Source organism: Electrona antarctica (genome assembly GCF_951216825.1).
Source record: "Electrona antarctica genome assembly, chromosome: 17".
In the NCBI taxonomy this organism is placed as follows: Eukaryota; Metazoa; Chordata; class Actinopteri; order Myctophiformes; family Myctophidae; genus Electrona; species Electrona antarctica.
Window position 1 is genome coordinate 25,814,597 of NC_136798.1, and position 121,896 is coordinate 25,936,492.

Genomic DNA, 121,896 nt, shown 5'->3' on the forward strand with positions numbered 1-121,896 from the left:
ATGCAGTGGTTCCCAAAGAGGGGTCCAGCTAAATGGGCTATATGCAGCCAACACTAACACGTTCAGTTTGGGCCACCGAAACGCTTCCGGTCGGCTGACCGGAAGCGTTACGGTGATAGCCTGGCTCCAGCCATGAATCGCTAGCCACGCCCATTAAGAAAATATGTTCTGCCGATATAATGAAGTGAAACGAAATGAAAATTCAGACTGGGTGTCAGGCTACAGCTAAATGATAATTTGGAACCAAATGGACCCTTATGGGTCTGTAACTCAGAGAGTGTACAAATGATCTGGAACCCACCATTTGTACACTCATTGATTGATAATTTTATTAGACAATAAGTTACAGTACAGGGTACAGTAACGCACATTTGGCCAAAAGGACATCACAGAAGAAAGACCTTGCGGTCTTGTTTCCATCCGGGTCCCATGCATGCATTCACAACAACATCAACAATAACAACAAAAATTTAAATATCTCAGCAAGACATTCAATCTATGTACGGGTTGGAATTGAAATGAATTGGAGAGGGGGGAATAGAGTTATGGCTTCTGTTGATCGGATGACAGTGACAGGTGCATTTTCAGTCCTTTCTTAAAGGAAACTAGTGATTTGTTAGTTTTAAGGGAAGGGGGCAAGGCATTCCACACCTGAGTGGCAGTGTTGTGGAAGGTGAATTTACCCATATTTGTTCTAAAGATTGGTGGTACCAGATCATTATTCACACTCCCTCTAGTGTTGTGGCTGTGGGAGTTGCTTACCTTTTTTAGGTAATCAGTTAAGTAAATGGGCACTGATGGCATGGAGGGCAGATCTGCATTTACAATTTTGAAAGTCAGTCCCATTTTCAATTGCTTGACTCTGTCTTCTACCCGGAGCCAACCTATGTTATCAAAATGTGTTACAAACAGGTGGGTCATGGGCCCTACTCCTAAAATAAGTCGGATTAGTTTGTTTTGGGAGGTCTGGAGCTTAGTTTTTTGTGCCATTGAGATGCTAGAGAACCAGGAGGTGCAAGCATAGTCAAACAAGGGCTGAATAAGAGCTCCAGCTAATGTCCTGAGAGCTCTCTTGTTAACAAAGGAGGAGATTCTCCCCAATAATCTTGTCCTTTGATTTACTCTTATGGTTACCTGGAATCATGAGTTAAATTAACATTGGTTTTACAATATAAATTGGGGGTCCCAGAGATAGAAATGCCATTAAATAGGGGTCCGTAGACTAATGCATGTCAAACTGGGGGTCCTTGAAATTAAACGGAACCAAATTAATTAAACCACTTGGTTCCATTTGTACACTCTCAGGCCTCATTCACACGTACCAAACACCAATCAAGCAAATGTTTGGTCGTTTTTTAGTTTTTTTGTCACATGGTTTGACCAAACATTTTTGTTTGATGAGGGGGCAGGGGCAGAACACCACCAGCAATCGGCAATCAAACACAAATGTTTGATCAAACCATGTGACTTCTATTGGAAAAGCATTTTGTGGTGGCCCAAAAAAACAAAAAAACGACCAAACATTTGCTTGATTGGTATTTGGTACGTGTGAATGAGGCCTCAGGCTTCGTACACACATAAAGAACTGTGCTGTGCTCTGCCTGTGTTTCATGGCCGCCCCAATGCTTTTCCAATGGAAGTCACATGGTTTGACCAAACACTTGTGTTTGATTGCATCACACACAACTGTTTGGTCAAACCACGTGACTTCCATTGGAAAAGCATTGAGGCGGCCATAAAACACGGACAGCACAGAGCATGTTCGTCTGATATGGGCGTACGAAGCCTCAGAGTTAAATTAACATTGATTGATTGATTACATTATAAACGGGGGTCCCCAGAGGGCCGGCCGCGGATAGTTGGCACAGACGGACAGCCAATGAAACAAAGCCTTGTCTTTTTTGCCAGGCAGTTTTGCCATCCTTTTCACCCAATCAAAACTTTTTTTTGTAGGGGATTTGGAGACAGGAGTTCGATTCCCCCTCATGTAAGATATATTAATAGTTAAAGTTAGTTATTGATCAGTTAACTGCCTGGTAATGGCATACCTGGATGTAAAATATTAAAACATTATTTTGAGTTATAATTGTATACCACTGTGTTTGTGACTTACTATTTTCTATACTGCTTATATTTACATTGTTAGTACTATTATGATTGAATTTGGATGAATTATTTCCATCTAGATGACCAAGTGGGGTCGGGGTCCCCCAGGGGTCCTTGAGGGAGTTCCAGGGGGTCCCCAGCTAAATGATAGTAACCAAATGGACCCTTATGGGTCTGTAACTCAGAGAGTGTACAAATGGAACCAAATGGACCCGTTGTTTCCATTTGTACACTCTCAGAGTTAAATTATTGAATTGAAAATATAAATTGGGGGACCCAGAGATAGAAATGCCATTAAATGGGGGTCCATAGACTAACGCATGTCAAACTGGGGGTCCTTGAGATTAAACGGCGGCGCAGGCTAATTAGTGTCACTGTCAATTTGGGGGTCCTTGACAGTAGTAGCATGCCAAAGTTTCTAAAACTATGAAACATTTCAAAGATTCCTTTTCAGGCAAACATGTCCACCGTAAGATGAACCTAAATAGGTTTGAATGGGGATTCTAGGTGTAAGTATGTAGGACTAGTAGCATGCCAAAGTTATAATTATTTTCGGACGGCATACTATAAAGATCATGAAAAAACGACATACTATAGTTCATGGCTTCGGACGGCATACTATAGCATGTCGTTTTTCATGATTTTGGAGGATTTGAAAAAAAGATGAAAATCATCCATGGTTTGGGACGGCATAATATATTATGTCATATTTTCTGGACACTATGTCAGAGCCAGGACTTGAACTTGCAGCCTCCTGATTACCAGGCAGGCTCTGTACCCAGTGAGCCACTGTGCATGCTGTTCTTAAAAGGCCGAATAGATAATGACAGAAGAGCCAGAGACTTGTTTCCATTGTGGTTCATAAACATTCGAGCGTCTAGAGATAAATAACAGCAAAAGAAACAATAGACAAATCTCCTGTTGTACTCAAAGGGAACAGCAGACTGCAGGTAGCAAGTACATCAGTGACTTAGCACACTGGCGGCATGATCTGGAGATAGTGGGTCAAAACCCCACTCAAATCTTTACTTGCCAAAATCTGCCATTGACCCCCATTCTGAATTTAAAAGCACTATATTTCTAAAACTATGAAACATTTCAAAGAATCCTTTTCAGGCAAACATGTCCACCGTAAGATGAACCTAAGTAGGCTTGAATGGGGATTCTAGGTGTAAGTATGTAGGACTAGTAGCATGCCAAAGTTTGTGCTATTGCCATTGAGAATGCATTGGGCGTTAAAGTTAAATAACTCAGAAACTACAAAACATTTCAAAGTAAAAAGTTCTAGCATGTGTCTCCACAGTAAGCTGAATTATAAAAAGTGTGAATGGAGTTTCTAGGTGAATGTGCTTTTTTGACGTGCCAATATCTGCCATTGAGCCCCATTGTAAAATTCTCAAATTTGAAAGCACTATATTTCTAAAACTATGAAACATTTCAAAGATTCCTTTTCAGGCAAACATGTCCACCGTAAGATGAACCTAAGTAGGCTTGAATGGGGTTTCTAGGTGTAAGTATGTAGGACTAGTAGCATGCCAAAGTTTGTGCTATTGCCATTGAGAATGCATTGGGCGTTAAAGTTAAATAACTCAGAAACTACAAAACATTTCAAAGTAAAAAGTTCCAGCATGTGTCTCCACAGTGAACTGAATTATATAAAAAGTGAATGGAGTTTCTAGGTGAAAGTGCTTTTTTGACGTGCCAATATCTGCCATTGAGCCCCATTGTAAAATTCTCAAATTTGAAAGCACTATATTTCTAAAACTATGAAACATTCCAAAGATTCCTTTTCAGGCAAACATGTCCACCGTAAGATGAACCTAAGTAGGCTTGAATGGGGTTTCTAGGTGTAAGTATGTAGGACTAGTAGCATGCCAAAGTTTGTGCTATTGCCATTGAGAATGCATTGGGCGTTAAAGTTAAATAACTCAGAAACTACAAAACATTTCAAAGTAAAAAGTTCCAGCATGTGTCTCCACTGTAAGCTGAATTATAAAAAGTGTGAATGGAGTTTCTAGGTGAAAGTGCTTTTTTGACGTGCCAATATCTGCCATTGAGCCCCATTGTAAAATTCTCAAATTTGAAAGCACTATATTTCTAAAACTATGAAACATTTCAAAGATTCCTTTTCAGGCAAACATGTCCACCGTAAGATGAACCTAAGTAGGCTTGAATGGGGTTTCTAGGTGTAAGTATGTAGGACTAGTAGCATGCCAAAGTTTGTGCTATTGCCATTGAGAATGCATTGGGCGTTAAAGTTAAATAACTCAGAAACTACAAAACATTTCAAAGTAAAAAGTTCCAGCATGTGTCTCCACAGTAAGCTGAATTATAAAAAGTGTGAATGGAGTTTCTATGTGAAAGTGCTTTTTTGACGTGCCAATATCTGCCATTGAGCCCCATTGTAAAATTCTCAAATTTGAAAGCACTATATTTCTAAAACTATGAAACATTTCAAAGATTCCTTTTCAGGCAAACATGTCCACCGTAAGATGAACCTAAGTAGGCTTGAATGGGGTTTCTAGGTGTAAGTATGTAGGACTAGTAGCATGCCAAAGTTTGTGCTATTGCCATTGAGAATGCATTGGGCGTTAAAGTTAAATAACTCAGAAACTACTAAACATTTCAAAGTAAAAAGTTCCAGCATGTGTCTCCACAGTAAGCTGAATTATAAAAAGTGTGAATGGAGTTTCTAGGTGAAAGTGCTTTTTTGACGTGCCAATATCTGCCATTGAGCCCCATTGTAAAATTCTCAAATTTGAAAGCACTATATTTCTAAAACTATGAAACATTTCAAAGATTCCTTTTCAGGCAAACATGTCCACCGTAAGATGAACCTAAGTAGGCTTGAATGGGGTTTCTAGGTGTAAGTATGTAGGACTAGTAGCATGCCAAAGTTTGTGCTATTGCCATTGAGAATGCATTGGGCGTTAAAGTTAAATAACTCAGAAACTACAAAACATTTCAAAGTAAAACGTTCCAGCATGTGTCTCCAAAGTAAGCTGAATTATAAAAAGTGTGAATGGAGTTTCTAGGTGAAAGTGCTTTTTTGACGTGCCAATATCTGCCATTGAGCCCCATTGTAAAATTCTCAAATTTGAAAGCACTATATTTCTAAAACTATGAAACATTTCAAAGATTCCTTTTCAGGCAAACATGTCCACCGTAAGATGAACCTAAGTAGGCTTGAATGGGGTTTCTAGGTGTAAGTATGTAGGACTAGTAGCATGCCAAAGTTTGTGCTATTGCCATTGAGAATGCATTGGGCGTTAAAGTTAAATAACTCAGAAACTACAAAACATTTCAAAGTAAAAAGTTCCAGCATGTGTCTCCACAGTAAGCTGAATTATAAAAAGTGTGAATGGAGTTTCTAGGTGAAAGTGCTTTTTTGACGTGCCAATATCTGCCATTGAGCCCCATTGTAAAATTCTCAAATTTGAAAGCACTATATTTCTAAAACTATGAAACATTTCAAAGATTGCTTTTCAGGCAAACATGTCCACCGTAAGATGAACCTAAGTAGGCTTGAATGGGGTTTCTAGGTGTAAGTATGTAGGACTAGTAGCATGCCAAAGTTTGTGCTATTGCCATTGAGAATGCATTGGGCGTTAAAGTTAAATAACTCAGAAACTACAAAACATTTCAAAGTAAAAAGTTCCAGCATGTGTCTCCACAGTAAGCTGAATTATAAAAAGTGTGAATGGAGTTTCTAGGTGAAAGTGCTTTTTTGACGTGCCAATATCTGCCATTGAGCCCCATTGTAAAATTCTCAAATTTGAAAGCGCTATATTTCTAAAACTATGAAACATTTCAAAGATTCCTTTTCAGGCAAACATGTCCACCGTAAGATGAACCTAAGTAGGCTTGAATGGGGTTTCTAGGTGTAAGTATGTAGGAATAGTAGCATGCCAAAGTTTGTGCTATTGCCATTGAGAATGCATTGGGCGTTAAAGTTAAATAACTCAGAAACTACAAAACATTTCAAAGTAAAAAGTTCCAGCATGTGTCTCCACAGTAAGCTGAATTATAAAACGTGTGAATGGAGTTTCTAGGTGAAAGTGATTTTGACGTGCCACTATCTGCCATTATAAATTTCTCACATTTAAAGCACTATATTTCTAAAACTATGAAACATTTCAAAGAATCTTTTTCAGGCAAACATGTCCACCGTAAGATGAACCTAAGTAGGCTTGAATGGGGTTTCTAGGTGTAAGTATGTAGGACTAGTAGCATGCCAAAGTTTGTGCTATTGCCATTGAGAATGCATTGGGCGTTAAAGTTAAATAACTCAGAAACTACAAAACATTTCAAAGTAAAAAGTTCCAGCATGTGTCTCCACAGTAAACTGAATTATAAAAAGTGTGAATGGAGTTTCTAGGTGAAAGTGCTTTTTTGACGTGCCAATATCTGCCATTGAGCCCCATTGTAAAATTCTCAAATTTAAAAGCACTATATTTCTAAAACTATGAAACATTTCAAAGATTCCTTTTCAGGCAAACATGTCCACCGTAGAATGAACCTAAGTAGGCTTGAATGGGGTTTCTAGGTGTAAGTATGTAGGACTAGTAGCATGCCAAAGTTTGTGCTATTGCCATTGAGAATGCATTGGGCGTTAAAGTTAAATAACTCAGAAACTACAAAACATTTCAAAGTAAAAAGTTCCAGCATGTGTCTCCACAGTAAGCTGAATTATAAAAAGTGTGAATGGAGTTTCTAGGTGAAAGTGCTTTTTTGACGTGCCAATATCTGCCATTGAGCCCCATTGTAAAATTCTCAAATTTGAAAGCACTATATTTCTAAAACTATGAAACATTTCAAAGATTCCTTTTCAGGCAAACATGTCCACCGTAAGATGAACCTAAGTAGGCTTGAATGGGGTTTCTAGGTGTAAGTATGTAGGACTAGTAGCATGCCAAAGTTTGTGCTATTGCCATCGAGAATGCATTGGGCGTTAAAGTTAAATAACTCAGAAACTACAAAACATTTCAAAGTAAAAAGTTCCAGCATGTGTCTCCACAGTAAGCTGAATTATAAAAAGTGTGAATGGAGTTTCTAGGTGAATGTGCTTTTTTGACGTGTCAATATCTGCCATTGAGCCCCATTGTAAAATTCTCAAATTTGAAAGCACTATATTTCTAAAACTATGAAACATTTCAAAGATTCCTTTTCAGGCAAACATGTCCACCGTAAGATGAACCTAAGTAGGCTTGAATGGGGTTTCTAGGTGTAAGTATGTAGGACTAGTAGCATGCCAAAGTTTGTGCTATTGCCATTGAGAATGCATTGGGCGTTAAAGTTAAATAACTCAGAAACTACAAAACATTTCAAAGTAAAAAGTTCCAGCATGTGTCTCCACAGTAAGCTGAATTATAAAAAGTGTGAATGGAGTTTCTAGGTGAATGTGCTTTTTTGACGTGCCAATATCTGCCATTGAGCCCCATTATAAAATTCTCAAATTTGAAAGCACTATATTTCTAAAACTATGAAACATTTCAAAGATTGCTTTTCAGGCAAACATGTCCACCGTAAGATGAACCTAAGTAGGCTTGAATGGGGTTTCTAGGTGTAAGTATGTAGGACTAGTAGCATGCCAAAGTTTGTGCTATTGCCATTGAGAATGCATTGGGCGTTAAAGTTAAATAACTCAGAAACTACAAAACATTTCAAAGTAAAAAGTTCCAGCATGTGTCTCCACAGTAAGCTGAATTATAAAAAGTGTGAATGGAGTTTATAGGTGAATGTGCTTTTTTGACGTGCCAATATCTGCCATTGAGCCCCATTGTAAAATTCTCAAATTTGAAAGCACTATATTTCTAAAACTATGAAACATTTCAAAGATTCCTTTTCAGGCAAACATGTCCACCGTAAGATGAACCTTAGTAGGCTTGAATGGGGTTTCTAGGTGTAAGTATGTAGGACTAGTAGCATGCCAAAGTTTGTGCTATTGCCATTGAGAATGCATTGGGCGTTAAAGTTAAATAACTCAGAAACTACAAAACATTTAAAAGTAAAAAGTTCCAGCATGTGTCTCCACAGTAAGCTGAATTGTAAAAAGTGTGAATGGAGTTTCTAGGTGAAAGTGCTTTTTTGACGTGCCAATATCTGCCATTGACCCCCATTCTGAATTTCTCAAATTTAAAAGCACTATATTTCTAAAACTATGAAACATTTCAAAGAATCTTTTTCAGGCAAACATGTCCACCGTAAGATGAACCTAAGTAGGCTTGAATGGGGTTTCTAGGTGTAAGTATGTAGGACTAGTAGCATGCCAAAGTTTGTGCTATTGCCATTGAGAATGCATTGGGCGTTAAAGTTAAATAACTCAGAAACTACAAAACATTTCAAAGTAAAAAGTTCCAGCATGTGTCTCCACAGTAAGCTGTATTATAAAACGTGTGAATGGAGTTTCTAGGTGAAAGTGATTTTGACGTGCCACTATCTGCCATTATAAATTTCTCACATTTAAAGCACTATATTTCTAAAACTATGAAACATTTCAAAGATTCCTTTTCAGGCAAACATGTCCACCGTAAGATGAACCTAAATAGGTTTGAATGGGGATTCTAGGTGTAAGTATGTAGGACTAGTAGCATGCCAAAGTTATAATTTTTTTCGGACAGCATACTATATAGCATGTCGTTTTTCGTGATTTTGGACTATTTGAAAAAAAGATGAAAATCATGAAAAAACGACATACTATAGTTCATGGCTTCGGACGGCATACTATAGCATGTCGTTTTTCATGATTTTGGAGGATTTGAAAAAAAGATGAAAATCATGAAAAAACAACATACTATAGTCCATGGTTTGGGACGGCATAAGATATTATGTCATATTTTCATGATTTTGGGACACTATGTCAGAGCCAGGACTTGAACCTGCAGCCTCCTGATTACCAGGCAGGCTCTGTACCCAGTGAGCCACTGTGCATGCTGTTCATAAAAGGCCGAATAGATAATGACAGAAGAGCCAGAGACTTGTTTCCATTGTGGTTCATAAACATTTGAGCGTCTAGAGATGAACAACAGCAAAAGAAACAATAGACAAATCTCCTGTTATTTTATTTTTTGTATTTTATTTTTGTATCAATGTTGTACTCAAAGGGAACAGCAGACTGCAGGTAGCACGTAGATCAGTGACTTAGCACACTGGCTGCATGATCTGGAGATAGTGGGTTCAAACCCCACTCAAATCTTTACTTGCCAAAATCTGCCATTGACCCCCATTCTGAATTTCTCAAATTTAAAAGCACTATATTTCTAAAACTATGAAACATTTCAAAGAATCCTTTTCAGGCAAACATGTCCACCGTAAGATGAACCTAAGTAGGCTTGAATGGGGTTTCTAGGTGTAAGTATGTAGGACTAGTAGCATGCCAAAGTTTGTGCTATTGCCATTGAGAATGCATTGGGCGTTAAAGTTAAATAACTCAGAAACTACAAAACATTTCAAAGTAAAAAGTTCCAGCATGTGTCTCCACAGTAAACTGAATTATAAAAAGTGTGAATGGAGTTTCTAGGTGAAAGTGCTTTTTTGACGTGCCAATATCTGCCATTGAGCCCCATTGTAAAATTCTCAATTTTAAAAGCACTATATTTCTAAAACTATGAAACATTTAAAAGATTCCTTTTCAGGCAAACATGTCCACCGTAGAATGAACCTAAGTAGGCTTGAATGGGGTTTCTAGGTGTAAGTATGTAGGACTAGTAGCATGCCAAAGTTTGTGCTATTGCCATTGAGAATGCATTGGGCGTTAAAGTTAAATAACTCAGAAACTACAAAACATTTCAAAGTAAAAAGTTCCAGCATGTGTCTCCACAGTAAGCTGAATTATAAAAAGTGTGAATGGAGTTTCTAGGTGAAAGTGCTTTTTTGACGTGCCAATATCTGCCATTGAGCCCCATTGTAAAATTCTCAAATTTAAAAGCACTATATTTCTAAAACTATGAAACATTTCAAAGATTCCTTTTCAGGCAAACATGTCCACCGTAAGATGAACCCAAGTAGGCTTGAATGGGGTTTCTAGGTGTAAGTATGTAGGACTAGTAGCATGCCAAAGTTTGTGCTATTGCCATTGAGAATGCATTGGGCGTTAAAGTTAAATAACTCAGAAACTACAAAACATTTCAAAGTAAAAAGTTCCAGCATGTGTCTCCACAGTAAGCTGAATTATAAAAAGTGTGAATGGAGTTTCTAGGTGAAAGTGCTTTTTTGACGTGCCAATTATCTGCCATTGAGCCCCATTGTAAAATTCTCAAATTTGAAAGCACTATATTTCTAAAACTATGAAACATTTCAAAGATTCCTTTTCAGGCAAACATGTCCACCGTAAGATGAACCCAAGTAGGCTTGAATGGGGTTTCTAGGTGTAAGTATGTAGGACTAGTAGCATGCCAAAGTTTGTGCTATTGCCATTGAGAATGCATTGGGCGTTAAAGTTAAATAACTCAGAAACTACAAAACATTTCAAAGTAAAAAGTTCCAGCATGTGTCTCCACAGTAAGCTGAATTATAAAAAGTGTGAATGGAGTTTCTAGGTGAAAGTGCTTTTTTGACGTGCCAATTATCTGCCATTGAGCCCCATTGTAAAATTCTCAAATTTGAAAGCACTATATTTCTAAAACTATGAAACATTTCAAAGATTCCTTTTCAGGCAAACATGTCCACCGTAAGATGAACCCAAGTAGGCTTGAATGGGGTTTCTAGGTGTAAGTATGTAGGACTAGTAGCATGCCAAAGTTTGTGCTATTGCCATTGAGAATGCATTGGGCGTTAAAGTTAAATAACTCAGAAACTACAAAACATTTCAAAGTAAAAAGTTCCAGCATGTGTCTCCACAGTAAGCTGAATTATAAAAAGTGTGAATGGAGTTTCTAGGTGAAAGTGCTTTTTTGACGTGCCAATATCTGCCATTGATCCCCATTATAAAATTCTCAAATTTGAAAGCACTATATTTCTAAAACTATGAAACATTTCAAAGATTCCTTTTCAGGCAAACATGTCCACCGTAAGATGAACCTAAGTAGGCTTGAATGGGGTTTCTAGGTGTAAGTATGTAGGACTAGTAGCATGCCAAAGTTTGTGCTATTGCCATTGAGAATGCATTGGGCGTTAAAGTTAAATAACTCAGAAACTACAAAACATTTCAAAGTAAAAAGTTCCAGCATGTGTCTCCACAGTAAAATGAATTATAAAAAGTGTGAATGGAGTTTCTAGGTGAAAGTGCTTTTTTGACGTGCCAATATCTGCCATTGATCCCCATTATAAAATTCTCAAATTTGAAAGCACTATATTTCTAAAACTATGAAACATTTCAAAGATTCCTTTTCAGGCAAACATGTCCACCGTAAGATGAACCTAAGTAGGCTTGAATGGGGTTTCTAGGTGTAAGTATGTAGGACTAGTAGCATGCCAAAGTTTGTCCTATTGCCATTGAGAATGCATTGGGCGTTAAAGTTAAATAACTCAGAAACTACAAAACATTTCAAAGTAAAAGTTCCAGCATGTGTCTCCACAGTAAGCTGAATCATAAAAAGTGTGAATGGAGTTTCTAGGTGAATGTGCTTTTTTGACGTGCCAATATCTGCCATTGAGCCCCATTGTAAAATTCTCAAATTTGAAAGCACTATATTTCTAAAACTATGAAACATTTCAAAGATTCCTTTTCAGGCAAACATGTCCACCGTAAGATGAACCCAAGTAGGCTTGAATGGGGTTTCTAGGTGTAAGTATGTAGGACTAGTAGCATGCCAAAGTTTGTGCTATTGCCATTGAGAATGCATTGGGCGTTAAAGTTAAATAACTCAGAAACTACAAAACATTTCAAAGTAAAAGTTCCAGCATGTGTCTCCACAGTAAGCTGAATTATAAAAAGTGTGAATGGAGTTTCTAGGTGAAAGTGATTTTGACGTGCCAATATCTGCCATTGATCCCCATTATAAAATTCTCAAATTTGAAAGCACTATATTTCTAAAACTATGAAACATTTCAAAGATTCCTTTTCAGGCAAACATGTCCACCGTAAGATGAACCTAAGTAGGCTTGAATGGGGTTTCTAGGTGTAAGTATGTAGGACTAGTAGCATGCCAAAGTTTGTGCTATTGCCATTGAGAATGCATTGGGCGTTAAAGTTAAATAACTCAGAAACTACAAAACATTTAAAAGTAATAAGTTCCAGAATGTGTCTCCACAGTAAGCTGAATTATAAAACGTGTGAATGGAGTTTCTAGGTGAAAGTGATTTTGACGTGCCACTATCTGCCATTATAAATTTCTCACATTTAAAGCACTGTATTTCTAAAACTATGAAACATTTCAAAGATTCCTTTTCAGGCAAACATGTCCACCGTAAGATGAACCTAAATAGGTTTGAATGGGGATTCTAGGTGTAAGTATGTAGGACTAGTAGCATGCCAAAGTTATAATTTTTTTCGGACGGCATACTATAGCATGTCGTTTTTCGTGATTTTGGACTATTTGAAAAAAAGATGAAAATCATGAAAAAACGACATACTATAGTTCATGGCTTCGGACGGCATACTATAGCATGTCGTCTTTCATGATTTTGGAGGATTTGAAAAAAATATGAAAATCATGAAAAAACGACATACTATAGTCCATGGTTTGGGACGGCATAAGATATTATGTCATATTTTCATGATTTTGGGACACTATGTCAGAGCCAGGACTTGAACCTGCAGCCTCCGGATTACCAGGCAGGCTCTGTACCCAGTGAGCCACTGTGCATGCTGTTCATAAAAGGCCGAATAGATAATGACAGAAGAGCCAGAGACTTGTTTCCATTGTGGTTCATAAACATTTGAGCGTCTAGAGATGAACAACAGCAAAAGAAACAATAGACAAATCTCCTGTTATTTTATTTTTTGTATTTCATTTTTGTATCAATGTTGTACTCAAAGGGAACAGCAGACTGCAGGTAGAAAGTAGATCAGTTACTTAGCACACTGGCTGCATGATCTGGAGATAGTGGGTTCAAACCCCACTCAAATCTTTACTTGCCAAAATCTGCCATTGACCCCCATTCTGAATTTCTCAAATTTAAAAGCACTATATTTCTAAAACTATGAAACATTTCAAAGAATCTTTTTCAGGCAAACATGTCCACCGTAAGATGAACCTAAGTAGGCTTGAATGGGGTTTCTAGGTGTAAGTATGTAGGACTAGTAGCATGCCAAAGTTTGTGCTATTGCCATTGAGAATGCATTGGGCGTTAAAGTTAAATAACTCAGAAACTACAAAACATTTCAAAGTAAAAAGTTCCAGCATGTGTCTCCACAGTAAACTGAATTATAAAAAGTGTGAATGGAGTTTCTAGGTGAAAGTGCTTTTTTGACGTGCCAATATCTGCCATTGAGCCCCATTGTAAAATTCTCAAATTTAAAAGCACTATATTTCTAAAACTATGAAACATTTCAAAGATTCCTTTTCAGGCAAACATGTCCACCGTAGAATGAACCTAAGTAGGCTTGAATGGGGTTTCTAGGTGTAAGTATGTAGGACTAGTAGCATGCCAAAGTTTGTGCTATTGCCATTGAGAATGCATTGGGCGTTAAAGTTAAATAACTCAGAAACTACAAAACATTTCAAAGTAAAACGTTCCAGCATGTGTCTCCAAAGTAAGCTGAATTATAAAAAGTGTGAATGGAGTTTCTAGGTGAAAGTGCTTTTTTGACGTGCCAATATCTGCCATTGAGCCCCATTGTAAAATTCTCAAATTTGAAAGCACTATATTTCTAAAACTATGAAACATTTCAAAGATTCCTTTTCAGGCAAACATGTCCACCGTAAGATGAACCTAAGTAGGCTTGAATGGGGTTTCTAGGTGTAAGTATGTAGGACTAGTAGCATGCCAAAGTTTGTGCTATTGCCATTGAGAATGCATTGGGCGTTAAAGTTAAATAACTCAGAAACTACAAAACATTTCAAAGTAAAAAGTTCCAGCATGTGTCTCCACAGTAAGCTGAATTATAAAAAGTGTGAATGGAGTTTCTAGGTGAAAGTGCTTTTTTGACGTGCCAATATCTGCCATTGAGCCCCATTGTAAAATTCTCAAATTTGAAAGCACTATATTTCTAAAACTATGAAACATTTCAAAGATTGCTTTTCAGGCAAACATGTCCACCGTAAGATGAACCTAAGTAGGCTTGAATGGGGTTTCTAGGTGTAAGTATGTAGGACTAGTAGCATGCCAAAGTTTGTGCTATTGCCATTGAGAATGCATTGGGCGTTAAAGTTAAATAACTCAGAAACTACAAAACATTTCAAAGTAAAAAGTTCCAGCATGTGTCTCCACAGTAAGCTGAATTATAAAAAGTGTGAATGGAGTTTCTAGGTGAAAGTGCTTTTTTGACGTGCCAATATCTGCCATTGAGCCCCATTGTAAAATTCTCAAATTTGAAAGCGCTATATTTCTAAAACTATGAAACATTTCAAAGATTCCTTTTCAGGCAAACATGTCCACCGTAAGATGAACCTAAGTAGGCTTGAATGGGGTTTCTAGGTGTAAGTATGTAGGAATAGTAGCATGCCAAAGTTTGTGCTATTGCCATTGAGAATGCATTGGGCGTTAAAGTTAAATAACTCAGAAACTACAAAACATTTCAAAGTAAAAAGTTCCAGCATGTGTCTCCACAGTAAGCTGAATTATAAAACGTGTGAATGGAGTTTCTAGGTGAAAGTGATTTTGACGTGCCACTATCTGCCATTATAAATTTCTCACATTTAAAGCACTATATTTCTAAAACTATGAAACATTTCAAAGAATCTTTTTCAGGCAAACATGTCCACCGTAAGATGAACCTAAGTAGGCTTGAATGGGGTTTCTAGGTGTAAGTATGTAGGACTAGTAGCATGCCAAAGTTTGTGCTATTGCCATTGAGAATGCATTGGGCGTTAAAGTTAAATAACTCAGAAACTACAAAACATTTCAAAGTAAAAAGTTCCAGCATGTGTCTCCACAGTAAACTGAATTATAAAAAGTGTGAATGGAGTTTCTAGGTGAAAGTGCTTTTTTGACGTGCCAATATCTGCCATTGAGCCCCATTGTAAAATTCTCAAATTTAAAAGCACTATATTTCTAAAACTATGAAACATTTCAAAGATTCCTTTTCAGGCAAACATGTCCACCGTAGAATGAACCTAAGTAGGCTTGAATGGGGTTTCTAGGTGTAAGTATGTAGGACTAGTAGCATGCCAAAGTTTGTGCTATTGCCATTGAGAATGCATTGGGCGTTAAAGTTAAATAACTCAGAAACTACAAAACATTTCAAAGTAAAAAGTTCCAGCATGTGTCTCCACAGTAAGCTGAATTATAAAAAGTGTGAATGGAGTTTCTAGGTGAAAGTGCTTTTTTGACGTGCCAATATCTGCCATTGAGCCCCATTGTAAAATTCTCAAATTTGAAAGCACTATATTTCTAAAACTATGAAACATTTCAAAGATTCCTTTTCAGGCAAACATGTCCACCGTAAGATGAACCTAAGTAGGCTTGAATGGGGTTTCTAGGTGTAAGTATGTAGGACTAGTAGCATGCCAAAGTTTGTGCTATTGCCATCGAGAATGCATTGGGCGTTAAAGTTAAATAACTCAGAAACTACAAAACATTTCAAAGTAAAAAGTTCCAGCATGTGTCTCCACAGTAAGCTGAATTATAAAAAGTGTGAATGGAGTTTCTAGGTGAATGTGCTTTTTTGACGTGTCAATATCTGCCATTGAGCCCCATTGTAAAATTCTCAAATTTGAAAGCACTATATTTCTAAAACTATGAAACATTTCAAAGATTCCTTTTCAGGCAAACATGTCCACCGTAAGATGAACCTAAGTAGGCTTGAATGGGGTTTCTAGGTGTAAGTATGTAGGACTAGTAGCATGCCAAAGTTTGTGCTATTGCCATTGAGAATGCATTGGGCGTTAAAGTTAAATAACTCAGAAACTACAAAACATTTCAAAGTAAAAAGTTCCAGCATGTGTCTCCACAGTAAGCTGAATTATAAAAAGTGTGAATGGAGTTTCTAGGTGAATGTGCTTTTTTGACGTGCCAATATCTGCCATTGAGCCCCATTATAAAATTCTCAAATTTGAAAGCACTATATTTCTAAAACTATGAAACATTTCAAAGATTGCTTTTCAGGCAAACATGTCCACCGTAAGATGAACCTAAGTAGGCTTGAATGGGGTTTCTAGGTGTAAGTATGTAGGACTAGTAGCATGCCAAAGTTTGTGCTATTGCCATTGAGAATGCATTGGGCGTTAAAGTTAAATAACTCAGAAACTACAAAACATTTCAAAGTAAAAAGTTCCAGCATGTGTCTCCACAGTAAGCTGAATTATAAAAAGTGTGAATGGAGTTTATAGGTGAATGTGCTTTTTTGACGTGCCAATATCTGCCATTGAGCCCCATTGTAAAATTCTCAAATTTGAAAGCACTATATTTCTAAAACTATGAAACATTTCAAAGATTCCTTTTCAGGCAAACATGTCCACCGTAAGATGAACCTTAGTAGGCTTGAATGGGGTTTCTAGGTGTAAGTATGTAGGACTAGTAGCATGCCAAAGTTTGTGCTATTGCCATTGAGAATGCATTGGGCGTTAAAGTTAAATAACTCAGAAACTACAAAACATTTAAAAGTAAAAAGTTCCAGCATGTGTCTCCACAGTAAGCTGAATTGTAAAAAGTGTGAATGGAGTTTCTAGGTGAAAGTGCTTTTTTGACGTGCCAATATCTGCCATTGACCCCCATTCTGAATTTCTCAAATTTAAAAGCACTATATTTCTAAAACTATGAAACATTTCAAAGAATCTTTTTCAGGCAAACATGTCCACCGTAAGATGAACCTAAGTAGGCTTGAATGGGGTTTCTAGGTGTAAGTATGTAGGACTAGTAGCATGCCAAAGTTTGTGCTATTGCCATTGAGAATGCATTGGGCGTTAAAGTTAAATAACTCAGAAACTACAAAACATTTCAAAGTAAAAAGTTCCAGCATGTGTCTCCACAGTAAGCTGTATTATAAAACGTGTGAATGGAGTTTCTAGGTGAAAGTGATTTTGACGTGCCACTATCTGCCATTATAAATTTCTCACATTTAAAGCACTATATTTCTAAAACTATGAAACATTTCAAAGATTCCTTTTCAGGCAAACATGTCCACCGTAAGATGAACCTAAATAGGTTTGAATGGGGATTCTAGGTGTAAGTATGTAGGACTAGTAGCATGCCAAAGTTATAATTTTTTTCGGACAGCATACTATATAGCATGTCGTTTTTCGTGATTTTGGACTATTTGAAAAAAAGATGAAAATCATGAAAAAACGACATACTATAGTTCATGGCTTCGGACGGCATACTATAGCATGTCGTTTTTCATGATTTTGGAGGATTTGAAAAAAAGATGAAAATCATGAAAAAACAACATACTATAGTCCATGGTTTGGGACGGCATAAGATATTATGTCATATTTTCATGATTTTGGGACACTATGTCAGAGCCAGGACTTGAACCTGCAGCCTCCTGATTACCAGGCAGGCTCTGTACCCAGTGAGCCACTGTGCATGCTGTTCATAAAAGGCCGAATAGATAATGACAGAAGAGCCAGAGACTTGTTTCCATTGTGGTTCATAAACATTTGAGCGTCTAGAGATGAACAACAGCAAAAGAAACAATAGACAAATCTCCTGTTATTTTATTTTTTGTATTTTATTTTTGTATCAATGTTGTACTCAAAGGGAACAGCAGACTGCAGGTAGCACGTAGATCAGTGACTTAGCACACTGGCTGCATGATCTGGAGATAGTGGGTTCAAACCCCACTCAAATCTTTACTTGCCAAAATCTGCCATTGACCCCCATTCTGAATTTCTCAAATTTAAAAGCACTATATTTCTAAAACTATGAAACATTTCAAAGAATCCTTTTCAGGCAAACATGTCCACCGTAAGATGAACCTAAGTAGGCTTGAATGGGGTTTCTAGGTGTAAGTATGTAGGACTAGTAGCATGCCAAAGTTTGTGCTATTGCCATTGAGAATGCATTGGGCGTTAAAGTTAAATAACTCAGAAACTACAAAACATTTCAAAGTAAAAAGTTCCAGCATGTGTCTCCACAGTAAACTGAATTATAAAAAGTGTGAATGGAGTTTCTAGGTGAAAGTGCTTTTTTGACGTGCCAATATCTGCCATTGAGCCCCATTGTAAAATTCTCAATTTTAAAAGCACTATATTTCTAAAACTATGAAACATTTAAAAGATTCCTTTTCAGGCAAACATGTCCACCGTAGAATGAACCTAAGTAGGCTTGAATGGGGTTTCTAGGTGTAAGTATGTAGGACTAGTAGCATGCCAAAGTTTGTGCTATTGCCATTGAGAATGCATTGGGCGTTAAAGTTAAATAACTCAGAAACTACAAAACATTTCAAAGTAAAAAGTTCCAGCATGTGTCTCCACAGTAAGCTGAATTATAAAAAGTGTGAATGGAGTTTCTAGGTGAAAGTGCTTTTTTGACGTGCCAATTATCTGCCATTGAGCCCCATTGTAAAATTCTCAAATTTAAAAGCACTATATTTCTAAAACTATGAAACATTTCAAAGATTCCTTTTCAGGCAAACATGTCCACCGTAAGATGAACCCAAGTAGGCTTGAATGGGGTTTCTAGGTGTAAGTATGTAGGACTAGTAGCATGCCAAAGTTTGTGCTATTGCCATTGAGAATGCATTGGGCGTTAAAGTTAAATAACTCAGAAACTACAAAACATTTCAAAGTAAAAAGTTCCAGCATGTGTCTCCACAGTAAGCTGAATTATAAAAAGTGTGAATGGAGTTTCTAGGTGAAAGTGCTTTTTTGACGTGCCAATTATCTGCCATTGAGCCCCATTGTAAAATTCTCAAATTTGAAAGCACTATATTTCTAAAACTATGAAACATTTCAAAGATTCCTTTTCAGGCAAACATGTCCACCGTAAGATGAACCCAAGTAGGCTTGAATGGGGTTTCTAGGTGTAAGTATGTAGGACTAGTAGCATGCCAAAGTTTGTGCTATTGCCATTGAGAATGCATTGGGCGTTAAAGTTAAATAACTCAGAAACTACAAAACATTTCAAAGTAAAAAGTTCCAGCATGTGTCTCCACAGTAAGCTGAATTATAAAAAGTGTGAATGGAGTTTCTAGGTGAAAGTGCTTTTTTGACGTGCCAATTATCTGCCATTGAGCCCCATTGTAAAATTCTCAAATTTGAAAGCACTATATTTCTAAAACTATGAAACATTTCAAAGATTCCTTTTCAGGCAAACATGTCCACCGTAAGATGAACCCAAGTAGGCTTGAATGGGGTTTCTAGGTGTAAGTATGTAGGACTAGTAGCATGCCAAAGTTTGTGCTATTGCCATTGAGAATGCATTGGGCGTTAAAGTTAAATAACTCAGAAACTACAAAACATTTCAAAGTAAAAAGTTCCAGCATGTGTCTCCACAGTAAGCTGAATTATAAAAAGTGTGAATGGAGTTTCTAGGTGAAAGTGCTTTTTTGACGTGCCAATATCTGCCATTGATCCCCATTATAAAATTCTCAAATTTGAAAGCACTATATTTCTAAAACTATGAAACATTTCAAAGATTCCTTTTCAGGCAAACATGTCCACCGTAAGATGAACCTAAGTAGGCTTGAATGGGGTTTCTAGGTGTAAGTATGTAGGACTAGTAGCATGCCAAAGTTTGTGCTATTGCCATTGAGAATGCATTGGGCGTTAAAGTTAAATAACTCAGAAACTACAAAACATTTCAAAGTAAAAAGTTCCAGCATGTGTCTCCACAGTAAAATGAATTATAAAAAGTGTGAATGGAGTTTCTAGGTGAAAGTGCTTTTTTGACGTGCCAATATCTGCCATTGATCCCCATTATAAAATTCTCAAATTTGAAAGCACTATATTTCTAAAACTATGAAACATTTCAAAGATTCCTTTTCAGGCAAACATGTCCACCGTAAGATGAACCTAAGTAGGCTTGAATGGGGTTTCTAGGTGTAAGTATGTAGGACTAGTAGCATGCCAAAGTTTGTCCTATTGCCATTGAGAATGCATTGGGCGTTAAAGTTAAATAACTCAGAAACTACAAAACATTTCAAAGTAAAAGTTCCAGCATGTGTCTCCACAGTAAGCTGAATCATAAAAAGTGTGAATGGAGTTTCTAGGTGAATGTGCTTTTTTGACGTGCCAATATCTGCCATTGAGCCCCATTGTAAAATTCTCAAATTTGAAAGCACTATATTTCTAAAACTATGAAACATTTCAAAGATTCCTTTTCAGGCAAACATGTCCACCGTAAGATGAACCCAAGTAGGCTTGAATGGGGTTTCTAGGTGTAAGTATGTAGGACTAGTAGCATGCCAAAGTTTGTGCTATTGCCATTGAGAATGCATTGGGCGTTAAAGTTAAATAACTCAGAAACTACAAAACATTTCAAAGTAAAAGTTCCAGCATGTGTCTCCACAGTAAGCTGAATTATAAAAAGTGTGAATGGAGTTTCTAGGTGAAAGTGATTTTGACGTGCCAATATCTGCCATTGATCCCCATTATAAAATTCTCAAATTTGAAAGCACTATATTTCTAAAACTATGAAACATTTCAAAGATTCCTTTTCAGGCAAACATGTCCACCGTAAGATGAACCTAAGTAGGCTTGAATGGGGTTTCTAGGTGTAAGTATGTAGGACTAGTAGCATGCCAAAGTTTGTGCTATTGCCATTGAGAATGCATTGGGCGTTAAAGTTAAATAACTCAGAAACTACAAAACATTTAAAAGTAATAAGTTCCAGAATGTGTCTCCACAGTAAGCTGAATTATAAAACGTGTGAATGGAGTTTCTAGGTGAAAGTGATTTTGACGTGCCACTATCTGCCATTATAAATTTCTCACATTTAAAGCACTGTATTTCTAAAACTATGAAACATTTCAAAGATTCCTTTTCAGGCAAACATGTCCACCGTAAGATGAACCTAAATAGGTTTGAATGGGGATTCTAGGTGTAAGTATGTAGGACTAGTAGCATGCCAAAGTTATAATTTTTTTCGGACGGCATACTATAGCATGTCGTTTTTCGTGATTTTGGACTATTTGAAAAAAAGATGAAAATCATGAAAAAACGACATACTATAGTTCATGGCTTCGGACGGCATACTATAGCATGTCGTCTTTCATGATTTTGGAGGATTTGAAAAAAATATGAAAATCATGAAAAAACGACATACTATAGTCCATGGTTTGGGACGGCATAAGATATTATGTCATATTTTCATGATTTTGGGACACTATGTCAGAGCCAGGACTTGAACCTGCAGCCTCCGGATTACCAGGCAGGCTCTGTACCCAGTGAGCCACTGTGCATGCTGTTCATAAAAGGCCGAATAGATAATGACAGAAGAGCCAGAGACTTGTTTCCATTGTGGTTCATAAACATTTGAGCGTCTAGAGATGAACAACAGCAAAAGAAACAATAGACAAATCTCCTGTTATTTTATTTTTTGTATTTCATTTTTGTATCAATGTTGTACTCAAAGGGAACAGCAGACTGCAGGTAGAAAGTAGATCAGTTACTTAGCACACTGGCTGCATGATCTGGAGATAGTGGGTTCAAACCCCACTCAAATCTTTACTTGCCAAAATCTGCCATTGACCCCCATTCTGAATTTCTCAAATTTAAAAGCACTATATTTCTAAAACTATGAAACATTTCAAAGAATCTTTTTCAGGCAAACATGTCCACCGTAAGATGAACCTAAGTAGGCTTGAATGGGGTTTCTAGGTGTAAGTATGTAGGACTAGTAGCATGCCAAAGTTTGTGCTATTGCCATTGAGAATGCATTGGGCGTTAAAGTTAAATAACTCAGAAACTACAAAACATTTCAAAGTAAAAAGTTCCAGCATGTGTCTCCACAGTAAACTGAATTATAAAAAGTGTGAATGGAGTTTCTAGGTGAAAGTGCTTTTTTGACGTGCCAATATCTGCCATTGAGCCCCATTGTAAAATTCTCAAATTTAAAAGCACTATATTTCTAAAACTATGAAACATTTCAAAGATTCCTTTTCAGGCAAACATGTCCACCGTAGAATGAACCTAAGTAGGCTTGAATGGGGTTTCTAGGTGTAAGTATGTAGGACTAGTAGCATGCCAAAGTTTGTGCTATTGCCATTGAGAATGCATTGGGCGTTAAAGTTAAATAACTCAGAAACTACAAAACATTTCAAATTAAAAAGTTCCAGCATGTGTCTCCACAGTAAGCTGAATTATAAAAAGTGTGAATGGAGTTTCTAGGTGAAAGTGCTTTTTTGACGTGCCAATATCTGCCATTGAGCCCCATTGTAAAATTCTCAAATTTGAAAGCACTATATTTCTAAAACTATGAAACATTTCAAAGATTCCTTTTCAGGCAAACATGTCCACCGTAAGATGAACCTAAGTAGGCTTGAATGGGGTTTCTAGGTGTAAGTATGTAGGACTAGTAGCATGCCAAAGTTTGTGCTATTGCCATTGAGAATGCATTGGGCGTTAAAGTTAAATAACTCAGAAACTACAAAACATTTCAAAGTAAAAAGTTCCAGCATGTGTCTCCACAGTAAGCTGAATTATAAAAAGTGTGAATGGAGTTTCTAGGTGAAAGTGCTTTTTTGACGTGCCAATATCTGCCATTGAGCCCCATTGTAAAATTCTCAAATTTAAAAGCACTATATTTCTAAAACTATGAAACATTTCAAAGATTCCTTTTCAGGCAAACATGTCCACCGTAAGATGAACCTAAGTAGGCTTGAATGGGGTTTCTAGGTGTAAGTATGTAGGACTAGTAGCATGCCAAAGTTTGTGCTATTGCCATTGAGAATGCATTGGGCGTTAAAGTTAAATAACTCAGAAACTACAAAACATTTCAAAGTAAAAAGTTCCAGCATGTGTCTCCACAGTAAGCTGAATTATAAAAAGTGTGAATGGAGTTTCTAGGTGAAAGTGCTTTTTTGAAGTGCCAATATCTGCCATTGAGCCCCATTGTAAAATTCTCAAATTTGAAAGCACTATATTTCTAAAACTATGAAACATTTCAAAGATTGCTTTTCAGGCAAACATGTCCACCGTAAGATGAACCTAAGTAGGCTTGAATGGGGTTTCTAGGTGTAAGTATGTAGGACTAGTAGCATGCCAAAGTTTGTGCTATTGCCATTGAGAATGCATTGGGCGTTAAAGTTAAATAACTCAGAAACTACAAAACATTTCAAAGTAAAAAGTTCCAGCATGTGTCTCCACAGTAAGCTGAATTATAAAAAGTGTGAATGGAGTTTCTAGGTGAATGTGCTTTTTTGACGTGCCAATATCTGCCATTGAGCCCCATTGTAAAATTCTCAAATTTGAAAGCACTATATTTCTAAAACTATGAAACATTTCAAAGATTCCTTTTCAGGCAAACATGTCCACCGTAAGATGAACCTTAGTAGGCTTGAATGGGGTTTCTAGGTGTAAGTATGTAGGACTAGTAGCATGCCAAAGTTTGTGCTATTGCCATTGAGAATGCATTGGGCGTTAAAGTTAAATAACTCAGAAACTACAAAACATTTAAAAGTAAAAAGTTCCAGCATGTGTCTTCACAGTAAGCTGAATTATAAAACGTGTGAATGGAGTTTCTAGGTGAAAGTGATTTTGACGTGCCACTATCTGCCATTATACATTTCTCACATTTAAAGCACTGTATTTCTAAAACTATGAAACATTTCAAAGATTCCTTTTCAGGCAAACATGTCCACCGTAAGATGAACCTAAATAGGTTTGAATGGGGATTCTAGGTGTAAGTATGTAGGACTAGTAGCATGCCAAAGTTATAATTTTTTTCGGACGGCATACTATAGCATGTCGTTTTTCGTGATTTTGGACTATTTGAAAAAAAGATGAAAATCATGAAAAAACGACATACTATAGTTCATGGCTTCGGACAGCATACTATAGCATGTCGTCTTTCATGATTTTGGAGGATTTGAAAAAAATATGAAAATCATGAAAAAACAACATACTATAGTCCATGGTTTGGGACGGCATAAGATATTATGTCATATTTTCATGATTTTGGGACACTATGTCAGAGCCAGGACTTGAACCTGCAGCCTCCGGATTACCAGGCAGGCTCTGTACCCAGTGAGCCACTGTGCATGCTGTTCATAAAAGGCCGAATAGATAATGACAGAAGAGCCAGAGACTTGTTTCCATTGTGGTTCATAAACATTTGAGCGTCTAGAGATGAACAACAGCAAAAGAAACAATAGACAAATCTCCTGTTATTTTATTTTTTGTATTTCATTTTTGTATCAATGTTGTACTCAAAGGGAACAGCAGACTGCAGGTAGAAAGTAGATCAGTTACTTAGCACACTGGCTGCATGATCTGGAGATAGTGGGTTCAAACCCCACTCAAATCTTTACTTGCCAAAATCTGCCATTGACCCCCATTCTGAATTTCTCAAATTTAAAAGCACTATATTTCTAAAACTATGAAACATTTCAAAGAATCTTTTTCAGGCAAACATGTCCACCGTAAGATGAACCTAAGTAGGCTTGAATGGGGTTTCTAGGTGTAAGTATGTAGGACTAGTAGCATGCCAAAGTTTGTGCTATTGCCATTGAGAATGCATTGGGCGTTAAAGTTAAATAACTCAGAAACTACAAAACATTTCAAAGTAAAAAGTTCCAGCATGTGTCTCCACAGTAAACTGAATTATAAAAAGTGTGAATGGAGTTTCTAGGTGAAAGTGCTTTTTTGACGTGCCAATATCTGCCATTGAGCCCCATTGTAAAATTCTCAAATTTAAAAGCACTATATTTCTAAAACTATGAAACATTTCAAAGATTCCTTTTCAGGCAAACATGTCCACCGTAGAATGAACCTAAGTAGGCTTGAATGGGGTTTCTAGGTGTAAGTATGTAGGACTAGTAGCATGCCAAAGTTTGTGCTATTGCCATTGAGAATGCATTGGGCGTTAAAGTTAAATAACTCAGAAACTACAAAACATTTCAAATTAAAAAGTTCCAGCATGTGTCTCCACAGTAAGCTGAATTATAAAAAGTGTGAATGGAGTTTCTAGGTGAAAGTGCTTTTTTGACGTGCCAATATCTGCCATTGAGCCCCATTGTAAAATTCTCAAATTTGAAAGCACTATATTTCTAAAACTATGAAACATTTCAAAGATTCCTTTTCAGGCAAACATGTCCACCGTAAGATGAACCTAAGTAGGCTTGAATGGGGTTTCTAGGTGTAAGTATGTAGGACTAGTAGCATGCCAAAGTTTGTGCTATTGCCATTGAGAATGCATTGGGCGTTAAAGTTAAATAACTCAGAAACTACAAAACATTTCAAAGTAAAAAGTTCCAGCATGTGTCTCCACAGTAAGCTGAATTATAAAAAGTGTGAATGGAGTTTCTAGGTGAAAGTGCTTTTTTGACGTGCCAATATCTGCCATTGAGCCCCATTGTAAAGTTCTCAAATTTAAAAGCACTATATTTCTAAAAATATGAAACATTTCAAAGAATCTTTTTCAGGCAAACATGTCCACCGTAAGATGAACCTAAGTAGGCTTGAATGGGGTTTCTAGGTGTAAGTATGTAGGACTAGTAGCATGCCAAAGTTTGTGCTATTGCCATTGAGAATGCATTGGGCGTTAAAGTTAAATAACTCAGAAACTACAAAACATTTCAAAGTAAAAAGTTCCAGCATGTGTCTCCACAGTAAACTGAATTATAAAAAGTGTGAATGGAGTTTCTAGGTGAAAGTGCTTTTTTGACGTGCCAATATCTGCCATTGAGCCCCATTGTAAAATTCTCAAATTTAAAAGCACTATATTTCTAAAACTATGAAACATTTCAAAGATTCCTTTTCAGGCAAACATGTCCACCGTAGAATGAACCTAAGTAGGCTTGAATGGGGTTTCTAGGTGTAAGTATGTAGGACTAGTAGCATGCCAAAGTTTGTGCTATTGCCATTGAGAATGCATTGGGCGTTAAAGTTAAATAACTCAGAAACTACAAAACATTTCAAATTAAAAAGTTCCAGCATGTGTCTCCACAGTAAGCTGAATTATAAAAAGTGTGAATGGAGTTTCTAGGTGAAAGTGCTTTTTTGACGTGCCAATATCTGCCATTGAGCCCCATTGTAAAATTCTCAAATTTGAAAGCACTATATTTCTAAAACTATGAAACATTTCAAAGATTCCTTTTCAGGCAAACATGTCCACCGTAAGATGAACCTAAGTAGGCTTGAATGGGGTTTCTAGGTGTAAGTATGTAGGACTAGTAGCATGCCAAAGTTTGTGCTATTGCCATTGAGAATGCATTGGGCGTTAAAGTTAAATAACTCAGAAACTACAAAACATTTCAAAGTAAAAAGTTCCAGCATGTGTCTCCACAGTAAGCTGAATTATAAAAAGTGTGAATGGAGTTTCTAGGTGAAAGTGCTTTTTTGACGTGCCAATATCTGCCATTGAGCCCCATTGTAAAATTCTCAAATTTAAAAGCACTATATTTCTAAAACTATGAAACATTTCAAAGATTCCTTTTCAGGCAAACATGTCCACCGTAAGATGAACCTAAGTAGGCTTGAATGGGGTTTCTAGGTGTAAGTATGTAGGACTAGTAGCATGCCAAAGTTTGTGCTATTGCCATTGAGAATGCATTGGGCGTTAAAGTTAAATAACTCAGAAACTACAAAACATTTCAAAGTAAAAAGTTCCAGCATGTGTCTCCACAGTAAGCTGAATTATAAAAAGTGTGAATGGAGTTTCTAGGTGAAAGTGCTTTTTTGAAGTGCCAATATCTGCCATTGAGCCCCATTGTAAAATTCTCAAATTTGAAAGCACTATATTTCTAAAACTATGAAACATTTCAAAGATTGCTTTTCAGGCAAACATGTCCACCGTAAGATGAACCTAAGTAGGCTTGAATGGGGTTTCTAGGTGTAAGTATGTAGGACTAGTAGCATGCCAAAGTTTGTGCTATTGCCATTGAGAATGCATTGGGCGTTAAAGTTAAATAACTCAGAAACTACAAAACATTTCAAAGTAAAACGTTCCAGCATGTGTCTCCACAGTAAGCTGAATTATAAAACGTGTGAATGGAGTTTCTAGGTGAAAGTGATTTTGACGTGCCACTATCTGCCATTATAAATTTCTCACATTTAAAGCACTATATTTCTAAAACTATGAAACATTTCAAAGATTCCTTTTCAGGCAAACATGTCCACCGTAAGATGAACCTAAATAGGTTTGAATGGGGATTCTAGGTGTAAGTATGTAGGACTAGTAGCATGCCAAAGTTATAATTTTTTTCGGACGGCATACTATAGCATGTCGTTTTTCGTGATTTTGGACTATTTGAAAAAAAGATGAAAATCATGAAAAAACAACATACTATAGTTCATGGCTTCAGACGGCATACTATAGCATGTCGTTTTTCATGATTTTGGAGGATTTGAAAAAAAGATGAAAATCATGAAAAAACGACATACTATAGTCCATGGTTTGGGACGGCATAAGATATTATGTCATATTTTCATGATTTTGGGACACTATGTCAGAGCCAGGACTTGAACCTGCAGCCTCCTGATTACCAGGCAGGCTCTGTACCCAGTGAGCCACTGCTGTTCATAAAAGGCTGAATAGATAATGACAGAAGAGCCAGAGACTTGTTTCCATTGTGGTTCATAAACATTTGAGCGTCTAGAGATAAACAACAGCAAAAGAAACAATAGACAAATCTCCTGTTATTTTATTTTTTGTATTTTATTTTTGTATCAATGTTGTACTCAAAGTGAACAGCAGACTGCAGGTAGCACGTAGATCAGTGACTTAGCACACTGGCTGCATGATCTGGAGATAGTGGGTTCAAACCCCACTCAAATCTTTACTTGCCAAAATCTGCCATTGACCCCCATTCTGAATTTCTCAAATTTAAAAGCACTATATTTCTAAAACTATGAAACATTTCAAAGAATCCTTTTCAGGCAAACATGTCCACCGTAAGATGAACCTAAATAGGTTTGAATGGGGTTTCTAGGTGTAAGTATGTAGGACTAGTAGCATGCCAAAGTTTGTGCTATTGCCATTGAGAATGCATTGGGCGTTTAAGTTAAATAACTTAGAAACTACAAAACATTTCAAAGTAAAAAGTTCCAGCATGTGTCTCCACAGTAAGCTGAATTTTAAAAAGTGTGAATGGAGTTTCTAGGTGAAAGTGCTTTTTTGACGTGCCAATATTTGCCATTGAGCCCCATTGTAGACTTCTCAAATTTGAAAGCACTATATTTCTAAAACTATGACACATTTCAAAGATTCTTTTTCAGGCAAACATGTCCACCGTAAGATGAACCTAAGTAGGTTTGAATGGGGTTTCTAGGTGTAAGTATGTAGGACTAGTAGCGTGACGACGAGTATAATAAACTGGAAGAAAAGTAACGAGTGTGTGTTCTGGTCCTGTTGATTGAGCAGAGCAGGACCTATAAACCTTGAAGGTTTATAGTTTTTCTCAGCTCAATCAACAGGACCAGAACACACCTGGGCTGGCTGCCAGGATCACATCCACCAATGGGGAGGCTGTCTGTGTCCTGTCATGGTTTCTCCTCTGTATTATCTGATTAGCATCCACAATAACACTTAAAAGCACTAAAGACACCTTTGATGCACAGGACCATTCAAATGCTCTGTACATGATCCCAAGGCCCCATTTGAAAAGTGACACCAAGAAGAACAAAGTACAACCTAAAAATCACTGAGAGCTCAGTGGCACCCTTGTTAAGATGATGTCCATGTGAGCCAGAGGTTGTGAGTTCAAATCCAGCTGAGTTCCTCCTACTTTCACTCTGCAGCATGTTTTGGAGAATAACATCCAGAAGAACACTAGAAAGAGATGGATAGCTGAGGAGATTCTCAGAGAGCATGGTGGCATGGTGTGATAAGCTGCTGTCTATGTGAGCCACAGGTCGTGGGTTCAATTTCAGCCCATGGCCTCAGACGGCATACTATGGCATGCTGTTTTTCATCATTTTTGAGGATTTAAAAAAAAGACGAAAATCACTCTCGGAGTCATTTTCGTATTTCCGTATTTCCATAATTTTTGAGGATTTGAAAAAAATACGAAAATGACTCCGAGACCATGGGCTATAGCCCATGGTCTCGGAGTCATTTTCGTCTTTTTTTCAAATCCTCAAAAATTATGGAAAACGGCATGCTATAGTATGCCATCCGAGACCATGAGCTATAGCCCATGGTCTCGGAGTCATTTTCGTATTTTTTTCAAATCCTAAAAAATTATGGAAAACGGCATGCTATAGTATGCCGTCCGAGATGATTTTCGGCTTTTTTTCAAATCCTCAAAAATGATGAAAAACGGCATGCTATAGTATTCCGTCCGAGGCCATGAGCTATAGCCCATGGTCTCGGAGTGATTTTCGGCTTTTCTTTAAATCCTCAAAAATGATGAAAAACGGCATGCTATAGTATGCCGTCCGAGGCCATGAGCTATAGCCCATGGTCTCGGAGTCATTTTCGTATTTTTTTCAAATCCTCAAAAATGATGGAAAACGGCATGCTATAGTATGCCATTCGAGACCATGGGCTATAGGCTATAGCCCTGGTCTCGAATGGCTATAGCCATGTCACTTTTCAAATGGGGCCTTGTACAGAGCATTGGCAGCCAGCCCAGGTGTGTTCTGGTCCTGTTGATTGAGCTAAGCAGGACCTTGAAACCTGGCTCCTGCTCAGCTCAATCAACAGGACCAGAACACACACTCGTTACTTTTCTTCCAGTTTATTTGATATTTCTAAGACTATGAAACATTTCAAAGATTCCTTTTCAGGCAAACATGTTCAAGTATGTAGGACTAGTAGCATGCCAAAGTTTGTGCTATTGCCATTGGGAATGCATTGGGCGTTTAAGTTAAATAAAGTTCTGTCATGGTTTCTCCTCTGTATTATCTGATTAACATCCACGATAACACTTAAAAGCACTAAAGACACCTTTGATGCACAGCACCATTCAAATGCTCTGTACATGATCCCAAGGACCCATTTGAAAAGTGACACCAAGAAGAACAACTTGCAACTTAAAATCACAGAGAGCTAGTGGCACCCTTGTTAAGATGTGAGCCAGAGATTGTGAGTTCAAATCCAGCTGAGTTCCTCCTACTTTCACTCTGCAGCATGTTTTGGAGAATAACATCCAGAAGAACACTAGAAAGAGATGGATAGCTGAGGAGATTCTCAGAGATCATGGTGGCATGGTGTGATAAGCTGCTGTCTATATGTGAGCCACAGGTCGTGGGTTCAATTTCAGCCCATGGCCTCAGACGGCATACTATGGCATGCTGTTTTTCATAATTTTTGAGGATTTGAAAAAAAGACGAAAATCACTCCGGGACCATGGGTTTCTAGGTGTAAGTATGTAGGACTAGTAGCATGCCAAAGTTTGTGCTATTGCCATTGACAATGCATTGGGCGTTTAAGTTAAATAACTCAGAAACGACAAAACATTTCAAAGTAAAAAGTTCCAGCATGTGTCTCCACAGTAAGCTGAATTTTAAAAAGTGTGAATGGAGTTTCTAGGTGAAAGTGCTTTTTTGACGTGCCAATATCTGCCATTGAGCCCCATTGTAGATTTCTCAAATTTGAAAGCACTATATTTCTAAAACTATGAAACATTTCAAAGATTCCTTTTCAGGCAAACATGTCCACCGTAAGATGAACCTAAGTAGGCTTGAATGGGGTTTCTAGGTGTAAGTATGTAGGACTAGTAGCGTGACGACGAGTATAATAAACTGGAAGAAAAGTAACGAGTGTGTGTTCTGGTCCTGTTGGGTGCACGTCAAAAAAGCACTTTCACCTAGAAACACCATTCACACTTTTTAAAATTCAGCTTACTGTGGAGACACATGCTGGAACTTTTTACTTTGAATTTTTTTGTAGTTTCTGAGTTATTTAACTTAAACGCCCAATGCATTCTCAATGGCAACAGCACAAACTTTGGCATGCTACTAGTCCTACATACTTACACCTAGAAACCCCATTCAAACCTATTTAGGTTCATCTTACGGTGGACATGTTTTCATCATTTTTGACCATGGGATATAGCCCATGGGCATGCCGTTTTTCATTATTTTTGAGGATTTGAAAAAAAGACGAAAATCACTCCGAGACGATGGGCTATAGCCCATGGTCTCGAACGGCATACTATAGCATGCCGTTTTCCATCATTTTTGAGGATTTGAAAAAAAATACGAAAATGACTGAGACCATGGGCTATAGCCCATGGTCTCGGAGTGATTTTGGTCTTTTTTTCAAATTTCTTATGGGGCCTCATAATAGAGTACAGTATGTGTAGGCCTACTTTTTCTTAACATGACTTTCACTCCATTAGATTCCAAAGACAAATTGTGCTTTTGACTCCACTACATTTATAGGAAGGGGGAAATTTGTTTTTTCTGGCATTTTACCTTCTGATTTATATGAATCAGATTTGAATGACAAGTGAAAGTGGTTTGAAATGAGATCATTTCTCAATACTGATTCAGAGCTCTGCAGCTGAATCTGTCGGCAACTCCTGCTACATGTAGTTTGTCGTTAGTAGGAATGGAAACAAAGACCACCACCGGAAAAGGAAGGCTGAAGGAGTGACATCCGGTCTCTACACATGCCCCAGAGGTAATTCTCTTTTCCGATGGAAATTAGATTCTAATCAGATTTCTGTACGCACTGAAGCTTGATTCATACAACGGTGTCACTTAAAAATACCAGATCTACAAGCATCAGTAATTATGCGTATATAATTTACTTTCCACCACTGTGCCTTACTTGGTTTCCTCTGCCATTGGTGTGAGTACCTTTGAGTACTGCAAACTTCTTATTGAAAGTTATCTTTTGAAAATGTAATCGAGAAAATGTTAATACAGTGACTTTTTATTATATCAATCTCAAACCTCCACCCACAGCACCGTCCATTAAAAACAAACAAAAAATCCACTTCCATTTTTTTTCTTCTTTTTTACATTTATACAAATACACAGAACCTGCGTACCATCATAAGTGAAATACAGAACAGAACGTTTGTGTTGATGTTGGATACTGTTTGCCATGGAGAACGCATTAGAAATGTACCTTTATTATGATGAACCCCTTCAGATGAATAATCTTGTTTTCAAGGGGTTTCTTAAATGTATACAAAACCAAATGCACAGGGGGAATAATAGACTCTTGTGACATAAATTATCAACATACAGTATTGCAACAGTCCCAGATGTAAAAAAAAAAGACAACTGAAATGAATCTTCCAACTCCCATCATTCACTTCAGAACAGAGTTCTCAGGTGTTATTTCTGTCAAACTGGACATCAATACAATCAACATTTAAAACCGACAAAACTCAACTGAAAATTAATGCATGATATATAGGACTGATTTGACCACATTCATGGCTGGAACTTTACCTTTATTTTATTTTTTTCTTCTTTTTTTAAACTGACTAATGCACAGTGATTCCAGACAGGCTCTGTACACAAACTATTTACATGGGATTGCAGTTGTTTTATAAAAAGGAAGAAAAAAAGAAAAAGTTAATCAGTGGTTCATTGTAGTCCGTCTTGACTTGACAGTTGTACAAGGAGGGATATTTAAAAATTGTGTCCAGATTATTTTTTTGACAAATTCATGTTCAGTCTTGGTATTTACAGTACAAACTCCTACAGCGCATACAAAAAGGAGACAAGAGTCCTTGTTGATAGCACTGCACTTAATGCTCTGATGCAGTGTGGGGAAGGCCAGAGTCCTTGTTGATAGCACTGCACTTAATGCTCTGATGCAGTGTGGGGAAGGCCAGTGTCCAAATACAATGTCCATAGACATCCGCTAAACTCAAAACATAAGCCCTCGAGAGGGAGTAGGCGGGAAAAAAATAATACCTTCGGCTCCACATGGGAGGCCAAAAACCAAACAGTCTGCTGCACACCGCCGAAAAATACTTGTATAACAAATAACATTTACAACACTAAAATGAAAAACCCAACAGGGTTTAATCAAAGCACCGTTGTAATGAACGAACAAACCCAAAGGATCACGCAAACACTGAGGTGGACGAGACAGCATTTAGCACCAAAAAAAAAAGTAGCATTCGGGCTCCTGGTTGGCTTGGGCCGAGGCCCTGGAGTTAGGATGTGTGTTAAGGGGTATTCAGAACTGCTCCAGGAGTTGACGGAGGTAGGGGGCCTTGGACAGCTGCCGGTTGACCCGGGACAGCTTGTAGAGCACGGGGCAGTCCAGTGAGACGCAGAGCACCTGGCGCTCTGCACTGCCACTACAGTTCCTACAGATCTGGAAATACAAACATGTTTCATGTGAATTTCATTGCACAATCATCCAAGGTCGGGCAATGTGATTCAATGCAATGCGACAAAACCCCAAATCCTAGCATGACAAACATTTAAGCCCTATATTATACTTTGTTGTATGGTGGTGCCCCAGGCTGAAAATAGCTTTTACAAGCTTTTGTATCTGCCATTTTAGATATTTCTGACAAATTGTGAAAGGTTTTGAAAACCTTTGCCTGACACCAGGTTGAAAGTGGTTAAACAGCAGCTCCAGAGGGCAAAACGTCTTGCCTCGAAACGAGAAGGCAAGTAGTAATTGAACAAAACAGTCAAGTCCATTGTATTTTTGAGGGATGCTAGCCCCTCCTATGCCCAGCGTTGTGTGTACCCCACAGCGATGATTTGATTGGCTGAGCAATGTGTGTACCAGAGTAATCTAGTAAGAGAGTGGTGACACGCTTTGATCTCGCCGCAAAGCGGGTACCTATGGGCGATAGTTCCAAACATTGCTCCTATGGCTGGAACTATTCCATTGAGATAGAATGAGCACTTCAGCATTCCATTGTTACAATGAGAGTCAACGGGAGTGTCATTACTCTCTTACTAGATTACTCTGGTGTGTACCCCACAGCGATGATTTGATTGGCTGAGCAATGTGTGTACCCCATAGCGATGATTTGATTGGCTAAGCACGGAATGTGATGTATGATGATATATGATGACAAGCGCGCCCCTCACTTCACACAAGTGTGATTTTTACTCTACTGGGACAAGTAGGAAAGTTGAGATTGAGCAGAGTGAGACAGGGACACACACAGTCAGGTATACCTGACGAAGACCCATAAGGGGTCGAAACGTTGTCATCCTTCTATTCTAATAAAATTCCTGGGGGAGCTACAAACAGTGTGCGCACTACTTCTCCTTGGGTTGTTTTCTTACCTTATTATGGGCAAACTAGTCTATTCCATGAGTTATTTCGCTACGTTGTGTGTGTTTATTAGCAATTTAAGAAATAAAAACATTCAGTCGCTTATTGACTTCCATTGTAACGGCTCTCAAAATCATTATTTTAGCACATAAACCAACGCAACAAAAGCTGATTCTGACAGTTTATGACATGAGGAAAACTCATGCGGTTTTAATATTTTTTTTTAATGTCAATTTTGTCTTGTTTTGACAAATTTGTCTAGAAAGAAGATCCGGTAGGTATGCCTACGCCGACCGCATCCCTCAAATCATGAACGCATGCACTAGGCTGAAGAATATATCCCACCCTTTTCACATTGGCCTGCGTTGGTTTATGTGCTGAAAGAGTGACTTTGAGAGCTGTTCCCCCGTTACAATGGAAGTCAATGAGCGACTGTTTTTATTTCTTAAATTGCTAATAAATAACACAACAGAGCTAAATAACTGGTTAGGGGTTAGTTTGCCCATAATAAGGTAAGAAAACAACTCAAACCTCTAAAAAAGTGGTCTTACCCTTTAAGTCGTATATAGGCTCTAATGCGAGTCTCGGGTTCGATTCCTTAGCCTGGCAGCCTTTGCTACGTGTCTCTCCCCGTTTCCCGTGACTGCTAATTATACTATCCGATAAATATACATTCCGTACACATTCCGTCTACAGTGTAGAAACGAGAATAACTGCCAAGTCTAGCAAGTTCCCACTCACGTTCCACTTCTCACTTGCGTTCTCATACAAACCCGTACAACAGCAGCCAATACGGCTTCACGTTGCAGCGTTCAAAGTATGGGGTTTATGCCATTCAGACTATGGGTTTTATGGGTCTTGGCTTAGAGGCAGCCTAGAGGCAGCCAATCATGAAAAAGTGTCCATTACGGTCGTCTGTACGGTCATTAGTAAATGTATTCCAGGAGCTTTTCAAGCACCTGGCAAAAAAATAGGAAGCAATTTGGTACTGTGTAAATTGAACATTTCTCCTCTGTCCAACGGCAACGACCTCCTCTCTCCTCTAACCTTTAGCAGCTGGTCTTGCTGGCTCTCCCACTGGCGCATGTCCTGGTGCAGGGTGACGGCGACGCGCTGCGGCTCTGCGCGGCACTGCGCGCACACACCAAGCTGGGTGAGCTGGTCGCACACGGGGCAGTGCAGCGTGGTGAAGTACTGGGAAATGGTTCCCTTCCTTCCGCCTTCGTCGCCTCCCGCGCTCGAACAGGAAGCCTTCTGGGTCTGGTGAGAAAACAGGAAGCAATTTGGGACCATTAGATGGTCTTTTGTCCCCCCCAGTGGTTAATGTTGTGCTCATGGATGATGAAATGCATGATGAGAAACTGCAGAGGTCAATCTTAACAGTGGTTAATGTTGTGCTCATGGATGATGAAATGCATTATGAGAAACGGCAGAGGTCAATCTTAACAGTGGTTAATGTTGTGCTCATGGATGATGAAATGCATGATGAGAAACTGCAGAGGTCAATCTTAACAGCCCGGTGAGTAAATTGACCGACTTTACATGATTCACATTTCGTCGGGCGTGCGACGTTGTCACACACCAGAAAATAGCAGATCTACACGCTTACAGCATTTAATTTTAAGCAGATAGCTAGTAATAATCTTGAAGGCCTTTTTTGTTCCATTTGCGGTTGGCAATTTATGGAGTGTTAGTGTAAGCTCCATGATGCAACGATTAAATTCCTACAGTAGTCCCTTAAAGGAGAATTCCATACTAGAAGGCTTTCTTACCTTTATTTGTAGTCGTTACGTCCCCACCAAAGAGCTCCAGGTGTTTTGTGCAAAAGTGCATTATTGGCTATTTCCCCTTCCATAAGCCCTCAATGGGGGTTGGGTTTTTGTGCTAATTCGCTTATTTCCATCGAAATAAGTGTGCCGCTTGGGATACTATTTACATTATGAAGAGAGGATATATACAAAAAAAATTAGCACAACACCCCATAGCCCCATTCAATTCAATGCAATTCATTGAGGGCTTATGGTAGGGGAAATAGCCAATAATGCGCTTTTGCACAAAATAACACCTGGTGGGGACATAACGACTACAAATAAAGGTAAGAAAGCCTTCTAGTATCGAATTCTCCTTTAATGTATGTCTTGCAGTTTCTCACGCTTCCCACCAGATGGCGTGTGTGCACTACTGAAAGGGTGTGCATTCAGCCTTTACACAAAAGACCACCCACATCACCACTTCAGTTTCAGGAGTGTCCTCTGATTCCCAGCATGAAACTGGGAGGATTTTCTTTCTCTTTTGTTCTCTCGTTACTAAACAGCCTGGGCAAAGAAAATATGCCATTTTCTTATTTTAGACTGTTGGCCAACATCAACATAGTTTATCTCGCTCCCTTTGACAGCAAGCAGTAAATATTCGAGTGATTTTTTTAATTTATTGTTCTTTAAAATCAAAAAATGAATCTTAACCACTGGGTCCCCCAGGGATGCATGGCCCTATCCTTTCCCCTCTCTCTACACAAAGGTTGTAGATGGGCCATTTTGTTATTTTCACAGAATGTTATTTTATAATCACCAATTAAATAATTAAATACATAATTAAATAGATTTGAATTGTCCACAAAATATATTGGATATATATATATATGGATATCCAAAACCAAAAACCTGTATTCCAATGGATCCATTGTTGTAAATATTGGCTCTTCTTAATGCTTTTCATTAGTTCAATATTTATAAAAGATTACTAACTAAGAATAACATTAAACTATACCAGTGGTTCTCAACAGGTTCTGGATCAAGACCCACTTGAAAATTACGTCATGACGCTGTTATATTCGCTGTTTGTTTTCGTGTAGCTCCGAAGAGTGTAACCAAATGGATGAGTCCTCCGACCTCCGGCTCCTCGGAATTTAATTAACTAACTATAAGCATTAAGCAGAGGCACTAGCACTGGTTAAAGATTAGCCCCATATGTGCCCTCTCCCTACGCTCATTCTGTAGCTCCGAGATGAGGTCACAGAAAGAAACCCCTCCCACCCCGTTCAGAAACGGCGCATGTTTCCACAATTCCCCATTGCTTACCCTTTTCTAAACAATTAACCAAAACCTTGAAGTGACGTTCCGGGTTTACACTAATTTACCGTCAACAACGGAAAAGAAAATCCAACTTTAAACGGTTACACGAGCGTTACAGCGGTTGTTTAGCATGTTTTTCAAGGAAGTTGAAAAGCTTTAGCGCCTCCCCGGCGCCTCCCCTGGTCGAAAATGTCCAACTGACTTCAGTTCACTCGACATGCCCGCGCACACGCACCAATCCCTTGATAAACATGGAAGCGGCTGACAAAATTCGCTTCGTAAAGGCTCGGTTCAAATCGCTAGTTGGATTTTCTTTTCCGTTGTTGACGGTAAATTAGTGTAAACCCGGAACGTCACTTCAAGGTTTTGGTTAATTGTTTAGAAAAGGGTAAGCAATGGGGAATTGTGGAAACATGCGCCGTTTCTGAACGGGGTGGGAGGGGTTTCTTTGTGACCTCATCTCGGAGCTACAGAATGAGCGTAGGGAGAGGGCACATATGGGGCTAGTTAAAGATTAGAGTGTAGGCCTGGGCCGTGGCTCAGTGGTCCAGGCCTACTCGTGAACGTCAGAACTACATGAAACATTGGATTGCATAAACATAATTTAGTAATAAGGAAGTCAGAATAAATAATGTACATATATAAATAAATTTGATAGGAATAGTATATACAGAGCTCTTCACGGGTTCAAAATGATGGACCCAAACCCTAATGGACCCCTGAAATTGGTTCTGAGATCAGAGTGGAGCAGACATAAAAATGTTTATTTAACAAAAAAGAAAGAGACACCAGAATGACATTAAATCACATGTTTTCACCTCAATGAATAATGTAATCCATGATCACTCACACCATTGTGTCCACGGAGGTTTGATGCATTTTGTGCGTGCGTGCTCTCTTTCACTTTAACTGATGGTGAAATATATTGCGCTGCCCTGGTCAGCCAGTCACAGCAGCACTTTCTAGCAGCCCGAGCCCCTGCTGTTTCCACACTTACTACAGCCAGCATACAAAGAACGATGAATTACCATATCTTATTAGCTTGTCTGACACCTTGAGAGAGCAACTGCAGAATGGTCATTGAACGAGAGGCAAGCATGCAGCCAATTCCAACGCAACAAACCGGAAACGGTGTTGACCAGCACCGGGTCAGGAAAAATACATAAATAGACCAGTCATCACCCAATAGTGCGGGGACATTCGGACCCTTTTGACCACCCCTACGCCCCCCCCCCCAGAAGCAAAGATATGATTTAAAAACGTTTGCTGTGAAAGAATATACACTGTATATTCAAAGATGTGCACAGATTTTCGCGATTTTTCAAAAATAGCAGATCTGCTATTTTTCAATAGCTAAAGTGTAAAATAATGGTTAAAGTGGTTAAAAGCTAATGTGACACAAATGTGACCAGATTTGACTGAGGACTTAACACTCCCATCGCCCAGGACAAAGTTCTTTGTCCTTTCTATTAGTAACGCCCGACGCCCAGGACGAAGTCTTGTCCAAAAGACGAAGTTTATTGATATGAGAACGGCTCGCATGGCTCCATAGCCCAGGAGCGCCTGTTGGGCAATCCTCGGTGACGCGCAAGAGTGAGACGTCATCGGAAAACTCCCTCCCCTGTTTAGCTGATGAAAACGAAAATCTTAAAACGTTCATAACTCGCGATCTAAATCATCCCGTCTAATTATGAAAAAAGATCCTGTGTTAGACGGCGGTCCAGTCGCTAGTCGCGATAGATTTATTCTTGTCTCCCATTGTTGTTGATCGACTCTAGAGTGGTGTGGCTATTGTTAGCTGCTACACACACATCAACAACTTCCTCCGGTCCGTCCGGAAAAGGGGTCCGTGTTTATAAATCGAATGGGCGCTATAATGTGTGTGTGTGTGTGTGTGTGTGTGTTGGCCTTCTCTCTCACCCGGGGCAGCTCGTCATACCAGCCGAACACGTCGACACCAATGAGCTGGAACATGCGCGCCAGCGGGGGCAGGATCTGCTTTGTGACGTAGTAGGTGGCGTTGAGGCGGAGACTGGCATCCTGGAGCACCTCCAGGGGGCGCCGTACCAGCTGGATGAGTGGCAGACCCGGCACGCCATACACGATGACATAGGGCACGCGCTCACCCACCCGCGGCTCCAGCCGCCGGTCGTGTGACATGGTGCGCCTGTGTGGACGAAATGCGAGGGAGACGCACAGAAAGAGGATTATAATAATAATAATAATAATATCTGGGACTTATATAGCGCTTTTCATGACACTCAAAGACGCTTTACATGTGTGGGGGCCAGGGGGGGGGGGGGGGGGGGGGGGGCAAGAAAAAGGACAACTTTATTAGAAAAAACAATTTAAAAGAGTAAAACCAATAAAACAGTGCATATAACAAGTTTGAAAACACATCAGCTTGGATTGTCACCAGACCTGCTATGACTGCAAACATAATGGTTTGAAAAAATGCGAATAAATAATACATTTGTTCTCCAAGCATTTAAGTAAACAATCACAATTGGCAAGGAGGCCAAAATCTACCACAAATAACCAGGATTGGCAATTCAGTAGTCCACCCTTTTACTGAAGAACGGATACTCCACATTAGGGATGGACAATTAACCGAAAATATATCAAAACCAATACTTGCAACCAATAACTGAGTTTTAACCGCATAATCGAGAAACAATGTTTTTTTAAATGCATATATTTTTAGATCAGCTCTTTTCAGTATTTTTTTATTTTTTTATTTTTTATAAGCGAGGCAAAAGTTTGAAATATTAATTTGAAGTCATATCGCTCAGCCCTACTCCGCATAATTCTGTAATGATGGTGGAAGCCTGGTTCTTATGAAAGAAACAGATATAAGGTTAATATATCCAACAAATCAAAAATGTACTATACTGTAACATGTAATTAACAGCAGCAACACCGGGATGAGCGGCGGCATGCCTGATGAAGATGGCTGAGCATTTCCATCTTAACCAGGTCTCTCAAATCAGATTTTTCCACCCATTAAGGGGCTGGGTTGCTAGGCAACACAGTCAGGTTCAGCAGATGCAGGCCAGTTGCTGGTGCATGCAGTTGCAGACAATGGGCATTGTGGAGAGAGAGTAATTGGATTCACACTGTTTACTGTAAATGTGTACAGTAATTCTATACGGTAGTCGACTTGTCTTTCTCCCTGGTTGTCTCTTTTGGTCTCTCCAACATGTGCGCCTGCGGACACACACCCTGGTTTGTAAACCATTTACACTGTCTGGCAGAAACCTTATATTTCTTAGCTTTATGTTTTTTCATTAATCAATGCCTTATTTTATACTTTGTCTTGACAGTGTTGTGCAAAAATAAAAGCTGAAATATAAAAAATATCACAAGCGCACACAGTACTTTGATATTTTTTTAAAATGTAGAAGATTACAGACTACAGTAGGGACACCAGGTTGAAAGTGAAAGCCTGTCTGTGGGTTTTATACATATTTAACCAATGACAAGTATTAAAAAAAGCTTGTGACTAAACAACAACTACACTGGATCCATTGGAACATTTTTCCATGTCCTAAATGAAAAGTAAACGGTTTCAGACAGCGACAATGAACACAGTGGTTTATCAGTGGTAGGGATAGTAGCAGTGGGCCTACCTGGTGAGCTCCAGCGCAGGGACACAGGCTCCAGGCCTGTAGGAGCCACTGCCCCGGTACTCCTTGGCGAAGGTCAGGTCCAGCATGCTGGCTCTGCCTTCCAGCACCTTCACACACTGACGCTGGACGTAGCGTTTCACCTGGCTGATGTCCCGAGTCTCAAACAGAAGCTTGAGGGAGCGCTCCAGAACCTGGAAACAACAGAACGCAACACATGGGACGGTTAGATGCACGAGAAGTGAGAGGGATATATTAGGATATCGGTGGAAGGAAGCGAGCCCGAGCAACATTTGGTACCATTTGGTATATCGTCGTAATTAGAGTTTATTTTGGTGACATGGGTCTCTGCAATTATGCAGCCGATGTGTCCTGCATTCACATAAGAGCTTGTAGATCGCCTTATTATTTTGTTTGCTTATAAGTTCACTGTTCTCAAAGAGAAACTTCAAAGCTGCAATATTTTGGCAAAATATCAGTCAAAACACTGGTAATCAGCGGCCTAGGGCTCGCCAAACTTTGGATCGTAATTGAACCCAAACATTTGGCATCAGTTGGGCTCTAAGATGGACAACAGGGTATACAAAGGGTGAATGAGCGAGTGTATTCATTAATGGATGAATGGATGGATGGATGAGTGGAGTGATGGATGAGTGGAGGGAGGGAAGGATGGATGCTGCTGGTTACCTTGGAAACAGCCGGGCAGCCGTCGCGGCGGACCGTTTCTATCCCCTTGGCGTCGAACGTGGGCTCCTTCTGATCCAGACTCTCGTACATGTAGCCCACGTAGCGCTTCTTTGTCTGCAACACGCACGGCAGATACACCTGGAAATGTGCACACACGCACACACATCATATAACAATAACAATCTATAGAACCCCCCCCCCCCCCCCCCCCACACACACACACACACACACACACAGTATAATATATATACCGGTATATGTAAATAACGCAGGCAAATAAATTGACTGCAGTAATGTATAATGTACGTATATCCATACTACAAACATGCCGTGGGTAGTTAGACTAATAGGTTGGTAATTAATCTGTATGAGCAGAGACGGTTTATACTGTATGTGTGCACCGACAGAGAGAGGCACGCACAGAGCGTCCGTGATCCCATGCTGTGTGTGTGTTTTGAGTGGTGTGCGCATGCGTTTGCTAAAGAGAATGGATGCACTTCATCCGCAGACAGTCTTCGTGCAGCCTAGAGCCTGTGATGACTAACCACCAACCTTCTCAAACTTCAGCTTGACCGGTTTAGGGTTGGTGGCGGTCACCGCTTCGGCTATCTCGTTGCCGATCTTGAAGGCCTGCTCTTTGGTGGCTCCCTTCAGCAATACAAACATACTGCAGGAGACACGAACACACGAACACACACACGCACACACAGATTAGAACAAAGCAAACGGATGGAAGTGTATAAAGGTTCTGAATCTGAAGTGATCGTTACATGCTCACAATTGTGCGTTTTGACAATTCCCCTGTCGTGTCCTAAAATGAATAGTTTCTAAACGATATTCCTGTGCTGCAGGGGTTCTCAACCCGTGGGTCGCCAAATAATTTTGGGAGGTCCCCAAATTATTTTCAAAAAGAAGAAAAAAAGGGTTTTCTTTTGCAACTGAATGGCTGGGAAAATGGAAATTAAGTTTACATAGTACACATAGTACATGCATACACTTTCCTTAATGATTATATCTGGTTTCAGTATTCATTTATGATACATTTTCTCTATTATTAAGGTTATTTTTGCAGTCAGTTTGTATTGGGGGTGGGGAGGAGGGGTGAGGCGGGGGTCGCGAGACATGGCCAAAGCATTTCCGGGGGTCCCCAGCCAAAAACGTTGAGAACTCCTGCTGTGCTGTACAGTAGGAGAGTCCATTTTATATGGAATCTGGCCAGAGTAAACAAACACCTCTGATGTCTTCAGGTATTGGTCTACAGTAGTTACATAGACGGTGAAGGGAGATGGACTTTGTGGACCCATTGATTTGTTTATTTTTCACCGTCAAGTAAGCTTTTCTCCTGAAATGCTCTCCCAGTCCACTTCAGCACATTTATCCATTCATTGTCATGGTGTTAACCACTTAAACTTATGTACTTTGTAGCCCCAGAGGGATACATAGTTGCCCCCTACTTCGTTGTGAGCTTGCAGATCTGCTATTTTCACTGAATGTTCGTCTATTTTCGCCAAATGTCTGTCTATCATGAAGTAGTTCAAGTTGAGATGGTAAAATTCATTCTGTGAGTGAGAAATTACTTTCCAAAGATGGAGTCCAAGCATTGCCACTGACCTGTCTGTGTCTCCATACACAACCCGGGCTCCCCACTTCTTGGTGTCGTTGACCATCTTGATGGCTCTCTCCAGAGTCTCCCTGGCCTTTTGGAGGATGCTGTCTCCAACCTGAACAACCCATCACATTGCAATGCTCATGCTAATATCCAACCACTGTGCAACTCCATCTTCTATCTTTTTTCTCTTATTTATGCTTTTGTCGATATACTGTGCTAGTGCAGTGCCTATTTGTAATGTGTGCCCGTTAACCGATCGCATCACTCCACAGCCTAGGAGCGCCTGTTGCGCAATACTCGATGTTGCGTAACAGTGGGACGTCATCAAAAATGTTCCCCCCCTGTTTAGCCGACGAGACCAAAAATCTTAAAACGTTAATAACTCTTGATCTAAATCAGGGGTGCCCACACTTTTTACACTTGAGAGCTACTTTAAAAATGACCAGCTCAATCAGATCTACCCAGTAGTACACACCAAAAATATATATTATCTCATTGCTGAAAATATAGTTACATATTAGACAAATGCATTTGGAATGGGAAATAGAGGAGGAAATGGAATTGGTAGAATTTGGTTTTGTATATAAGTTTGTAATACTGTTGTTGGAAAAACAATATTGCATTGTGGTTTTGAGCTGCCCTTTTTGATGTAAATCAATCAAGTGAGTCACCTTAATTCAAGTGGCAGATGCCAAAAATAGTTTATTTATTTAAATTATATATTTTAGGGGCATGTCATGTGGTCTACCTGCACAGCCTGTGTGATCTACTGGTAGATCACGATCTACCTTTTGGGCACCCCTGATCTAAATCATCCCGTCCAATTCTAAGAAAAGATCATGTGTTAGACGGCCCACCACAGTCCCGTCGCTAGTCGCTTTAGATTTAATCATACCTCCCGTTGTTGTCGATCGGCTCTAGAGTGTTTTGGCTACATTTAGCTGCTACATCCACATCCAGGATAACATCCGGTCCATCAGTAAAAGTGCTCCGCTGCTATAAATCGCTGGGCGCTATGATTTAATGGATTAAATAACCCCGGGCAATCAGAGTGTTAATGATCTTCGAATGCTGATATTGCCATTCGAATGTAGTTTTTAATTGTTTTACGCCATAAATGTAGTATCGAGTAACAAATCTAATGAAGACTAATTTCCTGACCTACTGATGTGAAAACAAATGCTTTCCTCATGACACGCATGATCAAAAATAAAGTTTGTACTGTACACAGGAAGTTAATATGAACGTCGTCGCTGCCACCCACGCCCGGCCGTGTGTGTGTGTGTCTGTTCACGCCGAGACTGTGACGGACTTTATGGGGGACTCCCCCCATAAACTTCACTTGAAGGTTAAGTTTAAAAACATTATGACAACAGCGAAAGTTTGAATGGACATATTGTCAAACACTGTCGCTACAACGTGGACCTCATCACCGAAAACTGGAGTAACTCACCTCCACGCTGGGCATGCGTCCCGAGTAGTTGGCGGCGGTGTAGCCGTAGGTGACGTTGGCGATGAGCTTGAGGCCGAGCTGCCTGGCGTGCAGCAGCCTCATCAGGGCCTTGTCCTGCTTGTGGCGCTTCATGGACTGCTTCACCATGATGCGTGTGGTAAGGATCTCCTGCAGCATGTTGGGTAGGATGCCACGGCGCACCGACGACTGTGGCAAAGATAATTGCCGATTAGCGATATTATCGCGATAATCACCCAGCATCCCTATTCTGGGGGGTAATGTTTGCCCAAAATAGCCGACCTACAAGCGTTGTGAGCTTGTAGATTGGCTATTTTTGGCAAATCGATTTGTCTAGACTGTAGAGCATACCATATGTGCTCTTTACATATGCCATTTGATCAAGTATAGAGGGTTTAAGGGCTACTGAATTTGCATCTCAACAAATGCTAATTCCTAGTGTATGACTGAGGACAATTTCACAATGCTGAAATTTCATGGTGTTTTTTAATCACGATAAAGATTGAAGAGTTCAAATAAGCTAGCACAGAGACACAATTCTGTGGGAGCAGCTTGTTATGATAACTCATGATACGGATGTGTCGTCACGTGGATGCGTCGTACCTTGACGAAGGCGATGCCATGGGGGGAGACGGTGATGTCATTGTACTGTACCTTGACGAAGGCGATGCCATTGGGGGAGACAGTGATGTCATTGTACTGTACCTTGACGAAGGCGATGCCATGGGGGGAGACGGTGATGTCATTGTACTGTACCTTGACGAAGGCGATGCCATTGGGGGGAGACGGTGATGTCATTGTACTGTACCTTGACGAAGGCGATGCCATTGGGGGAGACGGTGATGTCATTGTACTGTACCTTGACGAAGGCGATGCCATTGGGGGAGACGGTGATGTCATTGCGGAGCTGGTAGAGGACGTCGGGGGGGACCCGCAGCGAGGTGCAGCCAAACTTAAACTCATCAGGCCTAGAAATGCATGTTCACACAGTTAGACTGAGGCTGTCTTTTTATTACATCTTGATCTAAGTGTGACGACGGTAGGTGAGGTGTTAACTGGTTAGCATATTAGCATAGTAAATTAATAGGAACATGCATGTATTTCAAGGGGGTGTAAGTGATGTGTTTTTGTAAAAAAAATGTTTCCCGAAGTGAAAATGAATTACTACTGTATTAACACTCAGTCAGAGTGTCAGAATATAGATCTGTTGAGCACTTATACAATACAACTATTATGCTTCCTTTAAATTAATGTTTGCGTGTATCTGCATGTCATGTACCTGTGTATTAATCCACACAACTACACCTCTGCTTCTCCACATCAGGTCCAGGTACTACTTGTGTAGTACAGATAATAACAACCATGCAGATGTTTGTTACTTAAGCTTGTTTTTCTTGACCACAATGTTAGATAGCTCATCGTTTACCTGGTGTATCCTATGGTTTAGCTTATTGTTTACCTGGTGTATCCTATAGTTTAGCTTATCGTTTACCTGGTGTATCCTATAGTTTAGCTTATCGTTTACCTGGTGTATCCGCGTTTACCTGGTGTATCCTATAGTTTAGCTTATCGTTTACCTGGTGTATCCTATAGTTTAGCTTATCGTTTACCTGGTGTATCCTATAGTTTAGCTTATCGTTTACCTGGTGTATCCTATAGTTTAGCTTATCCTTTACCTGGTGTATCCTATAGTTTAGCTTATCGTTTACCTGGTGTATCCTATAGTTTAGCTTATCGTTTACCTGGTGTATGCTATAGTTTAGCTTATCGTTTACCTGGTGTATCCTATAGTTTAGCTTATCGTTTACCTGGTGTATCCTATAGTTTAGCTTATCGTTTACCTGGTGTATCCTATAGTTTAGCTTATCGTTTACCTGGTGTATCCTATAGTTTAGCTTATCGTTTACCTGGTGTATGCTATAGTTTAGCTTATCGGTTACCTGGTGTATCCTATAGTTTCAACATACAGATAATATTATTTTGATAGTATATTGTTTAGACTGATGCTAGGCTCTTGGTTTACCTGTGATCCTAGTTTACACTGTCTCTCTGCATTTGATGTATGTATTGATCTGGCTTATAATACGTTTGCTCTGAAAAAGAGCGTCTGCTAAAAAACAAATTGTAAATTGGGTGAGGGTGCCTTACGTTCCCAGGCTGTCGACGTGGCCCAGGCAGGTGGAGTAGCAGTAGTTGTAGGCTATGACGATGGAGGGGTACAGCGACTGGAAGTCCAGCACCACCACAGAGTTGCTGTAGAAGCGCGACTCCGGCTCCATGATGAGCGGCACGCACTCAGGCGCCCTCTGCTGGGCGCGCTGCTGCATGTTAGGCGTCACAGGGATGTAGTTCATGGGCTTGGCCAAGCGCAGCATCATGGACTCCACACGATACTGGAAGGACGAGGAGGAAACACCACATCTCAGCATGATTTAAATAATGCAGGTTCCATATGTTTATCTGCAATTTGTGGATATCACTTACACAGATATCACTTACACAGGCTGTGTGTGCCTAACTTAATGTCCCAACCAATACTTCTAACCACACACTGTGGCGTCTAAGTCACAGTTTTAAAAGTAAAACAGAGGGTTAAATTAGTTTTTGTGCATAGTTCCCATTGCGTTATTTTCCCCTAAAAACAAAGAAAGGGAAAAAGAGAGGCAGAGGAGATCAAGGCAGGAAAGAAAATGTAGAAGCTTGTTCCACAAACAGCACACTAGTAGGGTCGCTCTTAGCTTATTTACAAACGGCACAGCAGTAGGGTCTCTCTTATCTTATTCACAATACAACTAAGGGTTTACAAGCTTGTTCCACAAACGGCACAACTGTTGTGTCGAAGTCCAGCTGAAACTGCAATTCATGTAATGATGGCTGTCGATAGCTGTACCTGCGATCCTCGCGTCAGCACGTGGTAGAACTGGATGCCAAACACCCGCGCCAGCTCGCTGGTCCGCCCCACAATGTCCTGCTGCTGCAGCAACTGCATGGTGCCACACAACCGGCTCACATAGTGGTCCACCATCTTCCACCTTGTGCACACACACACGCACACACTACATTAGCCAAGACCTAATTAGAGGTATCAGACATCAGTGTCCACAGTGATTCCATATTGCAACACGTACTGTAACATAAAATACACACAAACTGAATTTGATTTTATATAACAAATTAAGCCCTATAATGGCATGCCCAAAATAGGTTGAGAGGTTAAAAGTGGTTCAAATTGGAACACATCGGCTGCAAAAAATATTAAATAATGACCGATATATCAGCCAGAACGGTATAGTGGACAGAAAAGAAAAGGACAACAACATCTGTGTCTAATGTTCAAATAGCCGGCACAGACCTGTAGAGGTCAGTCTTGTGGTCAAACCAGTCCGACAGCGTACGGGGGCTGTACAGCGGGAAGCGCTGGTGGAGCACATGGAACGCCACGCTCTCAAAGGTGTAGCTGGTCAGCGTCACCTGCAGCGGGGAGGAGAGAGGAGACACAATGACTAACCCATTAAGACCTGAGGAACAGATTCTACAAAAATGTCTTCCAAATCCTGACAGTTTTCTGAAAAACGTTATCAGTGTTGCACTGGTGCTCAAACTTTTTCATTTCAAGGACCCACAGAGTTAGCTGTATTTGGCCACGGACCCCCATCTGAAAATATGTTGTTCCATGTTCCAGGGACCCCCCCAGAAGCAAATAAAACGTTCACTTATAATTGTCTTTTAACTCTTGCTCCCTCTTTTTGTAATGCGTTTTAAACTAACCTTAATGTATGCATAAAGCATAAAAAGCATTAAAAAGGTGTCACTGACTGGTCACTTGTAAGTGTCCATTTGGTTCCTAATGATCAGTCATTTAGCTGGGGACCCCCTGGAAAATCCTCAAGGACCCCTTGGCATCCCCGGATACCCCACTTTGAGAATCACTGCCCTACAGGTCTAAAGCCTTACATCTCATCTGCGCAGGCAAGGAGCGAGTGTTCCACGCAATATCACGCAAAGAACTGTCCTGATATATGGAGCATGGCCATTGCGTTGCGACGTAGACTGAACCAATCAAATAACCAATACATAGTAGCGTGTAGATCTCGCTGGCAGCGTAGCTGAGGTGTTAGAGTGTACGTATGTGTGGGAGGGGAGGGGAGGGAGGGAGAGAGGAAGACGTCAAGGCCTCTCACCTCCGTCTTCATCACCCTCCACAGGTTGAGGACGACCCGTCCGATGAGGTGGATCTCCGTCATGGTGTCGGCGCCGTATTCGTCTCTGTCTGCAGTGAAGCGGTTCTCTTTGGAGTCGCCTGAGGACGGCCAGACAGAGCATTACGGCCAAGAACTACGCTAAGAGGCATCATCACTGCATTCAGGTCACATGACACACACACACACACACACACACATACCCACACGCACATACGCCTCTTCCTCCAAAATAAAAGATGCAATACTGGCTCAGATGCAATTTCTCATGTTTATTTGAGAACGCCGACGCGTTTCAGCAGTAGCCTTCTTCAGAGCAGACTAAAAAGTATTTTTAGTCTTTCTTAGTCTTTTTAGTGCATGTTTTATTTTGGAGTGCCGCTTTTTCCATTTAGTTGGTTTATGAGTCTGTGTCCAATCAATAACGATAATGCTTACATAAACAAAAAAGTACTAGAAACACAGACGATGTGAAGAAAAGGTATTTCAGTTTTTACTAGAAAACTACATATGGACACAAGCACACACCTGTTCCATGTCTCTCTCACACACACATGCTGTGACAGCTTTCCTAATACAGTTCACATTATCAGATTCAATAAGCCAACAGTAATTACTTTTGCTCCTTCTGCTGATGAGACATATGAAGCCCTGTGCTCAACAACCCCTCGCATCTATTTGTGGATTTGCCCAGTCGTGTCATGGCCTCCTTTTAGCAAGCAAGGAACTTAATAGTCCTCCATCAGCCATGCTTCAATGGGCAGTGGGAGCCCTGTTATTGCAGACTGTGCAAAGTAAAAGCAAGCCATTTGGTTTGATTTGATCTAATCCTACTATTAGACAGCCAGAGAGGGAAAATAACCAAAGAGAAAGCAATACTTAGCAGATAGTGAGGGAAGGAGAGAGAGAGAACCAAAGAGATACTTATTAGTCAGAGAAGAGAGAGAGAGAGAAAAAAAGAGACCAAAACAGATTGATCTTGAAGAAAGGTTAGTCTAAGTCTGAATGCAAGATTTAGGGTTCTTACATATTTATCATTTCAAAGTGGAGCTGATGTTTTAGTTAAAAATGTGTATTGATATGACAGAGGTTGGACAAAACGACCGTTTCCTAAATGATCACTCAATAATCAACTGACTGTGACAGAGGGCCTGCCTCCACATGAAACACTTTCAAGAACAACTCCAACATTTTAATTATTTCACCAAAATTTGCAGACCTTATAGTATCACTGCAAACTAAAACCCTGATATTGTATTGAGTTTTCAGCAGCGCTGGTGAACAACACACCGACCAGGCTGGGTTGAGGTAGCGCTCGTCCTACCTGGGATGCGTGACAGCTGCTGGCACAGGTCCACTCTCAGGGCCGAGGCCCGCTGGAGCAGGTATCCCCACGAGCGCATCTGGACCTCGTAGCCAACCAGGATGTCTGGGTCGAACCTGATAGGACAAGGACACGCCACCGCCAGTCAAATAGAGAGGCCATATAATGTAGATAGGTTTGTATGTGCAGGGGCCAGGGATTAAATGTGTGTTTGTGTGTCTGTGTGTGTATTGGGAGGTGGGGGCAGAGGGCTATTGTTGTTGGAACATTATTTCATGACATATGTTACTGATGTTTCTTTTTCTTTTTTTTTTAATCAATGAAGTGCATTTAAAAAAAGGGCTACAAAATCATGCTCCTATATGCTATCTTGTTGTCATAGTCACGCATATAATCACACAGCATAAAACAGATATCACCACAGTGACCACTTACCTCCTAATGACAGTGACCACTTCCTGAACACCACACTCACCTCCTAATATATATATTGCAATTTGATTTAAAGGAAAGCCCCTTGAGATGCATCATCTCGTTTTAGAGGTGGTCCTCGTGACACTCTCCTAATGACACTGACCACTTCCTGAATACCACACTCACCTCCTAATGACAGTGACCACTTCCTGAAACAGCTGTTGCTCATCCTCCACGTAGGTCACCTGCAGCCCTGAGACGCCCGACCTCACCAACAGGGGCGCTGTTCGGTGACCTGGTGTGGGGTAGAACAGAATGGAGTGGAGTAGAAGCGTCATTGAAATTTCATTTTAGCTTTCAATGTGGTATAAATAAACACACCATGAACACACAGTGCCATGCTTGTTTGAGCAAGAAGGTATTTTGTCGAAACGTTGGTAAAATAAAGTATATTTGCATCGTGACGACGAGCTGTGCGACCTCTCTTCTCTGTTTGAGCAAGTTATAAACCTTTTTTAAGACAATATTAATGCCGGTTAATGCCGTTTCACCTTGTGGATTCCAAAATAGGCATTGAGTGCCTTAAGAAAACACATTTTGAGACTGAATTGACCCTTCGCTAAATCCCACCCCAAAAGTGATTTGCATTTTTTGCAAAAGAGAGGCTCTAGTTTTTAAGGACACTAGTAAAAATCTAGTTAAAAAAAGGAAAGTCAGCCTAGCATAGTATGCCCTATACTAGAGTGCATTGGCATACTGTATTACAACATACTATAGTATGCAAACTGTTCAGGAGCAGATGGAGGGCTCTCTAGAGAATCATAAACACAGCCCAGAAAATAATTGGACTCTTCCCGGCCTCACTGGAAGATACTTCAGATCACACTTCCTCTGCAGAGCCAAAAGTATTCTGAATGATGCAACGGACCCCTGGCATCATCTCCTTTCTCTGCTGCCAACTGGAAGGCTCTACAAGGCCTAAAAGAACCACACTTTCAGTCTCTAAAACAGCATTTAGCCACAGAGCCATCACTGAACTGCATAAAACATAGTGATAGTCCATCATCATTGTCACTCCACACCAAGTGTTTTTTAAGGTGTAAAAGTATTTAGTTAATTTGGTATAACATGAAATGTTTTATTGGGTTAAGGTTCCCAGTTCGATCGCAGGCTACCCCAGAGGCCGGGAGTGTCCTTGAGCAAGACGCTGAAGAAGCCCTAATTGCTCCCAATGAGCAGGTTGGTACCTCCGCCATTGGTGTATGTGTGTGTGTGTGTGTGTGTGTGTGTGTGTGTGTGTGTGTGTGTGTGTGTGTGTGTGAATGGGTGAATATAATGTTCAATCTATGTATGACAATCTATGATGGTTCTTACATTGATATTTTAGCCTTGTACTGTATTAAGCCTAATAGCCTATATTGACATGGCCAATTCAATTAAGAGGAGGCAGAACAAGATGGTGGTAGTCAGGTGTGTGTGTGTGTGTGTGTGTGTGTGTGTGTGTGTGTGTGTGTGCTTTGGATGGAACCAATCTTGTAGTCTGAAAATGTCACTTCGCAACTCAGTCTGGACAGTCTCCTAATCTCCAAGGTAGGCAGGACATATGAAAGGTTGAAATGGAACCGTGGCTTCTGATTGGTCTGTGGTGCGGGTTGAGGAAAAACACCAGTTTGACGTTGTGTCAATGCGCACTGCGCAGCTACTGCTGTTGTCTTGCAACGTCCCCTTATCATTCACTAAACTCACCCCACACAGTCACTTTTTTGTACTACTGAATCTGACAGTGGACTACTGAATTGTTTACTCTTTACCGTAGGATTTTAATGGTAAATGGTAAATGGTGGATTTATATAGCGCCTTTATCCAAGGCGCTTTACATAGATTGTGCATTACATTCACCCATTCACACACACATTCATACACTGATGGCAGCGGAACCACCGCCAACCCTTTTACTCTCAAGTCTTGAACAGCGCTATTTTTTTCCACAGTGAGAAGCATAATGACGTATCAGCAACAACGTGGCTACGTAACAGTTGACAGCAGCCTCTGTCCAGACTGAGTAGTGAGTGACAATTCAGAATCACAGAGCGCAGCGATTCAGGCTGGAACCCAGGCTTTAATTTAGGAGCTGCACAGCAACTCCGAGATGATTATGTGCATTGTGCAATGACAACAAAGGCAATTGAATTGAATTAAGAGGTTATCAGGACTTGCATGTAGCCTAAAAAACTAAACAAATCTCTCTCCGACATCACACTTACTGGAGGCCTCACCTCGGTCAGTGTTGTGGTCCTCCTTGTTCACCACGATGGCACCAGTCAGCTGGGTTTTGTCCGAGTTTGGCAGAGGAGCGTCGGAGTTGAGGCAGTAGAATAAGGCACATATGGGGTCAAACTCTGGGTCGGCCTCCAGGTCCCGGCGGGTCCTGGCATGGAGCTCCATGCCCATCAGTGTTAGGTACTGTACCTGGAGCGGAAAAGGACACAAACCAAGGAGAGATTGAGCCCGACATCAATTCAAGACATTAGGGTTGTGTGTGTTGTGTGTGTGTGTGTGTGTGTGTGTGTGTGTGTGTGTGTGTGTGTATGGTGTGTCTGACCTCATGCAGAGCTTTGGCATCCTGAAGGTTCTGCATGCTGACTTTGAAGCCGTACGAGTTGCTGATGCTGGGGCCTTCGATCTCAGAGCTGTCTTTCTTTGGCACATTCAGAGCACTAAACTGGTTCTGTGGAATGTAAACGAGCAAGCGTCGGAATGAGCAACACGTCCGAGTCAGAACGAACAAGTATGCAACATCCACTGGAAGGGGGTGTGTGTGCGTGTGTGCGCGCAGCATTGAAAACATTTATTGAACCAGATGATGTAGTGACTAAGCACATGAACACTAGCGTCCCTATTCTGGGCAAAAATAGGCAAACATTCTGCCTCTGTCAAATAAGTATTTACGGTTTAAGTGGTTAACCACAGAAACAAGATGAGAAGCCTAATAGTATCTATCATATCTGTTCACTTCCTTTTCAGCCATCTCATTACTGATGTTGTCAATAAGAGGATATAAAAATTGAATATAGACATTTATAAAGCAATTTAACCTAAATTCAGACTGAAATGAGGTTGTTGCTGAATTCATTGGAGGGGTGACCTTCCAATGCATTTTGTATTCCATTGCCCTGTTACACCCGGTGATTTATTGTAAAATCAAGTGTTACACAATGAGCCCCTCTAAATGTGAATCACAATGCACCATAATTATGCATACAGCTTAAAGGTACTTTGATTGGCATTGATTAACGCAGATGTTGTCGCCTGGATCAGCGTAAGGTCTGCTCCAGGTCTGCTCATGTAGGGTGTGACAACGCAATTGTAAAAAAAACTAAACAGAATGCAGGTCTAGCCCAGGCGGTGGCGTGGGTTCGACTCCCGAGCCCGACACGGCCTTTACTGCATGTCTTCCCCCATCTCTCTCCCGTTTCCTGTCAGCCTACTGTCTGTCCCTTCAAAAAAACCAATAAAAGGCGTAAGCCGCAAAAAAAATATCTTTAAAAAAAAAAAAGAATGCAGGTCTAGTCAGTCGCGGGTGCACAAAACGAGCACGCGCGCGACAATGTTGCGGGACAGCGCCCACGTAAATACGCTTGCGCTGTCGCCCCTCGACGTCTGAAAAATAAAATAAATAAAGGGCAGCGAAAGGACCTTTAGAATGTCAGTAATGTGTTTTACGTGTATATACTGTATACAGTATTAATTAAATACCATACACTTAGTTGACCGGTGTCCCCCAGGGCTCTACACTAGGTCGGCTACTTTTTCCCCCGGAAAACCATATCTCTTCGCCCCAGACTAGGGATGCTAGGGTTCATTCATGTGGTTAAGTTTGACTATACACTACAGTATTAGGGAACAAGTCTTTCTCATGTGACCTTCATTTGCGTAGTGAGAAGGACTCTCCTCAGAGGCTCTGCTTGGCTCCTTCTCCTCTGCTGGCGTCTCTGAGACACACACTCCTCTGGAAGAGACAGGACGACGACGGCACAATGTTAATACGCAACTGCACATTCCTCACATTAAAAATGTATTCAGTGAATTAAATGTAGTGTGACAAATTAGAAACTAATTTTGCACCCAACTCTCTGGTCAATTATAAAGCCATTTCTAATGTCAGCCATAACATTGGGATTTTCCACATTTTTATTCAGTACCAGAACAAAATACTTTAAAATGTGGGTATGGACAATTCAAGTCTAGCCTAGTTATGATCTTTTTTAATGATTTATATAAATAATAAAAAAATCACACCCGTGTGAACTGAGTGGTGTAGGTCTTATATAACTAGCCTGGCTCCAGCCCCTGAATCGCTAGCCACGCCCATTAAAAAAATATATTCAGGCGATTCAGGGTCTGGTGACGCTCTCGAAGGAGGTCTGAGACTCGTTTGGAAATCTGTACGACGAATCAGCGTCGTTTCAACTCGATGACGTCAAAACAACAGCGCCGTCCAGACACAAACAAACATGGCTGCCCCCACTGCGGTGACTCACGGCCGTATCAATCTGGCTATTAAATCGACGTATGATGAATAGTTTCTTTACAGACACGAGGGGTTTTATAAACATCATCATCCGACATATTTTACCACTTTTGTTTACATGCTAGTAGCGCTCGTTGGCTGTGTTTGTTTGGTTAGCAAACGGGTTAGCCATAGCCACATGATTGACAACAACGTCATCTGCTTTCCTACTATTCTGATTGGTTGGTATGAACCAATCACCGAAGACTGCCTCTTTGTCAACGCCCATCTCAGAAACGGCTGTAGTAGGGAGGGCTTTCAGACTGAATAATGGAGTGAAACGAAATGAAAATTCAGGCTGAGTGTCAGGCTACTTATATAACCTGTCTGACGTAATGAAATCATGTCTGACGTAATTAAATCACACCCGGGTGAACAGGGTGAACATAGCAACCATGCTCATTTTTTCTGCACAGACTAACAAAGCCAGTTGTAGGAGTGGTTTACACCACTCAAAAATGCAACCCATGCCACTTTAAAGAGTACCTTTCATACATTTCCCTCCCAGAAAAAAACATGTTCCCTACCTTCAGCCACGGGGGTGCTGCACACAGGTTCTACGTCTTCCCTGCACCCCCGCCGTCTCCTGAGGAAAGGGGTACTGTGAAGCAGGTGGGGACTGGTCCCCCCCACGTCCTCGTCCCTGGTGGCAAAAGGCGAGGGGCTGAGGAGTGGCTTTGCTTCCGTCCCCTCTGGGGAGGTGCAGAGCCTTGGGGACAGGGGCTCTGGAGACCGCTCACTTCTCTCAGCCACCTCCTCCTCCTCCTCCTCCTCCTCCTCCTCCTCCGGCCTGCTGGGCCCCAACGGGCTGCGCTGGGAGGACTGCTGCCATGGAGGCAACTCTGGGGAATCTGGAGAGTGGGTTTTACCCTCTTCTACCTCTTCCTCCTCTGGGTCCGAAATGGGACTCACCCCGGTAGGGCTGTCCTGAGAGGCTGTGGTGTCGAGGGGAGATAAACGTAGGGACAGGTTGTGTTTCCTATGCCTTTGAGTCCTTTTGCTGGAAAGTGCATCATCCCTGACTACCGGGCTTATGAAACCAGTTGGCTGCTCAGTCCTGTCCAGGGCGTCGCTCACAAGCTTCCCCGCTTTCAGCATGCCTTCCCGGGCTCTCCTTCCCCGCTGTAGATGCTCGTACTGTTTCTTGGCCTCCAACCACAGCTGCACGCGTTCGCGGCTCGGCGGGTCTCTGCAGGGCAGCAGGGCGACCTTCTGGTCACCTGCCGTCGAGCCGAGCTGCTCACCCTGATCTGCCCTCAACGCCGAGGTGGAGGAGGATGGCTGGGCTCCCTGAGGTTGATGGGGCTCGGAGGAGGCAGCAGGCCGGGTCATGGCGGAGAAGACCGTCTTCCAGAAGTCGAGGCCCTCAAGGGACAGGTCTCCGTTGAACTCGGACAGCTCCTTGGCCAGCCGGGTCTCCACGGTCAGCTTACGGCCACCAACCTCCCTGGTCAAGAGATGGGGCAAGACAGGAGGAGTACATAATGATGTATTTATGTTCAACAGAGAACATTATTATTATATAATTTACTATAGTCCTACTAGACCCCAGGAAATTACATCTGGCCACACAAAAAAATCACGGATCAATTGAATGTGAAGGGGGAGGTGACAAACTGACCTACAATACACAGTATGGCATCCCCCTAGTATATTGATATACATGATACTACGTACCGGTTGCTTTAAGATAGTCTTGTAGCATCCATAAAACAATTTACAATGTAGGCATTTAGCAGACCCTGTTAAAACATTAAGTGAAGAGGGCCACAGTGTCTAAATGAAGAAGTGATTGAAGATGCCGTTTGGCAATACTGGGAAAGACACTGGGAGAGAGTCCAAAGCACTCTCCAAACTAGGCCAAAGCTGTCTTTATTATAGAATAAAGAATAAAAAGCCTTTGATGAAGAAATGGTTCATTGTAGATCAACGTGTTGGCCCTATCCAGCCTTCATCAGTGAGATGGCAGTGTTATACTTGAGTCAAGGCGTTTGTACTGAAAAACCCATGACTTGTACTCAACTATCTGTGACTTTAAAACTACACATCGTTGACTTGACTTTGATTAAGCAGCTCAGAGGCCTTGTGGTTAGAGTGTCGTCCCTGAGAGCTGCCTCACGCTACAGAAACAGGAGAAAGGACATGGCCTATATGGACCACATGGCTCGGGAACCATACACTAGGTTCCCAAGGCTATTAACTTAGGCCCCATTTATACTGGGAGCCAAATCCAGTCTAAATCACATCTGCGCCATATCGAGATTGGAATCTGATTTGTTTCATGAAGTCTGAACACAAACAAGTCACATGGAATCTGATTTTTTTTTTTTTTTTACAAATCCTTGGCTGATATAAATATAAGCAGCATGTTTCCTCATAAGCAGGATTCTACAACACTGGATTGATGACTGTTTAATAAGGACTAAAAATAAGAGTCAAATTATGCAGAGTAACCAAATGTGCTCTTACATGGGTTTAACAGGGGCGTCTGAGGGGTCACTGCAAAAGGGCTCCTTGAAGATGGCCTCGGACATCTCCAGGTCCAGCAGGGTGCTAAGGATCTCATCGCGGGTTGGAGGGGACATGAGAGGCTTAAGGATGTGGGTGCCTCCAACTCCCCCCCGCAACAGCTGACTAGCCCTGACTTGGGACAGAGAGCTGACGGAGCGCGGGGAACTACTGGTGGAAGTGAACGTGTCGATACCCTCCAACGGGTCCCCGTTGGGCGAGCCCTCGTTGTCCACAAATGACTTGGAACTCAACGGCAACGGCAGAACGGGGTCAAAGGCTGAAAAGAGCAGCTCTTTTCGTTCACAGTGGAAATCCTGAAATGGGCTGAGGTTGTGGGCCTTGCCCCACTCCCTACCTCTGATGACTTTCTCGCAGTCAAAGAGAGCGAGTTGATTGGACGCAGACTCCCCATTCTCCGTTGGGTCAAAGAGCTCAGGACTCAGAGCTCCGCCTCTATGCCACTCCTCCGCCGAGCTGGACAGCTTATCAGGTTTCTTCTCCACACCTGGAGCGGGTACGGCGTCCTGGGTGACGTCACTCAGGAACTTGATCGGTAGATTCTTATCAGTTAGGACGAACTGACTGCCTGCGTACGGGCTGGAGAACTCCGTCTGATCAATGGCATTTATGTCGAAGTTGTAATTGTGAGGGAGCTCCGGGGACAGGCTGTCCTCTATGAAGCAGCAGCTGCTGTCCAGGCCTGGGTCTGACAGGAATATGGGGCTGTCGTCGGAGGCAACGGCCTCCTGCATCGACGGTGCCTCGGGATGGGTGCTGCTATCGCCTTTGGCCTTCCTGTTCCTCTGCTTCTTCTCCTTGGGTGTGGTCAGTTTGGGGGCGCGGGGCTTCCTGGGCGTAGTAGATGTGGTTCTCTTCGATTTCGCAGCCTTGTTTGTGGGGTCTACTGTGGTGCCCTCTGTGCCGACTACCTGGAGAGGAAGAGCCTGCCCCTGCCGCCTCTTCTGAAGAAGCTTCTTCAGAACAGCCAAGCCAGAAGGTGTCTCCGATAGAGTGGGTATCATCCCGTTTCTAGGGCCTGAGTATGGGGAGGATGATGCTTCTGCCTCCAGTGAAGGTCTATGTGGAGATTTCACTTGAGCGTCTGTGAGATCCTCAGGTGTGGCCTCCATTTTAACCACTGTGGTTTGGCATGATTGGCTCTGCTGCACTGGACCTGGAAGTGAAATATTTTGGTTGACCTCCATAATTGAGGTCTCACAATCCTCGGCTTTGGGCACTATGGACTGGGCCGGTGTTGGGTCGGAGCCCGACAGGGATGCAGACTGGGAGGTGCTTGGGGTGTGACTACCTGTGCCGTCTGGCTGCTGAAAGGGAGGGACAGCTTGTGATGAGTTCTCTGAGGGAGGCAGCTCATCTTCTGGGAAAAGCACCTGGGAGCCGTCACAGTCTTTATTCGCTGACAGGCTTTCAGGCCCCACAGCCTTCTTTTTTCGTGACCTTCTGGGTCTTGTTGCAGTGCTGCTGACAGTGCCTTGAGATGTTTCCGTCTCAGTCTTTCTCCTCCTCGTAGCAGCAGTAACACTGTTCTGTCTCATTTTCCCCTTTTTGGCTTCTTCTGTTTCATCTTCGGAAAGCTTACCGGCAGACTTACTCGCCCTCCTTTTAGGGTTTGTAGCTCTCTTAGGTTTAGCAGTTTGGCCCAGACGTAACGCTCCCCCTCGGGCCGAAGATGTGGTGGGGATTTCCTGATGGATAGAACTGAGGCATGGGTCGCTGAAAGGATTAATCAGCTGGTTCGGAGATCGGGTCTCCATGAGTGGGTCGCTGGGGGACCAACAGCGAGGCGGAGTAGAGTCTACGGGGCTCGGAGATCTCTCAGAGAGGTAACCCAGTTCGACCATTACATCCGTGTACTCAGAGTCATGGTCTTCGGCTTGCTCACAGTAGCACGGTTGAGGGGGTGGCAGGGAAGGCAAATTCAAGCCCCTTTGACAGCCCCTTCTAGTCCTTTTTTTGACCTGCTGTTCCCCCTCTCTGACCCGAGGTTTGGAGGCGGTACTAGTTTTCTTGCTTGCAGAATTGTTGGTCTTTGCCTTTCGTTTGGCCTGTTTCTTAGCCTTTGGCTCACTGACAGGGTACTTGACTGCAGAAGATTCTGGCACCTTGGGCCAAAATTCCCTCATAGGTGCCAGTTTGTCATACTGCTCTAACTTCTTGGGCGTCAGCGCCACCCACTGCTCTGCTGCGTTCACTTTGGCCATCTTCACCAGCATATTCTTCTGACCTTTGAACCGGTTGATGATGATGTACTTGATTATGATGGGAGGTTCCTTCTTGTGACGCTTCTGGCACTTTAACTCCAGCGCACCCAAGGGGGAGTCATCCTTAAGCCGGTCTTTGACAGCGGCGGGGGAGTTTTTAAAGCGGAAGGCACCCGAGTGCTCTCCATCATCGCTGTCGTAGGTCATTTTGCGTTTGGCCCTCAGGGTGTATTTGCTGGCGGGTAGCCCTGTGGCCTTAGTGCTGGCAAAGTTTGCAGATAGCTCAGGAATGAAGCCAGGACTGTCCTCTATGGCAGCTTCAGCTAATACAGAAATATTGGGAACCGTGGTGAGCGAGGGGACGGGAGGTTCTAGAAATGGTTTCGTACATTTCGTTGCTGCCGTCTCTACACTGATCGCCTTCTCTTCTGTGATTGGCTCTACTTCCGTGACTGGTGGGTCTTTGGCTGGCTTATCCTCTGGGGTTGGCACATTGTCTGGGGTTGGCATGTTGTCTGGGGTTGGCACGTTGTCTGGGGTTGGCACGTTGTCTGTGACTGGCGCGAAATCTGTGATTGGCCCGATGTCTGTGACTGACGTGTCGTCTGTGACTGACGTGTCGTCTGTGACTGGCCTGTCGTCTGTGACTGGCGTGTCGTCTGTGACTGGCGTGTCGTCTGTGACTGGCGTGTCGGTACCTGTACTCATTGGACAGGCAGGTAAGACTGAGGTGCAACCAGTGCTGATTTGGCTGTCGGAGACAGGACTCTCAGCGGTATTTAACTTGCTCCTCGCCACCCCGGACCTCCTCCTGTTCAGCTTGAGCCGCGACCTACGCGGCTGCACCTGCTCCAGTTTGCTGCAGGGGTCAGTCGGCTTGTTCCCCCCGGCCTTTTTCCTGTTAAGGCAGTTGGAGAGGATGACGCTGGGGAAGAATTTGTAGTGTGCCTCCTGCTGTGCCACGATGGTCCTCTCCGTTTTGTTCTCCTGGTAGTCTTCGTAGCGGATCTTGAGCTCGCCAACGTCTCCCTCCTCGCTGTCCTGATTAATCTCCTCCTCCTGGGGGTCGAGAAACCCATCCTCGTCCTCCTCCCCTTCGTCCTCACCCAGGGGAGACGGGTTTGAGGGGATGTTCCTGAGTATGGGGCTCTTGCAATCCCGCTGGCTGAGTTCCAGCTCCGTCTTGGTGGAGTGGTTCCTCAGCTCCGAGTAGCACAAGGAAAAGGCCCTGTGGTTTTGGAGGATGGACAGACAGTTCTGCTCTACATTCTTTATGCTGCCGTACTTCTTCCGGTTCTGGGCGATCTTCCTGTTGCCGAACGGCAATATCAGATCGGCCTCGTCCAGCTCCATCGGCGTCTTCTTCTTCTCGTAGGTGTACAGCGGCCGCACGTCCTCCTTTCCCGCGCAGATCGGCGACACCTCAGAGTGGTTGTTGGTCGTCTTGCAGGGGATAGGATGCTTGACCGGAGGAATGTAAAGGATCTCCTTGTTCACCTTGAAGCCGGTGGAACATTCACTGCCGCTGCTCCCCTGGCTGTTTTTGGAGAGGAAGCTGTGCTTGTCGACCGCCTCCTCCGAGCCCAGCGAGTGAGCCTGCCTGTGCTCGGAGTGCTTGCACTCCAGCAGCGTCTTGGCAGAGGATGGCGGCCCCAGGTGGATCGTCTCCTCTGGGAAGGGGTTGCTTCTCTTCGCCAGGATCTTGTCTGTGACTGTAAGGGAGGAGTGTGTCCTGGAACCGCTGTCTGTCCGTGATGAATCTAGGGATGAGAAAAATACAAAGAGACAAATCAGCAAAACTACAGTAGGTGAACATTCGGCAAACAAATAGCAGATCTACAAGCTCATAATGTGTTGCATTGTGAGATGTGAGTATCTTGCTATTTGACATAAAACACAAGAATATAGGGTTTGGTGGTTAGGAGCTGGACCACTTATTTCCACAAATGCATTGTCCTTCTTATGAACCGAGATCCACAACAAGAAGACATCTCTAAAATATCTTCTTGCTACCGGAAATGAAAAGACTTGAGGTGATGAAAGTCAAGTCAAGAGAAGAGAGAAATTACAGGTGTACTGTATGTGTGCATTTTGATACTTAAATGTGAATTTGTGACATTTGACATTCAGGAACTATCGCATAATATAAACGTGGTTTGGAGCGACTCACCGCTGTTGTCATCCGCGGCCCCGTCGACCTGGGGAATGGACAGGTTGGCAAACAGAGCGTTGGTGCCGCTCCAATCCATCTCGCCGTCAGAGGAGGAATCCTGCTGCTCGTCGCTGTCCTCCATCTCCTTGACCGATGGCCTGCATGGGCATAGATAACAGGAACACTAATCCAATTAGACTAATTGCTAGTTTATCTTCTAGCTCATAGCTCCTTGTCAGCTTTTTTTGATACGTCCTATTTTTTCTATGCAGATATTTCGGTTACTTGTTCACATTTGAGGGGTGTCAAGCTTTTAGTGTGTGTGCAAACACAAACTTTGTCCTAAAACAAACATTAAATGCGATTGACAATGAATGGACAATTTTGAGTGTTTTGTGTTAACACAAACATTGTGTAACACAAACATTGAAGACGAAGGTGAGGACGCAAATTCTGATTGGCCTGGAATGAGATGATCTATGATGATGTACGACGATAAGAGCGCCTCTCACTTCACACAGGTGTGATTTTTGAGTGGTGCAACCACTCCCTTACGGAGCTATGTGTGTGGGTGGGTGGGTGGGTGGCTGGGTAGCTGGCTGGGTATGAGCACGAAAACAGCATGGTTGTTTTTCACCACCTGTGCGCAACCTAACACACACACAAACACACACACACACACACACACACACACGTACTGTATTAACTGTACTAGCCCTTACCCGTTGTGAGATATTGCCCCCATTCTTTATTCACTAATAAATTCATTATTAATTTATAATTTGTTAAATTGGAAAAAGGGCTTCGTTAAGACCTCCATATTATTATGGTCAATGCCTGTATGAAAAGTGGGAGCGATTGGTGCAGCAGTGAGGAGCTACGGCAGTTACAGTGACACACATTCAGACAGACACACATTCAGACATTTGGTTAATTATTATAGTATATATATATATGATGATAAATGATGCTTTCGGGTGTGCCAGTACAGTACAGTAGAGGGTACAGTTGAGGGACCGCCACACGGTAACTCTGTCATTTCTCAACCGCTTCGTACGTGGGGCGGCATGGCGGAACCAGCCCGGCCCCCTGGGCGCGTTCCTGGGGGTCTGGAACTCTAGGAACTCTACTTACAGTATGTGAGTATTTACTCTGATATCTGTTAGTCGGCTATTTACTATGACTATTTACTCTTACTCTGATCTCGCACGGATAGAGCATCTGCTAAATTCTAAATTGTAAACTAATTATGCATGTGGAAGCATAAGCAATGTGAGGCCGATTTTCTACATGATTCAGACCAAATAACTCAGAAATGTACTAACCAAAAGAAAGATATGAACTATTACTGACTGCCCTGACAAAAGGTTTAATGAGAAGTCAGGCGGTTAACCCATTTTGGGCGGGAACCCCTTTTGGTGTTAGCATTATGTTATGATTTAGCTATTGAAAAATAGCAGATCTACAAGCTCATAGCGCGCCACCGAGTGGCCTGCTATTTTTGAAAAATCGAAGTGACATATAAACATAGCTTTTTCAGAAAACTGTCAGGATGTAGAAGACATTTTTAGAATCTGATCTCGGGTCAAAATGGGTTAAACAACAAGAACAAAGTGCACACCTCTGCTGGGTGGACTGCCCTGGGAGGTCGCCGTCCCATCTCTGTGACATCATCACGCTGAGCTCGGCTTCCTCCTGGTCCAGCTCCGGTTCTGCCTCCTCCTCGTCACTGTTGTAGTGACAGCTGCTGGCTCCAGGAAGTGAATGCGGCTGGGAGCTATGCCTCATGGGAGCCCCCTGGAAACCGTCGTCCTCCAAGCCTGCCAGCAAGTCAGCCATGGCATGGTCTTGGCTGTCTGCACATCACAAGAAAGAGAAATTATAACAATTTGTTCAGTGAATATGACGTTTTAATGGTGATAATGGTTCAATGGTGGATCAAGAGATTAGTGCTTATCATGGCTACCACCTGTGATGTTATCTGGCCTAAAACTGACAGCCTTCAAGGTAATCATCGTAAACTGGTGCAATGCATGTAAAACAGTTTTGATATCACGAGTAGAAGAGGGATTAGGTTCTTTTCGGAATTAAGTCCTGTGTAAGTTTCTCAATAAGTGTTGAAGCTTGACCTAATAGAGATGAGTTGTTGGATCTCTGGGAGAGAGGAAGGAATGTCTGACTGCTCTCCAGTAGACTCAGAATGGCTTCCTCGTCAACTATGGCCTCCTCCTGAACTTTGCCATTGCTTCTCACTGAGCCTACGAGGACAGAGGATGGGAGGGAGAGAGAGGAGGATATGAAGGAGAGAGAAAAGGGAGAGAACGTCGTTATCACCAGCGTGGTACACGCACAGTCAAATCCTCAGTGTTAAACTTTGCAAGTGTGCAAGGTCTGCATTGGCCCAATAAGCAGGACGTGTTGTCCTACCTGTGTGGGAGTCTCTGTGCACCTCCACCATGTTTGCAGGTGTACACTGTAGTCCTTCTGGTGTGAGGAGGTCTGGATGGAGAGACAGTTCTCCAGAGAAAGAGTCTTGTTCCTCCTCTTCGCCCACAGCAGACTCCGCCTGAGTCCTGTACAGAAACAAACACGTTCAGAATAATTACTTTTGTGTCTTTAATTAAACTGTTCAATGTTTTACTCTATTGTTTGTTTATTGTGTCTGCCTAAGATACTGTTTGGCAATGTGGAAAACTGCGTATCATTGCCGTCTGTCTTTATGTCTGTGTTGGTTAAAAAAATATTGAACCAATGAAAAGTATTAAAAAGCGCTTTGGACAAAACATCTATCGCCTGTATCTCCTATTCCTTGTCCCAGATGGCATTTTTGGTCAAAACAAGGTTTATTTGATGGCACAGAGCCGACGATGTGGAGGCCTCCAGTGCACCGGCATAGGTCCATTTGGTAAACAAGAGCTGTCCAGGACCTGTTTAACTTCCTAGTTTGTGTTCACTACCGGAAGTCTGGAAATGTGGCTTTTCAAAATAAGAGCTCAACTGGGAAAAATGCTGGCGTGAATTATTATCATAATTTGTCAATAAATGCTAGCGGTCTAAGTGTTAAGAACGTTCCATGAATCTGACTGGACTTCTTAGGAATTCACTTAGGAAGAAATGTAAGAGGAAAAGTTAGGAACTTATTGGCGCATGAGGCCCAATGTCTTATCTGTAATGCAGAAAAATACAATAGAGCACGCACATCCACTAACTAAACACCAGGTGCCGGGCCGAGGTAAATAATAGAAAAGAAAACATGGTCCGCACACGAATAAGCTCCAAAGCTTAAACATTTATTTAAGGTTCCTTACACACCATAGTAGACATGCCGTTTCGAGCCTCACGGCTCGTCTGTATCTGTAATGCAGCCCTCTTAAACACAGACCAACACTTGCCTGGCATATTATGCATTAAGATGGTAACTAACTGACTGGTGTCACCTGAGTCACTGGAACGAGGGATTTCTGGGACAGCCTCATCTACTCCTATTTTATTATCATTCCTTAAATGTCGTCTTAATCTAGGGAAATGGCCTGGTTAGTGTGTGTGTGTGTGTGTGCACGCACGTGCATGCCACAGTTCTTTGTATCACAAGTCACATGTCTTAACAAGTGCGTTTGCAATATGCGAGTGTGAGCATGCCACATACACACAAACACACACACACACACAAGAACAGCAAATGCGCATGTGTACATGAGCCTATGTAGCCGATAATCGATTGTGTGTGTGTGCACATTATCAGGAAGGCAAGAGCGTTTTCCATAGCATTTTGTGTACATCTAATAAGAGTGTGTGTGTGTGTGTGTGTGTGTGTGTGTGTGTGTGTGCGTGTGAGAGAGAGAGAGAGAGAGAGAGAGAGACTGTGTGTAGCATGCAATTAAGAGATCTGAACGGAAAGAGGGCGGCCAGCCAATGGGACTTGGTCTCTTGCCAGATGCCTCTCAGCTACAAGCTGCCTATACCATCACAGTCCTTACCCAGGATGCCCCGCTGCAATGCTTAGCAACTCACCAGTTAGTGACTCTTAAATTATTGAAATGTACACCAATCATCTGGATCACAATGACAATCACAATGATTTAATATATTGTGTGTGTATATTTATATTATATATATATATACAACCAGCTCGGTGGCCCTGTGGTTAGAGTGTCCACCCTGAGATTGGAAGGCCGGGTCATACCAAAGACTATAAAAAGGTGACCCAAGGCCTCCCTGCTTGGCACTCAGCATCAAGGACTGGATTGGTCCCTGCGTCCAGGGGTTTACTTCCTCATGGCTGTGGGTGGTACAGTATTTGTACTTGTACATCAAGCGGCCTCATGCTACAGAATAGCCTCCTACCCAATGGGCCTCATGGCTCGGCAAGGCTTACTTACTACCAATATATACACATACATTTGTTTCGATCCCCATTCAGGCATTCATTCTCATCCCATTGGTTCACATAACCTCAACAGCATTGAGAGAGTGAGATTCGTTTTTTTAGTCCCGGTTCAAGGATGAACCTTAGCAGAGGAGGAGGAAAGAGGGTCTGCGTGCGGCTGTCTCTTAATTAGTCTCGGTAGCTAACGACTTTAATGTCGACGAGGGAGCCGGGACAGCGGTCGCCGGGGAGATTCCTGCTCTGATTAACACATCGACACTGTCAGGCAGAAACCTTGTATCTCAGTCTCGTCTTTTTCATAAATGAATGCCCCACTTCGTCATATACAGTAAGATTGCTACACAAAAGTATAGTGAAAATAGCCAAGACAATTGCGAGGTGTTGCAGAGCTTTAGTTTGGACATAGGTTTTCACCCAACATCGACGACATCTCCCGTACAAGGCCTCCCCTCCCTCCCCCACCAACCAGCCCGGAGCCAAAATTTGTACAGTACACAGGTTCATGTATTTTTTTATTTGCATTGAAATCCCCATAGGGGGATTTTAGGTTGCTTCATATAAGAACTGTGTTTGAAAAATAAACCGATCATCCCGGCCTTTCTTTCTGTCGGTGGCTGTGCGTCGTTAATGATGTCCATTCATATTTGATACAGCCAGTTTCTGGAGAAAATGGAATTAATGTGGCCGCAAAAGCCTTGAAACTACAAGGGTATAAGCAATGTCGCTGCTAATATACGTCACGCCCAGCTGTCAACACATTGCGTTCCTGAGATTCCTCGTTGATGTAAGCTCAGCTGGCAGTGACTCGACTCGTAGTAACCACGAAACATTAAATATCAATACAAAAAAAAAAAAACGTAATTAACACGTTTCTGTTGTGTGACGGGCAGCTGCAGTCACCCCGCCTACCCGGAAATGTAGTCTCTGGGTTGTTTGACTAGTTTCTAGCGCTTATTGTGTTACTCTTTGGGTATATTTGTACATTTCCACCTTCAGTCGATGCTTCATATCCATATGAGTGAAAAGGCCAGGATGATCGGTTTATTTTTCAAACACAGTTCTTATATGAAGAGATCTAAAATCCCCCTATTATATGGGGATTTCAATGCAAATAGAAAGTACACAAACCTGTGGACTGGCGCCCTCTAGACAGTGACGTCAGGACTTCGGTGCTCTATTATTCAACGATTACTATTTCAATTAATTGAATAATTAAGGATCACATTATTTATCTCATCAACAAATCGGCACAAAAACGCACAATTTTACTTGGTTATACAATGGTTGCGTAAGAATAGCTGACCTACAAGCTCATAACATGTATCACGACATAAAACGACTAAAAAAACATTTTTATTTAAATTGATTATTCCTTTATTCTTTGTATTAATGGTTGCACCGTAGTCAAAATGATGGCGCCAGACAGAAGCAGAGGTACAGAGTGTAGAAGAAAGAGGGAGGGAAAGGGGAAAATTATCCAGACAAAGAAGGGACGGAAAATGAGACGTACTGTATACTGCACAAAAAGACAGGCGGGTGAAAGGAAAATTAGAAGCAACAAAGCATACAGTGGCAAGCGACACCTTGAAGTGAGAATAGTGGTGCTGAATGAGGCGAGACAGAGAGAGAGAGTATCAGCTAGCTAAAGGAGGTGACAGACACTGTGTGTACGCAGGAAAACCCAGAGTGTTAATTTAACTCAGTCCCAACACTGTGAAAATGGACCCGTCCATTTTCACACTCTCTGATTTCACTGTGTACACTCCAGATTTCCAGAGTGACTGGGAAAGCCAGGCTGTGGGAGAACAGTGAACGCTGTGTGTGTGTGTGTGTGTGTGTGTGTGTGTGTGTGTGTGTGCGCACACACACACACACACACACACACGTGCGTATGCGGCTAGACGTGCCAAAGCTCCATCACGTGAGGCCAGCCCTGCCCTCGTGCCAAACCCCCAAAACGGTCCCATACGGCCTGCGATAGATCTGTGTCACTTTTTCCAGCTCGCCTCCTGCGCTCTCTTCTCCACCTCCCATCCCCTCCTTTCTTTATTCACCTCTCGTCTAGGTTTCATTCTCCACTCATCAGTAGTATCCAGTTGTAAGTGAACAGGGAACAGGCTGGATCTTACGCAAAGCTGCACACATGGACACGGAGCCGACTGTACTTTTACAGTATGTGTAACAGGAAACAGTTGCGTGCCGAAGGAGCAACAGAGGCAGGAAGCAGGACTGTTAAGCCTAGCCCTAGCGTCCTTATTCTGGGCGAATGTTTGCCAAAAAATAGCAGTAATTACACCAAAGAGATTTGGTATATAGGGAGAAAATGTGGGGGCCAGAGTATATGGTAGACCCCTGGTTTCTTGTTCCTTTGACCCTTGGCAATCCCACCATCCCATGCTCGTCTCTCTCCTCTGCATGGACATATTTCCTTCACTCCTCTCTCACTCTAAACACCACTCCATCTCAGTCACCCATTCCATCATCACTCTCTTCTACAGCTTACATGACTTCCTCAAGCTCCATTGCCTTCCTCCCTTCCCTTTCCTCCCTCCTCCTTCCCTTTCTCCTTCCACACTTCCCTCTCGTCTTCGACCATCGACGTGCTTCCATCTCTCTCCTTCATTCCACTCCATCTTTGCCCCGAGAAGAACCAGAAGAGTCACGTGGACACACATTAAGCACACACTCAACATAAAGTACCATGAAAACATACATATATGAACCAGATGCGACGTCTTTGTGCAACGCTTGTGGTCTGCAGCAGTAGACAACTTGTCTCGCTAATGTGATTGGAAGCATTCTATTGTTTACTTTCACAGATAGCTCGCTCCGCCCGTCCCTCCCACAGATCTCCCGTCCCCTTTGATCTCCAGCCAGCCACACTGGCTTCAGTCAGGAAAGAGAAATGCATGGGTACGTTTATGTGACAATCACTTTCGGCCAGTGTGACCTGAAGAGCAGCATCATGAGAGCGGAGGAAGAGGGAGATGAAAAGAAACAACTTACACTTCAAACTCATTCTCCTTCAGAATCTCCCTGAATCTCCTCATGAAGATCTTTTCGCTCTCGGTGGAGGTGACAAAGGCGCGGTCTGGAACAGAAAGGGACATAGAAATTGAGTAGATCTCTAACCCTTTTTCTCGCATTTTAGCCGTTATGCCAATTCATTCCTCCCACTGCTTGCTGCTCACTACGCATCACACGGCACGTTGTGAGCTAGTAGATTGGCTATTTCCAGGGAATGTTCACCTAATTTTGGCGACTAGAGTGGTGCCCGTTGGGCAGTGGCCTACTTGGAACGATGAAAGTTGGAAATGCATGCCCCACCCAGTTATTATGTCTGTGTCCCTTTTATGCCCATATATGGAGTTCTTTATCAGGCATGCCCAAATGTGGAGCCTATGCAGATGTCAGAACATCATTGTGATGTCAGAACAGGCCAGCTCCATATATGGAGATCTAGGGGTGATCAGGTGTTATCAATTGGCTAATTTGGACCCTGTCCAGAACCTCTAGAGTGGTGCCTGTTGGGCACTGGCCTACATGGAACGATGCAAGTTGGAAATGCATGCCCCACCCAGTTATTTATGCCAAAATATGGAGTCTATAGAGACACACGTGGACTACAAATTCCACGCCCCCAAATGAGACAGCGTCCCCACTTCTGGTCCGTTTCAACGGTGTACTGCAGCTGCCAATGCATCATAAAATACCCTAATTTCACTGGTTCATTACTGAGGCTGTAGCGATTCTTTTTGTGTTCCAATAAAGTGTACCATATATTTGATTTGTCCTTTTCAATGTCACATACCTGCCATCTCAATATACAACCCACAATGTACTATAATATACTCCATCAGTTTGTGAAAAGTGCTAGCATTGTAAATCTCAAGTCAAAGTGGTCACACGATATAAACGTCACGGTCGCATCCCTTGAGGTTTTCAATACCCAGATATATTTGTTGTATTTCGTTTTATATGCTATGTATTTGTGGAAGTTTATCCAAACAGGCTTGCAAGACTAATTATTAATACTCATCTGGGGAATTCACTAGGTAGTTGAAAATGTCAGGATATGTCACTCCTCCATTTAGCTGGGCTATTTTCCCAACTATTCAGCCAAGTTAATTTTATACAACAAGTTGACAACGGTAAAACACACCGTCGGAGCTCCGAGGTAGGTAGAACATATTAGTAAGCCTGTGACATGTTCAAAATATAGATATGAATGAACAAAGTCAGTCGGGATCGGGATGTATTATTGAGAATTCCACTCGTCAAAGTCGGCACTCGTTGCCTCGTAAAGGCAGTGACGTCCTTAAAAGCGACAGGTTCTCTGTCTGCCGTCTCCCCTCTGCTCTGTTAACATTATGGGTAACTCATTCAAGTGGTAAATTAAATGTGAAATAGATCCTCTATTGAGAAAACAACAATATATGTTGACAGACACTTCATACTTTTGGAAACATATTTTTATTCAAATCAATATAGTCTTCAGTTCATTTGGTATTATTTTAAAAGTAGGCTAACTACAGTTGAATTTCAATGGACTTCTATAGGCTGGCCTGTAGTACACCGTTCTAACGGACCAGAAGTGGGGCCGCCGTTTCATTTGGGGGCGTGAAATTTGTAGTCCCTGTGTGTCTCTATGCAGATGTCAGAATGATGTCAGAACAGGCCAGCTCCATATATGGAGATATAGTGCAGATCCCGGGCAGAGGCTTTTGTGCTGGTTCTGGACAACCCTGCACTCCCTGTGGTGGTGTGGAACGCGTGTGTCGAATTTGAAGTCGATGGGGAGAACGGTTCTCGAGTTACGTGGATTACAGACGTACACACGTATGTACAGAGACTTGGTGCATTTATAGATCGATTCTCTCTGTGTCCCTTTATTCCTATATATTGAGTTCTGTGTCAGGCATACCCAAATATGGAGTGTTGTGATGTCAGAAGGCCAGCTCCATATATGGAGCATGGGCAGGGGCCCTGTCCAGACCCACAACCGTGGGTCAGACCAACTCGACACCGACTTCACTCCCTGTGGGGGTGTAGAACGCGTGTGTCGAGTTTGAAGTCGGTGGGGCTAATGGCTCTCGAGTTATGTGCATTACAGACAGACATACAGAGACATGGTGCATTTATAGATAGACTGGATCGGTGCGGTAGAGGAATTTGTGGAACCATTGCGATTGGCGGCAGAAACAATCCTCCTCACCTTGAGACTCGGGGGTTTCTATCTGGGAGGCCTGGCTCTTCTCTCTCCTCCTCTGCTTCTCATCCTCCCAGATAGCTTGTAGGCCTGGGTTCATGCCAATCTGATCTACACACAGAGAGAGAGAGAGACAGAGAGAGAGAGAGAGAGAGAGAGAGAGAGAGAGAGAGAGAGAGAGAGAGAGAGAGAGAGAGAGAGAGAGAGAGAGAGAGAGAGAGAGAGAGAGGGGGGGGGGGGGGGGGGGGGGGGGGGTGTAACAGAACAGGCTCAGTCAACCAACAGCAGTGGTGGAAAAGGTACTCCCATTTTCTACTTTAAAAAAAGTATCAATACTGTAATATAGAAATACTCTGAAAGTACAAAAGTATTGGCACCAAAATGTACTTTAAAGTACCAAAAGTAAAAGTACTCATTGTGCAGAATGTCTCATTTCAAGTTTTCAAATGACGCATTGTGAGCTTGTAGATCGGCCATTTTCAAATAGTCGAAATGTATACAGGGCATAAGTGGTTAATGTAGGTTTTGTAGTAATAATCAACATCTACAAAGTAACTAGTACCAACACCAAAAATGTTTACTTACGTACAGTAAATGTACTTAGTTACTTTCCACCACTGATTAAAAGTACCGTTACGGCACCATCTGGACATGTAAACTTAAATTACTTGGGTCTGTGGGATTCTTTGGTTACAAAGACTCTTTTGGGCGTTTTTATGTCTGATCAGTCTAAATCTGGGCACAAGTCAGTTCATGGAATCTTTCCACGGCACTTTCTTTTTAAAGAATGTCCAGCCTAGAAGACACACGAAATATCCATCTTGTGTGAGAGTCTGTTTTATTTATGTACTTCTTTGTTTATTTAGCGACTTCCAATTTTTCACATTAAACAGCTAGTGCTGCCCAGTCAAAGCTGGGCACTAGTTCAAATAGTGCAATCATTCCTCACAGAGTGTTTGAGCCAGTATGTCCGTCGGTGGACAGATAAGGAACATAATACTGAGAACATGTGCTGCCCTAGCGCGGCCTCCAAAGCCTTGAGGAACTGTTTGCTTATGTTCTACAGTTCCGTGCTTGCCTTGATGCAAATATTTAATTTAGTGGACGGAAAACAATACTTATTCACCTCCTTGGGGCAAGACATAAATGAAGGACCAAATTAAACGCATGTAGTTGTAAAAGCCCATTCACACGCATCAAGAAGGAACTGCACGATTGTGAATTGAGACCCGTGTCCATGCCACACCAAGCACTATAATTGTAACTATAACTGCATGGTTCTAGCCTGATTATCAAACTGAAGCTTGAAGAGGCAGTCCACTCAGAGAGTGCTGGTCTGGAGCCGGGCTAGCTTTGTTCACCACTGTCATCCTTATCATTTAGATGTGGTGTGGACTCTGCCATCCACTTGAGTTAGAAGGATTTTTTTTTAAAGATGGTGTGGACTCTGCCATCCACTTGAGTTAGGATTTTTTTTTAAGTTGTGGTGTGAACTCTGCCATCCACTTGAGTTAGAACAATTTTTTTAACTATATATAAATGGTTGTAATTCTAGTGATAGCGCTTCATGGGGACGGCCCTTTGTTGACTTCATTATCATCACCTTGTGTTCTACGAATGAATAGTAATTTCAGCCAAAAATCACAAAGCTTTAAACTGCACGGTGCAGCAACCTTTCTGTTCAGAGTGCAGTTTGAGTAATCCAGTAGCGTTCTCTCGTAGTCCAACCTAAAACACACCGAGCTGCTCGGTTCCAACGATCCTGCTGTATCTCAGTGTTTAGTAGTTGTCAAGAGGAAGGTGTGGAGGAAGACGTCCAAGTGAACAACTACAGAGAACTAATAAAGATGCTGCGCAGACATTCTGCTGACTGCAGAGAGATGCATAATTAAACAGGGAGACTTTGCGTATACGGCTTTGACAGGTAACACTGCTGTCTGCTTTATGTTCCCCACCGTCCCTCCTCCCTGTCCGGCCCAGTGAAAACCTCCCATCCTGTATGTTCCCCACCGTCCCTCCTCCCTGTCCGGCCCAGTGAAAACCTCCAGTGGCAGGCTGCAGCTAGCAGCTTAATCACTTAAACCCTATACTTGATTGACCGGAGTCCCTCAGGGCTACTGTGCTCTATGGTCTATACCAGTGACTTTTCTTTTTTCGCTCTATATTCAATATCTTCGCAGCGATAAGGACCTCCCCTCCTCCCGGAGCCGATAATGATAGAATCGGGGCGGATGTAAATATATATATATAGATTATTTTTGTAACCGTGCCTGTGGACTCCCTGTGGCCAGTCAAAATGTAGGTTGTGTGCGGTCGAGAGAGAAAGAAAGAATGTGAAGTTGCAGTGTATTGCTGTGAATGCAGCATTGCAGTGTGTTTACAGTTTAGGTTATTTGTCACTTTGTCAGTGATCATGAATTTATTTATTTTTTATTTGGGACGATCCAAATTCATTTCGGGGCGGCTTAGACTGTATCTCGGGATGGTTCCGGTGAAAAAAGTTAGGCAAGAGCCATGGGACTCCTTTTGCCTTTCTGGTTCACCTCATCTCTTGCTGCTTCTCCCCTGACAGGAGGTGTTGTTAGGTAGGTGAGTGAACCATGTTTGCTTTGAGTAGGTAACTGTTCTGATGTGCAGAGAGAGAGACTGAGAGACAGGGATAGTGAAAGTGAGAGATGTACAGTACTGGATTTTTGTGTGGATTTTTTTTAAGATTCGTTTTTCTTGGCCTCAAATGTCAAGAATATGTTTAGATAGAATGTTTTTGAGACAGATGCCATCTTTGATGTTTACCTAGTATCCTAGTTGCCCTGAAACACTGCATTCTCCACTTTTTACTCTACATTTGTGACGATTTACTGTTGTTCCTTGACTGGTGTCGTTTGTCGTTTGCTGACTTACTCTGACCTCGCACATGTAAATCGCTCTGGATAAGAGCGTCTGCTAAATGCCTAAATTGTAACTTGACAGGCAACAGGGCCGGCAGAGGAGTGCAGGACAGAAACGGTTTAAACATCTCATCTGGGTGTGAGGTGTGTGTACATACAGACGCTTCCTTACTCTTGCCTCCTTTATCTGTGCCAGCCTGAGTCACAACTCATGTTAGGGCCTGTGAAAGGGATCGTAGCTCAGGGTGTGTTTGTGTGGAGGGGGTGAAATGTACACGGATGCCGTTTTGCAGCAACTGCCTGCTCTCGATTCGTGTTTTGTCGACTTCATAAACAGTGTTTAGCTTTGCACACATACACAGTTAAATTATTTTGAACATACAGTTCAATTGTTTTATTTGGGGAAGTTTTATTTGGGGAAGTTGAGTGAGCATGGATTCCATTTTGCAGCAACATCCCCCTACGCATGCCCATTCTTCTATGGGAGCTTCCATGGGAGCCTACTGGGTGTTCTCCATCCCTTTCCTAAACACGGTTGAGGGATTTTGCGTCACAAGCATAGTTTCTCCAACGTCTAAGGCACCACCCAGGCTGAGTCTTTCCATCTTTCACACTAACTTTCATACTCTATCTCTGCCTCCTGGCTCACCAGAGCCAGCCAGCCAGTCAGAAGCCTGTGAAAGTATGCATAGCCCAGGGCTTTGTTATGCTGCTTACTCTCAATTTCCAGACGGTTGAGGATGTCTGCAGCTACAGCGTCAGCCTCCAGCTCACAGGTACTCTGCTTCTTCACTTCTTCCAACACAAGAGAACTGGAGGGGAGCGGGGTCATAAAGAAAAACATGGAGATATCAAAACTCGACGAAGCAAGACAGACACAAGCACACAAATCAAATTACAGTACTATTGCTGAGTGCTGAGAGAAAATAAAGAGGGCTGGGCCAAAGCCCAGCTAAGGAGTCATGCCTGCACTTCTCTTTTGAAAGTAAAATAAAGTAACTTTTCTTTTATAGATTTGGAATAATAGAATGGAATACAATAGAAAATATAATAGTATACTGTAAACGTATATACTATCATATACACAATGTCTTACAACCCACAGCATGTCACCTTCTGATTAATAATAATAATAATAATAATAATAAACACAACCAAATATAGAATATGATATTTATTAATCACGTCACACAAAAAGGTTAAGACAATACAAATGTATAACTATCCATCCATCGATCACAATAAAAACATTGAAGAAAAATTTTCCTCCATTGCCATTACTTTAAAGAAGGTGACAACATGCTCCTTAACTTTCCCTTACACAGTTGAGGGTTCCCAGCACAATGAACAGCTGTGCCAGCGGCAACAGGAGCACAGCCCACAGATACACGAGAGGAGGTGGAGGAGCAGGTGGGACTCACCAGGGTATGGCGTCCTCGTCCCAGCGAACAAACGTGCCTCCCAGAATGCTGTCGTTGATGGCGGAGGTGCAGGGGCTCTTCCAGGGGCTGCTGGCGGGATGACCGCCTGAAGCCAGGCGCTCCTGTGATGTGGCCGCCACCGTGCCATCTGGAACACACAGTTCACACATTATACAGGCATCGTCTATTGACAAACTATATATGGGCTTTTACGACGACGTACACAAAAATACATTATTATTATTTCCTCCTCTCCGCTGACTTTTTGAGCGGTGGCACACAGTCTCCAAAGAAGGGCTTTGTGTGTTCTTATGTATGTCTGTTTGAGTACGACCTTTGAGGTTGCATTCCGGTGCTGATTGGGACGGACACGGACGGACGGACAGACGGGCGGACGCACACATTATTAAGTTTCTCGTTTTATCACCCATGACTTCCAAGGAGTTAAGTCAACAACTGTGCTCGACTCCACTCACTTCACATTATGGTGTGATTTCTTTACTCTGTGCCGTTTACATTTCTGTCTAATAAAGACTGAGATTGAATCAATCAATCAATCTCTACCCTCAGCTTCATGTCTCTTAAAATCAAACAATAAGTGCCTTTAAAAATACATATCTCTGCTGTCAGGAAGAAACCACTTAACTCCAAAATGTTTATTTTTCAGGAAAGGAAAAATATACAATGTTCAGGAAATAAAGCATTTTGAAAACAAAGCAATACTGCCTCATCAAAGTTGGTGTTGTGACTTTATATGTTGTCAATTAATTACATGAGTGTGGGGAGAGGTGGTGGAGTTAGTTGCTTTAAGCAGACAGTTTGAAGGTCCAATGGAGTTAAGAGGTTTTGTCCCAAGTGCTTTTTACTACTTTTCATTGGTTCAATAAAACCTCAAAAATGGAGTTAGGTGGTTTCCTCCCGACAGCAACGATAGTAAATAGTAATAATAATAATCACATTTATCTAACATGTGAAATCAAACCAATCATTTGTTTGTTTAAATTGCCCGTTAACATGTGAACAAGTGAGAGAATGTATTCCTCTCTCAATTTACAATTTAGGCATTTAGCAGACACTCTTATTTCAGAGCGAATTACAGTAAGCAAGAACACCACAAGGTAATAGAATATCTGTACAATTAAACTATAAGTATAGACTATAGCAAGCATGCCCAGGTCTAAATAATATGCCATCTAAATTACATAATTTTAGCCTTTGCATACGCCTGCAAGGTCATCGAGGCTAGGGCAAGTGCTACGGCAAGTGCTCTCCTTGGCTTGTAGAGTGGTGGGAAAGCTGATAGCACTTTATAGTACACATGTATAATATATTATATAGTATAGTATGTATAGTTAACATAGATACTCCACTGTTACGTTCTTAGTTTACGCATGATTCATGATAACTACTTTTTATATATGTGATGTATGCCATGCTTTTGTTATTGCTTACTGTAAATCGCTCTGGATTAAGAGCGTCTGCTAAATGCCTAAATTGTAAATTTTAGCAAGACAGTGCAGGGAAGGCGCGGTAGAGTGAGCTCTAGATAAGATTTGACACAGGACCAGCAGGGAGAACCTGCAGATTCAGTGAAGGCCATCACTGAGCACAGAAACAGAAAATTGACTACAACATTTATATATAGCACTTAGTCTTTCTAGCCACTCAAATGTGCTTTACAATGTGCTTCACGTTCACCCATTCACACATTGCAATGGCGGAACACTGTTACACATTTATGCGGTACACATTCACACACCGATGGCAGAGGCAACCATGCAAGCCAGGAGGAGCCGGGAATCGAAATGGGAACCTTCCGGCTTCCAAATGGCTGCTCTGCCCCAAGCCAATGCCGTGGGGGACTTTTTCAAAGTTACAAGAGCATGGCTGCAGTCAGCGTGAGGCCAATTGTAGTCGCATGCTTCAACATGCAGAAATCGAAAGGACTATAACACAACCACCTTCATATAAAAACACTTCCATGCCATCTATTCATCTCTGCTAAGCTAAGCCTTTCTTTTTTCTACCATCTCAGTGCTCTTTTGTCATTCCTGCACCTGATCCTCGATTACAAAACTGCTTTAGAGGTTTGAGATTGAGCCTCAAGTAGGATGGGGATGGGGGTGGGGGGGGCAGCATGACCAGATGTACGTACAACAGGGCAGTTTTGTTCTCTTTAGTGTTTGGGGGGGGGAGGATTTAACTCTTTCCATTGATGGCCTCAGGCCAGTAGTGGATCAAACATAAGAAAGAATGTTTCCTTTGTTGGGGGAGAGTCAGGCAGGGAGGATTCTGAAGAACGTCATTAAACTTCCCTAAAATAAGGAAGGGGGATTTCCTGTCTCGATTCACTCGATTCATTAACACCTTGAAACATTATGCTATCCTGCTGGACTGGATTGGACAGTTCCTTGAGAGTGCATGTGGGTGCGTATATGCATGTGTGAGAAAGAGAGAGAGCACGCGTGCAAGAGAGAGAGTGTGTGTGTGTGTGTGTGTGTGTGTGTGTGTGTGTGTGTGTGTGTGTGTGTGTGAATGAGAGCACTTATTCACGCGTGTCATCGGGTGTCTAAAAAAAAGAATAGGCAAGAGGCCCAATCAGGCATAATAAGCAGAGGTACGTGTTCAGGATTACAATGGCATGCCATGATCAAACAGAGCTGGCTACCCAAGGGTATTTCCGCCTGGGTTGGAGGATCTCTTTGCAGGGGAGGTCAATCTCAGCCCAGATCTCAAGTTAAAGCTCCCAGAGAGAGAGACCCTGGTGATGGGATTGTAGGTTCACTGCCTCTGATGAAGGTAACCAGTTAAACCCAGGTTTTCCTCCATCTGCCTTCCTTAAGCACCCTGGGTCATTAAAACTTTCCTTTCATGTATTGTAGAAAATGCATCTTCAACACCTAAGAACCGTGTAGCATCCAACTGTGGTGCAAATTAACCACATAAAGTTTAAATCATAGTTTAAACCATGTACATACACGCACACACACACACACACACTGAAACGGTTAATTATTTGCCATAATGTAATATAAATAAATAAACTTTCATATATTTTAGATTCATTACACAACTGAAATAATTAAAGCCTTTTATGGTTTTAATATAGAAGATTATGGCATACAGCTCATGAAAATCAAAAAATCCCATCTCAATGAATTGAGACCACTAAAAAAATGATTTTTTTTAAACGAGAAATGTCGACCATCTGTATATTAATGTTTTGTCATGTCCAGAGTCTCAACACAACCATCTATTATGATATTTTACAGCACTGTGTGTTCCTTTTCCAGCAGCGTGTGTTGAGACTCTGGACATGACAAAACACAGTGATGATTTAGGCCATGTTATCTATGGTGTTGATCCACTGACAGTGAAAACTTAACAATTGGGTTAGGTTTTTTTTCAACACAGCCGTCTTTTTAGAGTACACCGTGCTTCAGTACAGTCTGTTGACAAGCTTCATGGAGATGCTAATTTTCCTTTCCAGCTCGATTTGGCACCTTCCCACAGAGCCAAAACTACTAGTAACTGGTGTACTGACCATGGTATTACTGTGCTTAACTGACCAGCCAACTGGCCTGACCTGAATCCCACAGAGTATCTGGGTTGTATTGTCAAGGGGAAGTTGTGAGACATAAGACTGAACAATACAAATTAATTTACGACTGTTATCAAGCATTATCAAGCATTAAGCAAACCTGGGTTTCCAAAACACCTCAACAGTGCCACAGGCTGATCACCTCCATGCCACGCCCCATTGATGAAATAATTTGTTCAAAAGTAGCCCAGACCAAGTATTAACTGCATACATTAATATACTTTTCAGATGGTCTTTTCAGATTTCTCGTCTAAAAAATCATTTTTAGTGGTCTCGTAAAATATTCTAATTCATTGATTTTCATGAGCTGTACGCCATAATCATCAATATTAAAACAATAAAAGGCTTGAATTATTTCAGTTGTGTAATGAATCTAAAATATTACATTATGGCAAATAATAAACGTTTTCAGATTATTCTAATTCGTTGGGATGGACCTGTATATATATATATATATACACACACATATACAGTTAGTATATCCGGTTACTATTAAATTATACAGCCCCCACACTTCTCATCTTTAATATAATATTTTCTTTTTTCATTATATCCAGTTAGTATCATCATTATCATCATCTAATAAGTTATATTGTGATGGTAAATATTAAAACAGTCCTGCGAAGCATGCCACACCAACATTTCGCTGCTTGCACGTTTAGGAGTACGTGACAAATAAACGGCCTTTAATCTTCTAGAATCTATACGGTAGTTTCATTGCCATAAGGAGAGCTAAAACCTCCCAGAGGACATGCAGCCCATATCTTTATGCTAATGCTTGCGTCTTCATGCACCCAGAAATGTGTGTGCTGTAGCCTGTACAGTAGGCTGCGCTCCGTTCCCTGTATAGACCAATGGGAGTTGAAAAAGAACTGCAAGTCGGTACTGTTGCACAGAACTCGACATGGCTCTGTTCTATATCAGTGCTGGTACGTTCTGTTCCCTCTGGAGGCTGCAGAGCTTCAGTAGAACATGAGGGGAAAGCTGCACAGTGTCTTCTTACCAACACTAGACTGTAGCTCCTGCTGCTTCTCACTCTCTCTTCACTACCTTTTCCACACCTAGGTATTTCCGTGGATAGTTATCAGTGATTTAATCATTACATGTTTTGCTTTTTTCATAATTTAACGATTTACACTTACATTATACATGACGTCCCTATTGTCTTTCAATAATAGCAAATCTAATAGCTCACAACGCATTGCAACGTGTTGTGAGCTTGCAGATTGGCTATTTTCACTATTCGTACAATGTACGACGTACAATGTCGTAAGAAGTTACTTGCAGCAGTGGTTAACTACACAATAGCTGTCATAAATCAGGAGTGTGTTACTATGGACTTCAGGTCATGGATGAGAGAGAGGAAGGTATGGATTATGGTGGCATAAGGCAGAAAGACAGGGAGGGAGGGAGGGAAGGAGGGAGAGCATTTGACAAAGAGAGTAATAGGGAGAGATGGCGAACAGGGAGAACTGAGAAAGGAAGAAAGAGAACAGATCGGAAGAATGTTTTCGAAAGAGACAGAGGCGCTACAAGGCCAAGGTGCGATGCATGGAATTGATCCAATCGAACACAGAGAACACAGACAGAGGAAGGGACAATAGACTGCGGAGGAGGGACGAGGGAGGCTAACATTGCCCATGCTAGCCAGCACACAGAGCCCCCGAATAATAGCGCAAACACAACATTCGCTGCTTTATACACAGTGTTAATTTAACTCTGAGAGGGTGAAAACGGGGCCCGTAACCACTACAGGGCACCGGCAACTTGGGCTAAACCCTCAATGAATCAACATTATCATGATGATGTATGATGATGATGTATAGACCCACATGACATCACAGGGGGCGGAATAATAATGCATACATTAGACACACAAAGTCACATGTTGGAGCAACAATCACACCCAGTGTGAAGTGAGCGGTGCCTTGATGATGACGCATAGTGATGTCTGATGTATTGACCCACATGACGTCACAGGGGGCGGAATAATAAGGAATAAACAGCTAAACACACAGCGTCACATGTTGGAGCAGCTAGCACCACTCAAAAAGAAAGACAATTATTTTTATATGATCAATTCGTTTGATTAACTGCTCAACGCCTCAGAGTGGTTGTAGTCGGTCTCTATCCACTCTTCCTTACCTTTGCGGTGGCTCTTGCGAAACTTGATGGCCCCCAGGTTGATGAGGTTCATGCCGTAGAGGTTGTAATCGATGAAGAGCTGCAGCAGGTAGGGGATGTGGCCTTCATGGGGCTGGTAGCTCTTGTTCATCACCGCTCCACTCTGCAGCAGCTCACACACCCTGGGAACGAGCCCAAGAGAGCTTGGTTAAGCCCCATTCATACTCTTTGTAGGGATTGCAGGTCTGCCATTTTCTAAGTGTGACACCGTCGTGCAAACGAGAGCATAAATCAGTCTTTAGTTCCCGTCGGAGACAGTTGGAAAGGCTTTAAAAAGGTTGGTAGATATTTTAAGACGGGATGACAAAAATGACCTTCAGGTGACAATCAAAGCCGTTTCCTCAACAGTTGAGCGCCTTGGCCCTTCTTGTCACCTCTTTTGAATCTATGTACCTATTCTCCAGTGAACACCTCTCTTCAAAAATCCATTCTTCTTCTGTGCTACTCAGAACATTACAACTAATGATGGTAAAGAAAGATTGATATAGATGTTCACTTCAGCATTTTTCCCTCCTTTAAGATTTACTGTTGGCCTTTTCTGCTTTATTTCAGATCAGTGGTCAGTGTGTAGAGGAACAGGAAACCAAGGGCTGAGAGACGAGACAAGACGGTGGTCCGATTCAAACCCCTTCCTCAAGCTTACTAGGAGCATACAGTAACCAACTTTGGCTGAACCACCAGGAATCCAGATTTTAGCACACCTTGAAGGGTCACTTTAACCTGACTCCGCCAGCTGGTGGCAGCAGTGAGTTCCTCCTTCTGCTCCCATCTGGTCCCTCTCGGGCAGAGACAATGTACTCCGAGCCATTTCTGACCGGAGAAATGCGGCCGTACGCTTCTCCCTCTCCCACATACTCTTTCCATCCTTTTCAGCCTTAATCTGTCCATCTTGCTGTATCACCTTCTTTCTTTGTTGATTTCTCCCTCTCTGCCAGTATCCCTCCCTAGTACCATACCTTGCTAGTTTCTCTCTGTTGCTCCATCTTTCTCTATGCATCCTTTTTTCCTGCACCCGCTCCCCTCTCCATTCTATCTCTCTCACACTGTTCCTTACACTCCTCACACTGTTCCTTACGCAAAGCCTTTCTCTCTTACGAACTCTGTCTCTTTCTCCCAGTATCAATCCAGCCTCACGCTGCTGCTCCAACTGATAACTCTGCGCAAATAAATAATAACTTCTCTGTCTGTGCTATCAGACACACACACACACACACACACACACACACACACACACACACACACACACACACACACACACACACACACACACACACACACACACACACACACACACACACACACACACACACACACACACACACACACACACACACACACACACACACACACACACACACACACACACACACACACACACACACACACACACACACACACACACACGATTTCTGTTTAGTGAGCTGGAGGACTGGCAACCCATCAAAACAATGGGGTTCCGAGGACAAGGTTTCTCGCTGCATTCAAGCTCAATCTATCCAGCAGAAGCTCACCTTTTCACCATCTGTGGGTTGAACAAGTAGATCTTCATGAACTGCTTCTCCTTGACATGGTAGCCATAGAAAGGCCTGGAGGACAGGGACAAGTGGTACAGAACACAACATTACAATTAGAAGCAGAAAACATCACGTCGCCAAAATCGCCATATAGTTCTTCTGTAGTCACTTCACTCTTATTCTTTGCAGCTCTGGTCTCTGACAAATGTAGAGAACACTAGGGCAATATTGACAAAATCATATACGTTGATAGAGATAATGTGACAATGATTTACTAGAGGGTATATCCGGAGGTCATGCGGCAACACCTACTGAGTGTCAAAAAATGACATTCTGGCCTTGACAGCCCATACATCCAAACAGAAAAGTCCTATCCGACTATGCCACTCACTTTATGCATGTACGTATTGAGAAATGAGAATATCACTTTTTCTTTTTTACATTTTCAAACAAACAAATAAATAAATAAACAAATAAACAAACAAACATCTACAAGCTCACATGCGAGGAGTTGTGACTTGTGAGCTTGTCAATCTGGTATTTTGGACAATTTTCAGCTGTAATGAAATGCCCAAAATCGGGATGCAGGTTTTAGCGGGTGGGCCAAGGTGGTGGTCGTACTGATAGGGTGGGCCAGGTGGTGGTACTGATAGGGTGGGCCAGGTGGTGGTACTGATAGGTGGACCAGGTGGTGGTGGTACTGATAGGTGGACCAGGTGGTGGTGGTACTGATAGGGTGGGCCAAGTGGTGGTGGTACTGATAGGGTGGGCCAGGTGGTGATGGTGGTACTGATAGGGTGGGCCAGGTGGTGATGGTGGTACTGATAGGGTGGGCCAGGTGGTGGTGGTGGTACCGATAGGGTGGGCCAGGTGGTGGTGGTACCGATAGGGTGGGCCAGGTGGTGGTGGTACCGATAGGGTGGGCCAGGTGGTGGTGGTACTGATAGGGTGGGCCAGGTGGTGGTCATACTGATAGGGTGGGCCAGGTGGTGGTGGTACTGATAGGGTGGACCAGGTGGTGGTGGTACTGATAGGGTGGGCCAGGTGGTGGTGGTACTGATAGGGTGGGCCAGGTGGTGGTGGTACTGATAGGGTGGGCCAGGTGGTGGTGGTGGTACCGATAGGGTGGGCCAGGTGGTGGTGGTACTGATAGGGTGGGCCAGGTGGTGGTCATACTGATAGGGTGGGCCAGGTGGTGGTGGTACTGATAGGGTGGGCCAGGTGGTGGTGGTACTGATAGGGTGGGCCAGGTGGTGGTGGTACTGATAGGGTGGGCCAGGTGGTGGTCATACTGATAGGGTGGGCCAGGTGGTGGTGGTGGTACTGATAGGGTGGGCCAGGTGGTGGTGGTACTGATAGGGTGGGCCAGGTGGTGGTGGTACTGATAGGGTGGGCCAGGTAGTGGTGGTACTGATAGGGTGGGCCAGGTGGTGGTTGTGGTACTTACATGCCCGAGACCAGCACCACCTTGAAGACGTGCTGGGCACTGGACGCAGGGTTCCCCATGGCCACGTTGAGGGCCCTGTCGATGCTAAAGGCCACCTGGCGCAGGTAGCGCTCCGGTTCCTCCTGGTTGTGGCCATCGTACGGCACGTAGATGTAGGGGAACACGCCGTGGATGTGGAGACACGTCTTCTGACCTGAAGGACAGTGACAGAGAGGAAAGCAAAATGGTTACGTTTGTGTTTGAAACTATTTTCTTTAGGGCAGTTACGGTTGATTGGGTTAGCACAGAGAGAGAGGTCTGGAAAGAGGGGATGAGGGGGTTGTATGCACCAACAGTAGGGCAAACCCTGAAGTCACTGAAGTCAAACACAATTTGTTGTATTGTTCAGAAGTTTAGTAAACTTGAGTATTTAACATTTCCATTCAATATGCAAAATCAGAGCACTGGATGTAGACACAGGTCCACAGACAGGACTTGGTCTATGATCCCTTAGCCTTTTGTTAACCCCAGCTCTGGGGAAACATATAGGGCTGAGGGAACATAACGCTAACCCCATGACTCTGGCCAAAAACAATTGGCTCAAGCATTAATCCCACTGTATTTACTAATCAGGTAAATTCAGAGCTACTTCACACAGTGGGTCCAAAATAAATCCGACCTCCAATGCCACATAAATCAATCTGACATTAAGGCGACAAGTCCTTCAATGAATGGGTGACAGACAGTGTCCTCATTGAACTAGTAGTATGCGCACACACACACACACACACGAGATGCTTTGGCCTAAGTCGTGAAGACTTTTACAGAGACCATTAAATCCAGTGACAGCTCCCAATTGAGATAGATGGTATGTGGTGGTGGTGGGGGGCGGAGGCTGGGGGGGGTGGAATCAAGCAGGGGAGATGAGGGTCATCCAGAGTAAAAAGCCTCCCTCACACACACACACACACACACACACACACACACACACTCGCCGTCTAACCGGCAGCCAGCCCCGGGTGGGCCCGGGTGCGCCCGGGTGGGCGGTCTCCGCTCAGGCACCGGCTGACGGATGAGTGCAACAAAACGAAGAAAATAAAGCGGCTCGTGAAAAGAGGCACGAGGTATGATTCATGACGGCAGAGCACACAGAGTTAAGGCAGCCCATTAGCTAAATAACTAAATGGCCAGAGTGCATTATGGGTAAAATGACACGAGCGGGCGTGGAGAGGAACTAAGGGTCCCGAGGAAGAGTGATGGGGAATGAGGTCATCCAGTGGACAATGAGGTATTACGAGGACAGCGCGTGACATCATCCTACCCTGACGGGCAACGAGACGCAAAGCGTGATTCTTACTTCCTCTGTAGATTGGCTATTTTCGGTGCGCGACACCGTCCGTCATGCGACGGTTAGTGCTGAGCCACCATCTTTAGTGTACTTAGTTGATATAAAAAGGGTGTATACAGTACTGTTACTACTGTATAAATGCTGTCCATTCCCCCTGGGTAGTTTTCTAAAACAGATTACTAGATAAGCCAAAGAGACATAAGGCAGACAGTGCTGTGTCGTATACGCCAGTGGGGGATTGTTGTGGGTTCAGAGAGCGGGGCTTGTGACGACTCGGCGCTGACAGGAGGGTCATCCGAGGCAAGCAGTGTACACTGCAGTCCCTCGACAACGTGCCTGGGTTCATTCTATCCCGCTCCGTGTGTGTGTGTGTGTGTGTGTGTGTGTGTGTGTGTGTGTGTGTGTGTGTGTGTTTCGGAGCAAACCAGCCCTTTCCTTGCATATATTGCCGACGGCGGGGCCGTTTTGTCTCACTTAAATTGCATTATGTAAAAGGATAGACAAAAGTCAATCAGGCAGATCGGAGAAGGCAGTGTTCTCTCCATATGCTGTGGTTGCAGGGCCAGAATTATGTTCGTCGTTTGGTCATGATGAACATTTGCCTGATGAAGACCTAAAGGGTCGAAACTTTGCAAGTTTTTGCCATATAATAAAGTAAGTCTCTTGTGGAGCTCTAGAAACAAGTGTGCAGATGTGTACCTTTTTGTTTGGTCATGCAAACCTTCCCTTCACACACACCTCTCTCTCTCTCGCACACCTTACCTTCACACCTCCCTCTCACACACTATCTTATCTATAACAATGAAGTAAAAAAAGTTAAAGTTAAATAAAACAAATTATATTAAATAATATATACATTTATTAGTTTTAGATTAATGTGAGATTGTTTGGACAAGGGGTGGCAGTGTTGAGCAGGACCCAGAGGCTTCTTGGAAGGTCTGCACATGCCCAGGCCATCCGATCATGACTGCTGCTCGCCTTCAATTGAGGAAGGGCATTTTTGTGCTGACCATGCTCCACACGATCAACCCCAATCCATGCACACAGCGGACACATGTAAACCTAGTCTGTCATAAACACACACACACAGATGCAGCACACACACACACACACAGATGCAGCACACACACACACACACACACACACACACACACACACACACACACACACACACACACACACACACACACACACACACACACACACACACACACACACACACACACACACACACACACACACACACACACACACACACACACACACACACACACACACACACACACTTTGTGCGGTGCCAACCTTACCTAGTACCGTATTATGGTATGACAGATGCTTGTGTGCAGCCCACTGCCGCAGTCCCCAGGGCCCAATTGTGTAATGGCTGGCCCAAAACGCTAATTTCTAAATATATAAAAATATATATAAAAATGCCTCTCCCTTCCTCACTAAGCATCTCTATGCATGAAGCTGCTGATTGCTTCCAAAATGAGCGGGAGCCGTTCAGTGATAAGATGTGCAGCTGAAAGATAATGAGGACGCCTAAATCATCTACACACCATGCATTGTCCTGGAAGGAGAGGATGGGTGCTGCAATGGATCACAAAACCCACGGCTCAGATCCCATCACAGTTGAGTCACAGATCATTTTTTCGGAGCAGCCAACCCCCAAAAAGTTGAGTATTCCGTGAAAATAGAAAATAGCCTGTCTAAGGGGGGGGGGGGGGGGGGGGGTAGTGTAGACCCCTGGGAGACTGCAGTCAAAGATATAAAACATTCAACATGTCTTAATACATCTTAAAATATATAAATTATTCAACACAAAAATAGCATGTGTCCAAACAAAACAAAAAGTAAACAACATTGTCTGGGGGTAAGGGTCGACCAGTCTTTGCTGTCACCATGTCCCCTGCCGAGAACAGTGAACACCCTCTCGCTAGGAACTGACGGGAGTGGGAGGTACTGGCCCCTCATGGGCCGGCCCTGAAGGAAGTTAGTATAGGGAGACGTGCTGTCTCCTATCTATGCCCAGAATGACTGCTCGTAGGAGGGCAGAGGTAGTGTGAGAGTTGGTTGGTCCCTGGTGGTGGTAGCTCCAAGACCTCCAAATAAGAAATAGATGATTCTACGGTAATAGCAATAGCATAGACAACGAGTAGACGGCAGTAAATGTATTATTTAAGTAATTCAAGGTAAATATGCATGTTGTAACCATTTTGATTAGTTTGAGCACCTGGAGGACCTCTGACACTTTCAGGTCATCTTCAGACAAGGTGACGGTGTCTGTAAGTCATCTTCATAGTTCAGACAAGGTGACGGTGTCTGTAAGTCATCTTCAGACAAGGTGACGGTGTCTGTAAGTGCAAAGTATACAGCTGCCAGACGGCTGAAGTGAAGATAGTGCTCCAACATGAGTTCCATCTTCTTGTGAACTTGGGTATGGGCTTGCTTGTGGGTCTGTATAGGCTAGCATTACTTGCTTGCTCTCACACACAGTGGCTGTTATAACAGCCCACGGAGGATGGAGGTGCTCCATCATCTAGTACTGACTACTGAGATTCTCCTTTAGGATGCTAAATTGATCACAAGTGCAAAGCAGCATCTATCTGTACTGTAGGCCCATCCTAGCTTCTATCACTGCTGTCACTGCTACTGCTTTTACTTTGCTCTTGGCATTATCTGTGGTGACTGACTGGTACAGGTATATTGCTATCGGGTCTCTGTTTCTTCCACTCTACTACTGCTCATATCAATACAGGTCTGTGCCTGCTTCGTGGTGTAGAGAGCAGTGACAGTCACGTAGCTTTCTGCTGCCCTATGGTCCCACCCATCTGTATCGAGGGTAATTGGTCGATAATTTAATCTTTTCACGTTCACAATATTAACGCCTACCTTTGTTTTATATTACAACATAGAGCAAGGCCTCTCGTTTGCAGTGATTCTCAATAGATTTGGTAACAGATTTAGCCTGTGACCAGTTTGATTCTGCAGCAATCAAAAATCCAGAAGGGTTTATTTGTCACTTATTCATACAGGTACAAGCAGCAAAATGTTGGTGGAACATGTTCCACAATACAAATAAGAGCTTATAGATGAGCTATTGTCAGCAAATAGATCTGGTGTAGACCCAGGACAGACCCCTGGGGTAGAGCGGGAGCAGGATCATCCCGTGGTACCCGCAGGTCCCAACGCAAATCTTGCGGGCGCTGGCGATATTTAAATACCTGCGATCGGCAGTAGCCGGTCAAAATAAAACCTGGGGGCCCTGCAAAATCCCTCACCCTCGCGCAATAAAGCAGATATGTAGCATCTGGCAACTTTTGCAAGGTATAATATGTCTACATGCAACAGAGGAGAACGCAATTCCCCATACAGAGTTCTCCTGAAGAGATTCAGGAAGTGGCCTTCAAATCTAGCGGAGATTCCTTGCCGCCTGGTATATTCCCATGTGTTTCCATAAGGACAGTGCCGCTACGTGTGTGTGTCTGTGACACTACCGGGTGCCACACAAAGGCTGCCAGCCACGTTGGCAGTGAGGGATGACTACCAATCAGTTGTCTCTCTTCAGCCTGCCATGTCTCTCTCCACACACACACACACACACACACACACACACACACACACACACACACACACACACACACACACACACACACACACACACACACACACACACACACACACACACACACACACACACACACACACACACACACACACACACACACACACACACACACACACACACACACACACACACACACACACACACACACACACACACACACACACTCTGCTGCTAGTTGCTAGGCAACAGCACCGGCAAAGCACAAGCCCATGACAGACAGTAGGGAGAAATAAACAAGGGCTTCTTTCCACCCAGCTGGAGAGACAGACAGAGAGAGAGAGAGAGAGAGAGAGAGACAGAGAGAGAGAGAGAGAGAGATAAAAGAGAGAAAAGAGGTGCAAGCCAGAGGAGATGAGAAGAATAAACAGAAGACAGCATGGGAGGGAAACAGAGGGTAGTGAAAGTGTATATAATGCGTTTGTCTGTGTGTGTGTGTGTGTGTGTGTGTGTGCGTGCATACATGCTTGCTTGCGTGCGTGTGTACAGGAGGGAGAGGCCGGTCAGATCACAAGAGGCACAGAGGGGGTGATCCAGACAGTACAGAAACAGGAAGCAGCAATAGAGATAAGGTGTATGGGAGGATAATACAGAGAAGCCATTCATGGTTGGAAACCAAAGAGGTTAATGTTTGAGGGGAGGGGGGTTGGAGGAAGTATGTGTCTCGCATCCCTGATACGATACAGTCTGATGCAGTAGTCATGGTGTGTACAGTACACTACAGGCTTGCCATTAAACTCATGGAAGTCACTGGAACCTCATTTTGTCTTTATTTTCATACGCTTGCTCCCTGCAAACATGCAGGTCTGCTGTTCAGTATGTATCTGCAAGCTAAGTGCATTGCCGTTTGACACTAGCCTAATGGCCACACGCCTTAGCTTCACTTGGACAGCCTTGGAGATTCTTCTGTTAAGCATGTTGAAATAGTGCTCCTCCGTCACATTTGTGATGACATCAACTATGTAAATAGATGCCAAAACATTTTGATCGCACACAATCTTGGCTGTTTATTGTTAGATTAGATTAAGTGCAGAATTGTACGGTACCTCTGCCTGAACTGTAGGAGACCTACAATCTGAATAGTTATTCTCATATATTCTCTAGTCTCCAGTCAGTCTAGCCAGCAATAAATAATAGTAAAATTGACCACTTTCAACGTGCCGTCACTATTTTGGGCATATCTTTATATAGGCAAAAAAACGAAAAGTTAAATAGCAGAGCTACAAGGTCACAACGTGCAGCTGCAGCGACGATATATAGTTTTTAGATTGTTTGGAAAAGATGTATTCACGGATGGTGTTACTGGAGTACGAGTCCCACACTGTTATTGTTCCCAGGCACACATGAAGCTGCCAGCCTCTTCCTTCCTTCCTGTCCGATTTGTGAATGAGGAAAGGGAGGAGGAGGACACAGAGCGGGAGAGGGGAGGGATGGAGGGAACAGGGAGGAGCAGGGGCCTGGGGGGGAGGTACTGTGACTGTACTGTACAGACAGTGGAGGGATGGAGGGAACAGGGAGGAGCAGGGGCCCGGGGGGGGAGGTACTGTGACTGTACAGACAGTGGAGGGATGGAGGGAACAGGGAGGAGCAGGGGCCCGGGGGGGAGGTACTGTGACTGTACAGACAGTGGAGGGATGGAGGGAACAGGGAGGAGCAGGGGCCCGGGGGGGAGGTACTGTGACTGTACAGACAGTGGAGGGATGGAGGGAACAGGGAGGAGCAGGGGCCCGGGGGGGAGGTACTGTGACTGTACAGACAGTGGAGGGATGGAGGGAACAGGGAGGAGCAGGGGCCCGGGGGGGAGGTACTGTGACTGTACAGACAGTGGAGGGAACAGGGAGGAGCAGGGGCCCGTGGGGGAGGTACTGTGACTGTACAGACAGTGGAGGGATGGAGGGAACAGGGGCCCAGGGGGGAGGTACTGTGACTGTACAGACAGTGGAGGGAACAGGGAGGAGCAAGGGGCCCGGGGGGGAGGTACTGTGACTGTACAGACAGTGGAGGGAACAGGGAGGAGCAAGGGGCCCGGGGGGAGGTACTGTGACTGTACAGACAGTGGAGGGAACAGGGAGGAGCAGGGGCCCGGGGGGGAGGTACTGTGACTGTACAGACAGTGGAGGGATGGAGGGAACAGGGAGGAGCAGGGGCCCAGGGGGGAGGTACTGTGACTGTACAGACAGTGGAGGGATGGAGGGAACAGGGAGGACCAGGGGCCCGGGGGGGAGGTACTGTGACTGTACAGACAGTGGAGGGAACAGGGAGGAGCAGGGGCCCGGGGGGGAGGTACTGTGACTGTACAGACAGTGGAGGGATGGAGGGAACAGGGAGGAGCAGGGGCCTGGGGGGGAGGTACTGTGACTGTACAGACAGTGGAGGGATGGAGGGAACAGGGAGGAGCAGGGGCCCGGGGGGAGGTACTGTGACTGTACAGACAGTGGAGGGATGGAGGGAACAGGGAGGAGCAGGGGCCCGGGGGGGAGGTACTGTGACTGTACAGACAGTGGAGGGATGGAGGGAACAGGGAGGAGCAGGGGCCCGGGGGGAGGTACTGTGACTGTACAGACAGTGGTATCCAGTGTTGCCATGTCAGCGACTTGTGGGCTCCTTTTTCTGCAAAGTTGCTCGTTTCTAAAGTGTGGTCGCTTATTTTGGCCTTGCTTCCTAATGTTCTAATTATTATTTTAACCGGGGGTTCCCAAATATCCCCATGCCGTGGACCCCCAAATTAATTTGTTTGTCCCTAAAGTTGCCTAAACCTCATCTGAAAATGTTTTGTGCCAGGACCCCAGAGGAGCCTTGTACCAGATTTGTTAAAAAAAACTCATCCAATTATTCCACATTTTATTTCAAGATTCACGATGCGTAGCATAATGACACAATGTGAATTTGTAGCTTGGCTATTTTCAAATAAGCCAATGTATAGTGTACATAGATTTAAAGGGCTCGTGTGGCATAGTCGCTTCTTTTGGGCTTGTTTTCCTAGACCTGCTTGCCTATGTCTCTCGCAAAATCTGGCAACACAGGTGTCATCTCAGAGAGGGAGGAGCAGCAGGGTTTGTCGTGCTCATCCTATTGCTAGCACCTCCCTCTGTGACTCAGCAGTCAGCACTCATCCTATTGCTAGCCCCTCCCTCTGTGACTCAGCAGTCAGCACTCACACTGCAGACCCTTCACCCTGTGGCGGTAAACAAAAAACACCACATAGCCAGCAAGAACATCAGTCTAGGGCTGCAAATATCGGTTATTTTCTCAGTGATGGACTATGGATGATTGGATGGATTACTTTTTTGTTTAGTCGAATAATTGAGAAGCAGGTTTTCAATGAATTGATGCGATACATTATAATTGGTTATAGATTTTTTATAATGGACAAAATCCATTAGTGTCAGCATGCTCACACAACGGGTTGCATTGCATCACAACGTTTTTCTCCAAAATAGATTTTATTTTTCATAATCTGTTAAATCAATTAGTTCAATTAACTGTTACAGCACTCTGTCTGCAAATCAGGCCAGCAGTCAGTGAATCAGACAGTAAGCTACTCGCAGAGTCAGTCAGTCAGTCAGTCAGTCGATAAGACAACTGGTGCATGAATAAGACAGTTTGCAAGACATTCAGTTAGTCAAGATATAAACCAGTCAGTCTGTAGTCAGTAATCATGGCAATTAGTAAACCAGCAAATTTGTCAGTCAACAAACCAGGCAGGATGTACTCCCAGAAAAAGACAGACAGAGCTGGGATCAGCCAGTGCTATGGCTCAGGGACTGCACTGCACTGCACAATGGCTGCAATCAGCATTAAAATCAGGTGCTTGTGTGTGTCTTGCGTGTCTGTCTGCATTCACCCATTTTAATGTCAACCTTGGTTCTTCTGACTGGTCCATGTGACTGCCTGGCCGACCAACCAGCAGGCTCCTTCCGCATAGCAGCTGTTGCTTATGCTTCGTTTGCTAAACATGAGAAGAAATATCCACTTTTTGGGTGGAAAAACACAATATTCCCAGTCACAATACTGCACCCGAGATGTTCTATTGACTAAGACCAAGTTTAAAATAAGAACAGAATACATAAACATGAAATATCTAGGAGGCAAGTTGGCAACACTTATTAGCATACTTCAATGGTAATAGAATAGACCATTTTCTGTCCAACCAAGCAATAGCAATCAGTAGGAGTGGAATTTGGAAAACCGGTGCTCTGCCACTAGCTCGGCTGCTCCATGCAGGTTATGTGTGCATGATGGAGCATACACATGCTCTCTCTCAGCCACATCCTCCATCTTGATTAGGGGCTCTCCTTGCACAGTTCAGTCTGGCAGATTGATAGCAGGAAGTGATGGGTCACACAGAGAGCCCCTCAACGTACCACAATACTCTAGAATGTGAGCCCTGGGGGCAGCGCACACACACACACACACACACACACCACCCCCCCCCCCCTCTGGCCTGACTATAATGTCTGGAGTGGACTATTGAAAAATGAACAGGGCAAGGTTAAATACCTCAGGACCACCAGACCTGCTCACCTCTTACCACTTACCAGACACTTTGGCAAGTAATCAACTATTAGAGGTTCTAGTTGGTAGGTATACCTGTAAAATAATACATTGCCCCTGTCTGATGGAAATGGAAACCCCACACTCCATGTCCAAAACCTTTACTTTTCAGGAAATTTTGAAAGAACATGTGTTACAACTTACAATGGACCCAATGTAGTTATCATGTAGTCACAAGCTTTTGTTCATTTCATAATTAAATATATGTAAAAAAAAAAATCCATATATGTAAAAATTCACTACATTCAGTTTCACTTTCAAAATGTTGAAATATGAAGAACAGAGATACAAGGTTTCTGCCCGACAAAACATATTTTGGCTTGTGGAACAGGGATGCTGTCTGCCTGGTGAATACAGGAATACATCATTCAGCCAGTGGACACAATACATTAAATGTCATACCCTTGCCTAAGAGTCAGATAAAGACACATGTCTATTAAGAATAATAGCCCAATACTTCCACTTCCCCTTAAAGGCCACTGTTTCATCAATGTTGTATTCGTCTCATTATTAGCCCATCCTCATCCCTGCTGCGGGGGCTTTGTTGCCACTCTCCATTATTACTCAAACATTGCTCATATATCATCTGCTTAATGAAACCCAGGAGCTATGAGAGAGGCACTCATCTCATAGGCAGACATATAGGGCCTAATGCTGAAAATCTGCCCTTTGGTGGCCAACTTAATTAGGGAAAACCAAAGGACTACCAGAATAATTTCTGCTCTGTGATGAGGGTTACAAGCCATCCCCTCCCCACCGTCCCCGTCAAGGATTGTGGGAGGTCCAAACTCCCTTCGCAATTATCCGGAGATCATTGGCCAGAGGGAGCTAAGCTAAGAAGAGGTTAATGACACTAACACGGCTATTAATTACAGTGTCAACAGTCAGTGAAAGAAGACTGGAAACAAACTAGGCCAAAGCTCTTGTGGTGGTTCATTTATTGTTTGTACGTGGCAGGTAGGTAAGGCCCAGAGGTAAAAGAGATTGTAACTGTAACATAGAGGTCACAGGTTTGATCCACATGACAGGCCCCATGAAGCCGAAACACCCCACACAGTGTCTCACACACACACACACACACACACACACACACACACACACACACACACACACACACACACACACACACACACACACACACACACACACACACACACACACACACACACACACACACACACACACACACACACACACACACACACACACACACACACACACACACACACACACACACACACACACACACACACACACACACACACACAGAGATGTGACAGAATACTCAGAAGGCCCATTAGAATATGACATACTATCTTGCGCAATCAGTGAGCACACACTGGCACAGAGCCACGCCAAGGGTCTGGAGCAGAGGAGTGAAAATCCACGTTCAGACACATTGGAAATTGGCAAAGCAATGCTCTGTCAAGGAGTATTGGAGTCACCCTCATTGTTCCATACGACGATTGTAGCCAGGCTGAGTGGTGCCTGCACAACTATCTATTCTCTATACAATATCTTATGCATTAGCATTACACAGATATCCTAGTGCAGTATAAATAATATGCATCTTATGGACATGCATCTTGTATGCCATGCTAGCCAGGGATCCTACATTCTTACATATTTAAATTTACATATCTGTTATTCGGTTATCATTTATTCTGTTATCATAATATGTTTGAGCAATGTACGTATGTATGTTGTATGCATGCATGTTGTATGCATGTATGTTGTATGCATGCATGTTTTGAAAATGCTAATAAGTTTAAAATCAATCATTTATTTATTTAAGATTAACTCTTGCACCCCTCGGCTATTGTGATCTTCAACATTCGAAAGACAAAAAGGATGCTGCCAAAGCAGAGGCTTACATTAAGGGTATTCCAGACTAGTCATTCTGCAGTCACTGTCAAAGCCTGCATAAGTGACAACTGTGAGCTGTATTAGGTCACGGGCAAATCAATAGCTTCTTCTGCAAGGGTAGCAACATTTGGCAACATCCTTCACTGTTGAGCTGGCACTGATCTAATGAGTTCATTGGTGGCTCCTGAAACATCTCTCACTGACAAAGGGAAAGTACGGGTCGTTTCAAATACATTACAGTAAACACATTAGACAACCAAGGCCTGTGCATGAATTAATTCGAGAACACAAAACGGGTACAGATGAATTTACAGAGGCGGAGCTTAAAGCAGGAAAAACGGCCAAGAAGAAAAATGCGCAATTCCACGGCACCAATCCAAATGGATCCATATATCCAGTGATTTTTGGCATTGTTATGCAGCTCTAGAGTGTTTGCCTACATGGGTGTATGTATGCGTGTATACAGTATGTGTATGTACATCTCACTCTGCGGTTCGTAGGCACACCCATATATATATATATGTATACTCACATGCGACACACGCAGGGAGAGAGTGAAGCAGTGGGATAAAGGAAAACCTCTGTCTCTGTTGGGGGGGGGGGGGGGGGGGGGGGGTTTACAGCGACAGCAGCGAGTGGAAGTAAAGGAGAAGTGAACAGAGGATAGAAGCGACAGGCCTGTAAATCACATCCTCTGTAATGGATTCATTCCCTTCATCCACTCCCCAAATTAAGCAGAGGAGAGAATGAGGAATTTATGCCTCCTTGCGTTATAAACTAATTACACAGCCTGTTTATTTATTTATTTCTTCTCCTGTCTTCATTGTAAAGCAGCTGGTAGTGACGCCTTCATATCACTCCAGTGGTGGCACTGATGGGGGTGTTTATACTTTGCCACTCGGCCTGCGAGTGGACAGTTTTGCTATAAAAGCACAAGGCCCCTGGGGGCGCTTTCAGGAGCCCAAGGTGAGAAGAGGACACAAGACTTATAGTATTTAGCCAGACTCCTGCAGGTGGACAGCTAATGACTTAAATATACAGAGACACTTGTGTTGAGGCCAGATGGTGAACATGGTGGTGGTTATGTAAGGCATAATGCGTCCAAGACCCGTGCATTTATTGAAAAATAATGCTGATGATTAGGAGGCTAATTACTCACCTGATGTTAAGTTTATCGATTTATGGCCATAGCTTATATAAAGTAAATAACCATAAATACAATATTTATTATTATGGATATCTTATTGTGGCGAGCGAGGCCAATGTCATTGTACCATTCAGTGGGAGAAGTGGTGATTGATTATTCTCTACTCCTGTCACTCTTCATTGCTACACTGTAGTGTCTGACGGTGGTCCTCGAGCGGCTGAGGGTTGTCTTTTGGAGAAGGTCCTAACCAGAGACATCCACGGGGTCATCAATGAAATATTATTGCAGCCTAGAAGACCAGTGGTTCCAAACGGTTTGCAGAGGCACACTAGTTTGCTGCGAGAAAAGTTCTGTGTTACCATTTTTGAAAAGATTAGCTGCAAAATTGCTGGGAAAAGAAAGTCAAATAATGGCAGAAATATCAGTATACATGAGATGCCAGCTCTTCAGGTATGAAGACATCTAAGTTATTCAGAGAGGCCCTCTTCTCCTTCTTCCCCCTTACTGAGGGCGATGGTCATCTGCATAGCCGTGCTGGCGACCTGGCTGTGCTTCTTTACTTGGGTTGTGGCAGATCATGGATGTTGAACAACATTGATGCCAGCCTAGCACCAAGCCCTGCTGTGCTGTGCTGTGTTGGCCATCACTGGTGTGTAGCTGAAAGCTGTGGTGGCTCAGAACTGCATTGAGACTACAGCAGTGCGAAAATAAGAAATTAGCCTAAAGTAATAACCAGCACCAGGGGAAGACATGGAGTGAGTAAACAATGTCACGTACGTGGAGCATGGCATGTCTGCTTCTGTGTCGTCTGTGTGTGTTTGTGTGTGTCTGTCTCTATCTACTCATCAGCAGTGCAGACTAGAGGAAGGGCTCCAGGAGTCGGAGCACAGTGCTTGCTGCTATTTTTGGCCCACTAGCATTCCCCTGACATACTGAACTGTACTACTGTACCGATACTGTGAGGATTGAGGGAACACGGAAGCAAAGAGGCAAGCCCTGGTCCCTGTGTGTTAATGCATTTCCACATTGCCTCTTCCCTCAGACTAACAGGATACTAACAGTACACAGATACAGTGTCTCTGCTTGTAAAACAGGTGGAAATGACACGAATGATCCTGAGATCAGTTAAATTAACACCCATGATTTTGCTGCGCACAGCCACCCTTTGTCAAGTCCCGCCCGTGGTTGTGCCCCTCTTCGCAGTTCGCACTCATTGGTTGCCGTTTCGTGGTTGGACAAAAATCCTCTCTCTCCATCCACTACCATTGTAATAACATGTTTTTCAGTTGCTTCGTATTGATATTCTGTGCACTCAATTCTTATTTTAAACTTGATGTCAGTAAAAAGGAACATCACAGATGCAGCATGGTGACTGGGCATATCATGTTTGTTTTTAGTTTTTTCCAAAAAAGATGTTTTAGCAAATTCAACATAAACAAGGCGGAACCAGGGTGGAACAACGCAGAAAGTTAGTCAGTCAGGGACCAATCAGAAGGCTGAAAGGGTGAATTCTCTTACACTGGCAAGTCTCCATATCTGAAAGTGAAATGCACCAAAACACCAGCATGACCAAATCTCTGGTCCAAACAAACACTTATGCTAGTTTCCACTCATTTGTTCCTGTAAATGGAGCAGGCTTGCCTCCAGTCTGTTGAGCCAAAAGCGAGAGGGGAAAAAAGGTGAAAAGCAGTACAAATAAATAAAAATAAATGCAAGAGGCCGTACTGTTCCCAAAAGTAGACATTCTGGTTGAGTACTACTAAGGCACCTGAACAATTTTTCATTGTCAAACTTCGACCAATCACAGCTCGACTTTACAAACAAACCCTCTCCAAAAGCCAGAGGGAAAATTCCCCTCCACACACCCATGTGTCACAGGTTCCGCTGCATCATGGGAAACCTCTCTGGCGAGAGTTGACTACATGTTGCGAGGAGAGATGCCGGAACTCTGCAGGCAAACGGCCCAACGTGAAGCCAGCTGGGCCAAGTCACCCCGCCGCCCCTCCCTGCTGTCAGTGTCTGGGCTTTGTTAGCTGCGTCTGATTGGTGGCCCACCCCTCTGTGACACAGCCAAGCCCAGCCTGGCATGATGCCCTGAGCTCTGAGCCAGCGAGCTGGGGAGAGATGACGCACTGGCCTGGGCTATTCCCAGCTACAGCGGAGGACTTCCTGCGCGGATCCCGTGCGGAGAACGAGCCTGTATTTCATGGGTGATGATTTGAGCCAAAGTCGATGCGGAGTTTTACCACAACCTATAGCCAACATCATATTTATTTTTTAGGTTACTGTAGAGGTGAGATCTTGCAACATTTTAATGGACTATTTTAGCACACGTGCCTTCCTTTTAGTGCCTTTGATATTTTTTGGGATATTTGACCATGTGATATTTGGAGGTCCAAACTGGAAGCAATAAACGCTGTTACCTGCGGCCTGTGTATTTTCTTTAATTTGTAGCACTAGCCAGCAACATATTCCAAAAAATCAAGCTGCATTCACTGCAGGTACAGCATACACCTCCATACCGGGGTCCCCCGACTCCCTCTCTCTCTCTCTGGCTGTGAAGGAGGCTTGTAGAGAAGCCAGTCATCTGATCTGTACAGACAGGAAGGAGGCTGACCAGATGGTGACTTGGACACCGCCTCATGCCAGAAGCTAACACAATGGGACGACAACAGTCCCATACATACGAGTGCGAAACCAAATAATTAGAATAATCACATTGGGATACATGCTGATATTTGCCAGGCAGACAGTGCTGTTGAATGCACGAGCCAACGTCCGTTCCCGTTCACTCTTGTTCAATTCTGGAATGTCTGGCTTGGCTGGCACAGAATGGAAGAGAATGATTGGGGTTGTGGCTGCCTGGAATGAAAAGAACAGTCCCTTCATTGGAATGGTGTAAGAAGAAGCCTGATGTTTCATCTTCAACAGCTTATATGAGTGAGTAAATGCATTCATATACATGGTGTTTATTTTGTCGTTTTTTTTTTTTTACCAACCTAACACATCTATTTATCCATCCCTGATGGGCTCCCTCCAGACAGCCACCCTAATCAATCAACCAATTTCCTCCCAGCCTTCCGTTCAAATGACCTTCCCCACTTTACATCCATTGTTTGATTCCATCTATGTCTCCTCAGTCTGTCTGTCTGGGACTTGTTGTCTGAAAATGACAGGCCAGGCCTGGCGTTCACCAGACGATAGCTTTGCAGCACTAATGATCCCACACGGCTAATTATCAGCACAGACAGGGGTCCATCACACCCGTGTGTGCGTGCGTGCGTGCGTGCGTGCGTGCGTGCGTGCGTGCGTGCGTGCGTGCGTGCGTGCGTGTGCGTGCGGTCATACAAAGTACTTTCCACATTGTCCATACCTGGCTCTCCTCCAGACTTGATTCACTCTAGAGCCGTGTTGCCCAACCCTGGCGTCCTGTACTGCTAAAATAATGGCAGAAATATCAGTATACATGAGATGCCAGCTCTTCAGGTATGAAGACATTCTGTCTGACGTTCTTCAGAGAGGCCATACCTGGCTCTCCTCCAGACTCACTCTAGAGCCGTGTTGCCCAACCCTGGCGTCCTGTACTGCTGCTCTAGCCTGAAAGTACCCGAGCTTTTCCAGGCATAGATGGGCGGATTCAAACTAGCACTGGAAACAGACGTTACGTGGCTCCCTATTGGTTCACCAACCTATGAGCCCTTCACTCCCACTCCTATGCCACATTTCTTGGGTCGTTCGACCAGGATTCTTTTTTTTTCTCCCTTCTAATCCTGCAGTTTGAGTCCTCTCATCAAATACCAGTTGCTGGGACTGAAAATGTGCAGTACTAGGAACAGGGAGGTGGGAACCATACAGCATCAGTTTGACACCTCATCTACACTGCCAGCGATGCGAGCGAGCCAACGATGAAATCTCATATTAGAACACATGTTTTTCATTGTGACCGCCCTGACGTACCACGAGCGACAACGCACCGTGCAGCGACGTCGTCCACCCCTCCTATATTCGCTCACAGTTTCAATTTGAACGAGGTTCCGCGGCCCCAAACACTTTGATTGGTTGAGATCTACACGCTACCATCTATGTATTGGTTATTTGATTGGTTCAGGCTACGTCGCAACGCAATGGCCGAGGCTCCATGTCAGGACAGCTTTTTGCACCATATTGCCGTCAGAACGCTTGCTCCTTGCCTGTGTTGATGAGTTGTGAGGCGAAATCCCGCCCCTCCCTCCCTCCAAAGGCAGTGTACCACAGCATAACTCTACTCTGACCTATTTTTTATTTCTTCAATTCTTTTCATCTTTTATATTCCCTCTTCTCCCAATTTAGTCCTTCCCCTTGTACCAATTCCCACTTCCCCTCGTACTGTAATCCCTTGTGGCTGCAGACCCTTACTGGTCGGTTCATTAGAGGGTGTAGAGTAGTACGTGTTCCCCCTGATACACGTGAGATCACCAGACGCAGTTCTTTTCAGTTGACAGTCATGAGATTCACCAGGAGGACGTAGTGCATGTGGAATTGTGGATGAACATGACATTCTTCAAAGTGCAGCCCCCCCACTGAACAGGCAACCTGTAGCAGTCACCAGCACAGCAGACAGAGACCGCCCTCACTGCCAGTTGTGTTTATTCGAGTGAGTTTGAGTCTCTGCATGCTCTGGCCAGTTACAAAAGAGGCAGACGTGTAAGGGGTTTGTTGTGTGGATCTACAAAGGCGAGAAAAGGCAATGCCAGGCTGATAAAATACCCTGAATTGGGAAGAGGAGCATGCTGCTGGAGTTCAGTGAAATAAGAGATGCTGGGCTAAGAGGACCAAACATTGGTCCTCTTATTCCATTCCATAGTGGGGATTGGAGCAGGGTGTTTACTGCAGGGGAATATAAGACAGGCACTGTGTGCGTACATGTGTATACCACATGTGTAAAAAAAACAAAAACAAATCAATACTTTTCATACCAGAGTGAGTAGAATGTAACCGGCCAAGTCTTTGAGAAGGATTAGGACAGTGTGTACACTGCAGGAAAATACATTATGCAAGAAAGAGCTCTGTGCGCGTGAATTCTGATTACTTTTGTGCAACATAGCCAATACGGTAACCTGACGTGTCTTTGAGAAGGACAGGATAAGGGTGCTCTACAAGGGAAGAGGGACGTAACAGAAGGCTATTCGTGGTTATAATGTGCATATTTTTCTGTGGGCATCACTCTGAACAAGCACAGGGGACTGAGTGCAGAGGACTCTGTCGCGGGAAACAGGACAGCGTGTCGAACTGGACCTGTCAAGACCAGATCTGACATGTCAGGAGATTTGAAGCACAGTTGGAACGAGGCAAGTCGTGTCAGACTGACAGAAAGAAGGTTGGGGTGCAGGAGCAGGACACACTGGGATCTCTGGGGGGGGGGGGGCTGGGGGGTCCACCTGGTCTCACAGAGAGCATCACCCTCACCGTAACATGTCTGTGCCGCAGTGGTTCCCAAACGGTATATGCCGGATTTTGTGAGGACCACCACACCATTATTGCAGTGCGGTTTCACGAAATGTTCAAACCTAGCGAAAATAGCAGATCTGACGGGCCAAGCGAGAGAGATCTGCACGAGTAGCAATGTGCAGTCAGAACCTGAATAAGCAGTTAACCCGCACAGTGTCCTTTTTTGGGGCGAAAGAAATGTCTGTACACAAAAACATCCATATATTATACCATCGTGTGAAACGTATTCAATACTAAACAAAGCACATGTGAGTCATGTGATCCTGTGTGTCCCGGGCTTTCCCTGTGGAATTGGCTATTTTGGGAAGCACCCGTCTTCTGTTTTCAGGACAACCTGCTCTAAAAATATCCATGTACCTGCTGATGTACAGTAATAGGGCTCAAGTGGTGAAACTGGTCGCTTCTGGCAACACTGGACTGGAGTCTCGCACCAAAACAAAACACACTTTGGAGTTAATCGATTGGTATAGGAATTGAGAATATGGTATTGATGGTAAAAAGTAGACCAAGTTTAGAGCATCAACCCAAAAAAAGAGTGTTCACTGAAGATGTACGTGGTCTAATTGGAAGCAAAGCCACAGACAAGCACAGTTTGATAAGTGTACTGAAAAAGATAAGAACTTCAGAGTACTCTCCGTTGCAGACACCTAATGACTGGACCGTTCCTGGAGCACCCAGACGAACTGCTGTGGAGCGAATCAAAACTTGATTTGCAAAATATTAGGCTGGTATTTTCTTTTATTAATACTCATTTGCTGGTCATATTCATATCAGGGACATTTTCCCATTGTATTTTGAAAATAAATATGCCCCGTTTTAGGCTCAATTGGATCACTGTGTATTGCCTCATAACTGGACTTTAGGATAACTGAACAATAGAAATTTGCATCAGTATTCAGTATCTAGTTCAAAAGTGTCTCTGGCTTATTTAGGCCTGCTTCTGAACAAGTAGTCAGCCCTGAAACATGACAAGCGTTGTGTGATCCATAGGTCCACTCTACAGTGGAGTTTTTACCCCCATCATCACTACCACACGGACGGCTAGTACCGACTATGGCGATCAACGGCAAGCGACGGCAGCTTGTCGGCGGGAGACGCTTTCCAAGTCCTTCCGTGGCCGATTTAGGTCGGTACAGACATGGTGGAGAGCTGGCTAAAGAGTGAGAGCATGTGAAAGGCTGAAAGGGAGAGAAACCAAGGGGTGAGAGAGGGGACATACGAGAGTGAGAAAGAGGGAGGAGGACAGAGTGTGAAAATAAAGCATGGGGCTGTGAGAAAAGGAAGAGACAGAAGCACAACAGACAGGAAATGAAAGAGGGACAGCGTGTGTGTGTGTGTGTGTGTGTGTGTGTGTGTGTGTGTGTGTGTGTGTGTGTGTGTGTGTGTGTGTGTGTGTGTGTGTGTGTGTGTGTGTGTGTGTGTAGCTGATCTAGGGCCAGTGGGAGTGTAATTATGAAGCTTTAGGAGTTTACAGGAAGAACCCCGTGAACCAGCATGCTGTATTCACCACATAATAACCTCAAATCAACTCCTCCTGCACACCACAGACACATGCACACACTGTCTACACACACACAGGTTGGTTTGGCTGGGAGTGGGATGGAGGCGAAGAGGGAAGAGGAGAGAAGGAGAGGAGAGGAAGCCTGCTTGGGCCAAGGCACTGCCTCAGGGCAGTAGTGTGAGGAACACAGAAGGGAAGGAGGTGGTGCTACTGCTACAACCACTGGAGTCCAGTTTACTGCAGCAGGAATGGAGGAGGTGGGGGAGGAGACATGGGTGGATGGAAAGGGGCGGGGGGTGAGGGGGGGCTGGCAGCAACAAGGATGAGGCGGCGAGGGGCAGAGTTGAGGCAGAACGACGGAGAAGAGGAGCTGAATAAGAGGGAGGGGAGAGGTGGAGCCACGGTGTAATTCAATTATACGCACGCATGCATGCACACATGCACACGCACTCGCGCTCACACAGACACAGTGTGAGGAAATGGCTGTTTGAGAGAGAACCTTGTATACCGGTAGTAATAGTTTGCAATTCATCTGAACCACTTAACTCTTTGAACGCGAGTAAAAATCTGACATTTCGCCAGGGTCACGGCTCTGTTCTGACGATCGGATCATTGATATGGTTAGTGACAGCTCAAATTAATGTTTAAGCTCTGAACATCGTACGACGTACTGTATTCCATTATGAGCCCTAAAGTCACTAAAGACAGAGTGCACAGGCACGTGTACGGAGGATTTGGGATATGGCGGTTTATACCATGGATGCTAGTGTTGGCTTGCGACGGAAGCTAAAATAAGGTAAAATATATTTTTTTAATGCTGGATTAATGCTCTTTTATCAAATATCCCCTTCTCGTCTATGGCTACCTGTGGCTTTGCATAATCAAATCTATCTCGTTTTCCCGTCAATGGCGTCATAAGAGTTAAGCCCCATCTATATGTTTCGGAAAAAACAGCAGATCTAGTATGACGATCAGCTATTTTTTTAAATGTTGGGGTGAAAAAGGAAAAATGTACATGGCCAAAAATTGAGACACCAGGGTTGATGTGCTTAAAGTCAACACACACGTGCACAGGCACACACACACACACACCGTGCACAGGCACACACACCAGGATAATATTATTTCCTATGATGTACTGTATGCTGTACATGATTTATATACAGTATCTGTTTATGTCGCCTGTCATCTTTTATGCGAGGGTGGACCATCCACTCTCATTCAAAAACCGGCAATATAATGCCACACAAAGTTTAGTGGGATAAAAAAAAGTCACTCTCCCATATCCATTCAGGAGTCACACACACACACACACACACACACACACACACACACACACACACACACACACACACACACACACACACACACACACACACACACACACACACACACACACACACACACACACACACACACACACACACACACACACACACACACACACACACACACACACACACACACACACACACACACACACACACACACACACACACACACACACACACAGCGCCTGAACAAATTACAAAAAATTACTGTCACTCAGGTATGCGACTGCAGGCGATAAAAGGGAGAGCCACCGGTGAGCTGAGGGGTCGGAGGTCACGGGAGACCCAAGGAGCTGTAGTTTGTGAGGTCAGAGTAGGAGAGGGGGGGCCTAGTTAGTTAGCCACAGTTGTGACCACTCACGTTCACATGAACTGCACGTGCACATACACAGTCACCCTGCACAAGCGCATGGGAAGTTTCTGCCTGGCAGGAAGAACAAAGAGGAATGAGGGGAGGGAGGGAGAGTTGGAGCGTGCTAAACAATGTAATGAGAGTGGGAGAAGTAATTTAGGGACAGAGAGAGAGAGAGCGAGAGAGAATAGAGCACTCCCACATGTCTTTGAAATGGGAAATCCTGATCCCTGATTCATACTTGGTTGCCAAAAATAGAAGATCTATTTTAATTCAATTCGGTTTTATTAAAGTGTCAAATCACAACAAGTTGTCTCAGGACACTTTACATATAGAGCAACAAAGCTCTGTCTGTGTTTTGTAAACCGACACAGAGATCCCACCCAGACAACATTGCGACAGTGGTAACGAAAAACATCAGCGAAAGAAAAGAAAACACACAAGCAAGAAACATGAGCATGATGCACACTGATGTGATAGATGTTGGCGCACACACACACACACACACACACACACACACACACACACACACACACACACACACTAACTTCAGCAACAGTTCCTCAACAGACAATGCAGCGGCATCGTAAATTCAACAGCAGGACCCAAATATTTGACCAACGCACACTGCTATGCAATCCAATCTACGGTAATCTCTAATCAAATTTAATCCAGCCTTGTGCCGGGGATAAACTCCCTGTAATGGAAAATAACTGATTTACTGTGATGCAGCCTGCCTCGCCCTTACGGAGCCCCAGTCTGTAAATAAATAAGCTGTGAATGCATAACCCAATTTTGATAACGGAGGGATTGGGGGGGTGGGGGGGGGGACACACACACCAAACAACCAGTGCTGCAGCTGTTATATAATACATTATGTAAATACTCCCCCCAACCCCAATACTCATCGTCAGAGGTGGGGCCACATCAAGTCTATTGTGTTTTCCACCACCTTAGGCTGCCCCCAATCGAACGTGTGGGTAGGGATTCATTATGTACATCTGCTAGGTCTAAAGGTGGAGGAGAAGGGACATGGAGGGATGGGCGGGAGATGCCCGGCAATCAACAAAAATGGAAAAGAAGGAGGGAGGGGGACAGTTGAGGCAAAATGCAGCAGACAGAAAAGTGCGTGTGTATGGGAGTGAGTCACATGGAGAGGGAGAGAGAGACATGTGTGATGGAAGTTCCATCGACGTGTGTACCAAAGCTGGGCAGAGCTATGTCGTTGCCATGGTGTATTTTACAGTCAGGCAAAAGGTGTAGAGTGTGTGTGTGTGTGTGTGTGTGAGAGAGAGAGAGAGAGAGAGAGAGAGAGATCAGGGCCAGTGCTCTCCTGCCAGACAACAGGAGATTTCCTCGCTCTGCCTGTCCCGCTGTCCACAGTTCCAACACAATTTGATATTCATGGCATGTCTCTCCCTCTGTCTCTCTCTCTCTCCCTCTCCCACCCTCCCTTACTTGCTTACCCTGCCTCTCTTCACTGCCTCTCTCTCACCCTGCCTCCCCTTTTTTTACACGTCTCTCTCCGTCTCTGCCACATAACCAGCAATAAGGGGCAGAAACTCGACTGGTGCATTAGATGAGTCGCTGTTCTTTTTCGCTCTCACTCTGTCTTTCTCTCCATTTCTTCGTCTGTCTCTGCCTCGCTCTCTCTACCCCACCCCACCCCTCGTGCTTTTGCTCTTTGTTGCTCTTTTCATTTTCATTCAAACACAGCCATGGTGCGCACACACACACACACACACACACACACACACACACAATTGCGTCAGAGATATCAATGTGAAAGGGGAAATGGAAAAACAGTTCCAGCCATTACTCCTACTAGAGGATAAAATAAAAGAATACATGTTTTGTTTCATTTCATTGAGTGGGGCAGAAAATGAATTCCAGAGAATCCATTTTATAAAGAGACAATTTTTTTGATTAGTCACTAGATTTAAAGCACCCTGCCGCCAGGCACCACTCCCCCAATTACTGCCTCCAAAAGCTCAGTTGCAAGAGGAAAGAATAAGCCATGCTATTTTTAGAAATTGGTCTTCCAGAAATCCTGTCCCTCCTCTTTAATAAGCTCTTGCTCCCCAACCAGCATAGACACACAGCACAATGCTATGGAATTAAAAGCTGATGAAGATTGAAGAAGCAGCAACCCCCTTGGTCTTTAGCGGTCTGGAAAGATGCTCATGGGTTAGAGTAGCCTGTGGAGGACATTGAAATAGCAGGAATGCCCTCCATGGCTGCTATTAAAAATGAAAATTCACTCACTTGTGGGACAATATCATCTCTTTGATCAATTCTGTGCAGCATGAAGCCTGGGACTAGACCCACCCCACCCGCCCCAGCGTGAGCTCTAGCGCATACGACGTGGGCCCTTGATCTTTCTCAAAATGCGCAGTTCTCTCTAGTGCCATCTGAGCACCAAAGTTGAATCCACGATTCCGTCATATTTGATCGATCCCTTCAACAGTCAGAAACAAACCAACTCTCAAATCAAATGGGTGAGATGTGGGGTGCATTTCACCACAGGCTGTAATAATGCACAGTGTCAGCCATGTTCCACTCGCTCCACACTCCAAAAACGACCACAGTTGCGGCCGGTCGGTCGGGGATCGCACAACCATATTCAATTCACATTCTAAACTTGCCCTCAGGCTAATTCCCACAGCATGCCCTCCACTCAGCAGGACAATCTGGTGTACCAAACTTTAATTCACACAGTCTCAGTTGAACTGACACGTCTCACTTAACAGTTTTTCCATTTTTGGTGTTTTCCAACCATGGCACGGTATCAGCCATCTTGTGCTCTCTCCGAGCTCACACCACACATGGCAGCTAGAGAGGTTAGGTCAGTTAGGTCACAGCTCTAATATAACGATGACCATTGTCAGGAACTCCACAACTGACACTTCATCTGTCAAAGTTCATGCTCATCTCGACTCAAAAAGTTGAAAGATCATCCCTTTTTATATATATATATATATATATATATATACATACACATACATATACATATATACACACACACACACACACATTATATATAAAATAAGGAAGTTATTTTTTTGTTATGACTAAAATTATCCAACGTATTCCAAATGTTAAAGGGCGTGGCGTTATTATGGATCGAACCTCAGCTCTGTTCTGATTGGCCAGTAGTTGAGCTGCTTGCGCATAGTGAGCGCAAAGTTGACGGCCAAGATGATTCGAGAAATGCCATCAGCTCACGGAAGCCTTTCCCCTCGATCATGTTGGCTGTCAACTCTGCACGCATGCGCAAGCAGGAAGTAAAAAGAATCGCTCACCTGGTCCACTCCCTATTATAACTCCTCTCTGCTCACAGCATCTGTCGTCGCCAACAGATTTGACAACAGAGTCCTATGTGAAACAACCGCTCACTATTTTAGCCTTACGTAGCCAGCAAGATTATCACAGCATTTATTTTTTGCAATGGCAGATTTGTCTGGCTAGTACGCAAGGCTAGTGAATGTTACTGCTGTAGCCTACGGATTAAACAACGGTTCCGTGTTTAATAAACACATGTTTACAAAATAAAGTATTTTTTATTCTGGCTTTGATGCAAATTGTATGATGGGTGCAGCTTTGACTCGCCAAATACTGAGTCGTTCACAACACAACCCTAGTGAAAGTACAAGTTGGACGGGCAACAGGCGGAGTTTGTTAATTCACAATTTAGACAGCGCCCACTCGGACAGTATAGTGCAGGCCAGCCCATAGAAGTCATTGTAATTCAACTGTAAATGGTGCATTTATATAGCACCTTCATCCAAGGCGCTTTACATAGATTGGTTCATCCATTCCAATCACTCATACACATATCCATGCACCAATAGTGGAGGAAACCATGCAAGGCACCATTGCACTAACCTGCTCATCGGGAGCAATTAGGGGTTCAGCGTCTTGCTCAAGGACACTTCGACACTAACTCTGCGGGAGCCTGGGATCGAACTGGGAACATTCCAGTTCCCTAGCGGCCTCTCTACCCCTGAGCCCTAGTTACTAGTTAGCTGTAGTAGCCTTTAGCCTGTAGTTAGCCAAGTTGTAAAATAATCCTACATAAACTGGAGACAATATTGATTGTCTGGGGTGTCTTTGTCACTGTATAATCTTTTTTCTCAATAGATGAAGTGTTTCACATTTAATTTGCCACTTGAATGGGTTAGCATTACCCATAATGTTACAGAGCAGAGGGGAGGCAGCAGACAGACAACATTTCATCAATGACTTTGAAGAGGGTAATTCTCAATTCTACATCCCGATCATCCCGACTGAGGTCTATATTTTGAACATGAACAGGCTCATATTAATTTGCAGTCCGGCGGTACATGAGAACTTAAAATGTTTGTGTTTACTGTTCGTACGTACGTCTGTAATCCACGTAACTCGAGAACCGTTGCGGTTCAAATTGACACACACGTTCCACACCCCCACAGCGAGTGCAGTGCCCAATGTCGAGTCGGTCGGATAGCCAGTTGTCCAGAACCAGCCCAAAAGCCTCTGCCCGGGATCTGGACCTGATTACCCCTATATCTCCATATATGGAGCTGGCCTGTTCTGACATCACAACACTTAATATTTGGGCATGCCTGACACAGAACTGACATCACAATGTTGTTCTGACATCTGCATAAACTCCATATTTGGGCATGCCTGACAAAGAACTCCATATATGGGCATTAAAGGGACACACATGTAGCTGGCCTGTTCTGACATCACAATGATGTGCGACTTTGCCCTTTATTAGCCAATTCATCACACCTGACCGAACTGGCACTGTTCATATATATATATATATATATGGGACACTATTAGAATACAAAAAGATTGCTCCAGCCTGTAGTCAAGCGTTTGCAGATCTATTTTCACAGAATATTCACCTGTTGTGAGATGCCCACGGTGAATGGCATAGCGTGATGGGTTGAAACTCCCCCCCCCAAAAAAGCAAGCGTTCGTCCGCGACCAGGGCAGTTGGTCAATCTCTCACTCTGTTGCCATCCTTCTCCACAACCCAGCCTTTCTCTCTCTCTCTCTCTCTCTCTCTCAACTCCGCCCACCCTCTCTCTGGATCACCAATGCCACCTCTCCTTCTCTTCATCCCTCCCTCCTCCCCTCCCTGTAGGCACAATGGACAAGAGAGGGTGAGAGAGACACACACAAACACACACAGAGAAAGAGAGTGCTCAGTGCTGAGCAAAGGACCTGAAATGACCTGGCTGCACGTGTCATCACTGGACCTTCTCCCTCTCTCCTCTCTCTTTCTTCAGGCCACACAGAACCATAATGCACAAGTTTAAGAGGAGCAGAACAGAGCTAAACACCCCTATCACTGACAAGAAGCCTCTCCTTACAATCAGGCCTCTGACTGGCTGGGCTGTAACAGAAGTCCATGGCTGGTGAGTGGTTGGTCTAAGGACATCTGTGGCTGGTCAATTCATATCTGTCTCTGTCATGCATTTTCTTTAGGTCTTACACATCCAACTTGTATGGGCCCATTTGTACACTATCCAAGTTAAATTAACACTGTATTTGACTGTGTAGTATGGACTACTTTGTATTTATTTAACTACTTCAATAGTTGTGCCCCAGATGCCTAATAATCGTCTGGTTACTGATGCTAGACACTGTACAGCGCACACAGAACTTGTTGAGTGGCCAAGAAAGATCCCACCACCAATTAAGATTGTATTAGGGATGCTGTCTCGTTGCACTTGATACCGACAGTAGACGTTGCTTGCGTGGGTTGTCTCGGACTTGACTGCTGCACAGCATTAAAATATGTGTGTTCATATTTGTTCAACATTTCAACATGGAGCCGTTTAAATATGCTGTGCCAAGTCCAATCAGAAATTCTGTGGTGAATTATCTTTCCAGAGAAAGCCTACACATGCTTAGTAGAGACAGCACTTCCTCTTTGGAATCCATGTGTGTATCACTGAGCAGACACAGTCAGCAGTAGACTCCATTGTGATATGAGAGCACAAACCAGCAGCGTCCAAATAAATAAAGCTTGTGGGTGGGGTCCATTCGAAAACACATATCCTGATATATACACTTTTGTTTTGTTTGCTTTTGAAGTTATTTTGGGGGGCTTTTCTAAGCCTTTTTCGATAGGTATCCTAGTGAGAGACAGGACACACAGACAGAGAGTTGGAGAAGGGGAGTGACATGGAGCCGGAAATCAAACCGGGGACTGTGTAGTTACCTATGGGTTGTGTAGTTACCTTGGGTTGTGTAGTTACTTATGGGTTGTGAAATAACATGCCCCCCAAATAGGAATCAATTATTAATCAAATATTTCATAAACGTATCGATTGTTTATTATGATGGATGAAATCGATCAGTTCAATTAACTGTTGTACCCCAACTTACGTTCCCAACATGTGTAATTAACAGAGAGCAACAGGTCTCATATTGACCAGGTGGACGATGGCTAGCACTGCACAACAGAACAGCAATGAGAATGGGCTCTTGCTCACCGACTGGCTGCCGAGCGCCCTGTTCTGTTCAGAGACATCTATCGAAACAAACTGGGGCAATAGTTGACAGCAAGGATGTATTACAGTGTTTAAAGTTTATGATGGATAAAATGTTTTTGGCCCTCTGGGCTGCTAACGGAGTTTCAGCTGAAAAATGGCTGTGTAAATATCCGAGACTAACAGGTCTGAGCACATTGACCTACCTAAAGCAATTCAGTATCTGCACAGTAGACAAACATACACAGATTTGCTTTCGCAACTACATGAGATCATAGTAATATCTACTAGTCAGGAGTGATTTCTTTTTTTCCTCCTTTTTTACCACTTAAGCTCTAAATCCTATGTTATACTTTGTCCTGTTGTGCGAAAATAACCGAAAATACAAGCTGAGCTTGTAGATCTGCCATTTTTGCTAAAATGTAATTGGAAACGTTTGCCTGTGCCAAAATAGGAAAAACATTGAGGGAGACAGTTTGCATGTTTTAGCTTTCAGAGTCGGGTTCATCAGAAATGCATCCAATTGTTCTCTCCGTTGTTGCATTCTACAGTGAAACATATACCGCTCATAAGCCTCATCAAAGCGTTCCACCACCACATTCTCAAACAGAAACATACTTTCCGCTTCTTCATCCTCAAAACTGGAATGTTACAAATATCAATAGCCTTCGGCCCTGCAACTGTACAGTACATGTCAGCCATATTCTTTGTCTATTCTTCGCTACCAGACAGGTACACGAAAAAACCTTTAAAAAAAAATGTAACTGCTATTTTATAAAGTGTTATAAAGTGCTGTTCGGCTTCCTGTATAATAGTTCATAAACATATAGGTTGTTATGCATATAAACATTTAAAATTAGTTATGAAGCCTTATAAGTGCATTGTAGATCTGACATTTCAAATTGAGAATTCATGATATGCAGTAGTTGAAGATAACACTTATTGTGTGGGAACTGCGGATTAAATTTAGCATCTTTGCTAATTCCGGTGTATTTACGTTGCATTTGCTTGTAATGTTCATGGATAATTGGATATGTCCAATATATTGTCCTGTCGAAATAAACAAATAAACAAATAAAAAACAAACACTTTGTTATACGCGTTCTCACAAAAGACAGGACTACAAGGAGTGTGTGTAAGTAAGCTAAAAGCCCAACTAGCCCAGCCTGCCCTGGACGACACAATGCTTACTGCTGCAGGATTGGTGAAGTGGGCTGCTGTGACCGGCACGACGGCACATTGTCACATTCAATCTCCTGCACTAATACGTCTGCCATCTATCACACACAGAATATGGCCTTTATCGCTCGCACCAATTCCACCTGATTTTTCCATTATAGCCAGCCGCTGAAACTATATCAAGTACAATCACGTCTGCACTCTACAGTAATACCTTCCTTCAAAGATTCCTTCCAGTTTCATTTGCAAAATTACAACAAGAACAAATGCAAAAGGCGACAGTTCTGCAGTGTCGTACTGAGCCATGGTCCTTGGTGCATGTGCGTGTAGTGTGTGTGTGTGTGTGTGTGCACGCACGTGCGTGAAGAGTTGTTCAGAGATACCCACTCTTGAAGGGATGAGGTAGCTATTAAAACCATCAATCAGGCTGACTGGAGCTGCAGCAAGCAAGGACACACACCGCTGTTACTGTACAGAGATGCTCAGAGGAGGGAGGGAGAGAGGGGAGGAGAGTGAGAGACAAAGAGAAGACCTAGAAGCAGAGAGAGGTGAAGAGAGGCCGACTGCAAGAGAGGGAGAGACAGAAGAGAAAGAAACAGACAGAACATCATAAGGAATCGCACCAAGAAATAAAGGTACTCTTCATTATCATCATGTCAGTTGGAGAATAACTAAAAGCTAAAAGTTGTTTGCTATATGAGAGTTCGGTTCATCTACAGGTCAACAGTGAAATACTAGTGAGTGACCGTCCAGTTGTCATTTATTCTAACACATCAAAATATGTGTTTAAAAAAAACACATATGGGATCAAAACTCCCACCCTACCTACAAGACTACAGGGGCCCATAAAGCCACACAGGGTACCCCAGCAGCTCTCTCAGCCTTGTGATCCAAAGGCCACCTGTGGTAGCAAGGCATTCAAAGACAGAGAAAAATACCCTCACTCATTTACATGTAATTGACATGGCCATGAATGGAGGGGGAGGAATTGGCCACCCTGTTTACGCTTTTAAAAGCCCTCCAATGTGCCTTGAAATCACTGTGTCCCGGCAAGCCTTTGAAACTGGATAACCGGATTTTTGGGCGATGTATAGGGCCCCTATATGGCAGAGGCGAGGCCATGGCAACGATGGCAGCTTAACAACATGAGTTGTTATGAAGCAGTCGCCTATGTGTTGTTATCGAGTCTGAACATGGGACCAGACAGGACCACCTTAAAGACGGAGCAAGTGAAAAGCATATAGAGAGTAAACTAGATAAAGTGCCCCTCGGGGCACAGGTCTCCACCAGGGCAGGTCAGGTTGTGGCCTCCTGGTGGCGCTATAATAGGCCAATGTGAAAAGGGTGCCATTTCTTCTTACACCTTGGATGGTAATTGGATGATTTCAGGCATTTTGTTCCAAAAATGTGTTTTGCAAAAGACCTGTTGGTGGCGCTATAACAGGCCAATGTGAAAAGGGTGGGATATATTCCTCAGCTTAGTAGGAAAGTCTGTGAAAGATTTCATGTAAATTGCACGCTGCGTTCATGATTTGAGGCATTTTGTTCCAAAAATGTGTTTTGCAAAAGACCTGTTGGTGGCGCTATAACAGGCCAATGTGAAAAGGGTGGGATATATTCCTTAGCCTAGTAGGAAAGTCCGTGAAAGATTTCACGTAAATTGCACGAGAGTTCATGATTTGAGGCTTTTTGTTCAAAACGGGCCAATCCTGCAAACTTTGAAAGCCAATGTTAGCCAATTAGGATGGAATATGAAATATCGGACAGATACGGCTTGAACACATGACTATAGAGATAGTGTGTAACGATTTGCGGGATTTTTGGACAGAATCTGGAGTAGTAATATCAAAAAGTGTTTTTCAAAAGTCGGCCTCCTGGTGGCGCTATAACAAGCTGTTCTGGAAAATTTGGGGCAGAGGTTCATCGTTGGCATCCAGAGAGTGGATGCAAAATTTGGCATCGACCGGGTTAACGGTGCCGGAGATTAGCTGTACACGGACGGACGGACACACACACACACACACACGGACGAGTGCAAAACATACTCTCTACCCATGCCTTCGGCCTGGTGGAGACAACAACACAGGCATAGGTTTGATGTAATAATTTTGATGTGTTAAGTCAGACAGGTGCACAATATGTACTTAGATATTGGATGCATTTTATTTCATACAAGTTTAGTACTTTTATTATCTTGCCTGTACATGGTGGTGTGATATCACTGTGCTATTTCAGTGCTACCTACGAATATGAGTAAGTGATATAAACCCATTTTGATTCTTGGGTGTCTTTCTAAAAGACAATAAAAACACAAATGCAGGCAGGAAATGGCATAGTATCCATGCTTTCAAACTACATAATAATCTGAGATGTCTCTTTATGACTCCAATGGACACTACCCTCAGTATGCCTTGCCTTGCATCGTCCCTTTTGCAGGTTCTACCACCTGACAAAGTGATTCTAAATTGAAAAGGACTTGCAAGAAGACCGACTCACCAAAAAAACATCCTTTTGGGGGTCACACCTCTGATTGGTCTGTTAAAAAGCCCAGAGGAGAACCTGGGCCCCATCTTTGCACAATACCATCACAGGGTTGAGGATTAAGGAAGGAGCAGAGTTCACACGACTCTCCTTTCATCACTGCAGCTCTCCTCTCTCAACAGGAGACTCCTATACTGCAGTGTACAGCTATAGTTAATTTACTACTCTGCATGTGCGTGTGTGTCTGTCTGTATGTTCATCCATAGCAGGACAAAAGTAAAAACATGATTTGATTTGGTAACTGTGGATTCATCTATTACACAACTGAAACCTTAGCTGAAACCATTTGCTGAGGAATTTGCAAATTAAACCAGGGGGTATTACTGTATGTATAGCAAAGGTTAGCAAACCAGACAAGACATAACAGCACAAGACCTTAGAAAAAAAGTAAAATAACCTTTTGCATGTTAGTAGTCAACTGGCCATCAGATTCCATGCACCCGTCATTAGCAATACTTGGCCACTGACAGTACTGCAGTAATCCAGTAGACACCATCACCAAACATGATGAAAAACAAACAAACTAGCAACTCACTCTGTCATCAAGTAATTAGAGAAGTAACCAGGAGGCCATGGCCTGGTTGGAGGATTATAATTCTGAGTGGGGAAGAGGGGGGTAAACAGTGGACGAGGCAATGACCTTCTGCTTAATGAGGCACTGGGGTCTCCTTCGAATCCGCCCTATTATCCCGTTAATGGATCCAGGAGGAATTCCTTTAGATGGCGTTAAGGATTTCCCCCAGAGAGAGGTAAAGACAAAGTGGAATGAGGATGAGAGTTTGTGTACGTGGGGGGAAGCAAGAGAGGGAAGAGAGATGTAAAGAGATTCCTGGAAAAGAAAAGGATCGAGTAAAGAAAGAAAATAGAGTGAGAGAAGATGGGGCAGTATAGATCCCCTGGGGAGTGGTAAAAATATGAGGCCCGATGCACAATTTTATTCCTCCCTGGTTCGCTGCTTGACCCCTCATTCAGGTCAATTGGTCATGCTGTTTTCCCCTTCCCTCTTGGTCGCTCGCAGGCTCACAGCCAAGCGTAGACTAAAACGCCACTCCTCTCGTGAGTCGAGCAGGACTAGCAGCGACTGACTGGCTGACTGTCAGTAGAGCTGGGTCTGGCTTGCAGACGACGTCAGGGCAGGAATCAACCGTGTCAAACCTCAGCGGCATGGGAGGAAACTAGGAAAGGCTAGTTATTCACCGAATCGCAGGGATTGGCTCCCAATCAGGGGCGTGCTAATCAAGCTCTGTGTTAATGCAATGGTCACAAGTGCAATATTTCACAACACTGTCTGGATCTCTGTGCTACACCGCACGCACACACAGATTTTCATGGCTGAGCTTGTTTTGTGTGCAATAGATACTGTATGTGTGACGGAGAGATGTTGAGCAAAAGAGAAACACACAAGGGGAAAACAAAGAGAAAAGGAGGGGGGTTGACACAGGAAGTGTGGTATCAAATAACGCAAGGAAGAGTGGTGAGAGGGAGCATGACTTGGGTCAGAGGATGATAAGAGAGTGTTGTGGCCTTGAAGAGTAGCAAGGAACGAACCTAGCCCTGAACCATGTCTGACTGTCATAATCATGACAGTGAGCTACTCGCCTATTAGTTTGTATTGGCATACTCCTCCCGACAGATAGGGGTGCGTAGTTGAAAGCCTATGGCAAAAAAAACAGCTCAGATAAAAAATGCCTTTTTTAAACATTAAACAACGCCGAATGCAGCAGTGTTAATTGCTGTACCAGCAAATTTCTAACACCCGTGGCCCACTGGTGAGTACTTTATATTTGAAATATGAATGTGTATGTACATGTTTTCACTGTAAATGTAGCGATCGCTTAAAGCAGGCAGAAGTTAAGCCATGACGCTTGTGAAGTACGAGCGTCATGTGAACCATGGCTAGGAACGAACCATACACTGGGAATGTAGTGTTGTGACCACATAGTACACACGAAAAACACATTGAAAATGTCATAACCGACAGAGAAAAGGAATAATTGCTCAAAAACCTTCTCCCCTTCAGGCTAGACAAGCCGTGCTGAAATTAAATCAAAAACTAACTGTGACCACGTCCAAAGAAAGCATTGGAATGAACTTATTTAGCCTCCTTTTGAGCAGGCGTGGTCCATTTTCATAGCTAATGGGCCCTTTGAAGCTGCCTTTCAGAAAAGACACTTGAAAAAGAGAATGAAAAAGAGACCATTCTCTACTTCAATGGATTCCAGATGCTGATGTAATTTTATTTGGGGGAAACACAGAGGCAGGAGTGACTTGAGGCCTTGCCACAAGAGATACATCGACGAGCATAATAGAGTTGATGCGTGAAACAATGCAAGGCATCCAGGATCCTGACCAGACTAGAGTCGACAAATGACAAGTCTTATCGTGTTATTAGAACCCTAAAAGACACATCAACATGGAGATAAATAAATGCTTTGTATCGAACCATACGTTACAGTATTCCAACAATACAATCCACCTATTATGTATAATGCAGTTGGGTTACTGTAAATATCCGATCAACAAATGCTTAGTGTACAGTGGTGCAAAGCAAGCATCATGGAACAATGGCATCATTTAAAATACCACGTTAAAAGGATGTAGAGTAGAAGTGGTCGGCTTCATGCGCTCTCCATTTCTGAGATGCAAGCGTCACACAACACTAAGTTGTGGGCAAAAATGGCACGGCAAAATTCAGTTCATGTTTTTCATCAGTGCACCCAAGTGGCTAATTCGTTAGTTGTCACCCCTCCCTAATTCCACTGTGGACACCTGTGGTACTGGTATGTGTGCCACGCCTCCTCTTTGCCTTCATTGTCCCACAACTCCCACCTCTCTCTCTGTCGTTTGTGCTGTAGTGAATGCAGAAATATTAAAACATACTTTTATGATAAATCCAGTAATCAATTTGTGACCATTGTGCCAATCATCAATGGTTGCATCATGACGTAAAATAGACATTATGTCTACTTGCTCACACACTGACATAAAATCACAATGGGAATTTAATGTTTGTGGAGGACAAAAATAGACACTAAGCCGATTGATTTGCTCAGACATTATGATGTAACATTCTCCATTCATTGTCAATGGGAATGTAATAGGACGACGGAAATCTACACTAATAGCTGAATATAAAAGTACAAAAATGTATGTTGAGGAAACACTGCCACACACACACACGACAAGGTGTCTCTCCAACACATGCAGCTGCCAATACTGTACCAGTGTGGTGATCATCTGCAAAAACATGCAGGTTGTGAAAGAACAAAATTAGACCGGACACTGATACCCCAACCCTACTGTCCCCGATTTCCCTATTGCAAATCCTTTAAGCCCGAGTAAGCTATATCAAGCAATGGGGCATTCTTCACACAATGCCACTAATAGGGAGGGTGAAAGTTGATTGCCATATAGGGGGATAAATACTGTAACAATACTGGTAATGGCAATATCAAATGTTATTGCTTACATTTACGTTACCAGTAACGTAAATGTACTGTGAGTGTGAAGTGTTAACGTTATGCAATAAAAACGTCAAGCAAATTAGTGTTGAAGAAAGGGTGGTCAAACTGCTCATATAACATTAGTACCGTTGTTTGTGCGCATCAGTCAGTACTCTATTGTTTTGTGGCATGGGCACCGCAGCACACGCACGCATAAATACACCGGGCGGTGTCTTTATTAGAAGGCGCGGGGAAAACGCAAGTCAAGTGACAAAAACCTCGCGGATCCCTGGAAAGTTAAACACAACCCCCACCCTGGCTGTGAAGGAGGGTAGGCAAGGCTAGAGGCTGCAGCGTGTTGTGCGTGGTGTGTCAACAATCCACAGGTTGCCGTAAACAGAACAAAAGCGAAAGGGAAGACATATCGTATTACATGCCAGTGCCACATACACACGGCATAGGACAAGCCAAATGCCGAATACCAATCCATTTATGGTCAATGTAATGTGCACACTGCACACACACACCGCCCCATATGATGCAGCAGGGCCAGTGAAAACAAAGCCACTGTATGGATCCTCTCTCATCGCTGCAATATGGAGACGTTAAAGCCCCCCTGAGGTACACACACTGACTGAACACTGCACGAGTTCAGCAGCTCCCCTTTGACGTTTTGACATTTTATTTTCTGGGAGTGGGGTCGTCAGGGATCGCAGGGATTTGCAGCCCACCAACGTCCTCCACCCTGCACAGTGCACACGTACCGCGTGGCACGTACAAGCACACAGGGTGACGACCAGTGAGTCCACCATCATGAGAAGCAGAGAGAGCAGGGAGGTTAGTGCTGGTTTACCTGCAGGTGTTGCCCCGAAGATCCGCACCACCGGCACCTTCTTCACGTCGCTCTCTCTGAATTCAGAGTGGCACACGTCCAGGTCTTTAATGGGACTCGCTGTGTAATAGTCTGCGGTGACGATGCGCACGGCAAACATGACTGAAAAACTACCCCCGGTGCACGGAGAGCCACGATCAGCCGAGGTGACGGTCTCACTGGAACCAAGAGGTGGCAAAACGGTCACGTCCGAAGAAACGAAGGGGGGAACGGGAACCGATTATCCCACCAGTTCTAGAAACGACGGGGAAATGTAGTGTTCAGTTCAACGTGGTGGGGGGGTTGGTTCGGGTCCCCCGGTGGTGGTGCCTCGCCACCATGATTTCCATTTCCAGTCGCTTTGCTTTCAGCTAAACACGACGAGTAATCCGAGCTGCAGCTGTCCAGTCCATAACGTTACTGTAACAGGACGTCACTGTAACGGCGGAGGCTCCCGTGATTTGTTTCAGTGTTTAGTTTCAGACAGGTTTACATTCCAGCCGATCCCTTCCGTGTGGCAGTGCTCCTAAACCGAACAGATCTAGTTGTTGCAACCAGTCAGCCAGCAGCACACAGTCGTACCTCTTCCATAACAGGCTAGCTCGCGGTAGCTAACATGCCATGGATTTAAAACAGTGCGGTCATGAGGCTAAACTGAACCTCCAAGCTATTTAAAAACGACTTTTCCTTGTCCCCTCTCTCTTTCTTTCCCTCTTGCACTCCGCGCTAGAGTTGCTGCTGCATGTGTCCTTTATGAAATGATGTCTTTGAAGCAGGAAAGTCTTCGACTTCTTTGACGTCTTTTATGAGATTGCAGATGTGTTTGTCAAAAAGTATGTTGTCGTGATTGGGGGTGTCCTCCTGAACGATCTGACTGACTATCAACATAACCTCTAGCAACCCTCAACCCCGAGCAGTGCACATTCCTTCCTGCAGCCGGTGTGTCTACTCTGTACTAGTGTTGTCCTCTCTCTCTCTTCTCTCTCTGTGCTGTACGCGGGGGAAGAAGAGTCGCGTCACGCACGCGTCCATGGCCAAGCAACATCCCGTTTGATATTTTCAAAATAAAAGCAAATAATTACAAAAGCTATCCAAGATACAATGAAATGTTTTTGTGCGTTTTATTCATGAAAGCAAATTATGTTGTGGTGAAAGCTATTCTATTCAATTATTGGTCTTCAGAAACTTGGTCTGAAGAAACTTAAGATGCCCACCCATTCTGCCTGTGTCTGACAACCAAATATAAGCTAGCAAATATAAAACTTCCGGT

General features: G+C 43.3%; 1 protein-coding gene across 3 annotated transcripts; it reads right to left on the reverse strand.

The window, feature by feature from the left end:
- Positions 1–32,055: 32,055 nt before the first annotated feature.
- On the reverse strand, positions 32,056–121,664 carry rev3l (REV3 like, DNA directed polymerase zeta catalytic subunit). Of its 3 annotated transcripts, none has more exons than XM_079525908.1 (32): positions 120,609–121,664; positions 84,912–85,104; positions 83,462–83,536; positions 81,912–82,072; positions 76,166–76,313; positions 75,462–75,556; positions 71,863–71,967; positions 69,654–69,738; positions 64,688–64,833; positions 64,390–64,518; positions 63,882–64,116; positions 62,279–62,418; positions 57,845–61,868; positions 55,903–56,822; positions 54,729–54,814; positions 53,408–53,533; positions 53,082–53,274; positions 50,992–51,100; positions 50,392–50,507; positions 49,050–49,168; positions 48,221–48,339; positions 47,759–47,900; positions 47,017–47,261; positions 45,728–45,836; positions 44,851–45,057; positions 43,400–43,509; positions 42,341–42,455; positions 41,789–41,926; positions 41,105–41,295; positions 39,396–39,642; positions 35,452–35,664; positions 32,056–33,480 (listed from the first exon to the last, which is right to left on the reverse strand). In XM_079525908.1, exons 1-32 carry the CDS (start codon positions 120,745–120,747, stop codon positions 33,340–33,342), a joined length of 9,321 nt encoding a protein of 3,106 aa, XP_079382034.1. In that variant the 5' UTR covers positions 120,748–121,664; the 3' UTR covers positions 32,056–33,339. The 3 variants fall into 3 exon arrangements, with proteins under 3 accessions (XP_079382034.1, XP_079382033.1, XP_079382035.1); XM_079525907.1 differs by having other exon boundaries at positions 53,070–53,274; XM_079525909.1 differs by lacking the exons at positions 69,654–69,738; positions 71,863–71,967; positions 75,462–75,556; ... (3 more) ...; positions 84,912–85,104; positions 120,609–121,664 and adding an exon at positions 69,151–69,274 and having other exon boundaries at positions 53,070–53,274.
- Positions 121,665–121,896: the final 232 nt, after the last annotated feature.

Excerpts from the sequence above, each read along its gene's own strand:
- rev3l (XM_079525907.1), bottom strand. The coding sequence starts at position 120,747 with ATGTTTGCCGTGCGCATCGTCACCGCAGACTATTACACAGCGAGTCCC. Across the intron at positions 71,968-75,461 it reads CAACCGTCTGGAAATTGAGA|ATCAGATTGGCATGAACCCA; the intron begins GTAAGCAGCATA and ends CTCTGTGTGTAG. Across the intron at positions 47,262-47,758 it reads TGCTGACGCGAGGATCGCAG|TATCGTGTGGAGTCCATGAT; the intron begins GTACAGCTATCG and ends TCGTCCTTCCAG.